This window comes from Ranitomeya imitator, chromosome 1, assembly GCF_032444005.1.
Source record: "Ranitomeya imitator isolate aRanImi1 chromosome 1, aRanImi1.pri, whole genome shotgun sequence".
NCBI lineage: Eukaryota > Metazoa > Chordata > Amphibia > Anura > Dendrobatidae > Ranitomeya > Ranitomeya imitator.
In genome coordinates, this window is record NC_091282.1 from 1,208,565,752 (window position 1) to 1,208,709,930 (window position 144,179).

The following is a 144,179-nucleotide window of genomic DNA, read 5'->3' on the forward strand; positions in this document are numbered from 1 at the left end:
CCTAACGAGTGCCCCATTGCTGGCCTACGCCCGGTTTGACATCCCTTTTTTGTTGTATACCGATGGTAGTCTTCATGGGTTGGGGGCAGTACTAGCACAGGTGCAGGACGGCCGAGAACGAGTGATTTCTTATGGCAGCAGATCTTTAAGAGACTCCGAGCGAAATCCGGCTAACTACAGCTCATTCCGTCTGGAATTGCTGGCCCTGGTGTGGGCAATGACAGAACGCTTCGCCGAGTATCTAACAGGAGCTGAGGTGCTAGTCATGACAGATAACAACCCGCTAGCTCACTTAGAGAATGCAAAACTGGGGGCGTTGGAGCAGCGGTGGGTCGCCAGACTGGCCAAGTTCAATTACCGCATTAAATTTCGCTCTGGTCGAGAGAACGGCAATGCAGATGCATTGTCAAGAGTGCCCCTTGGGTCATCCGGGGAAGATGTTGATGAACAACTTGAGGATACTGAAACTCCAGCTTTGGGGCAAATACCTATCTTCCAAAGTGTGGTACACTCAAGTGGGGTGGCCACCGGGATGCCCTGTGTCCTGGGTAAAACACCCTCAGATTGGACAAGAGTCCAGGATGAGTGTCCGGACGTTGCACTTGTGCGCCGTTGGGTACAAAACAAGGCCTGGCCCAGTGCAGAGGACAAGGCTCAGTTGTCCATGGAAGGAATGAAACTCCTTCGACAATGGGATAAATTGTGTGTGGAACAAGGTCTTTTGTATCGTAAGGTGTACCTGCCATCGGAGCTGCAGCATCGGTACCAACTGATAATTCCTGTGGGGATGGGGCCGGTGGTCGCTTGTGAGGCGCATGAGAAGGGGGCCCATTTTGGAAGTGAAAAGACACTTCAGTGGTTGCAGCGAGTCCTCTACTGCCCTGAGTTGGGAGGGATGGTGGCCGACGCGTGTCGGCAGTGCCGAATTTGTGGGCTCAACAAAAGCCCTGAGCAGCGGGCTCCCACACAGTCTATTAAGACTTCAGCTCCACTGGAACTACTCATGATTGACTACGTGTTGATAGGGTACTCTACATCAGGGTACTCCTACTGCCTGGTGATGACAGATCACTTTACCAAATATGCTGTAGCGGTGCCGACAAGAGATCAGACGGCCAAGTCGGCGGCTGAGGCAGTGTGCCGACATTTCTTCCAAGTGTTCGGGTGTCCGCAGAGAATACATTCAGATCAAGGGGCCTGCTTTCAGGGAACGCTGATGAAAGAGTTGCACCAGCTCTATGGTATCGAGCAGTCGAGAACAACGCCTTACCACCCTCAGGGTAACAGGGCGTGTGAGCGTTTTAATCGGACCCTGTTGCAAATGTTGAGGTCCTTAGAGAGTCAGCAACAGACATGCTGGCCTGAGTATCTCCCCGAATTGATGTGGGCTTACAATAACAGGGTGCACAGTACTACTGGTTACTCACCACACATGTTGATGTTTGGTAGACCTGGCCGAGACATTGAGGATTTGAGCATGCCAGATCCCTCCTCCGCCCCCCTTCGGACTGCATCCGAGTGGGTACGAGAGCATCGGCGGCGGTTGAGGGTGGTGCATCAGGTGGTGGGTGACCGCCTTCGCCAGGTGGTCCATAAGGACACGCGACCTGTACAAACAGAGCTGTTCTCTCCGGGAGACAGAGTGTTGGTGAGGACAAAACGACGGTCAGGAAAGCTGAGTGACCGATGGGAGGCGATACCGTATCTGATAAAAAAACAGGTGAACCCTGAGATTCCAGTGTACGAGGTCGAACCGGTGGGGACAGGGGGGCCAACCCGTAATTTGCATCGTAACATGTTACAGCGGTGCTGGTTTGAAGATTCGGCGCCTACCCCCCTAGAGCCAGAGGCCATGTTTCAAGGGGCGGAAGCTCTGAATGATCTTGAGTTTGATGGTGTGCTTACTCCTGCGCCTGCTTATTTGCCCCCTGTGACCGATCTGGCCTCGGGTGATGAGAATGTTGGGGATATGGAGGATGTTGTTGAGGAGAGTGCATCAGGTCAACTGCTTGGTCCTGACGCTGTATCACAGGACATCGAGCCGCAGGAGGAGACAACTCCACTTACGCCCACTGACACGACCTTGGAAGAGACTCTAGCTCCCTCTAAGGTCGCACCTGTTGATGTAGGACTCAGGAGAACTACACGATCTACAGCAGGAATACCGCCTCAGCGATATGCTCAAGATGAATTTGAGTGGGAAGGTATGTCGAGGACGCCAACCTCTAGTGGGGTGGCATGTAAGAGGGTGAACTGTAGTCCCACTGAGAGGGCACTAGGACCCTGTGGTTTTTGCCTATTGCAGAAGAGAACAGACCGTGCAAAACTCCCAGAGACAATGTGTGCTGCTGGGTGGGGTCTAGTGTCTCGGGTGTAAAGTGAAACTAGGAAGTGAGAGCTGAGAGAGAAAAAGGCGGGAAGCAAAGGCAGAAGCTGCTGTGATATCTTAAAGAGAGACTGTGTGTGGATTTACTGCAAGTGTTTTTGGAGGAAAAGAAGCTTTTGAGAGACTTTTTGTTGCTAACGTTCCCCTGGAGAAGAATTAACCTTTTGTTTAACTCTGTGAGAGACTTGTGTGGCTAACGTTTTCTGGAGAGGAGTTAACCCTTTATTTAACAAAAGACTGAGACTTTACTAAGAACCCAGTACGTATTTGGAAGTCTGTGGATTCCCTGTGCATTGAGTGGAGAACCAAGTCTGGACAGACTGCTGATACAGAGACGGACGGATTGTCGTGGAAGCATTCCTAGGAGCTACAGAAGCAGAGACAACATCGTGAGACCACTAACTAAGTCCCCGGCGTTTGGGCTCGGCATCGGCCGACAAGACAAGAGGAGTTTGCTGTAACTTATTGGCGCTGAAAATATGAACTGGCTGCAGCCTGTGCGGATTCCTGCCTGAGAGGAAATCCATCTCAGGATACGGTACCATAGTTATAGATACCCGGGTATCTCTGCTCAGAGTGTTAAATTGTTACTTTAGAGGTGTATCTTATATTAGAGTTGTGTAAGTTATACTCAGTGTGCCATTCCAGGGGCTCCCTTAATAACACTACATTCAATTTACACTTGTTCCTGTTTTTAGTTGCCTGTTAGGTAAATTTCTTACTAGTCTGTTGTAGTATACAGTTCTCAGGAGACCTTTGAGTGGCACAGTGATTTCAGCTGCTGCTGAGCTAGTGTATCTTTGGGGTGCATCTGCCTTAATATTCTCCATATTACCTTGATTAATTTGCCTTTGAGTAAATACCGTTGGAGATTTCTGCCTTGGTCTTGGTTTGTGACTCACTGGATCTTATTCGGACCTCTGGTCATTACATTTTTGGCGTAGTCGGCAGGATCCAGTGTTTGTCATGGACGAGGGCGATGGTGGAAATGACCCCGCTGTATCCGCATCCTCCTCGGGGGTTGGGGTTCCCCTGGCAGCCGCGGCGACTTCGGGAGGGTATGTGCCTGTAGGAGCTTTACTTCAGCACATGCCGAAATACGATGGGCGCAATATGGCGTTGCAAGATTGGGCTGAGAGAATCCGGAGTATTCTGCGCATGTGTAATTTGACCCCCGCGTTACGCGCTGAGCTGGCATTAAATGCACTGGAGGGTGATATTAGGCGTATGGTGATGGTGCGCCCAGAATCAGAGAGGGATACATTAGAAAAGATTTTGGAACTGTTAGAGGGGAGTTTGGGGGGCCGAGCGCGCGTGGCCCAGCTTCGGTCCCTATTCTTTAATCGTCCCCAGAGAGAGTGTGAGTCCCTGATGCAGTACTCTAATATTTTGCAAGAGATGTTGAATGAGATGCAGCGACTAGACCCGGGGGCCATGGGGGCATTCCGGGAGGTAGACCGCTTGCTCCGGGACCAATTCATCACCGGTGTAGCCAATAGACTTCTCCGGGACAAACTGTTGGAAATGGCCCGGGTTGCACCAGAGTTATCTTTCTGGCAGATTTACCAAGCTGCAGTGGAAAGGGAAGAGAAATCGGCCTATGTTCCCGAGGGGTCAGTGAACAGTGCCCAGCTGGAGGAAGGTGGTTCATCAGGGTCGGGGGGAGAGGGGCTGGTAAGCGTGGTACAAGCTCTGCGTGCTGAGGTGAAGGAGTTGAAGCTGAAATTGTCTCAACTGACAGTTGATCCCGCCTCTACCCCCTCGCGGGAACCTCCTGCCTCACCCCCTGGAACGGTGACCCCGCAAATGGCCAGGTCGTCCTATCAGAATGAGTCAAGCCCTCGCCCACGAGGAACAATCACCTGCTGGAAGTGTGGCCGCCAGGGACACATCTCGCGTTACTGCCGGGCGCTTACAGCCCCAGAAACCCCGTCGCCGGCTTTAAACTTCCGGCCGCTGCCATGAGAGGGCAAGCAGCAGCGGCCCCACCCACACAAAGCCCTCGACGGAATGAACAAGATTTGTTTGCATGTAGTCCAGTGATAGAAGCAGAGTTTGAAGGGCGGAAGATGAGGTGCTTGGTTGACACGGGATCCGAATGTACTATAATGCCTCTAGAAGTATATGAGAGATACTTCAGTCGACTAGTGATTCCAGAGGATGGCCGAGTGATACGACTGACCGCCGCAAATAATGGTCAATTGTCAGTAAAAGGGATCGTGTGGATGCAACTAAAAATGTTTGGTCAAGAGCTGGGGCAGAAAGGGGTAGTACTGGTGGATCACCCCCCTAGAAGAGGGATGGAAGTGACGCTCGGAATGAACGTGCTGCGAGATTTGAATCACCAGATGTATGCCAGTGAAGGACCCCGATACTGGGCCCGTGCGACAAGACACCGACCCACACAGAGAATTCTACACCGTCTAGTGCTGAGTTGCGACTTGCTGAAAAGTGCGGTCCCAGGTGGCCGGGTGGGCCGGGTCCGAGTGACTTCGAGGGCCCCGATCCTGCTGGGACCCAGACAAGAGGAACTCTTAATGCTGCCTGTGGGAGCTGCACAGAGATTGAATGGGCTTGAAGTGCTACTTGAGCCCGCCCGAGAGGGTTCATCATTTGCCAAGGTACATGTGGCCCGTTCTTTGGCGATTGTGAAGAATGGACGAGTACCGGTCCGATGCATCAATGTTTTAGATGAAGCTGTTGCAATTCCCGCTGGGACCATACTGGCTGAACTGTTCGTACCGGCAGAGAAGGTGCCGGAAAATGCAGGGTTCGAATTGCGACCAGACCAACAGTCATCCTGGACATTCGCGGTCGAGGTAGGCCGGACTGAACCTCCTACGGAGGAATGGAATGTTCATGTGATCATGGAGCAGATGGGAGTGGATCGGGAGAAGCTGACCCCCGTGCAGTTGGAGCAGTTGGAGAGAGTTTTGTGGGAACATCAAGAGACCTTTTCCCGACATGGAGAGGACTTCGGGTGTACCCAGACGATTGAGCATGAGATTCCAACGGGGGATACTCCACCCATTAGAGAAAGATATCGCCAAATTCCTCCGGCGCTCTATCAAGAGGTGAAGAGCATGGTGGCCAGTATGCTGGACAACCAAGTGATCCGAGAGAGCCGGAGTCCCTGGGCGGCCCCTGTAGTCTTGGTCCGCAAGAAGGATGGGACACTCCGATTTTGTGTGGACTATCGGAAATTGAATGCCCACACCGTACGGGACGCATATCCTTTACCCCGTATTGAAGAATCCCTGTCGGCCCTGGGTCGGGCCAAGTATTTCTCAACGTTGGATTTGGCAAGCGGGTACTGGCAGGTCCCAATGGCTGAAAAAGATCGGGCCAAGACGGCGTTTGTATTGCCAATGGGGCTCTTTGAGTTCAACCGGATGCCCTTTGGCCTCGCTACCGCCCCGGGAACCTTCCAACGCCTGATGGAACATTGCTTGGGTGATCTAAATTTTGAATCAGTCCTGATATATTTGGACGACATTGTGGTGTTCGGAACCTCATTTGAAGATCATCTGGAGAAGCTGCGTCAAGTTCTCCGGCGGCTCAAGAGCTACGGCCTGAAAATAAAGCCAAAAAAATGTCAGCTGTTACGAAACCAGATTGAATATTTGGGGCATCTGGTGACCCCGGACGGGGTACTACCTTTAGCCAGTAAGATTAAGGCGGTACAAGAGTGGCCACCTCCTTGTGACCTGCGAGAAGTGCGGGCCTTCCTGGGCCTAGCAGGATACTATCGGCGGTTTGTGCCTAAATTCTCACAAGTGGTGAGTCCCTTGAATGAACTTTTGAGAGGGACAGCGCTGGGTCCTCGAAATCGCCCCATTCCATGGGGGCCCCTACAGAAAAAGGCATTTGATGGAGTGAAAACCGCCCTAACGAGTGCCCCATTGCTGGCCTACGCCCGGTTTGACACCCCTTTTTTGTTGTATACCGATGGTAGTCTTCATGGGTTGGGGGCAGTACTAGCACAGGTGCAGGACGGCCGAGAACGAGTGATTTCTTATGGCAGCAGATCTTTAAGAGACTCCGAGCGAAATCCGGCTAACTACAGCTCATTCCGTCTGGAATTGCTGGCCCTGGTGTGGGCAATGACAGAACGCTTCGCCGAGTATCTAACAGGAGCTGAGGTGCTAGTCATGACAGATAACAACCCGCTAGCTCACTTAGAGAATGCAAAACTGGGGGCGTTGGAGCAGCGGTGGGTCGCCAGACTGGCCAAGTTCAATTACCGCATTAAATTTCGCTCTGGTCGAGAGAACGGCAATGCAGATGCATTGTCAAGAGTGCCCCTTGGGTCATCCGGGGAAGATGTTGATGAACAACTTGAGGATACTGAAACTCCAGCTTTGGGGCAAATACCTATCTTCCAAAGTGTGGTACACTCAAGTGGGGTGGCCACCGGGATGCCCTGTGTCCTGGGTAAAACACCCTCAGATTGGACAAGAGTCCAGGATGAGTGTCCGGACGTTGCACTTGTGCGCCGTTGGGTACAAAACAAGGCCTGGCCCAGTGCAGAGGACAAGGCTCAGTTGTCCATGGAAGGAATGAAACTCCTTCGACAATGGGATAAATTGTGTGTGGAACAAGGTCTTTTGTATCGTAAGGTGTACCTGCCATCGGAGCTGCAGCATCGGTACCAACTGATAATTCCTGTGGGGATGGGGCCGGTGGTCGCTTGTGAGGCGCATGAGAAGGGGGCCCATTTTGGAAGTGAAAAGACACTTCAGTGGTTGCAGCGAGTCCTCTACTGCCCTGAGTTGGGAGGGATGGTGGCCGACGCGTGTCGGCAGTGCCGAATTTGTGGGCTCAACAAAAGCCCTGAGCAGCGGGCTCCCACACAGTCTATTAAGACTTCAGCTCCACTGGAACTACTCATGATTGACTACGTGTTGATAGGGTACTCTACATCAGGGTACTCCTACTGCCTGGTGATGACAGATCACTTTACCAAATATGCTGTAGCGGTGCCGACAAGAGATCAGACGGCCAAGTCGGCGGCTGAGGCAGTGTGCCGACATTTCTTCCAAGTGTTCGGGTGTCCGCAGAGAATACATTCAGATCAAGGGGCCTGCTTTCAGGGAACGCTGATGAAAGAGTTGCACCAGCTCTATGGTATCGAGCAGTCGAGAACAACGCCTTACCACCCTCAGGGTAACAGGGCGTGTGAGCGTTTTAATCGGACCCTGTTGCAAATGTTGAGGTCCTTAGAGAGTCAGCAACAGACATGCTGGCCTGAGTATCTCCCCGAATTGATGTGGGCTTACAATAACAGGGTGCACAGTACTACTGGTTACTCACCACACATGTTGATGTTTGGTAGACCTGGCCGAGACATTGAGGATTTGAGCATGCCAGATCCCTCCTCCGCCCCCCTTCGGACTGCATCCGAGTGGGTACGAGAGCATCGGCGGCGGTTGAGGGTGGTGCATCAGGTGGTGGGTGACCGCCTTCGCCAGGTGGTCCATAAGGACACGCGACCTGTACAAACAGAGCTGTTCTCTCCGGGAGACAGAGTGTTGGTGAGGACAAAACGACGGTCAGGAAAGCTGAGTGACCGATGGGAGGCGATACCGTATCTGATAAAAAAACAGGTGAACCCTGAGATTCCAGTGTACGAGGTCGAACCGGTGGGGACAGGGGGGCCAACCCGTAATTTGCATCGTAACATGTTACAGCGGTGCTGGTTTGAAGATTCGGCGCCTACCCCCCTAGAGCCAGAGGCCATGTTTCAAGGGGCGGAAGCTCTGAATGATCTTGAGTTTGATGGTGTGCTTACTCCTGCGCCTGCTTATTTGCCCCCTGTGACCGATCTGGCCTCGGGTGATGAGAATGTTGGGGATATGGAGGATGTTGTTGAGGAGAGTGCATCAGGTCAACTGCTTGGTCCTGACGCTGTATCACAGGACATCGAGCCGCAGGAGGAGACAACTCCACTTACGCCCACTGACACGACCTTGGAAGAGACTCTAGCTCCCTCTAAGGTCGCACCTGTTGATGTAGGACTCAGGAGAACTACACGATCTACAGCAGGAATACCGCCTCAGCGATATGCTCAAGATGAATTTGAGTGGGAAGGTATGTCGAGGACGCCAACCTCTAGTGGGGTGGCATGTAAGAGGGTGAACTGTAGTCCCACTGAGAGGGCACTAGGACCCTGTGGTTTTTGCCTATTGCAGAAGAGAACAGACCGTGCAAAACTCCCAGAGACAATGTGTGCTGCTGGGTGGGGTCTAGTGTCTCAGGTGTAAAGTGAAACTAGGAAGTGAGAGCTGAGAGAGAAAAAGGCGGGAAGCAAAGGCAGAAGCTGCTGTGATATCTTAAAGAGAGACTGTGTGTGGATTTACTGCAAGTGTTTTTGGAGGAAAAGAAGCTTTTGAGAGACTTTTTGTTGCTAACGTTCCCCTGGAGAAGAATTAACCTTTTGTTTAACTCTGTGAGAGACTTGTGTGGCTAACGTTTTCTGGAGAGGAGTTAACCCTTTATTTAACAAAAGACTGAGACTTTACTAAGAACCCAGTACGTATTTGGAAGTCTGTGGATTCCCTGTGCATTGAGTGGAGAACCAAGTCTGGACAGACTGCTGATACAGAGACGGACGGATTGTCGTGGAAGCATTCCTAGGAGCTACAGAAGCAGAGACAACATCGTGAGACCACTAACTAAGTCCCCGGCGTTTGGGCTCGGCATCGGCCGACAAGACAAGAGGAGTTTGCTGTAACTTATTGGCGCTGAAAATATGAACTGGCTGCAGCCTGTGCGGATTCCTGCCTGAGAGGAAATCCATCTCAGGATACGGTACCATAGTTATAGATACCCGGGTATCTCTGCTCAGAGTGTTAAATTGTTACTTTAGAGGTGTATCTTATATTAGAGTTGTGTAAGTTATACTCAGTGTGCCATTCCAGGGGCTCCCTTAATAACACTACATTCAATTTACACTTGTTCCTGTTTTTAGTTGCCTGTTAGGTAAATTTCTTACTAGTCTGTTGTAGTATACAGTTCTCAGGAGACCTTTGAGTGGCACAGTGATTTCAGCTGCTGCTGAATTAGTGTATCTTTGGGGTGCATCTGCCTTAATATTCTCCATATTACCTTGATTAATTTGCCTTTGAGTAAATACCGTTGGAGATTTCTGCCTTGGTCTTGGTTTGTGACTCACTGGATCTTATTCGGACCTCTGGTCATTACAATAGGAGGGTTAGGGGGATCCCCCTGTTCCTAGCAAATGTAATGGATTGAATAATTTTGACTGAGTTATCCTTACCCTCCCGTCCCCTCACAAACCCGGCTTGGTCAGAATGGATAAGTTTGGGTAAAATGGTGCTTAGTCTGTTTGCCAGGATTTTGACCCACAGTTTTTTGTGTCTGTGTTGAGCAAGGTTATTGGTTTGTAGCTAGCACAGGAGGAGGGGTCCTTTCCCTCTTTCGGGATAACCGATATAAAAGCCTCCAAGGATTGTTTGGGTAAGGGTTGGCCTTCCAGATATGAATTAAACAGCAATGTCAGGTGAGGTAATAAGTGTTTAAGAAACTTTTTATAGTAGATGATAGGCAGGCCATCTGGCCCTGGAGCTTTCCCATTAGGGATTGTTGCCAAAGTATCCGATATTTCTTTGGGAGAGATAGGAGCTATCAACGTCTGGCAATCATTTAAAAGAACCTTGGGAAGTTTAAGGGGTGTCAAAAATGTGTTTATTTTACTAGAGGCCTCTGAGGGTTCCTCCAGGTTTATGGGGTTGGGTAGATTGTATAGGCCTTCATAAAAGGATCTGAATTCCTCAGCAATGTCGGCAGTATCATATTTAGAGGATTTATTTGCAGATTTAATGTGATTTATGAACCTCTTCTCATTACGTTTCCTAAGTAGAGAAGTCATGAGTTTACTGCCTCTATTACCATGGAGGTAAAACTTCTGTTTGCATCTCATGTAAATTTTAGCCAATTGTATATTCAGGAGGTTTTTTAGGGATTGACGTAGTTTCACCAGCTCGGTTTGGATATTATCGCTACGGGATTCTTTGTGTATCTTCTCAAACGCATTGATTTGGTGTAAGATAGATAAAGTTTGCTTTGTTCTTTCTTTTTTGACAAAAGACCCCAGGGAGATGAGCTCCCCTCTCATAACAGCCTTATGGGCTTCCCAAACCATGGGGGGCGGAGGACACGAGCTTGTATTTTCCTGGAAAAAGTTCTCGAGAGCGTCTGTTAGCTTAGATACGTGTAGGCTAGAATCTAGCAGGGTCTCATTTAGAGTCCATGATTTCGCAGTCTTAGGAAGAGAAGAGATGCTCATTTCCAGGAAAATAGGTGCATGGTCTGACAATAGCATGGTATCTATTGTTGCTGAATTTATGAGATGAAAACAAGACGTTTGGGTTAGGAGGTAGTCATTTCTATGATAGGTATTGTGTGGGGGCGAATAAAAGGTATAGTCCTTGGTGGTGGGATACAAGGTCCTCCATGGATCTAATAAATTTAAAGATTGTAGAGAAAGATGGAGCCTTTTCAGGGCTTTTTGAGAGATAGATGTCTTTCCAGACGAAGGAACGGGTTAAGAGGAACATTGAAATCTCCACCTACCACTACGACACCTTCTGCAAATAATTTCAGGATGTTTAAAGTTTTGCATTGCCATCCCACTTGATTTGTATTGGGGGCATATAAGTTACACAGTGTTATTTTGGTATTGGCCAAAAGGCCTTTAATCATAACAAATCTCCCATCGGAATCTGTCAAAGAGTCTGCTAGTTCAAAAGGAACATTTCTTTTTATAATTATACTCACTCCTCTGGAAGCTGAGGAGCCCGTGCTATGATATCCAAATGGGAATTGAGATCGGGACATGTCAGGAACCCTTCCTTTTTTTAAATGAGTTTCCTGTAGGAAAGCAATGCTAGCTTTTTTAGAGTTTAAAAGTCTCAGAATTTGACCTCTTTTGTTTGGGGAACGTAAACCTTTAACATTAAATGAAAAAAAAACACTATAGTGGCGGATGGATTAATATTAGTCATAACTATAACAGTGGGCGGAAAAAGATATCTGAGTATGTGGACAGTACCAATCAAACATCTCTATTAAACCAGAAAAACAACAAAAACAACGGGGAAAAAAGGTAAACACATATATACAAGTATACTACCCATCTGCCGCAGAAGCGGGAGCTGGGAATACTTCCCATAGCAGATATTACACTGGCTACCCATCCACTCCAGAATCCAGTACAAAACTACTACCCTCATCCACAAAGCACTCCATGGCTCAGCACCACCCTACATCTCCTCTCTGGTCTCAGTCTACCACCCTACCCGTGCCCTCCGCTCCGCTAATGACCTCAGGTTAGCATCCTCAATAATCAGAACCTCCCACTCCCGTCTCCAAGACTTTACACGTGCTGCGCCGATTCTTTGGAATGCACTACCTAGGTTAATACGATTAATCCCCAATCCCCACAGTTTTAAGCGTGCCCTAAAAACTCATTTGTTCAGATTGGCCTACCGCCTCAATGTATTAACGTAACAATCCCTGTGTGGCCTATTTAAAAAAAAAAAAAAAAATGAATGTTCTCATTCACTTTATACAGTTAATAGCCCTCTGTGTCTATACTGTTACATACTTAGGCAGTTAACTGGTTCATGCAGCTTTACATGAACACCCGAGCCTTACACTATGACTGGTCCGAATAACTAAAGCAATTGTTACCATCCACCTCTCGTGTCTCCCCTTTTCCTCATAGTTTGTAAGCTTGCGAGCAGGGCCCTCATTCCTCTTGGTATCTGTTTTGAACTGTATTTCTGTTATGCTGTAATGTCTATTGTCTGTACAAGTCCCCTCTATTATTTGTAAAGCGCTGCGGAATATGTTGGCGCTATATAAATAAAAATTATTATTATGATTATTATTATAATGTGGACACACTCCGACGCGCGAGTGGCAATCTAACATTAGAAAATCTGTAGCTGTTAAACATCTATAACTAATATACGGTGAAAACTATCTATGCATTAAGAAAGGCAACGACCATAGAGATCTTTCATCGAAAGGCTCCGTTTGAACCAGGGATGCTGTTCATGGAGGGGGTTTCTTCTTAGCACTAGATCTCCCCTGTCTGGGTGACGCAAGCCTTTTAACTGGAGTCCATTCTCCCTGATCTCCGGCGATAGCTTTCAATGGATGAGGGGCACATGGATCCATATCCAGGGGGAGCCAAGAAGGGATCTCTATTTCGGTCAAGTTAAATGTATCGCAGACTTTGGGGAGATCTTCCGGGCACCTAACGACCACTTGTTTGCCCTCACCATGTATGGCTAAACCAAAAGGAAAGAGCCATTTGTAAAGAATTTTGTTCGAGCGTAACGTATCTAGTAGTGGTTTTAGAATTCTGTGTTTCATCAGGGTCAACGGAGCAAGGTCTGGTATAGTTGAATGGGGGAGTTTTCATATGTGAGCGATTTGTTATCTCTGGAGGCCACCAGAATGGCAGAAGTGTCCAGGTAGCTCAGCAAGCTGCAGATAACATCTCTCGGTGGGTCAGTAGATTTTGGCTTAAGGTACCTTCACACTGAACAACTTAAGGTACCGTCACATTTAGCAACGCTGCAGCGATCAAGACAACGATGCCGATCGCTGCAGCGTCGCTGTTTGGTCGCTGGAGAGCTGTCACACCGACAGCTCTCCAGCGACCAACGATGCCGAAGTCCCCTGGTAACCAGGGTAAACATAGGGTTACTAAGCGCAGGGCCGCGCTTAGTAACCCGATGTTTACCCTTGTTACCAGTGTAAATGTAAAAAAAAACCAAACACTACATACTTACATTCCGGTGTCTGTCGCGTCCCCCGTCGTTCTGCTTCCCTGCACTTTCAGCGCCGGCTGGCAGTAAAGCAGAGCACAGCGGTGACGTCACCGCTCTGCTTTACGGCCGGCGCTTACAGTGCAGGCAAGCAGAACGACGGGGGACGCGACAGACACCGGAATGTAAGTATGTAGTGTTTGTTTGTTTTTTACACTGGTAACCAGGGTAAACATCGGGTTACTAAGCGCGGCCCTGCGCTTAGTAACCCGATGTTTACCCTGGTTACCAGTGAAGACATCGCTGAATCGGCGTCACACACACCGATTCAGCGATGACAGCGGGAGATCCAGCGACGAAATAAAGTTCTGGCCTTTCTGCTCCGACCAACGATGTCACAGCAGGATCCAGATCACTGCTGCGTGTCAAACACAACGATATCGCTAGCCAGGATGCTGTAACGTCCCGAATTGCTAGCAATATCGTTGTTAAGTTGGTCAGTGTGAAGGTATCTTTAACAACGATAACGATAGAGATCCGTGACGTTGCAGTGTCCTGGATAGCGATATCGTTGTGTGACACGCAGCAGCGAACTGGATCCTGCTGTGACATCGTTGGTCGGAGCTAGAAGGCCAGAACTTTATTTTGTCGCTGGATCTCCCACTGACATCGCTGAATTGGCGTGTGTGACGATTCAGAGATGTCTCCACTGGTAACCAGGGCCGCGCTTAGTAACCCGATATTTACCCTGGTTACCAGTGTAAATGTAAAAAAAACACTACATACTTACATTCCGGTGTCTGTCGCGTCCCCCGGCGTTCTGCTTCCCTGCACTGTCAGCGCCGGCTGGCCGTAAAGCAGAGCACAGCAGTGACGTCACCGCTCTGCTTTACGGCCGGCGCTTACACAGTGCAGGGAAGCAGAACGCCGGGGACGCGACAGACACCGGAATGTAAGTATGTAGTGTTTTTTTTTTTTTACGTTTACACTGGTAACCAGGGTAAACATCGGGTTACTAAGCACGGCCCTGCGCTTAGTAACCCGATGTTTACCCTGGTTACCTGGGGACTTCGGCATCGTTGGTCGCTGGAGAGCTGTCTGTGTGACAGCTCTCCAGCGACCACACAACGACAAAACAGTGACGCTGCAGCGATCGGCATCGTTGCCTATATCGCTGCAGCGTCGCTTAATGTGGCGGTACCTTTAGGTCTGAGCGATCTGTGGACTCTTTCAATAATGATCTGGTTGCTTTTATCCCTTGGCAGGAGCAGAGCAAATATCTCTATATAGCTTTTTCCAGAATCTCTTGGGAGACACTTTCAGGTAGACCTTTGATCCTGATATTCTTCCTATGGCTCCGGTTCTCCTGGTCTTCCAAAGCAAGAGAAGCATTATTTAGTTGCATTCTGTGGTAGTCCAGGTGGTCTTTCATATTGTTTGAATGGTTAATAAGCGAAGCCTGTGAAGCTTCCAAAGATTCCACTCTGTTGCCTATGTGTGAGAGGTCAGCCCTCATACCTGCTATTTCAGCAATTAGAGGCTTCATTGCTTGAGCCAGAGACTTTTTGAGAAAGGATCTAGATAATTTTCCCGAGTCAGCTTGAGGAAAGTAACTGCCTGAGGCCTCATCACTTGAGTTGGTTTCTTTGGCCAGGTCATCTGTTGCAATGCTTGAGTGAGGGTTTTTTGGAGTAGCTCTAGCTGTTGCTTTAAGGTACCGTCACACTCAGCGATGCTGCAGCGATATAGACAACGAGCCGACCGTGCAGCGTTGCTGTTTAGGTCGCTGTAGAGACGTCAAACACAGCAGCTCCAGAACGATGCAGGAGCGATCCAGTGAAGTAACGGCGACTCACTTATCGTTCTCGCAGGTTGTTAGCTCCATGTAAAACATTGCTGGCATCGTTGCTTTTGCTGTCAAACATGACGATACACGCCGACCTGGCGACAAAATAAAGTTCTGGACTTCTAACTCCGACCAATGATGGCACAGCAGGATCCAGATCGCTGCTGCGTGTCAAACACAATGAGATCGCTATACAGGACGCTGCAACGTCACAGATCGTTGTCGTTCTCGTTGTAAAGTTGCTGAGTGTGAAGGTACCTTTATGTTTAAGAAATTTCTCCATTTCCCCTTGTTTACCTTTTATAAAGGGCTGATGCTAAGCTTTTGAGGTGTATCTTTCCTGTTTTCACCATTATAAATTTATGAGATGCAAGATGTAAGCTCCTTATATCGCCACTTGCGCCCAGGAATGTAGTTTATGATAGCATGTTTATAGCGTGTGTCTCAATTCGGAATCCCCAATGGCAGACCATTATATAGAGGTATTCCAGGAGATGTATGCCGGATGCACAGGGGCTAGTGGGGGTGCACGCTAGCGTCCCATAAGCAAAGCGTCACAGAAGATAAGCGTCGTGACTCCGCAGTTATTCCATGGCACAGAACTAACATCCATCTTCTCTCTTCACACAGGTATTAACTCCCTCTGCTTGCTGTCTCCTGTTTTGCAATCAAATGGTGCAACTTCCTACCTCTGATAGCTGTCCCATCTGCTGCAATAGACTCTAATGGTATTAACTCCCTCTGCTTGCTGTCTCCTGTTTTGCAATCAAATGGTGCAACTTCCTACCTCTGATAGCTGTCCCATCTGCTGCAATAGACTCTAATGGTATTAACTCCCTCCTCTGCTTGCTGTCTGTCATCTGCTGCTTTACCATCTAGAAACATAATTTAATGTGTTTGCTAATTCATTGGTATAATTTCTGTTGCATTGCACGTAAAACTTACTGTCCACTTACTATCCATGACTGGGATCAGTGTAGATCTTACCTGGTGGAAGGTGTGAAAGTAGATTTTACCAGGCTGAGTGTCTTTGATCATCTTTTCAAAGAAAAAAAAAAAACCCCTGGTGTGCTAGCCAGCTGCCAAATTATCCTCAACCAGTTCCCACAATCCATCTCTTCTGGGCTATAAATTTAGAACCTTCCTTAGGGGTGCACGCAAGTGGGGGTGCACGCTAGCGTCCTATAAGCAAAGCGTCACAGAAGATAAGCGTCGTGACTCCGCAGTTATTCCATGGCACAGAACTAACATCCATCTTCTCTCTTCACACAGGTATTAACTCCCTCTGCTTGCTGTCTCCTGTTTTGCAATCAAATGGTGCAACTTCCTACCTCTGATAGCTGTCCCATCTGCTGCAATAGACTCTAATGGTATTTAACTCCCTCTGCTTGCTGTCTCCTGTTTTGCAATCAAATGGTGCAACTTCCTACCTCTGATAGCTGTCCCATCTGCTGCAATAGACTCTAATGGTATTTAACTCCCTCTGCTTGCTGTCTCCTGTTTTGCAATCAAATGGTGCAACTTCCTACCTCTGATAGCTGTCCCATCTGCTGCAATAGACTCTAATGGTATTAACTCCCTCCTCTGCTTGCTGTCTGTCATCTGCTGCTTTACCATCTAGAAACATAATTTAATGTGTTTGCTAATTCATTGGTATAATTTCTGTTGCATTGCACTTAAAACTTAGGGTACCGTCACACTATAACATTTCGATCGCTACGACGGTACGATTCGTGACGTTCCAGCGATATCGTTACGATATCGCTGTGTCTGACACGCAGCAGCGATCAGGGATCCTGCTGAGAATCGTACGTCGTAGCAGATCGTATGGAACTTTCTTTCATCGCTGGATCTCCCGCTGTCATCGCTAGATCGGTGTGTGTGACACCGATCTAGCGATGCGATCCAGCGATGCGTTCGCTTGTAACCAGGGTAAACATCGGGTAACTAAGCGCAGGACCGCGCTTAGTTACCCGATGTTTACCCTGGTTACAAGCGTTAAACTAAAAAAAAAACAAACAGCACATACTTACATTCTGGTGTCCGTCAGGTCCCTTGCCGTCTCTGCTTCCCGCACTGTGACTGCCGGCCGTAAAGTGAAAGCAGAGCACAGCGGCTGTGCTTTCACTTTCACTTTACGGCCGGCAGTCACTGAGTGCGGGAAGCAGACTGCAAGGGACCTGACGGACACCAGAATGTAAGTATGTGCTGTTTGTTTTTTTTTAGTTTAACGCTTGTAACCAGGGTAAACATCGGGTAACTAAGCGCGGTCCTGCGCTTAGTTACCCGATGTTTACCCTGGTTACCCAGGGACCTCGGCATCGTTGGTCGTTGGAGAGCTGTCTGTGTGACAGCTCCCCAGCGACCACACTACGATTTACCTACGATCATGGCCAGGTCATATCGCTGGTCGTGATCGTAGGTAAATCGTATAGTGTGACGGTACCCTTACTGTCCACTTACTATCCATGACTGGGATCAGTGTAGATCTTACCTGGTGGAAGGTGTGAAAGTAGATTTTACCAGGCTGAGTGTCTTTGATCATCTTTTCAAAGAAAAAAAAAAAAAAACCCTGGTGTGCTAGCCAGCTGCCAAATTATCCTCAACCAGTTCCCACAATCCATCTCTTCTGGGCTATAAATTTAGAACCTTCCTTAGGGGTGCACGCTAGCGTCCCATAAGCAAAGCGTCACAGAAGATAAGCGTCGTGACTCCGCAGTTATTCCATGGCAGTTAGTCAGGGCAGGAGTCAGGTAACCCACACTCTGTTCTCCCTTTTATCCATGTGCTATATTCCTATCCTCCTATGCTCCCTTGCAATCCACATTCACCGCCCAATCCCCCCTCCATCACGACTCATATACATCAGCTCCTCTCTCCTTCCCTCTCCCATGTACAGCTCCCATGCACTTCTCACCTTCCTGAAAAACCTCAGTCCATCTTACCCAAACAGACTGCATAAAAAAACTTCATACAATCCCAAAAGCTACTTGCTTTTTATCTTCCTACTCCTGCTGATATCAGGAGACATCTCCCCAAACCCCGGTCCACCATCCACCAACCTCAACCCCTACCCTACCTCACATCGAAATCTTACTAATCTTACTAATATTAATTGCACTCCTTCATCCCCTCCTTCTTTTAATTGTGCCCTTTGGAATCCACGGTCTGTATGTAACAAGCTTCCTTTCCTACACAATTACTTTCTGAAAAACTCTCTGAATCTGCTGGCCCTCACGGAAACCTGGATTCAGGATTCTGACACTGTCTCTCCTGCTGCCATTACCCATGGTGGCTTACAATTCTCCCATTCCCCGAGACCAACAAACAGACCTGGTGGAGGAGTTGGCATACTCCTGTCCCCACAATGCACTTTCCAGGTCATCCCCTCAGTTCCATCACTCTCATTCCCTTCTTTTGAGGTCCACACCATCAGGCTCTTTCGCCCCCTCTCCCTCAGAGTAGCGGTCATATACCGGCCCCCAGGCTCACCCACCCGCTTCCTGGACCATTTCTCTGCCTGGCTGCCGCACTTCATGTCCTCAGAACTACCAACCCTTATCCTGGGAGACTTCAACATCCCCATTAACAGCCCCACTTCCACATCTGCATCCCAGCTTCTGTCACTAACCACTTCTCTCGGCCTCTCACAGCTCTCAACCTCTGAGACACACAAGGACGGTAACACCCTAGACCTGGTTTTTGCCCGGCTCTGCTCAATCTCCTACATAGATAACTCACCGCTTCCCCTCTCTGACCACAACATTCTCTCCTTCACACTCACATATCCTCGCTCACCCCAGCACCCTCCTACACACCATTCAGTCAGAAATCTACAAGCCATTAACCCTCTTACACTTTCAGACTCCCTACGCTTATCATTGTCCCCAATCTCTTCCTTTTCCTGTCCTGATCTGGCGGTACATCACTTCAATGACACTCTTAGAAGCACCCTTGACCAAGTAGCTCCCCTCACCCTCAGGACCTCCAAACACAGAATAAAACAGCCCTGGCTCACATCGCAAACCCGATTTCTCCAGCGATCCTCTAGGTGTGCTGAACGCTTATGGAGGAAAATACGCACACCAGAAGACTTCATACACTTCAAATTTATGTTAAGGACCTATAACTTTGCCCTTCACTTCGCTAAACAGACCTACTTTACCACTCTGATCTCCTCACTATCCAACAACCCCAAGAAACTTTTTGACACCTTTCACTCCCTCCTCAGGCCAAAAGCACAAGCCCCTATCACAGATATTTGTGCTGGTGACCTGGCCTCCCACTTTATAGAGAAAATAGACAATATCCGTCAGGAAATCCGCTCCCAACAACTAAGTTCAGTGACTCCCATCCCTCCCCTCATTGCCCCTGGCTCACTCTCCACATTCGATCCCATCACAGAAGAAGAAGTCTCCAAGCTCCTCTCCTCTTCTCGTCCGACTACATGCACTACCGACCCCATTCCCTCACATCTCCTCCAGTCTCTCTCTCCAGTTGTCACAAGTCACCTAACTACAATCTTTAATCTCTCCCTCTCCTCTGGCATTTTCCCCTCCTCCTTCAAACACTCTATCATTACTCCATTACTAAAGAAACCCACCCTCGACCCATCCTGCACAAACAACTACAGACCGGTCTCCAATCTCCCCTTCATCTCTAAACTCTTGGAGCGCCTGATATACTCCCGCCTTACCCGTTACCTCTCCACTCACTCCCTCCTAGACCCTTCACAGTCCGGTTTCCGCCCCCTACATTCGACAGAAACTGCACTCAAAGTGACCAATGACCTTCTGACAGCAAAACGTAATGGTGACCACTCTCTGCTCATTCTTCTCGACCTTTCTGCAGCTTTTGACACTGTTGACCACCCTCTCCTGCTCTCTAGGCTCCAGTCACTAGGCATTAAGGACACTGCTCTCTCCTGGTTCTCCTCCTATCTTTCCGACCGCTCCTTCAGTGTTCTGTTCTCTGGCTCCACTTTATCTCCTCTTCCTCTCACTGTTGGGGTACCTCAGGGCTCAGTCCTTGGCCCTCTTCTGTTCTCTCTCTACACGGCCCCAATTGGACAGACCATCAGCAGATTTGGCTTTCAGTACCATCTTTATGCCGACGACACACAACTATATACGTCATCCCCTGACCTTACCCCGGCTGTACTACAGAACGCCACTGACTGTCTGTCCGCAGTCTCCAACATCATGTCCGCTCTCTATCTGAAACTCAACCTCTCCAAAACTGAACTTCTTCTGCTCCCACCATCTACTAACCTCCCTAAATCTGACATTTCCCTCTCCGTGGGTGGCACCATAATAACACCCCGGCAGCAGGCGCGCTGTCTGGGTGTTATGTTTGACTCCGATCTCTCCTTCACCTCCCATATACAATCTCTTGCCCGCTCGTGCCGCTTACACCTAAAGAACATCTCTAGAATCCGCCCTTTTCTCACCATGGAGACAGCTAAAACACTCACGGTCGCCCTGATCCACTCCCGCCTGGACTACTGTAACGCTCTATTAATTGGCCTCCCCCTCACTCGACTTTCCCCTCTTCAGTCCATCCTTAATGCAGCAGCCAGGGTCGTCCATCTGGCTAATCGTTACTTGGACGCGTCCGCTCTTCGCCAGTCGTTACACTGGCTGCCCATTCATTACAGGATACAATTCAAAGTACTTGTTCTCACCCACAAAGCTCTCCACAGTGCGGCACCCCCTTACATCTCCTCCCTCATTTCTGTCTATCAGCCTAACAGACCACTGCGCTCTGCAAATGACTTTCGGCTAACCTCTGCACTAATCCGTACCTCCCACTCCCGACTCCAAGACTTCTCCCGTGCTGCGCCAATCCTCTGGAATGCTCTACCCCAAGATATTAGGACCATCCATAATTTGCATAGTTTTAGGCGCTCGCTCAAAACACATTTGTTCAGAGCGGCCTATCACGTTCACTAATCAAAGTTATGTTATGTTTGTGTGTGTGTAGCCCATTCACTATCCCCATCTATTCCCCAACCCCTGAAGATGGCTGGACCATGATTGTAAATACATCATTGTAAATACACACCTGTACTTTGTATCTCCCCCACCTCATTGTAGATTGTAAGCTCTCACGAGCAGGGTCGTCTTATTTTGCTTTAATTATTGTATTGTTAACGTTGTTACTTATGACTTTTGTGTTTGAAACTGTTAAACTGTAAAGCGCTGCGGAATATGTTGGCGCTATATAAATAAAGATTATTATTTATTTGTGGTGTTGACTTTAAATAACTCTTTATTAACTGCAAGCAGTCTGCAGTCTGAGGTGGGCAGCGCCTGCCTTTTATAGTTTCTAATGCTGTCCAAGACAGTGGGGGGCAATTCAAGAGGGGGGGGGGGGCCGCTCCTCACTATGGGATGTTCTCAGCGTCCCTCGCCTTCTCAGGGACCCGAGCCGGATGAAAGAGGAGAGCAGGGAGGCGGGTTCCTTCCCTATATGGCTTCAGGGCGCTGTGTATGTCGGCAAGATGGCGCCGGCCGCGTGTGGACACCTAGGTGGGCGGGGCTTCACCTGCCGCCCGTCTACCGCTCTGCCTCTCCCGGCCCACCGGGGAACGTGGGAGCTCCCGTCAATCTCGTCCGACGCCTGCCAGACCCCACCATCCAGGAGCCACGAGCAGGTACCTAGTGCCGCGGGTCACTGGTCCGGTATCGCCGCTCGGCCGCCACACAGCTCTCCGGTCTCCCTCGCCGCTCCCTCGGGACACCGCAAAGCGGCACCAGCAGCAAACCAAGCCAGGGGGGGAGAGGGGGAAGGTGCGTCTCAGGTCTAAGCTGCGAGCTCACCAGGCCTCCGCGTGTGTCGGCGTCTCAGCGTCCTTGCCTCCCAGCCGGTTTGAAAGCTTCCGGGGCTGCCACAGAGGGACGCTGATGTCTAGCAGGGGGTCCGATAAAATTTTCGCCCGAAAATCCTTGTTTAGAGGCAATAAAATGTGGCTGGGAGCAGGAGCTCTTGCAGAGCACGTCCGACCTCGTTCTGTCCCAGGCCACTCCCCCCCGTATGATATATTTTTTAATATGATTTGAACACTCCAATTAATTAATACAAACGATAGAGATATTGATTGGTTTTGTTATTAGTATGTGTGTATATATATATATATATATATATATATATATATATATATACACACATACACACACACACACACACACACACACACTAGCTGTTTCCAGCTCATTGCTATCTAATTAACGCTGCTGGTGATTAAACTAAAGTAAATAATGACAACATTCAATAGCTCTTACGCAGGTGGTAAATTAACTTAAAATGAAGTTAATAACAATAATAATCATTAAAAATCTGAATAATACTAATAATACATTTTATTCACAGTGTAAAATCAAAAACAAACTGGATTCAGTAAGATGTCCATTTTTTATTCATTCCAGCATCTAAACAAATTTCATAACAAAACAAATTAAGTTAAAATTTCTCTGTAAACACAATTAAATGTATAGTCATTTTCATCATTTTCAAAGATCTATCCTTGACTTCTACCAGGTACAATTTAATGTGTGGGGACGGGATTATGTGTGGTAATGTGGTGGGGGGCGGGATTATGTGTGGTAATGTGGTGGGGGGCGGGATTATGTGTGGTAATGTGGTGGGGGGCAGGATTGTGTGGTGATGTGGTGGGGGGTGGGATTATGTGTGGTAATATGGTGGGGGGTGGGATTATGTGGTAATGTGGTGGGGGCGGGATTGTTTGGTAATGTGGTGGGGGGTGGGATTATGTGTGGTGATGTGGTGGGGGGTGGTATTATGCATGGTGATGGGTGGGGGGCGGGATTGTGTGTGGTGATGTGGTGGGGGGCAGGATTATGTGTGGTGGGGGTGGGGCTACTGTGCAGGGGGCGGGATTAGTGAGTGATGTGGGGGTGGGATTGTGGGGTGGGGCTACTATGCAGGGGGCGGGATTAGTGAGTGTGATGTGGGGACGGGATTATGTGTGGTGATGTGGTGGGAGGTGGGATTATGTGTGGTAATGTGGTGGGGGGGCGGTATTATGGGTGGTGATGAGGTGGGGGGTGGGATTGTGGGTGGTGATTGGGTGGGGGGCGGGATTGTGGTGGGTGGGGGGGCGGGATTGTGGGTGGTGATGGGGGCGGGATTTTGTGTGGTGATGGGGTTGGGGGCCGGTTTTGTGGGTGGTGATGTTTGTGGGTGGTGATGGGGGGCGGGATTGTGTGTAGTGATGGGGGGCGGGATTGTGTGTGGTGATGGGGGGCGGGATTGTGTGTGGTGATGGGGTGGGGGGGCGGAATTGTGTGTGGTGATGGGGTGGGGGGCGGGATTGTGTGTGGTGATGGGGTGGGAGGCGGGATTGTGTGGTAATGTGGTGGGGGCGGTATTATGGGTGGTGATGAGGTGGGGGGTGGGATTGTGGGTGGTGATTGGGTGGGGGGGCGGTATTGTGGGTGGTGATTGGGTGGGGGGCGGGATTGTGGGTGGTGATGTTTGTGGGTGGTGATGGGGGGCTGGATTGTGTGTGGTGATGGGGTGGGGGGGCGGCATTGTGTGTGGTGATGGGGCGTGGGGGCGGGATTGTGTGTGGTGATGGGGCGTGGGGGCGGGATTGTGTGTGGTGATGGGGCGTGGGGGCGGGATTGTGTGTGGTGATGGGGCATGGGGGCGGGATTGTGTGTGGTGATGGGGTGGGGGGGCGGGATTGTGTGTGGTGATGGGGCGGGGGGACGGGATTGTGTTTGGTGATTGGGGTGGGGGGACTGGATCGTGTGTGGCGATGGGGTGGGGGGGCGTGATCGTGTGTGGCGATGGGGTTGGGGGTGGGATTGTGTGTGGCGATGGGGTGGGGGGACGGGATTGTGTGGTGATGGGGTGGGGGGCGGGATTGTGTTTGGTGATGTGCTGGGAGGCGGAGCTACTGTTCAGGGGGCGGGATTAGCGAGTAATCACGATGCTATATATATATATATATATTATATATTGTCAATGGAGTCCATAGAAAGCTAATTAAAAATTTGTCCAGCCATATGTTCCAAATGGTCAGTCTAAGCACACAGTAATTTACATTTTAGAGTACATTTTACATTTATCTTCAAAGATAAACCAAGGGCATATTCCAGGTGCCTTCTGGGAAAAGCGAAGTCTCCCTAAGCTAGAAGATCGTTGGGTACAGCCGGGACCAGCTGCTTGGAAAGCATCACCAAACCAGGGATTCAAGCTTGAGGAGGCTAATTTGCATATTCCAGGTGCCTTCTGGGAAAAGCGAAGTCTCCCTAAGCTAGAAGATCGTTGGGTACAGCCGGGACCAGCTGCTTGGAAAGCATCACCAAACCAGGGATTCAAGCTTGAGGAGGCTAATTTGCATATTCTAGGTGCCTTCTGGGAAAAGCAAAGTCTCCCTAAGCTAGAAGATCGTTGGGACCAGCTGCTTGGAAAGCATCACCAAACCGCGCGCCTTACGGCGTGCGAATTTTTGCCTGTAGGATATTATTGCAAGAGAGCTTGGCTGAGTAGATTACACAAGAAGGAAAACACACAGCAAGTCAGCAGGATCTAGGAGCAACATGGCAGATGTGACAACCTACATGGTGAGCTGCAGCATGTGCTACATGTTCACAGACCGACCAGAAGAAGAATCAAATTTCACCTGTCAGAAGTGTAGACTAGTGGCCCTTTTAGAAGAAAAGGTGCGGGGTCTGGAAGAAAGAATAGCAACTTTGAAACTCATCAAAGAGAATGAAGACTTTCTAGACAGAACAGAAGCATCTCTACTGGTCACAGAAGGTGAAAAAAGTGTCAGAGAACCTCCAAAAGCAGATGAGTGGAAGCATGTGACCAAAAGAAGCAAGAAGACCATGGAGAAATCACCAACCACACAACTGAAGAACCGATATCAAATCTTTGTAGAGGATGAAGATGGCACACCTAAGGATGAAGCAATACCAGCAAGCAAAAAAGAAAAGGGCACACAGCAACAAGTGACAGCAAAAAGTACAGCCAAGAAGCAACGAAGAGTGGTGGTGGTGGGAGACTCACTACTGAGAGGCACAGAAGCAGCCATCTGCAGACCGGACATAACTGCAAGAGAAGTATGCTGCCTTCCAGGTGCGATGATCAAGGATGTGACCGATAGGATACCAAAGCTCTTCAGCTCCAAGGACGTCCACCCATTTCTTCTGATACATGTTGGCACCAATGACACGGCAAGGAAAGACCTACCGACAATCTGCAAAGACTTTGAAGAGTTGGGGAAGAAAGTAAAGGAACTGGATGCACAGGTAGTTTTTTCTTCTATCCTTCCAGTAGACGGGCATGGCACCAGGAGATGGAACAGGATCCTTGATGCAAACAACTGGCTAAGACGATGGTGCAGACAACAAGGATTTGGATTCCTGGACCACGGTGTGAATTACTGGTATGATGGACTCCTCGCCAGAGACGGACTACACCTCAACAAACCTGGGAAACACACATTCGCCAGAAGACTCGCTACACTCATCAGGAGGGCGTTAAACTAGAAGAAGAGGGGACGGGAAGAAAAACATTAGACTCGAACAAAGACGACCCAGGAAAACATACTCAGAAGGGAGGTAAGAACATTTCTAAAACAATCCACAGTGAGGAGATTGGAACAAAACAAAATCCTCTAAACTGCATGCTCGCAAACGCCAGAAGCCTGACAAACAAGATGGAAGAACTAGAAGCAGAAATATCTACAGGTAACTTTGACATAGTGGGAATAACCGAGACATGGTTAGATGAAAGCTATGACTGGGCAGTTAACTTACAGGGTTACAGTCTGTTTGGAAAGGATCGTAAAAATCGGAGAGGAGGAGGGGTTTGTCTGTAAAGTCTTGTCTAAAGTCCACTTTAAGGGAGGATATTAGCGAAGGAAATGAGGGTGTCGAGTCCATATGGGTCGAAATTCATGGAGGGAAAAATGGTAACAAAATTCTCATTGGGGTCTGTTACAAACCCCCAAATATAACAGAAACCATGGAAAGTCTACTTCTAAAGCAGATAGATGAAGCTGCAACCCATAATGAGGTCCTGGTTATGGGGGACTTTAACTACCCGGATATTAACTGGGAAACAGAAACCTGTGAAACCCATAAAGGCAACAGGTTTCTGCTAATAACCAAGAAAAATTATCTTTCACAATTGGTGCAGAATCCAACCAGAGGAGCAGCACTTTTAGACCTAATACTATCTAATAGACCTGACAGAATAACAAATCTGCAGGTGGTCGGGCAGCTAGGAAATAGCGACCACAATATTGTACAGTTTAACCTGTCTTTCACTAGGGGGACTTGTCAGGGAGTCACAAAAACACTGAACTTTAGGAAGGCAAAGTTTGACCAGCTTAGAGATGCCCTTAATCTGGTAGACTGGGACAATATCCTCAGAAATAAGAATACAGATAATAAATGGGAAATGTTTAAGAACATCCTAAATAGGCAGTGTAAGCGGTTTATACCTTGTGGGAATAAAAGGACTAGAAATAGGAAAAACCCAATGTGGCTAAACAAAGAAGTAAGACAGGCAATTAACAGTAAAAAGAAAGCATTTGCACTACTAAAGCAGGATGGCACCATTGAAGCTCTAAAAAACTATAGGGAGAAAAATACTTTATCTAAAAAACTAATTAAAGCTGCCAAAAAGGAAACAGAGAAGCACATTGCTAAGGAGAGTAAAACTAATCCCAAACTGTTCTTCAACTATATCAATAGTAAAAGAATAAAAACTGAAAATGTAGGCCCCTTAAAAAATAGTGAGGAAAGAATGGTTGTAGATGACGAGGAAAAAGCTAACATATTAAACACCTTCTTCTCCACGGTATTCACGGTGGAAAATGAAATGCTAGGTGAAATCCCAAGAAACAATGAAAACCCTATATTAAGGGTTACCAATCTAACCCAAGAAGAGGTGCGAAATCGGCTAAATAAGATTAAAATAGATAAATCTCCGGGTCCGGATGGCATACACCCACGAGTACTAAGGGAACTAAGTAATGTAATAGATAAACCATTATTTCTTATTTTTAGGGACTCTATAGCGACAGGATCTGTTCCGCAGGACTGGCGCATAGCAAATGTGGTGCCAATATTCAAAAAGGGCTCTAAAAGTGAACCTGGAAATTATAGGCCAGTAAGTCTAACCTCTATTGTTGGTAAAATATTTGAAGGGTTTCTGAGGGATGTTATTCTGGATTATCTCAATGAGAATAACTGTTTAACTCCATATCAGCATAGGTTTATGAGAAATCGCTCCTGTCAAACCAATCTAATCAGTTTTTATGAAGAGGTAAGCTATAGGCTGGACCACGGTGAGTCATTGGACGTGGTATATCTCGATTTTTCCAAAGCGTTTGATACCGTGCCGCACAAGAGGTTGGTACACAAAATGAGAATGCTTGGTCTGGGGGAAAATGTGTGTAAATGGGTTAGTAACTGGCTTAGTGATAGAAAGCAGAGGGTGGTTATAAATGGCATAGTCTCTAACTGGGTCGCTGTGACCAGTGGGGTACCGCAGGGGTCGGTATTGGGACCTGTTCTCTTCAACATATTCATTAATGATCTGGTAGAAGGTTTACACAGTAAAATATCGATATTTGCAGATGATACAAAACTATGTAAAGCAGTTAATACAAGAGAAGATAGTATTGTGCTACAGATGGATCTGGATAAGTTGGAAATTTGGGCTGAAAGGTGGCAGATGAGGTTTAACAATGATAAATGTAAGGTTATACACATGGGAAGAAGGAATCAATATCACCATTACACACTGAATGGGAAACCACTGGGTAAATCTGACAGGGAGAAGGACTTGGGGATCCTAGTTAATGATAAACTTACCTGGAGCAGCCAGTGCCAGGCAGCAGCTGCCAAGGCAAACAGGATCATGGGGTGCATTAAAAGAGGTCTGGATACACATGATGAGAGCATTATACTGCCTCTGTACAAATCCCTAGTAGACCGCACATGGAGTACTGTGTCCAGTTTTGGGCACCGGTGCTCATGAAGGATATAATGGAACTAGAGAGAGTACAAAGGAGGGCAACAAAATTAATAAAGGGGATGGGAGAACTACAATACCCAGATAGATTAGCAAAATTAGGATTATTTAGTCTAGAAAAAAGACGACTGAGGGGCGATCTAATAACCATGTATAAGTATATAAGGGGACAATACAAATATCTCGCTGAGGATCTGTTTATACCAAGGAAGGTGACGGGCACAAGGGGGCATTCTTTGCGTCTGGAGGAGAGAAGGTTTTTCCACCAACATAGAAGAGGATTCTTTACTGTTAGGGCAGTGAGAATCTGGAATCGCTTGCCTGAGGAGGTGGTGATGGCGAACTCAGTCGAGGGGTTCAAGAGAGGCCTGGATGTCTTCCTGGAGCAGAACAATATTGTATCATACAATTATTAGGTTCTGTAGAAGGACGTAGATCTGGGGATTTATTATGATGGAATATAGGCTGAACTGGATGGACAAATGTCTTTTTTTGGCCTTACTAACTATGTTACTATGTTACTATGTTACTATGGAATGGATTTGTTCCCATGAGATGGTGTCATGTAAATGTTAATTAGACAGATACCTGTTAAGCCCCAGGGATGCTAGGTGGTGTTCTTATCTATTTGGCCTGAAGGCTTCAGTACACATTCCATGACAAAGCCTCAGATAACAGGGTATAGATCAAAAAGTCTTTAACATATAAATAATAATAATAATAATAATAATAATAATAATAATTTTTATTTATATAGCGCCAACATATTCCGCAGCGCTTTACAAATTATAGAGGGGACTTGTACATACAATAGACATTACAGCATAACAGAAATACAGTTCAAAACAGATACCAAGAGGAGTGAGGGCCCTGCTCGTAAGCTTACAAACTATGAGGAAAAGGGGAGACACGAGAGGTGGATGGTAACAATTGCTATAGTTATTCAGACCAGCCATAGTGTAAGGCTTGGGTGTTCATGTAAAGCTGCATGAACCAGTTAATTAATTTTTTTTTTTTTTTTTTTTAATATAGGCCACACAGGGATCGTTAGGTTAATGCATTGAGGCGGTAGGCCAGTCTGAACAAATGAGTTTTTAGGGCACGCTTAAAACTGTGGGGATTGGGGATTAATCGTATTATCCTAGGTAGTGCATTCCAAAGAATCGGCGCAGCACGTGTAAAGTCTTGGAGACGGGAGTGGGAGGTTCTGATTATTGAGGATGCTAACCTGAGGTCATCAGCGGAGCGGAGGGCACGGGTAGGGTGGTAGACTGAGACCAGAGAGGAGATGTAGGGTGGTGCTGAGCCATGGAGTGCTTTGTGGATGAGGGTAGTAGTTTTGTACTGGATTCTTGAGTGGATGGGTAACCAGTGTAATGACTGGCACAAGGTAGAGGCATCGGTGTAACGGTTGGTGAGGAATATGATCCTGGCAGCAGCATTCAGGACAGATTGGAGCGGGGAGAGTTTGGTAAGAGGGAGGCCGATTAGTAGAGAGTTACAATAGTCCAGACGAGAATGAATAAGTGAAACAGTAAGAGTTTTTGCAGAGTCGAAAGTAAGAAAAGGGCGAATTCTAGAAATGTTTTTGAGATGCAGGTAAGAAGAGCGAGCCAGTGATCGGATGTGGGGGGTGAATGAAAGGTCAGAATCAAGGATGACCCCAAGGCAGCGGGCATGTTGCTTTGGAGTAATGGTGGAACCGCAAACGGAGATGGCAATGTCAGGCAAAGGTAGGTTAGTAGAGGGAGAAAACACGAGGAGTTCAGTTTTTGACAGGTTTAGTTTCAGATAGAGGGAGGACATGATGCTAGAGACAGCGGTAAGACAATCACTGGTGTTTTCTAATAAGGCAGGCGTGAGATCAGGAGAAGAAGTGTATAGTTGGGTGTCGTCAGCATAGAGATGGTACTGGAAACCAAATCTACTGATTGTTTGTCCAATAGGGGCAGTATACAAAGAGAAGAGGAGGGGGCCTAGGACTGATCCTTGAGGAACCCCAACAGTAAGGGGAAGGTGAGAGGAGGAGGAACCAGCGAAACATACAGTGAAGGATCGGTCAGAGAGATAGGAGGAGAACCAGGAGAGAACGGTGTCCTTGAGGCCGATGGAGCGGAGCATAGTGAGGAGGAGCTGATGATCCACAGTATCAAATGCTGCAGAGAGATCCAAGAGAATTAGCATGGAGTAGTGACCATTAGATTTAGCTGTTAGTAGGTCATTAGAGACTTTAGTGAGGGCAGTTTCAGTAGAGTGTAAAGAGCGGAAACCAGATTGAAGAGGGTCGAGAAGAGAGTTATCTGAGAGATAGCGGGTAAGACGGGAGTGGACCAGGCGTTCGAGGAGTTTAGAGATGAAGGGAAGATTAGAGACAGGTCTATAATTAGCGGCACAGTTTTGGTCGAGGGATGGTTTTTTAAGTAATGGATGTATGATGGCATGCTTAAATGAGGAGGGAAAAATACCGGAAGTGAGGGAAAGGTTGAATATTTTTGTTAGGTGAGAGGTGACAGCCGGGGAAAGGGACTGGAGGAAATGTGACGGAATGGGGTCACTGGTGCAAGTGGTCGGGCGAGAAGATGCAAGGAGCCTGCTTACTTCTTCTTCTGTAACTGGTTCAAAGTCAGAGAGTGAACTAGATGCAGTGGGGGAGGGAGGACAGTGCATGGTATGAAGAGATTGGGAGATGATTTCCTGTCGAATATGGTCAATTTTTTCTTTGAAGTAATTGGCCAGATCGTCAGCACGGAGATCCGTGGTTGGGGCCTGCGCTCTTGGGTTGAGTAGGGACTGGAACGTGTCAAAGAGACGTTTAGGGTTATTGGACAGGGAGGTGATGAGGGTGTTGAAGTAGGTTTGTTTGGAGAGGTGAAGGGCAGAATTGTATGTCTTTAGCATGAACTTATAATGGATGAAATCTTCGGGTAGATTAGATTTTCTCCACAGACGTTCTGCGCACCTGGAGCACCGCTGCAGGAAACGTGTTTGCAGCGTGTGCCACGGTTGTTGCCGTCTGTGCCGAGTTGTTTTATGTATAGGAGGAGCAGCTTCATCCAGGGCACTTTGCAGGGTTTCATTGTAATGCTTCAGAGCAGAATCAGGACATGAGATGGAGGAGATTGGGGCCAATGAGGACTGCAAGTTCTTCATAAGTTCCTGGGTGTTAATGGCCTGTATGTTTCTATAAGTGTGGAAAGTGGGGGTGACCTGAGCGGGATGGCAGTTCTTGATAGAGAATGAAAGAAGGTGGTGGTCAGAGAGTGGGAGAGGGGAGTTTGTGAAATCATCCACTGAGCAAAGCCGGGAGAAGACCAAGTCAAGGGAGTTTCCATCTTCATGTGTTGGCGAGTTAGTATGCTGCGAGAGGCCGAAAGAGGAGGTTAGAGCCAAAAGGTGAGAAGCAGATGGGGAGAGGGGAGAGGCAATAGGGATGTTGAAATCACCCATGATAAGGGTGGGGGTGTCACAGGAAAGAAAGTGTGGAAGCCAGGTGGCAAAGTGATCCAGGAACTGATGAGAGGGGCCGGGAGGACGATACACCACCACCACTCGCATGGAGAAGGGGACGTAGAGTCTGACCACATGGACCTCAAAGGAAGGGAAGACAAGTGAGGGTACTTGGGGGATAACTTGGAAAGTACATTTTGGTGAAAGGAGCAGACCAACGCCTCCACCTGCTCTGTTGTCCGATCTTGGGGTATGAGAAAAGTGTAGTGCACCATATGAAAGAGCAGCAGCAGCGGTGGTGTCTGACTGCTGGATCCAGGTTTCAGTAAGAGCCAGGAGATTAAGAGAATTAGAAAGGAAGAAGTCATGGATGAAGGAGAGTTTATTACACACAGAGCGAGAATTCCAAAGGGCACAATTCAAAGAGACAGAAGGCATGCAGGGAATATTAATAAGGTTAGAGGGGTTTCTGGGTGTAGCAATTGGGAGGTTTGTCTGGCTATAACATGGGGGGCCGGGGTTTGGAGAGATGTCTCCAGCAACTAGGAGGAGGAGGATCGAAAGAGTGAGCAGATGGTTAAGTGATTTGTGAGAGCGTCTCTTGTGTTGGATGGTGGGACTGAATGGATCTGCGCTGCTAAGCAATGTGAACAGAGCATGAGTGCTATACATAGGAGAGGCAAGGACAGAGGGGCCGATATGGATGGAGTGTAGAGAGTTAATGCAAGGGCGGTGAATGTGAGTGAATGCAGCAGCCAGGATATAGAATATGCAAATAAATATGGTGAGTATTTGTGTTGTTTCAAGTGAATAGGGAATAGATTTAGATTGTCTTACCTGTCTCCTGCCCTGTCTAACTGCCATGTTATAACTGCCGAGTACTTAGAAAAAAAAAGTACTTTGAATAAAAATACACGAATACAAGTGCACGAATGCACCCCTGCATGAATGCTTCCCCAAGCTAAGTCTACATTTATAGAAGGCTAGCCCTTAGATCTTCCTATTTTTTTTTTTTTTTTTTTGTGTTAAAGCTCGTTAGCAATCAATCAAACTCAGTTGAGACAACAGGACACAATAAATGTAGTGATCAGATAAACAAATGTCCAGGTCTACATGGATCATAGACCACTTTGAAACAGTTATGTGATCTCGCTGAGTAAGGACATGCAAAGTCAGATTAAATATCTATAAACACAAAAAATGCATAATAGGATGACTAACATATATAGATACATGCAGGATTCAATGCCGAAGATGGAATGACTCAGATACCATTCAAGCTGCTTGCTGTCAGGGACTGGAGCAATAGACATGCAGGATAGTTCAGCTCAGAGAATGAATGATCTGTTTACCTGTATGAAGAGAGAAGAGATGCTTGATTATATTCTGCCATGTTATAACTGCCGAGTACTTAGAAAAAAAAGTACTTTGAATAAAAATACACGAATACAAGTGCACGAATGCACCCCTGCATGAATGCTTCCCCAAGCTAAGTCTACATTTATAGAAGGCTAGCCCTTAGATCTTCCTATTTTTTTTTTTTTTTGTGTTAAAGCTCGTTAGCAATCAATCTAACTCAGTTGAGACAACAGGACACAATAAATGTAGTGATCAGATAAACAAATGTCCAGGTCTACATGGATCATAGACCACTTTGAAACAGTTATGTGATCTCGCTGAGTAAGGACATGCAAAGTCAGATTAAATATCTATAAACACAAAAAATGCATAATAGGATGACTAACATATATAGATACATGCAGGATTCAATGCCGAAGATGGAATGACTCAGATACCATTCAAGCTGCTTGCTGTCAGGGACTGGAGCAATAGACATGCAGGATAGTTCAGCTCAGAGAATGAATGATCTGTTTACCTGTATGAAGAGAGAAGAGATGCTTGATTATATTCTGCCATGTTATAACTGCCGAGTACTTAGAAAAAAAAGTACTTTGAATAAAAAATACACGAATAACAGTGCACGAATGCACCCCTGCATGAATGCTTCCCCAAGCTAAGTCTACATTTATAGAAGGCTAGCCCTTAGATCTTCCTATTTTTTTTTTTTTTTGTGTTAAAGCTCGTTAGCAATCAATCTAACTCAGTTGAGACAACAGGACACAATAAATGTAGTGATCAGATAAACAAATGTCCAGGTCTACATGGATCATAGACCACTTTGAAACAGTTATGTGATCTCGCTGAGTAAGGACATGCAAAGTCAGATTAAATATCTATAAACACAAAAAATGCATAATAGGATGACTAACATATATAGATACATGCAGGATTCAATGCCGAAGATGGAATGACTCAGATACCATTCAAGCTGCTTGCTGTCAGGGACTGGAGCAATAGACATGCAGGATAGTTCAGCTCAGAGAATGAATGATCTGTTTACCTGTATGAAGAGAGAAGAGATGCTTGATTATATTCTGCCATGTTATAACTGCCGAGTACTTAGAAAAAAAAGTACTTTGAATAAAAAATACACGAATAACAGTGCACGAATGCACCCCTGCATGAATGCTTCCCCAAGCTAAGTCTACATTTATAGAAGGCTAGCCCTTAGATCTTCCTATTTTTTTTTTTTTTTGTGTTAAAGCTCGTTAGCAATCAATCTAACTCAGTTGAGACAACAGGACACAATAAATGTAGTGATCAGATAAACAAATGTCCAGGTCTACATGGATCATAGACCACTTTGAAACAGTTATGTGATCTCGCTGAGTAAGGACATGCAAAGTCAGATTAAATATCTATAAACACAAAAAATGCATAATAGGATGACTAACATATATAGATACATGCAGGATTCAATGCCGAAGATGGAATGACTCAGATACCATTCAAGCTGCTTGCTGTCAGGGACTGGAGCAATAGACATGCAGGATAGTTCAGCTCAGAGAATGAATGATCTGTTTACCATTCAAGCTGCTTGCTGTCAGGGACTGGAGCAATAGACATGCAGGATAGTTCAGCTCAGAGAATGAATGATCTGTTTACCATTCAAGCTGCTTGCTGTCAGGGACTGGAGCAATAGACATGCAGGATAGTTCAGCTCAGAGAATGAATGATCTGTTTACCATTCAAGCTGCTTGCTGTCAGGGACTGGAGCAATAGACATGCAGGATAGTTCAGCTCAGAGAATGAATGATCTGTTTACCTGTATGAAGAGAGAAGAGATGCTTGATTATATTCTGCCATGTTATAACTGCCGAGTACTTAGAAAAAAAAGTACTTTGAATAAAAATACACGAATACAAGTGCACGAATGCACCCCTGAAGTATGGCCTGGGACACAAGAGGGACACAAGAGACAGAAGGACAGAGACAGACAGATTTGGATTGAGCGAGGACACAGCAGGCTGAATTGACTCCCACCATTTCCAATGTAATGCATGACATGATGATTATTTGCCATTTTGAGAGACTGTTTATATTATCTTTTATTAAGCAAATTCATTTTTGTCTTATTCAATTGTCGTGTGAGCATTTATTTATTCATCACAATTCTTTGAACCGAAACAAAACAAGTGGTGTCAGAAGTGGGATTGTGTCTTGAATAAAAATGTTTGCAAAATTTAATAAGTTTGTTAAGAATAGGAAAGCAATTGAGAGTGTCAGATCCTTGCCAGAATGGGTGTTGTCAGGACCGTGGACCCCAATGGCACAGGAATGTAATAAATATATGGAGGGACAGCGTTTTGCAAATCCCCTAGATGTGGCTGAGAAATTTGATCTTTCAAGGTATGATGCAAAGGAGCAAAAAACAGCAGCGGCCGTTGGATGGGTCTGTGTCCAGGTACTGCAGAGTTTGCAGGAGGAGATTGATAATTTGCGTTTAGAGCTGCATACAGCAATAGAGCAAAGATCAGCTGGCAATCAGCTTTGAGAGATCAAGTGAAACAGCATGAAAAAATGCAAAAGAGTTTGGAAGAATATGTGATAAAAAAATATGAATGCGAAAAAGCGCAGGAGGAGACAGCAGCCAGAGTCAGATATTTGACCATTTCTCATGTGCAATCATGGTTCTGATTTGTTTGAATGTGATGATTTAGAAAATGAGGTAAGGTACCGTCACATTTAGCGACGCTGCAGCGATTCAGACAACGATCCCGATCGCTGCAGCGTCGCTGTGTGGTCACAGACAGCTCTCCAGCGACCAACGATGTCGGTCCCCTGGTAACCAGGGTAAATATCGGATTACTAAGCGCAGGGCCGCGCTTAGTAACCCGATGTTTACCCTGGTTACCAGCGTAAACATAAAAAAAAAAAACACTACATACTTACCTTCCGTTGTCTGTCCTCCGGCGCTGTGCTTCTCTGCACTGACTGTGAGCGCCAGCCGGAAAGCACAGCGGTGACGTCACTGCTGTGCTTTCTGGCCGGCCGGCGCTCACAGAGCAGAGAAGCACAGCACCGGAGGACAGACACCGGAAGGTAAGTATGTAGTGTTTGTTTTTTCCCTATTGCATTTGGTGAGGGATTCTGTGGCACAAGTGTATGATTCTCCTATTGAACTAATACCACAAACATGATGGGAGTCTCTTGCAGATGGAGTGCAGAGACTGAGAGAAATCGCATGTATAGGGGGTGTAACTTGCAACCCTTTATCAGATATGAGGGATCATTTTGCTGTTGAGGATTGGAAGGGGCCAGCTGCTGCAGTGATGACAGTACTGATGAAGAATAAGTTCATGGAAGGTGCCCCAGCTGCTTACAAATCCCCATTATTCACCATGTTCAGTGCGATCATGGGAAATTCCACTAATGTATATACAGCATGCAGTTTAATCTCCCAGTTATCTGCACTAGAAAAATCAAAAGTATCAAGAAAAGTGTCAGTAGACAGAGAAGATCAAGAGAGAAGGAAAGGCGATAATATCCAAGGTAGAAAAAACAGAAAAGAATTGTTTTGTGACCTTACAGCAAGTGGAGTTCCATTTCAAGAGATAGATGGAATTTGTGATTGAACAGTTCTGCCATATTGTTTTGTGATATCTAATGATGTTTGTTTTTGTTTTAATAGTTTGATGCGAAGAAAACTCCTGTGAGCATATTATGACATATGCGCTGACTGATATGATGGTATTGAGTTTGGTCTTGGTGATGCATAAATATGCTTTTATCATTTGAGGGTTTGTATGTAATGCCTTCCAATTGACAGTCCGCTGTCATTTGGTGCTAGACCTTGGTGTTTTTAAATGGCAAAAGACCACAACAGATGCAAGATGACTGTATGTGGAAGCCATTGTGAAAAAGACACACAGGGAAAAGAGGGTGTTAAAATCACAGACAATGATTAGTTAGATGACAAATTTAAAATTATGGGGGTTGACTGAAGTAATAGATGACTTGATGACTTATTTCTTACATGTTTGTCACTGTATGTTGTTTGTGCAAACCCCTGTATTTGTCATGGATATCCTTTGTTTAAATTGATTTATAGCCAAAGAAGAAAATCCACGTGGTATTTTTGGTATTACCAAATGTTGGATTGGGGGTGGGGGGGTGTTAATTAACCTTTTTGTTTGTTTGCAGGAATTGAAAGAAGAGACTTTGGCCATTCAATTACCATGTGTGCACTGAAAATAGGTTTTTTTTGTCTCTTCAGTATTGAAACAGGAGTCTACCTATTTAAATTTAGAAGTGACTTATTTTAAGTTTTGAGTTTTTTCAGGGTTTTACATTCTCGCGAGTTCTTGTGTATATTTGATTTTTGAAAAAAAATGTATACGTTTAAAAGATATAATTTAGGCTATGTGCACTCACAGTCAGTGCGGGAAGCTGACGGCAAGGGACGTGACAGACACCGGAATGTAAATATGTAGTGTTTTTTTTTTTTTACATTTACAATGGTAACCAGGGTAAACATCGGGTTACTATGCGCGGCCCTGTGTTTAGTAACCCGATGGTTACCCTGGTTACAAGTGAACACATCGCTGGATCGGCGTCACACACGCCGATCCAGCGATGACAGCGGGTGATCCAGCGACAAAATAAAGTTCTGGCCTTCTAGCTCCGACCAGCGATGTCACAGCAGGATCCTGATCGCTGCTGCCTGTCAAACACAACGAGATCGCTATCCAACGAGATCGCTGCAACGTCACGGATCGCTATCGTTCTCGTTCAAAAGTTGCTCAGTGTGAAGGTACCTTTATTCGGAGCTGAAGTTGGTTTCTTATTTGTCAGTTTCTTATTCGGCAATTTTTATTTTGTTTTTTATAGGTCTAACAACAAAAAATAATCATCACAATAATAAAACACAATGCAGCGAAGAGCCCTGATGTGAATACGCTTAAAAACGGCTACAAAAATAATAATAAACTGATCTGACACTTAAAATACACAGTCAATTTCAAGGAGGGAAAGATGAGATCTTATGTAGTGATGCCCAAATATTTGAGCAGCCACGGTCACACGAAGACAATGGTGGGAAAGTGTCACAAGAAGTGGACGTTGATGACACAATTGCCAGAAACTCAGGAGCATGGGCAGGGTGCGGATGTGGAAGACGAGGTGGTGGATGACATATTAACTGACACAACCTGGCAGGAGGACATGCATAGCGAGGACAGCAGCACACATGGGGAAGGAGGCATAGCACCCCAACAGGCAGGAAGAAGCAGTGTGGTGGCCGCAGACAGAAGGCGTTCATCCATTAACCGTAACACCAACATGACGGAAGTTGCCATTCCAACTGTTAGATCTTCCCGAGTATGGGTTTATAATCAGTCTTTAAAAAATAACCAAACAGACCATTTGCAGCACCTGCCATGCCCGCATCATCGGGGTAGCAAAACTACCAGCCTGACCACCACCAGTATAATCAGGCACATGGCAGCAAAGGACCCGAGTTTGTGGGCTGAACTCCCTGCTCAAGGAACACTGCCTGCACTGTTTTGAGTATAAGCCAATCCCCAGTCCATGGTGCATGCAAAGATGCCTTGTGCCCTGCACCTGTTGTTGCCCACAGTCAACTAGCACCATCATCAAGCCCGTCCATGTCCTTGTCCCAGTGCAGCCTTCTGTTGTCTATACCCCAGTCATTGGAATGCAAGCAGAAATAGGCAGCCAATGCCCCACAGGCCACAGTACTAAATTCTCACATTTCTCATCTGCTTGCGCTCGAAATGTTGCCTTTTAGGCTTGATTAGATGGAAGCTTTCCGCAACTTGATGGCGGTGGCCGTCACAAGGTACTCGGTCCCCAGTCACCACTATTTCTCTCGGTGCACCATACCGGCATTACACCAGCACATGTCCCACATTACCCATGCCCTCAACAATACTGTTACTGGGAAAGTCACCTAACCACGGACCCGCGGACAAGTGCTTGTGGGCAGGGATGGTACATGTCATTGACGGCACACTGGGTTAACATAGTGGATGCCGGGACCCAGTCGGACCTTAGAATGGAACACATCCTCCCGACGCCGAAGATTGCTTGCCGTACATCAATCAGGGTTGCCCCCACAGTCCACAGCTCCTGCACCTCCTCCTCCTCTTCAGCCTCCATCTCTGAAATGAACACATCAGTCAGAAGCTGGAATCACTGCAGCACTGCCTCAGCCAAGTGGCAACAGGCTGTTCTGAAGCTAATCTGCTTAGGTGACAAACCACACAATGCTGAAGAGATGTGGACAGCGCTGAAAGCAGTCGGATTTTTGGCTGACACAGCTGAACATACAGCAAGGCATGGTTCTGTGTTATAATGGCCATAACCTGGTGGCTACTCTGAGGCAAGGTTAGCTCACACACGTACCTTGCCTGGTCCATGTGCTTAACCTCATCATTCAACGTTTTCTCAAAAGCTACCTGGAGATGCCGGATCTGCTAGTGAAAGCACGCCGCCTGTCTGCCCATTTTAGAAAGACAGCTACAGCTTCTGCCACCCTTGCCGTGCTTCAGCAGTGTTTGCAGATACCGGCTCACCGACTGGTGTGATGTCCCCACGCATTTGAACTCTACACTGCATATGTTGGAAAAGATTTGAGAGCAGAAGAGGGCAGCTGTTGACTACCAGCATCAAAAAGGCCATCGTTATTCAGTTTAGACTCCACACATAAGACCTCAGGAGTGGAGATGGATGTCAGACATATATATACCATCCTCCAAAACTTTGAGGACTGCACCAAGACGGTGAGCGGTGATGATGCCATAATTGGCATCACCATCCCGCTTCTCTGCATTCTGAAAACCTCTCTACTCACAATTAAAGATGATTCATTGCAGGCGGAGCATGAGGACATGGAAAAAGGAACCATACAGGGTAATTACACACAGCCTAGCCTCATGTCGTCCCAATGTAGATTGGTAGAAAATGAGGAAGAGGGGCAGTAGGAAGAACAGGAGCTACTTTCATGCGTTGTAGAGATTACTACAAGCACAGCTGTCATACCGTCTGTTCAGCGTGGCTGGTCTGAGGACAGGGAGGAGGATGAGTAGGAGGAGGACAGCATGGTTAGTCATCCTGTTGGTGAGGACACGGAAGTCTTGCCTGTTAGCAGTCTCACACGCATGGCTGACTTTATGTTGTGCTGGGTTTCCCGTGATCCTCGCATTATTAAAATTTTTGGAGACACTCATTACTGGTTGGTGACACTTCTAGACCAACGCTACAAGGCGAACTTTCATTCTCTTAAAGAGGCAGCCAGGTGTACTAAAATGGTGCAGTACCAGAGGGCCCTTGTAGCGTAATTGCTAAAAATATTCCCATCTGAGAACGCTGGCAGCAGATGTCAGAGTTTGTTGTACAACCAATGAGTACAGGCGAGAGAGAGAGAAGTACAATCCAGCACAGGCAGAGGAACAATGGCAAAGTTCTGGGACAGTTTTCTCAGACCCTTCCATCATGCTGTCACAGAGGCAAGAGGTGCCGTCACAAGAAGTGCAATGTTTGGGAAGATGCTGAGGGAGTACCTTGCTGATCGTACAAACATCCTCTGTAATTCCTCTATGCCTTTTAATTATTGGGTATTCAAGCTGGACAGGAGGTATGAACTGGCTTTCTATGCCTTGAACGTCCTGACCTGCCCTGCTGCTAGTGTTGTCCGAGCCGGTTTTTAGTACCGCTGGCGGAATTATAACTGATAAGTGCATCTGCCTGTCATCTGAAAATGCTGACAGGCTGACTCTTATAAAAATGAACAAGGGTTGGATTGGGCAAGACTTCTGTACACCATCCAATGAAAACAGCGAAACATAACCTCAAATACATTTTCTTTTTTGGGGAGTTGTATTCTCATGCACCTCTTCACAACCACACATGGGTATACGCTTCCTGATTTTGTCTATTTGGTGTTATCCTCCTCCTTATCTTCATACTGATCATCCACAACCACTAGAACACCAGGGTGAACGTATTCGATGGTGCTACAGCCAGTCTATTTTTTGGAAAGGGTGTCTATGATCCCTTAAAATTTTTTTCCAAAAATGTCCCCCCTTTGGAGGCCACAAAAAAACCCAGCTAGTACCTGCTGGCGTAATCCTTCTGGACCGGTACGGGCACAGGAGTACCGGAGAAAGTACCCGAAATGCTCCTAAGAATTCCGTGGCGTCCGGAGGGCACGAGAGACAGCGTTGGAGATCCGGCCTGCAGGTGCGGGCGCCATCTTGCATCGCATCTAGCACACCCAGCCACACGGGAGCAAGGAGACTGCATGGAGGGAGATGGGCCGCTCGCCAGCCGGCAACTACTATCACCCACCGCTGGATATAGCCGCCGCCATCTTGGGTATCTCACGGGCTGGAAGCACGGCGGGCTGCTGAGACGCCGGGAAGGTACATCTCACCCCCTCCCCTGGATGCTTCTCCTCAACCCCAGCTACCCGCACACGCCTGAACATTCTGCTGCTTAGCAGTGCTGATACCCCTGCACTCCGGTGTGCCCTGTGGTCCTCTTGTTAGTGCGGGCCTGCGCGCTATTGAGCTCCAGCCGCTGCCTCCTGTTAGCAGGGCCGGACAGAAGAGAGGTCGCACTTGCGAGTGAGTGAGCTGAGCGGGCCCGCTGTCAGCTGCGGCGCTCTGTACCTCACCTGGTCCAGCGGCTCTGTGGCGGGGGGGTGGAACTCGGTGTGCGAAGATAATCCTGGGGGTTTCCCGCCACTCCCGGCGCCATCTTACGCCGGCGGCTCCGGCGGTCTTGGTGGCCCACAGACGACTTAAGTGCAGGCCAGCGGCTTACCTGTTGCGGAGCGCGCCGCCTCCTCGAGCCAGCGCTGGGTCCCGGCTGAAGGCGGCTTAGCAGAGACTTGGGGATCCCTTCTTCCTCTCCGCCTTCTCTCTTCCCGCCACACACCGCCATCTTAGATCCTTAAAGTAGGACAGTGGGTATTTGCGACCTACAGGAGAGGAAGACTTGTTTTCCTGGATCAAGTACTTATCTCCTGCTGCCCCATACCCAAGACAACAACAAGCATACCGTCTATTGCCTGCCTGTACCCCCTGCTGCCCCAAACCTAGCAAAAATAGACACTTCACCATCCTATTGTGTGATGTGAGACTGCCTGCTGTGTCTACTCCATATCTCCAATTAACCACTAACTATAAAGGTATCGTCACACTCAGCAACTTTCCAACGATCACGACCAGTGATACGACCTGGCCGTGATCGTTGGAAAGTCCTTGTGTGGTCGTTGGAGAGCTGTCACACAGACAGCTCTCCAGCGACCAACGATGCCGAAGTCCCCGGGTAACCAGGGTAAACATCGGGTTACTAAGCGCGGCCCTGCGCTTAGTAACCCGATATTTACCCTGGTTACCAGTGCACACATCGCTGGATCGGCGTCACACACGCCGATCCAGCGATGTCAGTGGGTGATCCAGCGACGAAATAAAGTTCTGGCCTTCTAGCTCCGACCAGCGATGTCACAGCAGGATCCTGATCGCTGCTGCGTGTCAAACAACGATATCGCTATCCAGGACGCTGCAACGTCACGGATCGCTATCGGTATCGTTGTAATGTTGTTCAGTGTGACGGTACCTTAACACAAGGGGTTTATAGTGTTCTATTCAACTGCCTTACAAAACTCTACATCCCCAACTTACTGCTAGAGCGACAATTTCCCTTATATTGCAACAAACTGTCACATATAGCATTGAGGTTAAAAATCCCTCTGTCGAACGGGACTAAAACCAAAGAAGCCACTACATGGTACTCCACTGCCACCTGGTGGTAACACAAGACTCTCACTTTGACAGAATGCTTAATGCACTGTAACACCTATATCATCATTTAGGAATTTCGCTTTTGTTAATCAGCAATATAATCCTCTATCCAGCCATTTGGTGGTAACCTCCACCTTTAATATGCCCACCTAACTCTTCTCTTTTCATATGCACGAGTGGTGATCTTATTAGCACACGCTATAATTATAAATGATGGTTAAAACAAGTAAAGAGCATGTTACAAGCTTGGCTACAACCCTTTACCAAGGCAAGCAGAGCGAGATGGACAAGTTTTTGAAACATAGATCTGCTTCGACCTGGGCTACCCAAAAAAAATTCTCACTCAAACACAGGCACGGAGGAGCGTGTCGACGACTCTGACTCGAGTGACGAAGCCTCAGGTAGTGATCTTGCCCAATCTCACTCGGGCAAACTCTCTAGATCTTTCCTGAAAAAATCTTTAGCCCAAGCCATGAAACCACTGAAATATCTGGTATGAGAGCAGATTTATTACAAATTGGCAACAGGGTGGAGTCCCTGGTGATGACCCAGACCTCTCTGATTGCTCACTCTAATCACATGAAAGACCACTTAGACTTCCATAGAGCACAACTAAATACTTCGCTTCTTGCTCTAGAGGACCAGGAGAACCGGAGCCGTAAGAAGAATATCAGAATCAAGGGTCTACCTGAGAGCGTCTCCACAGAAATATTGGAAAAGGCAACAAAAGAAATTTTTGCCCTACTACTCCCACAGGAGAGATGCAACCAGATTGTTATAGAAAGAGTGCATAGGTCCCTCATACCCAAACCGAAATATGTCGACCCTCCAAGGGATGTGATATGTGGCTTGTTGAATTATCCCGATACCTTCGCTATTCTATCAGCCTCCAGAGACACCAAATCTATCTCTTATGAGGGGACCCCTATCCAGATATACCAGGCTATAGCTCCATCAACTCTAGCAAAGCAAAGGATCCTTAAACCTCTTCTGGATGTTCTGCGCTCCAATAAAATACTTTATAAATGGCTGTTCCCGTTTGGTTTGACGGTACATGAAGGTGGAAAACAGGTTACTATTAGGAGCCCAGGAGATCTGCCCAGAGTGTGGGATACCTTCAATTTCGCTGAAATGGACATTCCCTCGTGGTTGCCCTTAGATATGGACCCACACTCACCCTCTTCTCTTCATGCCTTCACTGGTGGTCAGGGCGATTGGTCACCGGTGAAAAGGCACCTGTCTCCTAAACAAGGGAAAAGCGGAATGAAGAAGAAACCGTCCCCCTGAGTTGGTTCAGTATCTCTTGGATACGTCACATAACTCGTGGCCTTTTGAGTTCCTACTCACCTTAAATATATGATGGCTCTGTTCTATTCATTCTATTCAATATGTTATCTGTTTGTTTTATATTGCTTGATAATATTTTTTTCCTCATAATTCACAGACTGCCACTCGTGCATTTGTTACGATTCTGCCTATCTGCAATGGGAGGAGGTTCTGACCCCCTGTCTCTGCAGCGGATAGGTATCTTCTTTGTATGTATAAGTTGTATTGCTTTTTTGGTTACTGTTAATATTACTGTTTTTATTGGCTTGTTGGCATGGAAAACATACACAAATCTTTTCACCTTGTCACTTGTACAGCATGAGCAGGGATGACACCCCAGCCACCATAGTAGTGGCTTCTTATAATGTTAAGGGCATACGATCACCATGCAAGAGAAGTCAAATCATGAATCTTTTGCACTCTAAAAAATCCCATATTGTCTTTCTACAAGAGACACATTTTAAGAGAGATAGAGTCCCGGACATGTCTAGATCTCGCTACCCAACTTGGTTCCACAGCACAGGGAGTTCAGCTTCCAGAGAAGTGAGCATAGCTATCAAAAAAATGTACCCTTTGTCTCATACGATAACCTATCAGATTCAGAGGGTAGATATATTATGCTAAAAGACTAAAGTCACCTTATGTAATCTTTACGCACCAAATAGGGACCAGGTTGGTTGGTCATGTAAAACACTAAACACGTTAAAATTGTTCTCCGAAGGTCTTTTAATAGTGGGAGGGGATTTCAACATATCTCTTAACCCATTCTTAGACACATCCTCTGGCAAGTCTGCTATCTCCCAAAAAACTTTTAAAAAATTACATCTTTCCCTACAAGCCCTAAATCTATTAGATCCCTGGAGAACTCTTTTTCCTTTTTTTTTCCCGTAGAGACTATACTTTGTTCTCTCGCCCACATAACAGTTACCATAGGATGGACTATTTGCTAATACAATCATCAAATCTCCCATTGGTAAAATCTGCAGAGATTGACATTATTTCCCTCTCGGACCATGCCCCCATTTTCCTTGAGTTGTCCATCTTGACTTTACCGTTACCCGCTAGGTCTTGGACCCTAAACGAGACCTTGCTCGATTCTAGCTTTCAGCTTACAAAGTTATCAGACACTCTTGACCTTTACCTCCAAGAAAGCATACAATCAGGTCCACCTATACCTATGTGTGGGAGTCGCATAAAGCGGTTATAAGAGGTGAACTCATTGCTTTGGGTTCACACTTAAAGAGAGGTTAAAACAGACATTATCTATCTTACACCAAATCAATTCTCTTAAAAAGATACACAAAAGATCTCAGACGAATGGGACCCAAGAAGAATTGATAACCCTTAGGAATGACCAGAAAAATCTACTGAACATCCAATCGGCTAAAATCTATATGAGGAGCAAACAGAGGTTCTATCTCCATGGCAATAGAAGCAGCAAACTCATGTCTTCTTTGCTGAAGAAACGTAAAGACAAGACGTTTATCACACAACTTAAAACCGAGAACGGCTCTTTATTGTTAGAGACTGCTGAAATTGCCAGGGAGCTTAGGTCCTTTTATGAGAATCTCTACAACTTAAGCCCACCAGATCTTGTCCGGGACCCTGTGTCAGCTATCGAGAAAATCAATGAGTTCCCGACTCCTTTAAAACTTCCCAAAATAACTAAAGAGGGTCACCCCCTGTTGACGTCCCCCGTTACCTCCAAGGAGATTTTGGACACCCTCTCTACTATCCCTAATGGCAAGGCCCCAGGCCCAGACGGTCTCCCTATCATTTACTATAAAAAAAACTTATAAAACCTTTATTGCCCCATTTGGTCACCCTATTTAACTCCTATCTTCAAGGTCAACCAATATCTAAACAATCTTTTGAAGCCTTTATTATTGTTCTACCGAAGGAGGGAAAGGACCTCAACCTATGTTCCAGTTATAGGCCAATATCGTTACTCAACGCAAACATTAAACTGTGGGCAAAAATTTTAGCGGGAAGGCTTAGTAACATTTTACCCAAATTGATCCACTCAGACCAGGTGGGTTTCATTAAGGGTAGGGAAGGCAAGGACAACTCGACCAAAATCATATAGGCCACGATGTTTGCTAAAAGCCGCAATGTCCCCTTGGTTCTCCTGTCAACAGACGCTGAGAAAGCGTTTGACAGGGTGAGCTTGAGATATATGGAAAAAGTTTTGATTAAAGTTGGTTTTCCAGAGCAATATATTTCAGCAATTCTCTCTCTCTATTCCCAACCTACAGCTAGAGTTCGGATTAACAGCACCCTGTCTGATAGTTTTAATATTAATAATGGGACTAGACAGGGTTGCCCGCTATCCCCGTCACTGTTCATACTAGTAATAGAGACGCTGATACAGAGTATTAGACAAGAGGAAGGGATAGAGGGATTGAAAATTGGTTCTGTGGTACTAAAAACACTGCTTTTGCAGATGATTTGCTCTTCCTCATCTCTAACCCGTTCCAGGCCTTCCCGATTATTCTCAAGATATTTTATCAATTTGGCCTTCTCTCAAATTTTAAAATTAATACGGGGAAATCCGAAGCCTTAAATAACACTCTTCCGAGATCCCAAATAACTACTCTCAGCACCCAGACCCCTTTTTCATGGGCCACATCCTCCATTAAATATTTAGGGATATTAATAACTGGAAACCCTATAGACCTCTTCAAAGCTAACTACCCCCCATTATTAAAGAGGATTGAGGCTTTGATGAAGTACTATGGCTTGCCCACGCTATCTTGGATGGGACGTATTAATGTATTCAAGGCATATATTATGCCAATAATACTATATACTATGAATATGGTTCCTATCCGGATACCTTTGACCTCCTTTAAGGGACTAAAATCAACTATTTCTAAATTCATTTGGAAGTCGAAACCGGCCAGATTACCCTATAAATCAATATCTTACCCCATCTCCTCGGGGGGGCTGGGAGTCCCTGATCCGTACCTCTACTACAGAGCTATACATCTTAGCAGATGGCTGAAGGTGATATCATGTTGGGAAGGGGGAGATGGAGACAGCGTCGACCTGGCTCTGCTGGGCCCTCGAGTCATCCCCTACCTTTGGTCCGGAGCTAAGCCGCTAGCCGCTTTTAGACTAGATGAGGTGACCCTAACAACCTTGAGAATTAAAAGACTTTTAAATAAAGAGCTTCCATTAGAGACCTTCCCTTTTACGTTGACACCTATTTGCTCTATACCATTTTTAATTGATCCAACTTTTAGTGACCCATATAAATTATGGACGAATCTACCCAAAGAAACCTTAAATGGATTCTACAATAATAAAATTCTCCAGAATGGGACATGGCCTTCAGGCGCACCGGCCCAACCTAAAAATTTCCTTCAAATACTTCATGTCAAACGAACTGTCTTACAGTTTGTACAGAAATACCCTACCAGGTCAAATTAGTCTTGGTTGGATATTTTAACCAAATTTCCGCTTCCACGACTTAACATTATATCTCGTATATATTCCCATCTCTCCGCCCCTCCCTCGCCAAATAAACCCTCATTTATATACTCATGGGAATTGGAACTTGGGATCTCCTTCTCAGAAGATCAAATTCCTAGGATGTTATCTAGTGCTAGAGGTTTTTCTAGGTGTATACTTTTACAGGAGAATGCATATAAAATCCTGACTAGATGGCATTTAACCCCAGCAAAACTCTTCCAGAGAGGTCTCGCAGATAATGAGACCTGCTGGAGATGCCAAAACTCGTTAGTAGGGTTGAGCGACTTTTACTTTTTTAGGGTCGAGTCAGGTTTCGCGAAACTCGACTATCTGTAAAGTCGAGTCGAGTGAAATCGGCCGATTATGGCGAAAAGTCGGGGCTCGACCGAAACACGAAACCCAATGCAAAGTCAATGGGTTTGGTTTTTTTTGTTTTTTTTCTTTTCTCTCTCTCTCTCTCCTCCGTCCCTGAACAGAAAAGCTGGTGTTACACATTTCAAATCGCTACAGCGCACAAGCGACAAGATGACGATAGGCGTCCACGCCCCTAAGACCTATGTCATCACTCTGCCCACGCTCCTTCATTGGCTGAAAAAATGGCGCCAAGCGCGTCATACGAAACGCGACTTTGGCGCGAAAGTCACGTACCGCATGGCTGACCCCACACAGGGATCGGGTCGGGTTTCATGAAACCCGACTTTGCCAAAAGTCGGCGACTTTTGAAAATGAACGATCCGTTTCGCTCAACCCTACTCGTTAGGTCATCACACACATATATTCTGGGGCTGCCCCAAAATAAGAAACTTCTGGGAGAGTATTGGTTCTATTCTCAAGAAATTGAATCTAATTAAGTCCAGCCTACGGGCGGCGGAGGCTCTCCTCTCCTGCCCGTCCTCTAACTATTTACCAAAGAAACATGGTCTTCTTCCTCTCCTAGTAGGTGCCGCTAAACACCTGATTACATTTCATTGGAGGGACACAGTGACGCTGTAAGAATCTGGCTGCACTCGGATGTCACCCGAGTGCAGTCCTAAAGAGCATGTAGATTCAAACAGTGAAAAACGGAGAGTGGACCCACTGGACCGTGATGACGAACCCCTCTCGGACGAGCTGACCAGGTGGACCGCCCCCTATACAGGGAGAGTTAGGGGCAGGCCCGTGAGGGACTATCGCCACGGAAGCTGGAGGGTCGACTGAGATCAGATGGTTACACAGCAGGCACAAAGGGAAAGAGGGAACAGAAAGGAACTACTGAGACAAGGGAGAAGATGGGAACGCTACGGAGGCACGGAGGCTGGCAGGACAAAATGGAGACACTGAGGCTGACGGGAGCAAGGAAAAGATATAGGAGCAGGGCAGGTACCGCAGAGGAACAGGAACTGAAGGAACAAGGCAGGAACACAGGAAACAGGCAGGCACTGCAGAGGGCGGGGGAGACCCAAAGTCAGAGAGCTAGGAACGCACAGAGACCACAGGTGACCAGAAGCACAAACACAAATGAACATCAGGCACAGAGAAGCAGCAGGAAGCAGTTTACATAGCAGCATGGGAGCTACTTCCGGGTTACAGTCCTCCAGGATGACGGAGAGGACAGGAAAGAGCGCCAACAGAGGAATCAGATGTGTGCACGCGCAGAGCTGAATGCGACGCGCGTGCGCACCCGGCGAGCTGCAGTGGGGAGTGGCGGCGGCAGCAACGGCATGACAGTACCCCCACCTTTACGCCCCTCCTTTTTAAGACTAGAAAGAAACCGGGACAAAATACGAGGAGCCCGAATGTTCTCTCGAGGCTCCCAGGACCTCTCCTCAGGGCCAAAACCCTTCCAGTCAACCAAAAACAAAGTTCTCCCTCTAAGTTTTTTCATGGCTAAAATGTCCCTAACTTCAAAGACATCATCCTCGGAAACAGGCGAAGGAGAACAAAGGTTAGAAGAAGAATGAAACTGATTAAAAACTACAGGTTTAAGGAGAGACACATGAAAAGAATTAGAAATACGCAGAGAGGCAGGCAACTTAAGTTTGTAAGAAACGTCATTAATACGAGACAAAACTTCGAATGGACCGATATAGCGAGGACCCAGCTTATGTGAAGGGATTTTGAGACGGATAAATTTAGAAGAAACCCAAACCTTGTCCCCAGGATGGAATATAGGAGAATCAAGACGTCTTTTGTCCGCATGTCTCTTCATCCTAACTTGAGCCAACTCAAGGGCAGACTTGGTCTCCTGCCAGACCCTGGAGAACTCTCTAGACAGAAGATCAGCCGCTGGTACAGTAGAGACAGGAGGAACCGGAAGAGGAAGACCAGGATGTTGACCGTAGATGATAAAAAAAGGAGATTTGTTAGTGGCTTCGCTGGGATGGTTATTGTAAGAAAACTCAGCCCATGGCAGTAAGTCAGACCAATCATTCTGATGAGAATTGGAAAAATGACAGAGATAATTTACCAAGGTCTGATTAGTACGTTCCACCTGGCCATTGGGCTGTGGATGGTAGGCCGAAGAAAAATCAAGCGAAATGTTCATAGATTTGCAGAGGGATCTCCAGAAGCGGGCGGTGAATTGAACACCTCGGTCAGAAACAATGTGTAAAGGAAGACCATGAAGACGAAAAATATGGTGAACAAAAATCTTTGCCAATTCGGGAGCAGAAGGTAAACCTGGGAGAGCGATGAAATGAGCCATCTTGGAGAAACGGTCCATGACCACGAAGATGACGGTGGAACCAGAAGAATGAGGCAGATCAGTGATGAAATCCATAGATAAATGTTGCCACGGAGTGGAAGGTACTGGCAAAGGATGTAAAAACCCAGAAGGTAGTTGCCTGGGAATCTTATTCTTGGCACAGGAAGGACAAGAGGCGACAAAACTTTGGACATCCTTAGACAACGTTGGCCACCAGTAAAAACGAGAGATCAAATGAAAGGTTTTTTTGAAACCAACATGTCCAGCCAGTTTCGAGGCGTGACCCCAAAGTAAGACACGTCTCCTGTTCCCTTCAGCGACAAAGGTCTTACCCGGAGGCAACGAAGTGAGAGAGACTGGAGCAACTGTGATGACTCTGGCAGGAAGGATCAATGATGTGTGCAGGCTCGTCCTCCAAATCCACCACCTGGAATGACCTAGACAGAGCGTCGGCTTTGGAGTTTTTATTTCCTGGCAAGAAACGAAGTTCGAAGTCAAACCTGGCGAAAAACAAGGCCCACCTGGCCTGCCGAGGATTAAGTCTTTGCGCAGAACGAATATACGCCAGATTCTTGTGATCGCTGTGGATTATAAAACGATGTAAAGCCCCTTCTAAGAGGTACCGCCACTCCTCTAATGCCAACCTGATTGCCAAAAGTTCTTTATCACCGATGGAATAATTTTTTTCTGAGGAGAAGATCTTTGAGAAAAAACCACAGGGCACAAGACGACCAGAAGAGGATTTCTGCGAGAGCACAGCTCCAGCTCCAATTGCAGAAGCATCTACTTCAAGGATGAAGGGTTTATTGGCCACTGGACGATGAAGAATAGGAGCTGAGGCAAAGGCTTGCTTGATGGACCGGAAAGCCTCTTCGGCCTCAGACGACCACAGATGAGGATTGGCACCCTTCTGAATCATGGAGGAGATTGGAGCTGAAAGAGGAAAAGTGAGGTATAAACTGCCGATAGTAGTTAGCAAATCCAAGAAATCGCTGAATTGCTTTCACTCCAAGAGGACGCGGCCAGTTGAGCACGGCAGAAACTTTTCCCGGATCCATACACAAACCAGCGTCGGAAATGATGAAACCCAAGAAGGGTAGAGATGACTGTTCGAAGACACATTTTTCCAGTTTTGCGTACAGCCGATTCTCTCTCAAACGCTGAAGTACTTGCCGTACATCTCTTCTGTGAGTAGACAGATCTGGAGAGAACACAAGGATATCGTCCAAGTACACTACAACACAGGTGTAAAGTAGATCCCGAAAAACATCATTTACGAACTCCTGGAAGACTGCGGGTGCATTGCATAAACCGAATGGCATAACCAAATATTCATAATGACCATCTCTGGTATTAAACGCAGTCTTCCACTCGTCACCAGAACGGATACGGATCAAATTATAAGCTCCTCTGAGATCCAGTTTGGTAAAGATTCGTGCTCCACGTAGACGATCAAAGAGTTCAGGTATGAGAGGAAGTGGGTACTTGTTTTTGATCGTGATGGTGTTGAGACCCCAGTAGTCTATACATGGGCGAAGAGAACCGTCCTTCTTTTTAACGAAGAAGAACCCAGCTCCTGCAAGTGAGGAAGACTTTCGAATGAAGCCTCTGGCCAGATTCTCTTGAATATATTCGGACATGGCTTGAGTCTCGGTAGGAGACAATGGGTAAATACGACCCCTTGGTGGAGTAGAACCAGGAACAAGGTCTATCGGGCAGTCATAAGAGCGGTGCGGCGGCAAAATCTCCGCTTCCTTTTTGTTAAAGACGTCCGAGAAAGCGCAATAGGCTGGAGGAATTCCCACGGATTCCGAAGCAGACCGAGAGGAGGACGCAGGCTTGACGGGAAGCAGGCACCTGTTCAGACAAGACTGTCCACACCGTAGAACATCTCCAGTATGCCAGTCCAGCGTGGGTTCGTGATCTCTCAACCAAGGAAGACCCAAAAGGAAAGAATGAGACAAAGAAGGTAAAACATAAAAGGCCAGTTTCTCTGTTATGGCTGGCAATCAGGCAACACAGCGTGCAGTAATCAGCGCACATACAGAGATCTGGCAATAACCAAAAACAATAGGACGAGCTCTGAGACGTGGAATCTCTGTAGACTGCAGTACCTGATCTATCCTCACACAACTATAAGCAGCAGTGGATTGCGCCTATCAATTACCTATGCAACTCGGCACTGCCTGAGGAGCTGACTAGCCTGAAGATAGAAATACAAGCCTGACTTACCTCAGAGAAATACCCCAAAGGAATAGGCAGCCCCCCACATATAATGACTGTTAGCAAGATGAAAAGACAAACGTAGGAATGAAATAGATTCAGCAAAGTGAGACCCGATATTCTAGACAGAGCGAGGATAGCAAAGAGAACTATGCAGTCTACAAAAAACCCTAAAACAAAACCACGCAAAGGGGCAAAAAGACCCACCGTGCCGAACTAACAGCACGGCGGTGCACCCCTTTGCTTCTCAGAGCTTCCAGCAAAAGTTAATAGCAAGCTGGACAGAAAAAACAGAAAACAAACTAGAAGCACTTATCTAGCAGAGCAGCAGGCCCAAGGAAAGATGCAGTAGCTCAGATCCAACACTGGAACATTGACAAGGAGCAAGGAAGACAGACTCAGGTGGAGCTAAATAGCAAGGCAGCCAACGAGCTCACCAAAACACCTGAGGGAGGAAGCCCAGAGACTGCAATACCACTTGTGACCACAGAAGTGAACTCAGCCACAGAATTCACAACAGTACCCCCCCCTTGAGGAGGGGTCACCGAACCCTCACCAGAACCCCCAGGCCGACCAGGATGAGCCACATGAAAGGCACGAACAAGATCTGGGGCATGGACATCAGAGGCAAAAACCCAGGAATTATCTTCCTGAGCATAACCCTTCCATTTGACCAGATACTGGAGTTTCCGTCTAGAGACACGAGAATCCAAAATCTTCTCCACAATATACTCCAATTCCCCCTCCACCAAAACAGGGGCAGGAGGCTCCACAGATGGAACCATAGGTGCCACGTATCTCCTCAACAACGACCTATGGAATACATTATGTATGGAAAAGGAGTCTGGGAGGGTCAGACGAAAAGACACCGGATTGAGAATCTCAGAAATCCTATATGGACCAATAAAACGAGGTTTAAATTTAGGAGAGGAAACCTTCATAGGTATATGACGAGAAGATAACCAAACCAGATCCCCAACACGAAGTCGGGGTCCCACACGGCGTCTGCGATTAGCGAAAAGCTGAGCCTTCTCCTGGGACAAGGTCAAATTGTCCACTACCTGAGTCCAGATCTGCTGCAACCTGTCCACCACATAATCCACACCAGGACAGTCCGAAGACTCAACCTGTCCTGAAGAGAAACGAGGATGGAACCCAGAATTGCAGAAAAATGGAGAGACCAAGGTAGCCGAGCTGGCCCGATTATTAAGGGCGAACTCAGCCAACGGCAAAAATGACACCCAATCATCCTGGTCAGCGGAAACAAAACATCTCAGATATGTTTCCAAGGTCTGATTGGTTCGTTCGGTCTGGCCATTAGTCTGAGGATGGAAGGCCGAGGAAAAAGATAGGTCAATGCCCATCCTACCACAAAAGGCTCGCCAGAACCTCGAGACAAACTGGGAACCTCTGTCAGAAACAATATTCTCAGGAATGCCATGTAAACGAACCACATGCTGGAAGAACAAAGGCACCAAATCAGAGGAGGAAGGCAATTTAACCAAGGGCACCAGATGGACCATTTTAGAAAAGCGATCACAGACCACCCAAATGACCGACATTTTTTGAGAAACGGGAAGGTCAGAAATGAAATCCATCGAGATATGTGTCCAAGGCCTCTTCGGGACCGGCAAGGGCAAAAGCAACCCACTGGCACGTGAACAGCAGGGCTTAGCCCTAGCACAAATTCCACAGGACTGCACAAAAGCACGCACATCCCGTGACAGAGATGGCCACCAGAAGGATCTAGCAACCAACTCCCTGGTACCAAAGATTCCTGGATGACCGGCCAGCACCGAACAATGAAGTTCAGAGATAACTTTACTAGTCCACCTATCAGGGACGAACAGTTTCTCGGCCGGACAACGATCAGGTTTATTAGCCTGAAATTTCTGCAACACTCTCCGCAAATCAGGGGAGATGGCAGACACAATGACTCCTTCCTTGAGGATACTCGCCGGCTCAGATAACCCCGGAGAGTCGGGCACAAAACTCCTAGACAGAGCATCCGCCTTCACATTTTTAGAGCCCGGAAGGTATGAAATCACAAAATCAAAACGAGCAAAAAATAACGACCAACGGGCCTGTCTAGGATTCAAGCGCTTGGCAGACTCAAGATAAGTAAGGTTCTTATGATCAGTCAAAACCACCACGCGATGCTTAGCACCCTCAAGCCAATGACGCCACTCCTCGAATGCCCACTTCATGGCCAGCAACTCTCGGTTGCCCACATCATAATTACGCTCAGCAGCAGAAAATTTCCTGGAAAAGAAAGCACATGGTTTGAACACTGAGCAACCAGAACCTCTCTGTGACAAAACCGCCCCTGCACCAATCTCAGAAGCATCAACCTCGACCTGGAACGGAAGAGAAACATCAGGTTGACACAACACAGGGGCACAGCAAAAACGACGCTTCAACTCCTGAAAAGCTTCCACGGCAGCAGAAGACCAATTAACCAAATCAGCACCCTTCTTGGTCAAATCGGTCAATGGTCTGGCAATGCTAGAAAAATTACAGATGAAGCGACGATAAAAATTAGCAAAGCCCAGGAATTTCTGCAGACTTTTTAGAGATGTCGGCTGAGTCCAATCCTGGATGGCCTGAACCTTAACCGGATCCATCTCGATAGTAGAAGGGGAAAAGATGAACCCCAAAAATGAAACTTTCTGCACACCGAAGAGACACTTTGATCCCTTCACGAACAAGGAATTAGCACGCAGTACCTGGAAAACCATTCTGACTTGCTTCACATGAGACTCCCAATCATCTGAGAAGATCAAAATGTCATCCAAGTAAACAATCAAGAATTTATCCAGATACTCACGGAAAATGTCATGCATAAAAGACTGAAAAACAGATGGAGCATTGGCAAGTCCGAACGGCATCACCAGATACTCAAAATGACCCTCGGGCGTATTAAATGCCGTTTTCCATTCATCTCCCTGCCTGATTCTCACCAGATTATACGCACCACGAAGATCAATCTTAGTAAACCAACTAGCCCCCTTAATCCGAGCAAACAAGTCAGAAATCAATGGCAAGGGATACTGAAACTTAACAGTGATCTTATTAAGAAGGCGGTAATCAATACACGGTCTTAGCGAACCATCCTTCTTGGCTACAAAAAAGAACCCTGCTCCCAATGGTGACGACGATGGGCGAATATGTCCCTTCTCCAGGGACTCCTTCACATAACTGCGCATAGCGGTGTGTTCAGGTACGGACAAATTAAATAAACGACCCTTAGGGAATTTACTACCAGGAATCAAATCGATAGCACAATCACAATTCCTATGCGGAGGTAGGGCATCAGACTTGGACTCTTCAAATACATCCTGAAAGTCCGACAAGAACTCTGGGATGTCAGAAGGAATGGATGACGAAATAGACAAAAATGGAACATCACCATGTACTCCCTGACAACCCCAGCTGGTTACCGACATAGAGTTCCAATCCAATACTGGATTATGGGTTTGTAGCCATGGCAACCCCAACACGACCACATCATGCAAATTATGCAGTACCAAAAAGCGAATAACTTCCTGATGTGCAGGAGCCATGCACATGGTCAGCTGGGCCCAGTACTGAGGCTTATTCTTGGCCAAAGGTGTAGCATCAATTCCTCTCAACGGAATAGGACACCGCAAAGGCTCCAAGAAAAATCCACAACGTTTAGCATAATCCAAATCCATCAGATTCAGGGCAGCGCCTGAATCCACAAACGCCATGACAGAATATGATGACAAAGAGCACATTAAGGTAATGGACAAAAGGAATTTGGACTGTACAGTACCAATAACGGCAGAGCTATCGAACCGCCTAGTGCGTTTAGGACAATTAGAAATAGCATGAGTAGAATCACCACAATAGAAACACAGTCTGTTCAGACGTCTGTGTTCGTGCCGTTCTACTTTAGTCATAGTCCTGTCGCACTGCATAGGCTCAGGCTTACTCTCAGACAATACCGCCAGATGGTGCACAGATTTACGCTCGCGCAAGCGACGACCGATCTGAATGGCCAAGGACATAGACTCATTCAAACCAGCAGGCATAGGAAATCCCACCATTACATCCTTAAGAGCTTCAGAGAGACCCTTTCTGAACAAAGCCGCTAGTGCAGATTCATTCCACAGAGTGAGTACTGACCATTTCCTAAATTTCTGACAATATACTTCTACATCATCCTGACCCTGGCATAAAGCCAGCAGATTTTTCTCAGCTTGATCCACTGAATTAGGCTCATCGTAAAGCAATCCCAGCGCCTGGAAAAATGCATCAACATTACTCAATGCAGAATCTCCTGGTGCAAGAGAAAACGCCCAGTCCTGTGGGTCGCCGCGCAAAAAAGAAATAATAATCAAAACCTGTTGAATAGGATTACCAGAAGAATGAGGTTTCAAGGCCAAAAATAGCTTACAATTATTTCTGAAGCTCAGGAACTTAGTTCTGTCACCAAAAAACAAATCAGGAATCGGAATTCTTGGTTCTAGCATCGATTTCTGATCAATAGTATCTTGAATCTTTTGTACATTTACAACGAGATTATCCATTGAGGAGCACAGAGCCTGAATATCCATGTCCACAGCTGTGTCCTGAAGCACTCTAATGTCTAGGGGAAAAAAAGACTGAAGACAGAGCTAAGAAAAAAAAATGATGTCAGGATTTCTTTTTTCCCTCTATTGGAAATCATTGAAGGGCTCCTTGTACTGTTATGGCTGGCAATCAGGCAACACAGCGTGCAGTAATCAGCGCACATACAGAGATCTGGCAATAACCAAAAACAATAGGACGAGCTCTGAGACGTGGAATCTCTGTAGACTGCAGTACCTGATCTATCCTCACACAACTATAAGCAGCAGTGGATTGCGCCTATCAACTACCTATGCAACTCGGCACTGCCTGAGGAGCTGACTAGCCTGAAGATAGAAATACAAGCCTGACTTACCTCAGAGAAATACCCCAAAGGAATAGGCAGCCCCCCACATATAATGACTGTTAGCAAGATGAAAAGACAAACGTAGGAATGAAATAGATTCAGCAAAGTGAGGCCCGATATTCTAGACAGAGCGAGGATAGCAAAGAGAACTATGCAGTCTACAAAAAACCCTAAAACGAAAACCACGCAAAGGGGCAAAAAGACCCACCGTGCCGAACTAACAGCACGGCGGTGCACCCCTTTGCTTCTCAGAGCTTCCAGCAAAAGTTAATAGCAAGCTGGACAGAAAAAACAGAAAACAAACTAGAAGCACTTATCTAGCAGAGCAGCAGGCCCAAGGAAAGATGCAGTAGCTCAGATCCAACACTGGAACATTGACAAGGAGCAAGGAAGACAGACTCAGGTGGAGCTAAATAGCAAGGCAGCCAACGAGCTCACCAAAACACCTGAGGGAGGAAGCCCAGAGACTGCAATACCACTTGTGACCACAGAAGTGAACTCAGCCACAGAATTCACAACATTTCTCACGATGAAGAGCTCCAATCTGAAGTTCGACTTCCTCCGTAACCAAGTTGACGGTCTCCCGCAAAGGCTGACCATCGACGGAAGCTATTTGTCTAGGAGTCTCCAAGGGTCTAACAGGTATCCCAAGCCTATTAACAACCTCGAGCTGAACAAAGTTTCAAGCCGCTCCTGAATCAACATAAGCCTCCAGAGAAAAGTGACGGGAATCTAAATGTAGAATAACAGACAAAACCAGAGGCGAAGAGGAATCATAACCACCTAGGAAGGCCTCTCTTACCTGTCCTAGGCGGATGCGTTTCCCGGCTTCTGAGGATAAGCGCGTAAGAGATGAGAGGCACTGCCGCAGTAAAAACAAAGACCTTGTGCGAGTCTCTCCTTGCGGCGTTGCTCAGAAGACTTAAGGCGATCGACCTGCATGGGTTCAGGAGAAGATGAAGAAGCCACCGGGGCTGCTTGAGAAAAAGAAGTCCCTCGAGCAACAGTGGTCTGGCGAAGAGGTCTCCTCTCTCTGGCTAGCTCACGAGTGTGCTCCTGAAAGCGCAGATCAATGCGTATGGCCAAGGAGATAAGATCGTCCAAAGAGGTGGGAGTGTCCCGTCCCGCCAGCTCATCCTTAATCCGTGAAGACAAACCACGCCAAAACGCTCCAACCAAAGCCTCATTATTCCACCCAAGGTCTGAGGACAGAGTCCGGAAACGGATGGCGTACTGGGCTACTGAGAGAGTACTGTTGTGAATTCTGTGGCTGAATTCACTCCTGTGGTCACAAGTGGTACTGCAGCTTCTGAGCTTCCTCCCTCAGGTGTTCTGGTGAGCTCGTTGGCTGCTTTGTTATTTAACTCCACCTGATTCTGTCTTCCTTGCTCCTTGTCAATGTTCCAGTGTTGGATCTGAGCTTCTGGATCTTTCCTGTGGCCTGCTGCTCTACTTAGATAAGTGCTTCTTTGCTTTTGTTGCTACTTTTTCTGTCCAGCTTGTCAATTCGTTTTGCTGGAAGCGCTGAGACGCAAAGGGTGTACCGCCGTGCCGTTAGTTCGGCACGGTGGGTCTTTTTGCCCCCTTTGTGTGGTTTTTTGCTTTAGGGTTTTTTGTAGACTGCAAAGTTCTCTTTGCTATCCTCGCTCTATCTAGAATATCGGGTCTCACTTTGCTGAATCTATTTCATCCCTACGTTTGTCTTTTCATCTTGCTAACAGTCATTATATGTGGGGGGCTGCCTTTTCCTTTGGGGTATTTCTCTGAGGCAAGTCAGGCTTGTTTTTCTATATTCAGGCTAGTCAGCTCCTCAGGCTGTGCCGAGTTGCATAGGTAGTGTCAGGCGCAATCCACAGCTGCCTTTAGTTGTGTTTAGGATAGGTTCAGGTATTGCGGTCTACAGAGATTCCACGTCTCAGAGCTCGTTCTATTGTTTTTGGGTTATTGTCAGATCACTGTTTGTGCTCTGATGGCTGGCACACTGTGTCACTGGATTGCCTACATAACAGTACAAGGAGCCAACCTAATGATTCTCAATAGAGGGAAAAAAGAAGTTCTGACATCATTTTTTTTTTCTCAGCTCTGTGTTCAGTCTTTTTTTTCCCCTAGACATTTGGGTGTTTCAGGACACAGGTGTGGACATGGATATTCAGGGTCTGTGCTCTTCAATGGATAATCTCGTTACAAATGTACAAAGGATTCAAGATACTATTGATCAGAAATCTATGTTAAGGCCCCTTCACATTAAGCGACGCTGCAGCGATACCGACAACGATCCGGATCGCTGCAGAGTCGCTGTTTGGTCGCTGGAGAGCTGTCACACAGACAGCTCTCCAGTGACCAACGTTCCCGAAGTCCCCGGGTAACCAGGGTAAACATCGGGTAACTAAGCGCAGAGCCGCGCTTAGTAACCCGATGTTTACCCTGGTTACCAGCGTAAAAGTAAAAAAAAAAAAAACACTACATACTTACCTACCGCTGTCTGTCCCCGGCGCTCTTTTTCTCTGCACTCCTCCTGTACTGGCTGTGAGCACAGCGGCCGGAAAGCAGAGCGGTGACGTCACTGCTCTGCTTTCCGGCTGACTGACGCTCACAGCCAGTACAGGAGGAGTGCAGAGCACAGCGCCGGGGACAGACAGCGGTAGGTAAGTATGTAGTGTTTTTTTTTTTTTTTACTTTTACGCTGGTAACCAGGGTAAACATCGGGTTACTAAGCGCGGCCCTGCGCTTAGTTACCCGATGTTTACCCTGGTTACCAGTGAAGACATCGCTGGATCGGTGTCACACACGCCGATCCAGCGATGTCTCCAGGGAGTCCAGCGACGAAATAAAGTTCTGGACTTTATTCAGCGACCAACGATCTCCCAGCAGGGGCCTGATCGTTGGTCGCTGTCACACATAACGATTTCATTAACGATATCGTTGCTACGTCACAAATAGCAACGATATCGTTAACAATATCGTTATGTGTGAAGGTACCTTTAGAACCAAGAATTCCTATTCCTGATTTGTTTTTTGGTGATAGAACTAAGTTTCTTAATTTCAAAAATAATTGTAAGCTATTTCTGGCCTTGAAACCTCATTCTTCTGGTAATCCTATTCAACAGGTTTTGATTATTATTTCTTTTTTGCGCGGCGACCCTCAGGACTGGGCATTTTCTCTTGCGCCAGGAGACCCTGCATTGAGTAATGTCAATGCGTTTTTCCTGGCGCTCGGATTACTTTACGATGAGCCTAATTCGGTGGATCAGGCTGAGAAAAATTTGCTGGCTTTGTGCCAGGGTCAGGATGATATAGAAGTATATTGTCAGAAATTTAGGAAGTGGTTAGTACTCACTCTGTGGAATGAATCTGCGCTGGCAGCTTTGTTCAGAAAGGGTCTCTCTGAGGCTCTTAAGGATGTCATGGTGGGTTTTCCTATGCCTGCTGGTTTGAATGAGTCTATGTCTTTGGCCATTCAGATCGGTCGACGCTTGCGCGAGCGTAAATCTGTGCACCATTTGGCGGTATTGTCTAAGATTAAACCTGAGCCTATGCAGTGCGATAGGACTATGACCAGAGTTGAACGGCAAGAACACAGACGTCTGAATGGTCTGTGTTTCTACTGTGGTGATTCCACTCATGCTATTTCTGATTGTCCTAAGCGCACTAAGCGGTTCGATAGGTCTGCCGTCATTGGTACTGTACAATCCAAATTCCTTCTGTCCATTACCTTGATATGCTCTTTGTCATCGTATTCTGTCATGGCGTTTGTGGATTCAGGCGCTGCCCTGAATCTGATGGATTTGGATTATGCTAAACGTTGTGGGTTTTTCTTGGAGCCTTTGCGGTGTCCTATTCCGTTGAGAGGAATTGATGCTACACCTTTGGCCAAGAATAAACCTCAGTACTGGACCCAGCTGACCATGTGCATGGCTCCTGCACATCAGGAAGTTATTCGCTTTCTGGTGCTACATAATCTGCATGATGTGGTCGTGTTGGGGTTGCCATGGCTGCAAACCCATAATCCAGTATTGGATTGGAACTCTATGTCGGTATCCAGCTGGGGTTGTCAGGGGGTACATGGTGATGTTCCATTTTTGTCTATTTCGTCATCCACTCCTTCTGAGGTCCCAGAGTTCTTGTCTGATTATCAGGATGTATTTGAAGAGCCCAAGTCCGATGCCCTACCTCCGCATAGGGATTGTGATTGTGCTATCAATTTGATTCCTGGTAGTAAATTCCCTAAAGGTCGATTATTTAATTTATCCGTGCCTGAACACGCCGCTATGCGCAGTTATGTGAAGGAATCCCTGGAGAAGGGACATATTCGCCCATCATCATCACCACTGGGAGCAGGGTTCTTTTTTGTAGCCAAGAAGGATGGTTCGCTGAGACCGTGTATTGATTACCGCCTAATTAATAAGATCACTGTTAAATTTCAGTATCCCTTGCCATTGTTATCTGACTTGTTTGCTCGGATTAAGGGGGCTAGTTGGTTCACTAAGATAGATCTTCATGGTGCATATAATCTGGTGAGAATCAAGCAAGGAGATGAATGGAAAACTGCATTTAATACGCCCGAGGGTCATTTTGAGTATCTAGTGATGCCGTTCGGACTTGCCAATGCTCCATCTGTGTTTCAGTCTTTTATGCATGACATCTTCCGTGAGTATCTGGATAAATTCCTGATTGTTTACTTGGATGACATTTTGATCTTCTCAGATGATTGGGACTCTCATGTGAAGCAGGTCAGAATGGTTTTCCAGGTCCTGCGTGCTAATTCTTTGTTTGTGAAGGGATCAAAGTGTCTCTTCGGTGTGCAGAAAGTTTCATTTTTGGGGTTCATCTTTTCCCCTTCTACTATCGAGATGGATCCGGTTAAGGTCCAAGCCATCCAGGATTGGACTCAGCCGACATCTCTGAAAAGTCTGCAAAAATTCCTGGGCTTTGCTAATTTTTATCGTCGCTTCATCTGTAATTTTTCTAGCATTGCCAAACCATTGACCGATTTGACCAAGAAGGGTGCTGATTTGGTTAATTGGTCTTCTGCTGCTGTGGAAGCTTTTCAGGAGTTGAAGCATCGTTTTTGTTCTGCCCCTGTGTTGTGTCAACCAGATGTTTCTCTTCCGTTCCAGGTCGAGGTTGATGCTTCTGAGATTGGAGCAGGGGCGGTTTTGTCACAGAGAGGTTCTGGTTGCTCAGTGTTGAAACCATGTGCTTTCTTTTCCAGGAAGTTTTCGGCTGCTGAGCGTAATTATGATGTGGGCAACCGAGAGTTGCTGGCCATGAAGTGGGCATTCGAGGAATGGCGTCATTGGCTTGAAGGAGCTAAGCATCGCGTGGTGGTATTGACTGATCATAAGAACCTTACTTATCTCGAGTCTGCCAAGCGCTTGAATCGTAGACAGGCCCGTTGGTCGTTATTTTTTGCCCGCTTCGATTTTGTGATTTCGTACCTTCCAGGCTCTAAAAATGTGAAGGCGGATGCTCTGTCTAGGAGTTTTGTGCCCGACTCTCCGGGTTCATCTGAGCCGGCGAGTATCCTCAAGGAAGGAGTCATTGTGTCTGCCATCTCCCCTGATTTGCGGCGAGTGTTGCAAAGATTTCAGGCGAATAAACCTGATCGTTGTCCGGCGGAGAAACTGTTCGTCCCTGATAGGTGGACTAGTAAAGTTATCTCTGAACTTCATTGTTCGGTGTTGGCTGGTCATCCTGGAATCTTTGGTACCAGAGAGTTAGTGGCTAGATCCTTCTGGTGGCCATCTCTGTCACGGGATGTACGTACTTTTGTGCAGTCCTGTGGGATTTGTGCTAGGGCTAAGCCCTGCTGTTCACGTGCCAGTGGGTTGCTTTTGCCCTTGCCGGTCCCAAAGAGGCCTTGGACACATATTTCGATGGATTTCATTTCTGACCTTCCCGTTTCTCAAAAGATGTCAGTCATTTGGGTGGTCTGTGATCGCTTTTCTAAAATGGTCCATCTGGTGCCCTTGGTTAAATTGCCTTCCTCCTCTGATTTGGTGCCTTTGTTCTTCCAGCATGTGGTTCGTTTGCATGGCATTCCTGAGAATATTGTTTCTGACAGAGGTTCCCAGTTTGTTTCAAGGTTTTGGCGAGCCTTTTGTGGTAGGATGGGCATTGACCTATCTTTTTCCTCGGCTTTCCATCCTCAGACTAATGGCCAGACCGAACGAACCAATCAGACCTTGGAAACATATCTGAGATGTTTTGTTTCTGCAGACCAGGATGATTGGGTGTCCTTTTTGCCGTTGGCTGAGTTCGCCCTTAATAATCGGGCCAGCTCGGCTACCTTGGTCTCTCCATTTTTCTGCAATTCTGGGTTCCATCCTCGTTTCTCTTCAGGACAGGTTGAGTCTTCGGACTGTCCTGGTGTGGATTCTGTGGTGGACAGGTTGCAGCAGATCTGGACTCAGGTAGTGGACAATTTGACCTTGTCCCAGGAGAAGGCTCAACTTTTCGCTAATCGCAGACGCCGTGTGGGTCCCCGACTTCGTGTTGGGGATCTGGTTTGGTTATCTTCTCGTCATATTCCTATAAAGGTTTCCTCTCCTAAATTTAAACCTCGTTTTATTGGATTTTTTGATTTCTGAGATTCTCAATCCTGTGTCTTTTCGTCTGACCCTCCCAGACTCCTTTTCCATACATAATGTATTCCATAGGTCGTTGTTGCGGAGATACGTGGCACCTATGGTTCCATCTGTTGAGCCTCCTGCCCCGGTTTTGGTGGAGGGGGAATTGGAGTATATTGTGGAGAAAATTTTGGATTCTCGTGTTTCTAGACGGAAACTCCAGTATCTGGTTAAATGGAAGGGTTATGCTCAGGAAGATAATTCCTGGGTTTTTGCCTCTGATGTCCATGCTCCAGATCTTGTTCGTGCCTTTCATGTGGCTCATCCTGGTCGGCCTGGGGGCTCTGGTGAGGGTTCGGTGACCCCTCCTCAAGGGGGGGGTACTGTTGTGAATTCTGTGGCTGAATTCACTCCTGTGGTCACAAGTGGTACTGCAGCTTCTGAGCTTCCTCCCTCAGGTGTTCTGGTGAGCTCGTTGGCTGCTTTGTTATTTAACTCCACCTGATTCTGTCTTCCTTGCTCCTTGTCAATGTTCCAGTGTTGGATCTGAGCTTCTGGATCTTTCCTGTGGCCTGCTGCTCTGCTTAGATAAGTGCTTCTTTGCTTTTGTTGCTACTTTTTCTGTCCAGCTTGTCAATTCGTTTTGCTGGAAGCTCTGAGACGCAAAGGGTGTACCGCCGTGCCGTTAGTTCGGCACGGTGGGTCTTTTTGCCCCCTTTGCGTGGTTTTTTGCTTTAGGGTTTTTTGTAGACTGCAAAGTTCTCTTTGCTATCCTCGCTCTATCTAGAATATCGGGTCTCACTTTGCTGAATCTATTTCATCCCTACGTTTGTCTTTTCATCTTGCTAACAGTCATTATATGTGGGGGGCTGCCTTTTCCTTTGGGGTATTTCTCTGAGGCAAGTCAGGCTTGTTTTTCTATATTCAGGCTAGTCAGCTCCTCAGGCTGTGCCGAGTTGCATAGGTAGTGTCAGGCGCAATCCACAGCTGCCTTTAGTTGTGTTTAGGATAGGTTCAGGTATTGCAGTCTACAGAGATTCCACGTCTCAGAGCTCGTTCTATTGTTTTTGGGTTATTGTCAGATCACTGTTTGTGCTCTGATTGCTGGCACACTGTGTCACTGGATTGCCTACATAACAGAGTACCCTGGTAAAGGTTAAAGAGGGACTCAGTGGTAGAGACCAGACGACCAGGTTCATCAAAAACCTTACGGAAGGTATCCAGGAACGGATTGAGTTGGGAGACCAAAGGATCATCATGCTACATACAGGGAGAGTTAGGGGCAGGCCCGTGAGGGACTATCGCCACGGAAGCTGGAGGGTCGACTGAGATCAGATGGTTACACAGCAGGCACAAAGGGAAAGAGGGAACAGAAAGGAACTACTGAGACAAGGGAGAAGATGGGAACGCTACGGAGGCACGGAGGCTGGCAGGACAAAATGGAGACACTGAGGCTGACGGGAGCAAGGAAAAGATATAGGAGCAGGGCAGGTACCGCAGAGGAACAGGAACTGAAGGAACAAGGCAGGAACACAGGAAACAGGCAGGCACTGCAGAGGGCGGGGGAGACCCAAAGTCAGAGAGCTAGGAATGCACAGAGACCACAGGTGGCCAGAAGCACTTGTAAACACAAATGAACATCAGGCACAGAGAAGCAGCAGGAAGCAGTTTACATAGCAGCATGGGAGCTACTTCCGGGTTACAGTCCTCCAGGATGACGGAGAGGACAGGAAAGAGCGCCAACAGAGGAATCAGATGTGTGCACGCGCAGAACTGAATGCGACGCGCGCGCGCACCCGGCGAGCTGCAGTGGGGAGTGGCGGCGGCAGCAACGGCATGACAGACACCTCTCCACCCACTATATCAGAATGGTATATTAAAGTAGATCAAATCTTACGCCTTGAAGAATTGTCAAGTTGGGAGGTCTCTAACCATGACTCACATTTGTCCACATGGGCTCCCTGGAAAAAATTTCGGGAAGACAGCGTTTTTAATTGCCCTTAATATCTTGCTTTACTAGAAAGTTATTCATGCAACTTCGATGTGCCTAATTTCAACAATGTGTAACCATGCCAATAACTATTTTCTGTTTATGTATTTACATGTTATTTCCCCTCTTTCTTGTCCCCTTCCCCCCTTTCCTCGACCCTTCCTTTTCCTTTTTTCCTGTTTCAACTATTCACTCTCCAACTCCCACCTTTCCCAACCCCTTACCTTCCCCCTTCTCTCAAATTTGGACTCAATGTCTTTTTGCGCCTCATAATGCTGTTATCATATGTACAACAGACAAGAGAAAATTCGCTTTATTGTTGTAATGTTTATTGTTCCTTTTATAAATAAAGAATTAAAAAAAAATGTACCCCCTTTGAGGAAATGTTTGTCAGCACATACACTTAGTGTATGGGCATTACGAGTCTAGGAGACCCGCTACTTTGTAATGTGACAGTTACAATGACATTTCCCAGTGAATGCATTTGTATTGGTTGAAAGCAATGTTAAAGTTGAAAAACACATCTAAAATGCTACATGTAAACATAGCAAAGGTGGTGGAGGAACAATTTTGTTTTTGTAAGTTTTTTGGTGCACCTGTAAAAATGGTGGGAAACTCTGACAACATTGTTTACAGCTGTGACCTAGTAGTCAGAAATGCTTCCAGGAGCAATCCCCATGATATTCCCGTGTCATTTGAGCAGTGTTTCCATCATTTTCAGACGTTTTTAGACCTTAAAAGGACCCAGGGGGGATGGCGGTAAAAATGCTCGGGTTTCCCCTAGACTTACATTGGGCTCGGTGCTCGGGTAGAGTACCCGAGTATTCCAATTTGCTTGACCCAACCAACGAGCACCTGAGCATTTTAGTTATCGCCTATCATTATTCACACTCTGTTCCGCAAAATTATCAAAACAAAATTAAAATAGCACTCTTTCCATTCAGAGGTCTGGCATGGACCCAAACACAATTATTTGTCCATATATGAGGTATTGCATCCACATATTTGGAGATGTTGCATAATACAATTTAAGGTCCATTTTCTACCACTATTTCAAATGCAATTTTTCAAGTTAAAGCAATATTATATTGTAAAAATTAAGTTTAAATTTTTTTTAATTCAATTTTACTTTATTCCTGTGTAGCGCTTGAAGGATTATCAAATTTACTATCAGCAATTAAAAGTAATTTAAGTGGTGGTGTCAAGGTTCACAGGGATTGTCACGGTTAACACCATGCTGCCAATAAAGTATCAGAGATCACAACAATATGTCAGGGATCCCGGGGACGATGCCATTATCGTTCCCACTACTCACACCGACTTGTCAGGGTTGTTTGATTGCCTCTGGTTCCTTCTGAAAGGGATTTATCTATATCCCTCTTCCCAGTTCCGCTTTGGAACTTGCAGCTCTCTGGCACCCCCTTACCCTCAGGTCAGACTAGGTACTGCACCTAGGGTAACTAGTCACCAGAAAGGCTGCCTGCTATGTACTGGCTATCGGGCACGCTGCAGCGAGGGCTATGTAACTACTCACACTCAGACGGGAACAATAATAATCAGAGATTCCCAATCGCACAGAACAAAGTATGCTGCCACCAGCTCCGATTCCACAAGGTTTCACGGGTACGGATCCAACCCAAATCAGTAGCGTAATTCACTTCAGAGAAAGCGACAGTTCGTTTATAGAGCATGGGAGACAAGCTAGTAAATTATATATTTTACTTCATAAAAAAAGATAGGTAGTGTTTACAAAGTATAAAAGATGTTATAAAGAAGACAAACTCATATGTACATTGCAGATTACAAAAAAAAGGATTATCATTGCATAGAGAACACTTACAGGTCGTTCAGGTCATTTCATATCAGCATGGCGACATTGTGCACAGGAGGAGAAAGGGCTTCCATATATCCAGATGCATGAGCACAGCTTTACCGAGCTGTTGTTAGTTTGTTTCCTGCACCAAGCCTGCTGGAATGCTGAAACACTAAGATATTCTTAGCCCAAAAACCCAGGCACTCCCCTGTGGTGACATCACTTTGGGGCTGAAACCTCCCCTTTACTGAAAATATTAAAACCATTTTTACGCATATCTCGCTGTATGAACCTTGTATAGTAAATACGCCAGGATAATGCGGTGTACCACATCGGGGCAATTCTTTTAAGTGTAAATACGGATTGATTCCCTGAACCGCTTACGGAAAAATCTGCACTTTGCCCTCGTTGGGTTTAGCTGCTAGCGCTTTCAGTGTGTGATAGATCTATCGATGGACGTCCGGAATATATAATTCTTATCTTTCTAGCTGAAATCAGTGCTGCTACAACTTTAATGGAACAAAGAAACTAAGGGCTGTACACCAGTTCCAACTAGTCTTAGGTGGGAGGGGGGGAAATGAGCAGCCTTCACAGAGACGGCTATCTGCAGCTACAGCCATAACTTCTAGTGAGGGTTTTGAATTACACACATAGCAGCAAGCAGAAGAGGGGGGTCGGAATGGCCCGCAGCATCTGTTCTCTGCTCTTGGTTGTAGCAGAGCTCGGTGTGCACGATAATACACAATCAAATACCTCATGTTCTTGACAGGGAGGATAACTTTATGATCCCCACCGCTCACACCAAAAGGACATGAACCGGGCTTGTTAGGTTGCCCAGTTCTTTCTGAAGTGGAATTTTTTATGTTCCACTTCCCAGTTCTAGTTTTGAACTTGCAGCTCTCTGGCGCCCCCCCTTTCCCTCAGGTCAGACAGGGTACTGCACCTAGGATAATTAGTAGCCAGAAAGTCTGCCTTCTTTGTACTGGCTAATTGGCACACTGCAGCGAGGGAGATATAACTACTCCCACTCAGGCGGGAACAATATTTATCAACGCTGTCCATCGCAACAAAGTCTCCTAAAAGTACAGGACATATCCGCTGCCACCAGCTCCGATTTTTTTAATTCATAATGTGTCCGGAGGCAACCCAAATTAGTAGAGTAATTCACTTCGGAGGACAGGACAGTACGTTGTATAGCAAGGAGGAACAAAGTTAGTAATTTTATATATTTAACTCCAAAAAGGTAGGCTGTGTTAACAGAATTATAAAAAGATATTATAAAAGTAGACAAGTATCGCATGTACAGTACAATTACAACTAAAATGGGATTAAAGTAGAAAAAACACTTACATTTCATTATGTCATTTCATCTCATGGCAGACCATGTGCTGTGGGGGATGGGCATACATCAATACGCATTACAGATGGGTTTCGCAGTTGGACCCTAGACAAAAGACTAGTGAAGACTGATGTCTAACTCACTTAAACAAACCTCAAACCTCACTCTGAGGCTGAATACTCCCCTTTCTTCGAGTTATGACAAGCCATTTTTATTCATAACTCGCTGTATGAAGCTCGGAGATGAACGACACAATGATCATGATGCTCACCATGTCACGGGGCTTCTTTTAAGTATAAACACGGCGTAGATATATGACCCGCTTGAGGAGAAATCCATGCCTTGCATTTTTTTGGGTGTAGATACTAGCGATTTCAGTGAGTTATAAATTTCTCGGGTGGACATTCGGAATATGTAACCCTTATATCCCTATCCCTGATCTGTGTCCTTGTACATAAATTTTCAAGAACAAGAGAGTCCCATGTGGTTTGAAAGTGGCTGTACCCGTTATAGCTAGTATCAGGGGGATGAGGGGTTTAGGGAGAGGACTGGCTTTCACAGCACAAAGCCATAAAAATTTATCTGTGGGGCTTGCACGCTGGTCTTACATTACAGCCATATAGCAGGGGGAAGGGAGGAAGAGAGGCTTTGAATTCCATCCTTGTGCTGGCAGGCAGAGGAAACTGCAGCTGAGAGCCCTGTATGTGTAATTGAAGTAATCAGAACTTCTTCCTATTTCCTGACAGGTGGTGCAGTTAAAAGGTATAATTCTACAGGTTTCCAAATATCTCATACCATTTTTAATGGTCTTTGAAGGGTTAAGTCCATAAAAAGTAGGTTTTGCAAATTTCCTTAAACATAATGAAAAATTGCTGCTACATTTTAACACTAATGAAAGTGGCATAATGACAATGGCGATGGACCACAAAGCCATTATGGGGGTGTAAGGGTGGAGTGACATCAGTGGCCAAAAGTAATTTAACCCCTTGAAAACATTAGTTACTTATTCAAATGTGTGAAAATGGGCTGTTTGCCCACTTTGATGCCAGTTCTGGTGCCCAGAACCCATTTGGGCCAGGCTGGAGGGACCTGGGTTTGATGTGGAGCTCCCTGTTCTATATGTATGCACTGTGGTATCAGTGCCCAAAAGGCATTTAACCCCTTGAAAACATCAGTTACTTATTCAAATGTGTGAATATCTGCCGTTTGCCCACTTTGATGCCAGTTCTTGTGCCCAGAACCCATTTGGGCCAGGCTGCAGGGACCTGGGTTTGATGCAGGGCATCAATATCTGTGTATTTTAAGTGTCAGATCAGTGACCCAAAGGCATTTAACCCTTTAAATACATCAGTTACTTATTCAAATGTGTGAAAATTGGCTGTCTGCCCACTTTGATGCCAGTTCTGATGTCCAGAACCGATTTGAGCCAGGCTGGAGATAATTGGTTTTGATGTGGGGCGCCCTGTTCTATATGTCTGCAGTGTGAGATCAGTGGCCCAAAGGCATTTAACCCTTTCTTCAGCACTCTTTGGTGCTCACTTTGATGCCCATTTTTGTGCCAGTTTTATTGTTTTTGTAGCCGTTTTTAAGCGTATTCACATCAGGGCTCCTCGCTGCATTGTGTTTTATTATTGTGATGATTATTTTTTGTTGTTAAACCTGTAAAAAACACAAAAGAAAAAATTGCCGAATAAGAAACTGACTAATAAGAAACCAACTTCAGCCTCTCTTGGTGGTCTTTATTATGTGCCACATCCCTTAGTTTTAGATTGTTGCTCTATTTGACTTCTTTACAATTTAGGGTTTTTCAACTTTATTCATACAGGTAAACATATCATTCATTCTCTGAGCTGAAATATCCTGCATGTCTATTGCTCCAGTCCCTGACAGCAAGCAGCTTGGATGGTATCTGAGTCATTTTATCTTCGGCATTGAATCCTGCATGTATCTATATATGTTAGTCATACTATTATGCCTTTGTTTGTGTTTATAGATATTTAACTCACTTTTGCATGTCCTTACTCAGAGAGATCACATAACTGTTTCAAAGTGCTTTATGATCCATGTAGACCTGGACATTTGTTTATCTGATCACTACATTTATTGTGTCCTGTTGTCTCAACTGAGTTAGATTGATTGCTAACGAGCTTTAACACAAAAAAAAAAAAAAAAAAAAAAAAGAGATCTAATGGGCTAGCCTTCTATAAATGTAGATGTAGCTTGGGGATGCATTCGTGCACTGTTATTCGTGTATTTTTATTCAAAGTACTTTTTTTTCTAAGTACTCGGCAGTTATAACATGGCAGTTAGACAGGGCAGGAGACAGGTAAGAAACACTAAATCTAATCCATATTCACTTGAAACAGCACAAATACTCACCATATTTATTTGTATAATCTATATTCTGGCTGCTGCATTCACTCACATTCACCGCCCTCGCATTAACTCTCTACACTCCATCCATATCGGCCCCTCTGTCCTTGCCTCTCCTATGTATAGCACTCATGCTCTATTCACATTGCTTAACAGCACAGATCCATTCAGTCCCAACATCCAACACAAGAGACGCTCTCACAAATCACTTAACCATCTGCTCACTCTTTCGATCCTCCTTCTCCTAGTCGCTGGAGACATATCTCCAAACCCCGGCCCCCCAAGTTATAGCCAGTCAAACCTCCCAATTGCTACACCCAGAAACCCCTCTAACCTTATTAATATTCCCTGCATGCCTGCTGTCTCTTTCAATTGTGCCCTTTGGAATTCTCGCTCTGTGTGTAATAAACTCTCCTTCATTCATGACTTCTTCCTTTCTAATTCTCTTAATCTCCTGGCTCTTACTGAAACCTGGATCCAGCAGTCAGACACCACCGCTGCTGCTGCTCTTTCATATGGTGGACTACACTTTTCTCATACCCCAAGATCAGACAACAGAGCAGGTGGAGGCGTTGGTCTGCTCCTTTCACCCAAATGTACTTTCCAAGTTATCCCCCAAGTACCCTCACTTGTCTTCCCTTCCTTTGAGGTCCATGTGGTCAGACTCTACGTCCCCTTCTCCATGCGAGTGGCGGTGGTGTATCGTCCTCCCGGCCCCTCTCATCAGTTCCTGGATCACTTTGCCACCTGGCTTCCACACTTTCTCTCCTGTGACACCCCCACCCTTATCATGGGTGATTTCAACATCCCCATTGCCTCTCCCCTCTCCCCATCTGCTTCTCACCTTTTATCTCTATCCTCCTCTTTTGGCCTCTCGCAGCATACTAACTCTCCAACACATGAAGATGGAAACTCCCTTGACTTGGTCTTCTCCCGACTTTGCTCAGTGGATGACTTCACAAACTCCCCTCTCCCGCTCTCTGACCACAACCTTCTTTCATTCTCTATCAAGAACTGCCATCCCGCTCAGGTCACCCCCACTTTCCACACCTATAGAAACATACAGGCCATTAACACCCAGAAACTTATGATGAACTTGCAGTCCTCATTGGCCCCTATTTCCTCCATCTCATGTCCTGATTCTGCATTGAAGCATTACAATGAAACCCTGCAAAGTGCTCTGGATGAAGCTGCTCCTCCTATACATAAAACAACTCGGCACAGACGGCAACAACCGTGGCACACGCTGCAAACACGTTTCCTGCAGCGGTGCTCCAGGTGCGCAGAACGTCTGTGGAGAAAATCTAATCTACCCGAAGATTTCATCCATTATAAGTTCATGCTAAAGACATACAATTCTGCACTTCACCTCTCCAAACAAACCTACTTCAACACCCTCATCACCTCCCTGTCCAATAACCCTAAACGTCTCTTTGACACGTTCCAGTCCCTACTCAACCCAAGAGAGCAGGCCCCAACCACGGATCTCCGTGCTGACGATCTGGCCAATTACTTCAAAGAAAAAATTGACCACATTCGACAGGAAATCATCTCCCAATCTCTTCATACCATGCACTGTCCTCCCTCCCCCACTGCATCTAGTTCACTCTCTGACTTTGAAGCAGTTACAGAAGAAGAAGTAAGCAGGCTCCTTGCATCTTCGCGCCCGACCACTTGCACCAGTGACCCCATTCCGTCACATCTCCTCCAGTCCCTTTCCCCGGCTATCACCTCTCACCTAACAAAAATATTCAACCTTTCCCTCACTTCCGGTATTTTTCCCTCCTCATTTAAGCATGCCATCATACATCCATTACTTAAAAAACCATCCCTCGATCAAAACTGTGCCGCTAATTATAGACCTGTCTCTAATCTTCCCTTCATCTCTAAACTCCTCGAACGCCTGGTCCACTCCCGTCTTACCCGCTATCTCTCAGATAACTCTCTTCTCGACCCTCTTCAATCTGGCTTCCGCTCTTTACACTCTACTGAAACTGCCCTCATTAAAGTCTCTAATGACCTACTAACAGCTAAATCTAATGGTCACTACTCCATGCTAATTCTCTTGGATCTCTCTGCAGCATTTGACACTGTGGATCATCAGCTCCTCCTCACTATGCTCCGCTCCATCGGCCTCAAGGACACCGTTCTCTCCTGGTTCTCCTCCTATCTCTCTGACCGATCCTTCACTGTATGTTTTGCTGGTTCCTCCTCCTCTCACCTTCCCCTTACTGTTGGGGTTCCTCAAGGATCAGTCCTAGGCCCCCTACTCTTCTCGTTGTATACTGCCCCTATTGGACAAACAATCAGTAGATTTGGTTTCCAGTACCATCTCTATGCTGACGACACCCAATTATACACTTCTGCTCCCGATATCACACCGACCTTTTTAGAAAACACCAGTGATTGTCTTACCGCTGTCTCTAACATCATGTCCTCCCTCTATCTGAAACTAAACCTGTCAAAAACTGAACTCCTCGTGTTCTCTCCCTCTACTAACCTACCTTTGCCTGACATTGCCATCTCCGTGTGCGGTTCCACCATTACTCCAAAGCAACATGCCCGCTGCCTTGGGGTCATCCTTGATTCTGACCTTTCATTCACCCCCTACATCCGATCACTGGCTCGCTCTTCTTACCTGCATCTCAAAAACATTTCTAGAATTCGCCCTTTTCTTAATTTCGACTCTGCAAAAACTCTGACTGTTTCACTTATTCATTCTCGTCTGGACTATTGTAACTCTCTACTAATCGGTCTCCCTCTTGCAAAACTCTCCCCGCTCCAATCTGCCCTGAATGCTGCAGCCAGGATCATATTCCTCACCAACCGTTACACCGATGCCTCTACCCTGTGCCAGTCATTACACTGGCTACCCATCCACTCCAGAATCCAGTACAAAACTACTACCCTCATCCACAAAGCACTCCATGGCTCAGCACCACCCTACATCTCCTCCCTGGTATCAGTCTACCACCCTACCCGTGCCCTCCGCTCCGCTAATGACCTCAGGTTAGCATCCTCAATAATCAGAACCTCCCACTCCCGTCTCCAAGACTTTACACGTGCTGCGCCGATTCTGTGGAATGCACTACCTAGGTTAATACGATTAATCCCCAATCCCCACAGTTTTAAGCGTGCCCTAAAAACTCATTTGTTCAGACTGGCCTACCGCCTCAATGCATTAACCTAACGATCCCTGTGTGGCCTATTTATAATAAAAAAAAAAAAAAAAAAAAAAAAGGTTCCTCGCATCATGTTCTCATACACTTTATGCAGTATTAGCCCTCTGTGTCTGTACTGCTACATACTTAGGCAGGTAACTGGTTCATGCAGCTTTACATGAACACCTGAGCCTTACACTATGGCCGGTCCGAATAACTAAAGCAATTGTTACCATCCACCTTTCGTGTCTCCCCTTTTCCTCATAGTTTGTAAGCTTGCGAGCAGGGCCCTCACTCCTCCTGGTATCTGTTTTGAACTGTATTTCTGTTATGCTGTAATGTTTATTGTCTGTACAAGTCCCCTCTATAATTTGTAAAGCGCTGCGGAATATGTTGGCGCTATATAAATAAAATTATTATTATTATTATTATTATTTATTCCATCTTGGTCTTTGTACAGCTTGAGTTACAAGATCTTATTATTAAATCTGTTTTGGGGTTTATTTTGGTAGATTTATGATCATAAACTGAATATATCGATTTGTATTTAAATATTGGTGCATTATTATTTTTGGTTATTCTCATGCACATAGTGGAGGAGTCCAGAAGGTACTTATATTGTTCCTCCAGTTGTTAATTATACCTTTAATGGCTTTTTAATGGTTTTTATTTGTTTTGTACTATGCTTGTATAATCATGTCCTAATGAAAAATATTTTAGCCTTTTATACTTTAAATTTATTTATGGTGATCCCGGCTATTTGTGTACACACTTCTTTACTTCTAGTTTTTTTTTTTGTCTTAATTGTGGGGCTAGTGATCTCGGGTATCATTTTGTGAGGACCTCAGTTTTGTGTAATGTGCATGCATCATCTGTTGGCAGATATCTGTTGGCGGTTGCTGCAGTGTTGGGATGTTTGGACAGGACAAGAATCCCAAACAGACAATTACAAAACAAATTATCATTAAGCCAGCAAACAAAGGTGGGGTCCTCTTGGTCATGGACCATTCCTATTACACTAAAGGTACCTTCACACTCAGCAACTTTACAACAAGAACGACAACGATCCATGACGTTGCAGTGTCCTGGATAGCGATCTCGTTGTGTTTGACACACAGCAGCGATCTGGATCCTGCTGTGATATCGCTGGTCGGAGCTAGAAGTCCAGAACTTTATTTGGTCGTCAGATCAGCATATCGTCCTGTTTGACAGCAAAAGCAGCAATGCCTGCAACGATTTACATGGAGCTAATGACCTGTGACGACCTGTGAGAACATAAGTGAGTAACCCTTATGTCACTGGATCGCTCCTGCATCGTTCTGGAGCTGCTGTGTTTGACATCTCTACAGCGACCTAAACAGCGACGCTCCAGCGATCTGCTCGTTGTCTATATCGCTGCAGCGTCGCTGAGTGTGAAGGTACCTTTACGAGAGCCCAAAGCAACTTATCTCTGGCTCCACCTACACCCCAATATCCAGGAATCCAGCATAAGAACCACCATTGGAGAGAAGGTGGAATTTTACTTTAAAGAATAGGCCATCGATAGGAAGTTAGCAACTACTGTCCCGAAAATCCATAATCTGAAGACAACCCCCCCAGCCTACCGATATTTATTTCAAAGGACTCCTTACTCTCTCCCCTGACAATAACATTAGACAGGATGTTTTCACGTTTTTAAGGACAGACATGCAATGTGTTGTAAGACTCATGCTGGTGTGGTAGATGGAGGCAGGTATATCTCGCCCAGGTGTTTGTCCTATGTGAATTAGGCCACTCAGTATCTTCAGGGTGCTAATGGGTTAAAGATTGCAGGAATAAAAGATGACCAGCTGGGTGTTTCCAGTGTCTGCCTGGGGCACACAGATTGCCTGCCTGTGTGGGACAAACGTGAGTGAAGAGCTCTGCTCAAGAAGTTGTGTGATGTTAGCTGGGTGGGAGAAGCCCCCCAGTTGTTGAGATAGCAACATATTTGTTTAGTTAGTGCCGGACAGGCTAGGATTTATTTTTATGTTTTGTTTTTTGTGTTGCTTTCACGTTAATAAATCTGACCTGAGGTCAGCCTGCTCAGAAACCTGCTGTACGCCTCAGATTCAATGCACAAACCACGTGTCCTTTGACCCCAGCAAAGGCGATCCCAGAGTGTTTTGTCACATTGTGGTGGAGAACGCGGGCATACCGTGGCACAGGCGACAGCATGGAAGACGTGGTGAAAGCCTTAGTACAGTCCACTGCCGTACAGCAGCAGGCCACTGCCGCACAGCACGAAGCTAATCGCTTGATGGCCGCACAGCTGAAGGAGTTACTGGACATGACGGTTGCAGACCGCCAACTTCTCCAACAGGTGGCGCAGCGCCTGGTGAGCATGCCTGACGCTGACCCGGAAGCAGAGTCCAGAAGGATCCATGTGAGTCGATACTGGCAAAAGCTGACTGCAGAAGATGACGTCGAGGCATACCTGACAACGTTTGAGCGGACGGCGTTGAGAGAGAAGTGGCCGAAGGCACGATGGGCCGACTTGATTGCCCCGTTTCTCTCCGGCGAGGCCCAAAAAGCTTACCATGATTTGGACCCGGAGGTCGCTCAGGACTTTGAGAAACTGAAAGCTGAGATCCTGGCCCGGCTCGGTGTGACGACGGCTGTCCGGGCATAGAGGGTACATCAGTGGACATACCTGCAAGATAAACCGGCGCGGTCTCAGATGTTCGACCTGATCTACTTAACAAAGAAATGGCTGCAACCCGAGGTACTGACAATACCTGAAATAATCCAGCGGGTTGTCCTGGACAAGTACCTGAGAGTACTACCCCCAGCGCTGAAAAGGTGGGTAAGCCAAGGAAATCCCACGACAGCGGATCAACTTGTGGAGTTGGTCGAGCGTTATTCCGTGGCAGAAGGACTTCCCGACGACACCGCCAACCCCCGGTCTGTGCCTCCTCCTCGTGGAACCGGTAAGACTGTTCCAGGGACCACGGGTGAAGGAAAATCGCTTAAAACTGTCGGGGAGGAGTCCGGGACTGCTCGCACTCCGAGACCAAGAGTATTGGACGGTGGTCTCAGTAGGGGACCTGTTAGGTGTTTCCGATGCCATGAGAAGGGTCATGTTTCTGCGAACTGTCCTGTTACCGCTGAACCCATGCAGTGCGACGTTATAGACTCTAGAAAACGCATATCTTTGGTTACACAGCTAGTGAGTGTGAATGCGGGTCAAAATGATACAGTGAAACACCTGTGTGAATTGTCTGTTGATGGGAAAAATGTTGTGGCGTTACTAGACTCTGGAAGTGTGGTGACTCTGGTGAAAGCTAGTCTGGTGGCACTTCCGTCTGGTCCGTCTGACAAGTTTTCTGTGACGTGTGTGCATGGTGACACCCGCTCGTACTTAACAGCGGTCATATGGATTTCTACTCCCTATGGGTCAGTGCAGCATAAAGTGGGACTCGTTCCCGCATTGTTACAGGATGCAATCCTGGGAAGGGATTTTCCCTATTTCTGGCAGTTGTGGGAGAATCAGTTGCTCCTTCACGGTAGCTGTACCCGTGAATCTTCTCCCATGCCATCTGGAAGTCCCGAGTCCCTAGAAGAGACCCCACAGGAAGATGTTGCTGGGGAGGTTAGTGAATCTAACCTTCAGTACCCCTTCTCCGTCATGGCGGGGGAAACAGAGGAAACTGAGGAACCTCAGCGAGAGGCGGAGGCAGACAGCCATCCGGCACCCTGCCTGCCAGATTTGGGAGTCCAGGTGGATGACTTCCACAGCGAGCAAATGAAAGATCCTACCCTGACTCCGGCTAGGAAAAATGTAAAAATGATAGATGGGGTACCCGTAGAACCTGACACTAGGCTAGCGTACCCGTATATGGTTCTTGAAAATGATTTGCTCTACCAGGTAGAAAAAAAAGGGGAAGACACAGTGCAACGGTTAGTGGTACCCAAACCTTATCGGCGGAAGGTACTGGATTTGGCCCACGGACATATAATGGGGGGACATATGGGGGTACAGAAAACCACAGAAAGGATATTGCATTGTTTTGTGTGGCCTGGAATACATTGTGATGTGTGTAATTATTGTGAGTCCTGTCCAGAGTGCCAAATCGCGGCCCCTAAATCTCAGTTCCGTAGCCCTTTGGTACCCCTTCCTATCATCGGGGTCCCTTTTGAGAGAATTGGGATGGATTTGGTTGGGCCCCTTCCCCGATCCGCACGTGGGCACCAACATATCCTCGTCATCGTGGACTATGCCACTCGTTACCCGGAAGCCGTCCCTTTGCGTAACACAGCTACCAAGACGATCGCCAAGGAATTGGTACAAGTGTTTAGTCGGGTGGGAATTCCAAAACAGATACTCACCGACCAGGGGACTCCCTTTATGTCGAGGGTAATGAAGGAGCTCTGCAGGCTCTTACAAATAGACCCGTTGCGTACGTCTGTCTATCACCCTCAAACAGATGGCCTGGTTGAGCGCTTCAACAAAACCTTAAAACAGATGCTCCGGAAGGCGATAGACAAAGATGGGAAGAACTGGGATTACTTGTTACCCTATTTGCTGTTTGCCATTAGGGAAGTTCCCCAGTCTTCCACAGGGTTTTCGCCTTTCGAACTGTCGTACGCCCGTCGTCCCCGGGGACTGCTGGACGTTGCAAAAGAAACCTGGGAAGGTCAAGTCACTCCCTTTAAAACAGTGATCGACCATGTAACACAAATGCAGGATCGTATTGCCGCTGTCATGCCCATTGTTAGGGACCATATGTTACAGGCCCAGGGAGCCCAGAGGCAAAGTTATGATAGAGGCGCTAAGGTCCGTACATTTGCACCCGGCGATAGGGTGTTGGTCCTAATCCCTACGGTGGATAGTAAATTCCTGGCGAAATGGCAGGGCCCATTTGAGGTCCGAGAAAGAGTTGGTGAAGTGAACTATAAAGTGTACCAGCCGGGTAAGAGAAAACCGGAACAGATTTATCATGTGAATCTGATAAAATCCTGGAAAGACCGCTCTGCCCTAACGGCGGATCTGCCCCGTCCGGTTTTTTCACCTACTGTACCAGAGGTGCAGGTTGCTGAGACTCTCTCAGAACGACAAAAATCTGAGGTTAAGCAATTTTTGTTACAGAACCGACAGTTTTTCTCCGAAAAACCTGGCCGGACTAAGTTGGTGAAACATGAGATTGTCACAGAGCCTGGCGTCACTGTTCATGTGAAGCCCTACCGGATTCCGGAAGCCCGCCGTGAAGCCGTCTCCCGGGAAGTGATGGCAATGTTGGACTTAGGAGTCATTGAGGAGTCACACAGCGCCTGGTCCAGTCCAATTGTGTTGATACCTAAACCGGATGGCTCCATCCGGTTTTGTAATGACTTTAGGAAACTGAATGCAGTTTCTAAATTTGATGCGTACCCTATGCCCCGGGTCGATGAGTTGATCGACCGGCTTGGTAAAGCCCGATACATTACGACCCTGGATTTAACAAAGGGGTACTGGCAGATTCCTCTGGCCGAGGCAGCCAGAGAGAAGACGGCATTTGCTACACTGGAAGGTCTGTTCCAGTATGTCTATATGCCGTTTGGACTTCACGGAGCTCCCGCAACGTTCCAGAGATTGATGGATCGAGTCTTGAGGCCTCACAGACAGTACGCTTCTGCCTACCTGGATGACATTGTAATTTACAGCATGGACTGGGAAACTCATCTCCAGAAGGTACAAGCAGTGATTGATGACCTGCGAGATGCAGGTTTAACGGCAAACCCCAAGAAATGCCACATCGGGGCTACGTGATTGGCCGAGGAGTGGTTAAACCCCAGATCGACAAAATACAGGCAATTCAGGGCTGGCCACAACCAGTGAACAAGAAACAAGTGCAGGCTTTACTGGGGATTGCCGGCTATTATCGCCGGTTCATACCCAATTTTGCAGCCATGGCTAGTCCCTTGACGGATCTTACCAAGGGGAAGGGTTCCGTCATGGTAAAATGGACCTCAGCTGCTGAAGAGGCCTTCCACAGCCTGAAACGGGCTTTGTGCTCTCAGCCCGTACTAGTGACTCCTGATTTCAGCAGCGAGTTTGTGGTACAAACTGATGCCTCTGATACTGGTGTCGGAGCTGTACTTTCCCAGGTGAGGGACGGAGTCGAACACCCGGTCCTCTATCTCAGTCGGAAACTGAATGTACATGAGCAGAGGTATGCGGTGGTTGAAAAAGAGTGCCTAGCCATTAAATGGGCTCTCGACTCCCTCAAGTATTACCTGGCTGGTAGGAAGTTTAGGCTGGTCACAGACCATGCCCCTCTCAAGTGGATGCACCTCCACAAGGACCGTAATAGTCGGGTAACCCGGTGGTTCCTTGCCCTGCAGGCTTACTCTTTTACGGTGGAGCACCGACCTGGAGTGCAGATGGGGAACGCCGATGCCCTATCCCGAGTGCACTGTTTCAAAAGTGTTCTTGCTCGACCGGAGTGGTCTGAGCAAGGGGGGGGGGGGATATGTAAGACTCATGCTGGTGTGGTAGATGGAGGCAGGTATATCTCGCCCAGGTGTTTGTCCTATGTGAATTAGGCCACTCAGTATCTTCAGGGTGCTAATGGGTTAATGATTGCAGGAATAAAAGATGACCAGCTGGGTGTTTCCAGTGTCTGCCTGGGGCACACAGATTGCCTGCCTGTGTGGGACAAACGTGAGTGAAGAGCTCTGCTCAAGAAGTTGTGTGATGTTAGCTGGGTGGGAGAAGCCCCCCAGTTGTTGAGATAGCAACGTATTTGTTTAGTTAATGCCGGACAGGCTAGGATTTATTTTTATGTTTTGTTTTTTGTGTTGCTTTCACGTTAATAAATCTGACCTGAGGTCAGCCTGCTCAGAAACCTGCTGTACGCCTCAGATTCAATGCACAAACCACGTGTCCTTTGACCCCAGCAAAGGCGATCCCAGAGTGTTTTGTCACAGTGTATAATAATGTTCCATAATTACATTGAGGAGCTCCTTTTTCGGTGACTGGGCCACCGTTGACTGCTTTCATGCCAGGTGGAGACTGAGCCTACCCTGAAATAAAAAAACATTACTATTAGATCTTTTAATGAGTGCACCCATTAGCTTGGCATCTTAGTACACCTTTGATTAAATACCGTCTAATCAAAGGTTCTCGAGTTCTCTCTTCTGTAGCTCTCTAGAGGTGTCAGAAAACAAATCAAATATTATGGATTGTCAAATACAAACTCAAACCTGCTTTGTAACAAACTTGACAATACCTTGATGTGCTGGCACTTGCTTCCTGCATTATTTCTTCCCATGATTGTAGGACCAGCGAGTGACCATAGCAGGTATTTTCGTGGTAGTTTCTTTCTGGCGTTTCATTAGTGTCCTAGATACCTGGCAAACAAATCTTTTTCTGTGTCTTTAAGGGTACCGTCACACAGTGCAATTTTGATCGCTACGACGGCACGATTTGTGACGTTGCATCGTCACTTAATTATCGTTTCAAACATCGTAGACTGCGGTCACACTACACGATGCACGGCGCTGAAGCGATAAAATCATGACGTATTTGCGATGTAGAAGTCGTATGGGACAGTCGTACGGTCGTGTCACACAAGACGATTCAGAGCAAATTTTGCATAATCTGTGCATGACGTTGTTCACTAGGGGCGTGTTGTGCTACTAGCTAGTGTGCTGATAGGCCAAAGGTTCTGTGCACACAATTGGTTGGAAAATTTGTCACCTGAGCGCTATTGTTCCCAATGCCACCTCACTGCTTTCAAAATTTCCTTTCTTCACTTCGTACTTGGACACTTGGTGGACCTGGACATCGGAATTTTGTACTGCGCTGAATATACCACGCTTTGCACCGCTGCTTCGAGGTATGTAAACCGCTTGGGCGTGGTGGATGGAACGCTGTATGGTCGGCATGAGTGCTTCGTTCCACCGCTGAAGCGAAGCGGATGGTACACTGTTGTGACTGGAGGGCTACAATGTGGCAGATGGTACGCTGTTGTGACTGTTTGTGACTGGTCGTGACTGGTGGGCTACAGCGTGGTAGATGGAACTCAGTTTGGTCGGCATGACCGCTTCGTTCCGCCGCTGAAGCGATGCGGATGGTACGCTGTTGTGACTGGTTATGACCGGTTGTGTCTGGTGAGCTACAGCGTGGCAGATGGTACAATGTATGGTCACCATGAGCGCTTTGTGTGGCTGCTGTAGGGAAGCGGGCGGTACACTGTTTTGGGTTATGGTGGCCTATGGCGTGGCAGATGGAACAAGCGATGCGGATGGTACGCTGTTGTGACTGTTTGTGACTGGTCGTGACTGGTGGGCTACAGCGTGGTAGATGGAACGCAGTTTGGTCGGCATGACCGCTTCGTTCCGCCGCTGAAGCGATGCGGATGGTACGCTGTTGTGACTGGTTATGACCGGTTGTGTCTGGTGAGCTACAGCGTGGCAGATGGTACAATGTATGGTCACCATGAGCTCTTTGTGTGGCTGCTGTAGGGAAGCGGGCGGTACACTGTTTTGGGTTATGGTGGCCTATGGCGTGGCAGATGGAACAAGCGATGGTAGGCATGAGCGCTTTGTGTGGCTGCTGTTGTTAAGCGTTTGGCACACTGGCACAAGTATTGTTTAAAGGACTCTTTGTCAACCGTGTAATTTTTTTTTATAATTATTTTTCAGATGTCAAATCGTGTGGAGTTCATCAGGGATTTCATCGAGATTTACCAGTCTTTTCCCTGCCTCTGGAAAATCAAATCTCCAGACTATTGTAACAGGGAAAAGAGGAGGGAGGGTTACTTAAAGCTCATTGAGCTTTACAATCGTCATGCACCAGAAGAGGCAGCAAACGAAGCGGTTATTAAAAAGAAAATCCAGGCGCTCCGCACGGTGTGGAGGAAGGAGCTGAACAAGGTTCTTCAGACTACAAGGTCCGGAGCTTCCACTGAAGATGTTTATGTGCCAAAACTTTGGTATTTTGAACATCTTAATTTTCTGAGGGACCAAGAGGTGCCACGGACTTCCACGTGTCTTCGCTTGTTGGCACCTGTGGAACAAATAGTTTCGGAGAACCACGCCGAGCAGGAGTCACAAGGGTTACAAGTAAGTAGCTCTTTGGACGAAAGTTCACCAATGTGTCCTATAATTACATAAATTTTCTCTGCATTTTATGTTTTATACTTCTGATTATCACATCAGTTTGAAGTTATTACAAAAACATGTACACATAAGTAACCCTGTCGCAGTCAAGTATTATATGGGGAACTTAATATGTATGAAATGGAGATATATGTAAACCATACCATCTAAGCAATATAGAAAATAGTATTGCTTCAAGCTGCCGATGTACTCTTGTTGAGACTATTTAGACTATAAAATATTCATCAGGTTCCCCTAGCAGTCAGAACAGTGTAGTTCAAAGTATTAAATAAAAGGGAGGGTTAAAGAATATTACTAAGCTTAAAATATATTATAACCTTTTTTTTACCTACTACGAATATATAGTTTGGATGCGGTTATGGTGGTACAACTTTTTGTTGCCGGGTTCATAACTTTTTTTTTTTTCCCCCCCAGGATGACAGTGCGCAGGACAGTACACTGGACTGTTCACAGGACTGCACGACAACTGATTTAGTGGAGGCTGCACCTGCCAGGACTCAATCGAGGCAAGGTCCAAGAAAACGGAAAGCCACCTCAGACGCCTCGCATGAACTATTGAGCCTTGCAAAGAAGGTGTTGACAAGCAATGTTAGCCCTGCGTTGCAGGGGTTTGGACACTATGTGGTTGACAAACTGGCCAAAATGGACGAGAACCAAAGAACACTAGCAGAGCGTCTGATTATGGAAGCAGTAAACAAGGGTACAGATGGCGATTTGGACAAGAACACTTGTTTGGTCTCTTCCCGGCCAATACAGCGGACAGAGCCATCAAATTACAATGGTTGGTCACAGTGTCAGACATCGATGCGACACAATGCTCACGTTTCCCACTTCGGCCAGCCACCCCCTAATAACTCCTACACGCCAATACCGTCACATATGGCTTCGCCCATCAGGCACCAAAGTTATCAGCCGCAACAATTGTCGTATCATAATTTGTGATTTCCTCACTTCTTTTACATTCCTTTTTATTTTATTGTCTTGTTAAAATAATGTTTCAAATAAAAGCTTTTGTTAGAAATTCTATCACTACTTTTTGATTGGTGTGTCTCGATCACAGCACTGTATGAGGGCACAAATTAACGTACCAAATTCATGTACAGTTAACTAATACAAAAAAAGGAATGATAGTTAAACTAAATATTTTTATTGTAACAACCAAAAATGTATTATTGGCCCGCCTACAACTGCTGGCACATGTCCCGCAGCTTCTGCAGCTCCTCCATTGCCACATTGTGCTGCTCCTGAATACGCGCCATAGTGTGGATTAGCCTTTCTATACCGGCTTCCAGATCACAGAGACAAAATGGGTCCACAGCACAGTATGAGGGCAGAAATTAACGTAACAAACTAATGTAAACTTAACTAAAACAAAGAAAAAATGAATATTAGTTTAAATAATTTTTTTTAATTTAACAACATAACATTTTTAAAACCAGTAATACTATTTAGTATTGTCCCCCCTACAACTGGTGGCACATGTCCTTTATCTTCTGCAACTCTACGATTGCCAGATTCTGCTGCTTGTGAATGTGCGCCAGAGTCTCGTACAGCCTTTCAATCCTGGCTTTTACATCCAGGATGGTCACACTGCCGGCTGCTGTTGGTGACAAAGCATAAAAACCTAACATTAATACCACAGTATTATCCTGATAGTGGACTGTGATCACATCCCCATAATAGCGTACAGGATGAATTAAACATCTGAGGCGGCGGAAGGCTCTGAAACGGCCCTTGCTGTACAGGGTTACATAGAGAGAGGCAGTGAGTGACAATCTTTAACGTGTAGGGAAAACTTACGTGGCAAGACCTCGTCTGGGGACATATTCTCCGAAAGAGAGAAGCCCGGAAGAGCATCAGGGGGACAGTACTGCGGTGACTGGGATGCCTCGGGGTGGCGGCGCTGTTTCTTTGCCTCTTTTAATGGAAAAAAAGGTGCTGTCAGCATTCATAAATAAATAATTTTTTAGAAGAGGGAAGAGGGGACCTGCCACCAAATCCTCATCACATTATTGTGTGAACCTACTAGGGTGTTGAGCCGTTGACCCTGAGGGCGCACGGACATCGGAGGCGGGGTGGGAAGCCTCGTGGCTGCGACGCTGTGTTTTTGCCTCTGTGAAAGGAAAAAAATAAAAATTTTTAAACATAAATGGCAACAGTGACTGCAGGTGGGGGGGGGGGATCGAGGGGACCTGCCACCAAATCCTCATCACATTATTGTGTTAACCTACTAGGATCTGTTGTTGACCCGGAGGGCACTGGGACAGAAGAGGCCGTGTGGGATGCCTTGTGGCGGCGGCGCTGTCTCTTGGCCTCTGTGAAGGAAAAAAAAAAGTTTGGTCAGCAGAAAGCTGTGCCACATAGTGCTCTTCACCGTTCAAACTGCCCCATAGCTGTGACACATAGTGGTTCTGCAACGTTCAAACTGCCCCATAGCTGTGACACTTTGTGGCTCTGCAACGTTCAAAGTGCCCCATAGCTGTGACACATAGTGGCTCTGCAACGTTCAAACTGCCCCATAGCTGTGACACATAGTGGCTCTGCAACGTTCAAACTGCCCCAATAGCTGTGACACTTTGTGGCTCTGCAACGTTCATACTGGCCCAAAGGCCTATGCAAATCCATGCAGCGTACCCCCCATTCCCATGAATCACCCAATTAACCCTTCTGCGTGCCCTAATTTTGGGTACCTGCGTACTGACCTCTGCGAATCTCCTTGCGAAGCTCCTGCAGGCGCTCTGGGCTTTTGGACTTCAGATCGCCCCATTTTTTCACAATCTGGGCCTTACTGCGAGTTATCCCAAACCGCTTCCTGAGGCCCTCAGACACCACACGGACAACTTCGTCCTTGTGCTGGTTGCGGTGCAGCACCAGCCCTGTTGTTTCATACTGCATCCGATCCATTGTTCCAATAAGGAACTTGAGCTCTGGGATGCCCATAGGAGGATCACGGCGACTGGCAGCCATTATCAGGATGTCAGGGATCCAAAACAAGCTAGCGCAGGCACGCCGGAACGCTGTAACGTCATCACGCCGTCATAGACCACGAGCGTACATTACGTCACGCTCCGGCGTTATATAACCATCCTTCGAACGGCTTTTACTATGTGCGTTCATTCCGTACCGCTCATGCGTCACAAATGTGACGCTGTCCATAAACTGCAACGCTATTGCGAAGCCGATCTGGCGGCAGGACGGCGTAGTCAAGCTCCTCCTGTGGGCGTTGCTGTTCAGGGTCATTCCATCTAAAATGGCGGCGAGAATGCGTTCTGCTCCGCTGGGGCAGCCAGAGCTCCTTTTTTTTATTAGTCAGATGGATGCCCTGGATTATGAGGGTCAGGAGAGCCGCCCTGCCCACCCACACATCCACAAGCGGGAAGTGCTTGGCCACATTACCAGAATGATGGAGAGGAGGTTTGGCGTCTGCCGCAGTCAGCTTCAGCTGCGTAAAAAATGGGCTGACCTCCGCTATAAAATGCCACAAATGTTTGCTGAGTTGCGTGCGGAGGCAAGGCGAGGCAAGTACTAGTATGGGGGGATTGGGAGATGCACGCTGTCAGGAGGGGGGGGGGGTTTGTGAGGGAGGCTTGCGCTCATGGTTGCCAACTTCACCTCAAATGCATTAAAACACATGCCCCGTTTTTTAAAAATTTAGTTATTTTCCAAGCAGAATATGCGTTGTCCGTGAGAAAACTTGTCGGGTTCCCTAATCTCAACCACCATCTTGAAATTATTAAGATGTCCGTAATTTTTAGTTTCTCAATTGACCAAAAATATTATCGGAGGAGGGTGGCCTACTGATGAAATGATACGTTTTCCAAAGACAGGAAGACCATTGAACACCAGAGCCCACAGACATGTCAGAGTATCGCACCCCTGTAAAGTGTGATCTCTATTTTATGTTTCAGTATATTGTAAGCTTTGATCTGCAGCACTCAACATTTGTGTGTAAACATTGTGATTCTTTACTTTAGGTGTAGAGAGACAGCGGCGGCGGCAAGTCAGACACACCATTGCCACCAGTACCCCATCTTCAGACACCAGTGGGAGCCCACAGTCCGGGACATCACGTAAGTTCACAATCATTGATTGCATTTTTTTTAACATCACACGGGACATAACAGGGTAGCTGAAATATTTGAAGACATTACAGACGCAGTAATGACCCAGCGGCCTAACACGCCTCCACCATCTGTTGCGACCATGCACCCTCGCACCCCTGTGAAGTGTTATATAAATTTTATGTTTCAGTATATTGTTAGCTTTGATCTGCAGCACTCTACATGTGTATTTAAAGATTGCGTTTGTTAACTTTATGTGTAGAGAGACAGCGGCGGCAACAGGTACCTGCCATTGCCAGCAGCACCACAGCATCCACCACCAGCGGGAGCCCACAGTCCGTGACGTCACGTAAGTTAACAATCATTGATTACAGTTTTTCAACTGCATACGGGACATAAGAGGGTAGCGGAAATATTTGAATACATTACAGACGCAGTAATGACCCAGCGGCCTACCACGCCTCCACCAGACAGCAGACGGCCTCGCACCCCTACACCACCCTCAACACCTCCCTTCCGACACTCCTCTTCCTCCCCCGGGTCGCCGGCATTCTCCCCAGAAGCTAACATACGTAAGTGACCAAAACAGCGAGCGCTTCCCAACGGCGTGTTCCATAGTTAACCAGATCTGTTATTATTTCCTTTTCGGTGCTGCAGCAGTGTCCAGATCGCTGGGATGGGAAATTAGCACCTCTGGTTCTGGCAATGAGGAACCGGCGTCCCTTCTCCGTAAGTATCAACATAATACGAGTGGTTTTCTGCTGGATGTCACAATAGACAACTAAAACTGTAAAATTTAATAAAATTAACATCGCCCTGTGGTGCCAGACCAAATAGAAATTTACAACACACAAAATTTGGTCCTGCCACAGAGGTCGAGATGTATTTTCAGCGGATTCAACGTTGGTTCTCCAACCTCTTCTATCCACAGATCCGCCCACCGTAAGAGAGCTCCTGGCGAGACAATTGCGCCTGGAGCGGACAGCAGCGCTCCTGCAGCAGACAGCAGCGCTCCTCCAGAGTCAAGTAGAGCAGCAGGGCGTGACGCTGCGACACCTCTTGGGCCGTGGAAGGAGATAATTTTTTTTTTTTTGGTTATGTTATATTTAGTTGTTAAATAATTTTAAACCAAGAAATTGTTACAAAAAAAACCAAAAATCTTCGCATTCTTTCTTTAATGTTTACCAAGCTATAAGGGTTAACAGCACCATTTAATAGGCATCACATTTACTTTAAGTTAGAGAGGTTTATATGACAGCAAAGCAAAAAAAAAATTTTTTTTATACGGCGCGATCCTGCCAGGGTACAGCTCCAGAACCATTAAAGTACTGACAGTATTTTTCGCGACAGTCCCTTGCATCGTCTGCCAGATCCAAGTGCTTGAAGAGCTGTAAAATTATCAGGTTGTGTACGCCATTCCCCGGGCACAATATCTCCGGTTCTTGCGTCCACTGCATCAATAAACGAAGGAGGAGAATAGGAGCTCGTATCATGACGTCTCAGGAAATTATGGAGCACACAGCATGCCAAAACCACAAAGTCTATAGACGGCAGCTTCAAGTTGATAGCTGTGTGGAACACTCTAAACCGATTTGCCATAATCCCAAAGGCATTTTCAACCACACGACGGGCCCTCGACAACCGGTAATTAAAGATTCTGCGCTCCGGTGTGAGTGTTCTCTGTGCAAATGGCTTCAGCAAATGTGGATGAAGAGGGAAAGCTTCATCAGCGATGAAGACAAAATTTAGGTTTGCTTTTGTGTCTTCATTTAGTGGCAACAGCAGTTCATTGTTCCTCAAGCTTTCCCCAAATGAAGTGTGTTCAAAAACACCACCGTCGGAGACTCGACCATTCATGCCAACATCTACATCGACAAACTCATAGTTCGCATTGACAAGGGCCATGAGGATCACACTGAAATATCCTTTGTAGTTGAAAAAGAAGGATCCAGAGTTGGCTGGTTGCGTGATGCGCACATGCTTTCCATCTAATGCACCACCGCAGTTTGGAAACTGCCACAGCTCATCAAAATCGGAAGCAATCCTCTTCCAGTCATCCGCCGTCTTGGGAAACTGCAAGATGAGAAGGAAACATGTACAAATTAGGTCAAATATATTATGCACATACACTCTCATGTGGACATCCTACAGTGATTGAGGCGCAGTATGGATTAGTATAACAAAGTCAACAACCCTGAGTATGCAGGCAGCCATTTTATCAGATGGCTTCGGTGACTCAGAGGGGGTGCTAAACAATATATCTAAATTATATAATCAATAAAATTAGGTTGGGAGCATCAAATAAAAGAAGGGTGGCGCAGGGTTGGAGCAGCACATATCAGAATGGAGCCGCAAAATGGTAGCAGCACATGTCAGAATGGAGGCGCAGGATCACAGCAGCACATGTCTGAATGGGGACGCAGGATGGGAGCAGCACATGATAGGATGTAGAACATATACCAATAGAAATGCGCGTAAACAGGGCGTAGAACGGGTTAAATAGCTAGTATAATATATCGACATAACACAGCAGCCAATAAAATATAGTAGTACCTCCATATAATGCCTTAAGCTCTGCACAATGGCCTCGCATGTCTCCGGAATCACAACGCTCAGGAAAGGTCTGGAAACAGCAGCGGAAAACTGCAAATCCTGAAGAGACCTTCCTGTTGCCAGGAACCGCAGTGTCACCGCCAACCTTTCATCCACGGGCACGGCTGCACGCATCGGCGTATCACACCTTTGTATGAGTGGCATAACAGCAGACAGTATTATTTTGAAGGATTCCTCCGACATCCGAAGGTAGTTTCTGAAATCATGAGGGTTATTGTCACGTAACGCTCTTATGAGACCCATGTGTGACAATGAGGATCTTTTCTGCAGCCAGCTCCGGGTCCACATGCGACGTTTTCGTTTAGGACGTCTCTCCTCTTGGAGACGTGCTGCCTGAAACACCAGGGCAGCAGCAACAACAGAACTCTCATCGGAAGTGAGCATAGTTCCTAAAAAGAAATCAAACGTACAATAAATACATGTGCTTACAAAACAATGTTCTGACCATTGATCTAATAACTATATATTTTACTACTGGTATTAAATGGAGCAGTCAACCATCTCGATCTGTAAAAGAATTAATTGGGCCACGCTACAGCTGTGTACCTGAGGTTCTCAGGCCTACCCTACTCTCCATAAAGGAACAATCGACCACGCTACAGCGTTTATCCACGTTGAAGCGCAACATATGCTACGCTGAAGCGTTATACATACCTTTTGCGGTAAAAGTCTAGTAGTAGAAGAAAAGTCCAGGAAATCCAGCGAATTTAGGAGTTCTGTTTACAGCACGTGCTACAGAGAGAAATGAATAGCGCGCTCGAGAGCTCCGGTTTTATCCGCTGGGAACAATAGTCCTTTGTCGAATGAGCGCACAGTATTGTACCGCCCAATCAGCACTTGGGAGGTGGAGAATTCAGCGCTCCTACGTAGCCAACTCCTCCGCCCTTTACATCGTATACAATATCGTGCACACCTTTGTTACACTATGCGATCATGCCGCCACAGCGGGACACTAGACGACGAAAGAAAGTTTCAAACGATGTGCTACGACGTACGATTCACAGCGGGGTCCCGGATCGCAGGAGCGTGTCACACACTGCGATATCGTACCTATATCGCTCGAACGTCACAAATCGTGCCGTCGTAGCGATCAAAATTGCACTGTGTGACGGTACCCTAAGTCTTGAGATGGTCTAGGATTCAATTACCTTCCTAATCATTTGGCTGGTGACTAGGGTAAGCTCAAACCTAGAATGGAATGTAGAGAACCAAACAAATGTAGAGCTCTTCACACAGACTTTCAGGAATATTTTAGACCTTCTAAATCTTACTTCTCATGGTAACGCATAATGTGATTGGAGACATTACAGATGGTGTTACTTGTGGTGGATAGGAAGAAAGTATTGTGTGTGTGGCTTGACCAGATTGGGTCGCAGTTTCTGTAAATGCACGTTGAATCACTGTAAAAACAAAAACAAACATGGTAAGATGGAAAATCCCAGAGTCTTCTCAAAGTATCCTTTCTTCAGAGACCATCTTACTTCAATTGGAGTAAGCGCCAAGCAGGCCACTTGTGCAGAGGTTTTGTGCACCTTGACCCTGCCGACTATGAAGTCCTGCCCCTCATATGTGTGAGGCCTCCGCACAACCCACTCTGAAACCTGTGTAAAGACAGATTATAAAGTTTGTAACAGGTATCATGTAAGATAATGTAAGCTTGTCAGCAGACCTTTCACTCCTCATGGTATCTGAATTTTTTTGTTACTATATTCCCTCAGAATTGTAAAGTGCTGTGAAATATGTTGGCGCTATGTAAACGAAATTCTTATTATAAGGCAGAGGAGATGGCTACTTAGAGATTTCTTTCAACGCCTGTCCTTTGTCCATGCTTTAACCCCAGTAGGGTCTGCAGGTAATCCAGGACGTTTAGCTGATATTCATTTTTCTTGCTACCACATTGGATATATCTGAGTGGTTTCAAAAACAATGGCTTGGCCACATCTAGAATCTTCAAATAGTGTGCTGGTGTCAAATGTGGTGATAATGTGTCTAAGATCTAAGATGGATAAAGCATATGGTAGTTAAATAAGGCCATGTGAAAACCCTGGGGACAAGTGTGATTCTAACAAAACATGCACAAATTCATGTAAGCACATAACTTGCCTGTTGATGACACCTCCTGTGAGACACCTTTTGCCAGCATAGTCTGGATATCCTTGGTCGCGCCTTCAAAGATTTTAAATGATTTACACAGCTGCAGGTTTTCAAGGGTCAAATTGGTTCCTCATAGCTGATAACGCACAAATCTTAATGTGTTTTAAATAATTGCATGCTGTCTGGCTTGAGTCCAATTTCCTGCAGGTTGATAAAGACTGTGCCTTCGCAATGTCCTTAACAAAATCCAAACTCGCACAGTATTTATTCATGTAGTATAGGAATCTGGAGATGTCTGCAACCTCATGCTTGACCTTCCTTAGGCTAGGTTCACATTGCGTTAGGGCAGTCAGCTTAGCGCATAGTGCTACGGACTGCGCTAACGCAATGTCCCAAAAGGGATCGCGTTTGCTGATCCCGCTAGCACAGATGTCAGATCTGCGCTAGCGAGGAACGGACCGCGAACGCTGCAAGCAGCGTTCAGGGTCCGTCACTCAATTGACGGCACATCTCTAGCGCACGCCCAATGTGGGCGTGCGCTAGCGATGCGTTCATTACAGGCAATGGCGGCGTTAACGGACTACATAACACCGCGTTATGCCACGGTGTAACGTGGTCCGTTACACGTACCGCCATAACGCTATGTGAACCTAGCCTTACTGACATGTTTTTATTTAAATAATCCAATTCTTAAAAGGTTTTTCAGATTACTATCTTTAAAACGTTTATACAAACCAGCTTTTTTTTCCCTTTTTTAATTTTTCTGTCTTCTCTTTAGAACTCTGTTGGATGAAAACAGTTAAGACTTGTTGTGTTTTTTTCTCATAATCTGTAAAATGAAACAGACTGAATATTCCTGATCTGTTCAGTTCCTCATCAGAGCAGATATCCGATTCCTGCTCATCAGAGAGGATGGTTTATTCCTCACCAGACTCTTCATCCTTGTCATAGTCTCCATCCTCTTCATCACTCTGGTCTTCATGAAGATCCATCATCTCAGGAACCATGAGAGCTGGACTACCCACAATTGCCTCTTCACATCCCTCGACTTTGAGCAACAGGACTCACCAGTTGTTAATCAGCATTGATGTGGATGGAGCCTCTTCCTCAGTCATATCTGGTGAGCCCTGTTCCTCCATCAGCATTGATATGGATGGACCTTCTTCCTCAGTCCTAAAGTTAGTATGACCAACACCAAACATCATTTTGTACATATAGAGGAGATATACCAAATGCACAAAATAGATTATATGTAGCTATTACTCTCTGCCATCCTGATTCTCCATCTGAGTGTATCTAATGAAAAGACAAAGCATAAACTCACTATACAGGTGATCTCTGGTGGTCTTCTCTATAATTTACATATATACATATACATGCATACCTCTCGCTTTCTTGGGCAACTTCTAACTCCTCTTCACATTCCTCTGCAGGTGCTTCGTCAGTCTGCTCCTCTTCAGTTCTGTAAATTATAAAAATCCACCTCATTACAGGACATGCATATAAAATAGTGATTAGTTAGGTGGGGTCAAAAGCAACCCGATCTGACCAAAAATCAGGGATCAACCTTAACCCTAAACCCTACCTGCCAAAAGATCCTGATCCATCCTGAAGTTGGGCCGATCAGATTGTTCAACACTAATATTGGTTAGTATTAAAACAGTCATGTGATATATCCAGAACTTTGACAGACTAAAGTGGAGCCTACATGGCCGCACTTGGCTTGCGGATTATGAGGAACCCTCAATCCTCTAGGAAAGGGATCATGTTCGCCGATGTTCAAAATGACACAATCTCCTTATATTCAATTGTTAACCCTTTGGCTGCGATGTTGTGAATTCTGTCCCTTGCATCAGAGTAGCTGTCCTCTCCTTTGCGTAATTCTGCTTCATGCACAGTTCCTGGAGATGGTTGTCCAGTCGGTCTGTTACTTTATAGCAGACTGGGCAGGTCAGGTGCATATCTGTTATGAACTGGTGGTTTAGGAGCAACATGGGACGAGCTCTGAAGGAGGTGGTACCTGTACTGACCGCAGTTCCTAAGCTTAACACAACACTAGCAGTAGCCGTGGGATGTTCATGTCACTCCCTAGACACCTCGTCACAGCCGAGAACTAACTACCCCTAAAGATAGAAACAGGAAAGCTATCTTGCCTCAGAGAAAATCCCCAAAGGATAGACAGCCCCCCACAAATAATGACTGAGTGGAGAGGGAAATGACATACGTAGAATGAAACCAGGATATAGCAGAGGAGGCCAGTCTAGCTAGATAGATAGAACAGGACAGAATACTGTGCGGTCAGTATTAAAAACTAGAAAAATCCACAGAGTTTACAAAAATCTCCACACCTGACTAAAGGTGTGGAGGGTAAATCTGCCTCCCAGAGCTTCCAGCTTAACTGAATAAATCCATACTGACAAGCTGGACAAAAAACATAGAATGTACAGAACAATTAAGTCCACAACACGTGGACAGAAAAGAGCAAAGCAAGGACTTATCTTGCTGAAATGGTCAGGATTTCAGGGAAATCCAAGCAGAGATGTGAATCCAACCAGGAACCATTGACAAGTGGCACTGGCTGAAGGAAAGAGGCAGGCAAAAATAGCCGAGCAGAAAGACAATCAGTGGAAGCAGCTGCAGACTGCTAAATCCAAGGAGCAGCCATTCCACTTAAAACCACCGGAGGGAGCCCAAGAGCGGAATCCACAACAGTATCCCCCCCTTGAGGAGGGGTCACCGAACCCTCACCAGAGCCCCCAGGCCGATCAGGACGAGCCAAGTGAAAAGCACGAACCAAAATCGGCGGCATGGACATCGGAGGCAACAACCCAAGAATTATCCTCCCGGCCATAACCCTTCCACTTGACAAGATACTGAAGCCTCCGCCTCGAAAAACGAGAATCCAAAATTTTCTCAACCTCATATTTCAACTCTCCCTCAACCAACACCGGGGCAGAAGGATCAACCGAGGGAACAACGGGCACCACATATCTCTATAACAAAGATCTATGGAAAACATTATGAATGGCAAAAGAGGCTGGAAGGGCCAAACGAAAAGACACCGGATTGATAATTTCAGAAATCTTATAAGGACCAATAAACTTGGCTTAAACTTAGGGGAAGAAACCTTCATAGGAACATGACGAGAAGACAACCAAACCAAATCCCCCACACGAAGCCGGGGACCAACACACCGACGGCGGTTAGCAAAACGTTGAGCCTTTTCCTGAGACAACGTCAAATTGTCTACCACCTGAGTCCAAATCTGCTGTATCCTGTCCACCACAGAATCCACACCAGGACAATCAGAAGGCTCAACCTGCCCCGAAGAAAAACGAGGATGAAAACCAAAATTACAAAAGAAAGGTGAAACCAAAGTAGCCGAACTAGCCCTATTATTAAGGGCAAACTCGGCCAACGGCAAGAAAGCCACCCAATCATCCTGATCAGCAGACACAAAGCATCTCAAATAGGTTTCCAAGGTCTGATTAGTTCGCTCAGTTTGGCCATTTGTCTGAGGATGAAACGCCGAAGAAAAAGACAAATCAATGCCCATCCTAGCACAAAAGGCCCGCCAAAACCTAGAAACAAACTGGGAACCTCTGTCAGACACAATATTCTCCGGAATGCCATGCAAACGAACCACATGCTGAAATAACAATAGAACCAAATCTGAGGAGGAAGGCAACTTAGGCAAAGGTACCAGATGGACCATTTTAGAGAACCGGTCACAAACCACCCAGATAACAGACATCTTCTGGGAAACAGGAAGATCCGAAATAAAATCCATGGAAATATGCATCCAGGGCCTCTCAGGGACCGGCAAAGGCAAAAGCAACTCACTAGCGCGGGAACAGCAAGGCTTGGCCCGGGCGCAAGTCCCACAGGACTGCACAAAAGCACGCACATCCCGCGACAAGGAAGGCCACCAAAAGGACCTAGCAACCAAATCTCTGGTACCAAAAATCCCAGGATGACCAGCCAACACTGAACAATGAACCTCAGAAATTACCTTACTTGTCCATCTATCAGGAACAAACAGCTTCCCCACTGGACAGCGGTCAGGTTTATCAGCCTGAAATTCCTGAAGCACCCGCCGCAAATCAGGGGAGATGGCAGAAAGAATCACCCCTTCCTTAAGAATGCCAACCGGCTCAAGGACTCCAGGAGAATCAGGCAAAAAACTCCTAGAGAGGGCATCAGCCTTAACTTTCTTAGATCCCGGAAGATACGAGACCACAAAATCAAAACGGGAGAAAAACAGGGACCATCGAGCCTGTCTAGGGTTCAGCCGCTTGGCCAACTCGAGGTAAATCAGATTCTTATGATCAGTCAAGACCACAACGCGGTGCTTGGCTTCCTCAAGCCAATGTCGCCACTCCCCAAATGCCCACTTCATAGCCAACAACTCACGATTGCCGACGTCATAATTGCGCTCCGCAGGCGAAAACTTTCTGGAAAAAAAAAAGCACACGGTTTCATCAAAGAACCATCAGAATTCCTCTGAGACAAAACGGACCCTGCCCCAATCTCAGAAGCGTCAACCTCAACCTGAAAAGGAAGAGAAACATCCGGCTGACGCAACACAGGGGCAGAAGTAAATCGGCGTTTAAGCTCCTGAAAGGCCTCAACAGCCGCAGAGGACCAATTAGTCACATCAGCGCCTTTCTTCGTCAAATCAGTAAGGGGCTTAACTACACTGGAAAAGTTGGCAATGAAACGGCGATAGAAATTAGCAAAGCCCAAAAATTTCTGAAGGCTCTTCACAGATGTGGGTTGAATCCAGTCATGAATGGCTTGGACCTTAACAGGATCCATTTCCATAGACGAGGGAGAAAAAATAAAACCCAAAAAAGAGACCTTCTGAACTCCGAATAGGCACTTAGACCCCTTCACAAATAAAGCATTATCACGAAGGATCTGGAATACCATCCTGACCTGCTTCACATGAGACTCCCAATCATCGGAAAAAATCAAAATATCATCCAAATACACAATCATGAATTTATCAAGGTAATTGCGGAAAATATCATGCATGAAGTACTGAAATACAGAAGGAGCATTAGAAAGCCCGAAAGGCATCACAAGATATTCAAAATGGCCTTCGGGCGTATTAAATGCAGTTTTCCATTCGTCACCCTGTTTAATACGAACAAGATTATATGCCCCTCGAAGGTCAATCTTAGTAAACCAACTAGCCCCCTGAATCTGAGCAAACAAATCAGAAAGCAAAGGCAAGGGGTATTGGAATTTGACCGTGATCTTATTAAGAAGATGATAATCTATACAGGGTCTCAAGGAGCCATCCTTCAGCAACAAAAAAGAAACCCGCTCCCAATGGTGACGAAGACGGCCGAATATGCCCCTTCTCCAAAGACTCCTTAACATAACTCCGCATGGCGGCATGCTCTGGCACAGACAGATTGAAAAGTCGGCCCTTAGGGAACTTGCAGCCAGGAATCAAGTTAATAGCACAATCACAGTCCCTATGTGGAGGAAGGGAACTGGACTTGGGCTCATCAAATACATCCTGGAAATCCGACAAAAACTCAGGGACCTCTGAAGAGGGGGAAGAGGAAATTGACATCAAAGGAACGTCACTATGTACCCCTTGACAACCCCAGCTAGTCACAGACATAGTTTTCCAATCCAGCACCGGATTATGTTCCTGTAACCATGGAAAACCCAGTACAACAACATCATGCAGGTTATGCAACACCAGAAAACGGCAATCTTCCTGATGTGCTGGAGCCATGTACATGGTCAGCTGCGTCCAGTACTGAGGTTTATCCTTGGCCAATGGTGTAGCATCAATGCCCCTCAAAGGAATAGGGCTCTGCAAAGGCTGCAAGGAAAAACCACAGCGCCTGGCGAATTCTAAGTCCATTAAGTTCAGGGCAGCGCCTGAATCCACAAATGCCATAACAGAAAAGGACGATAATGAGCAAATCAAGGTCACAGACAAGAGAGATTTAGACTGTACAGTACTGATGGTAACAGACCTAGCGACCCTCTTAGTACGCTTAGTGCAATCAGAAATAACATGAGCAGAATCACCACAGTAAAAACACAGCCTATTCTGACGTCTGAATTCCTGCTGTTCTGCTCTAGTCAAAATCCTATCACATTGCATAGGCTTAGGACACTGCTCAGAGGACACTGCCATATGGTGCACAGCTTTGCGCTCGCGCAGACGCCGATCAATCTGAATAGCTAGAGACATAGATTCGCTCAAACCAGCAGGCGTAGGGAAGCCCACCATAACATCTTTAAGGGCTTCAGAAAGACCTTTTCTGAAAATTGCAGCCAGAGCATCCTCATTCCATTTAGTGAACACAGACCATTTTCTAAATTTCTGGCAGTATAATTCTGCCGCTTCCTGACATTGACACAGGGCCAACAGGGTTTTTTCTGCATGATCCACAGAATTAGGTTCGTCATACAATAATCTGAGCGCTTGAAAAAATGCGTCTACATTCAATAATGCCGGATCCCCTGATTCAAGGGAGAATGCCCAGTCCTGAGGGTCACCACGCAGCAGAGAGATGACAATTTTAACCTGCTTAATGGGATTACCAGAGGAACGGGGTTTCAAAGCAAAAAACAATTTGCAGTTATTTTTAAAGTTCAAAAACTTGGATCTGTCCCCAAAAAACAAATCAGGAGTAGGAATTTTAGGCTCTAAAGCCGGAGTCTGGACAACATAATCTTGGATACTCTGTACTCTTGCAGCAAGTTGATCCACACGAGAAAACAAACCCTGAGCATCCATGCCAGCGCCAAAATCCTGAACCACCCAGAGATCAAGAGGAAAAAAAAGACAAAACAGAGTGCAGAAAAAAAAATGGCTCAGAATTTTTTTTTCCTTCTTTTGAGATGCATTCAATTCATTTTTGGCCACTTGTACTGTTATGAACTGGTGGTTTAGGAGCAACATGGGACGAGCTCTGAAGGAGGTGGTACCTGTACTGACCGCAGTTCCTAAGCTTAACACAACACTAGCAGTAGCCGTGGGATGTTCATGTCACTCCCTAGACACCTCGTCACAGCCGAGAACTAACTACCCCTAAAGATAGAAACAGGGAAGCTATCTTGCCTCAGAGAAAATCCCCAAAGGATAGACAGCCCCCCACAAATAATGACTGTGAGTGGAGAGGGAAATGACATACGTAGAATGAAACCAGGATATAGCAGAGGAGGCCAGTCTAGCTAGAAAGATAGAACAGGACAGAATACTGTGCGGTCAGTATTAAAAAAATAGAAAAATCCACACAGAGTTTACAAAAATCTCCACACCTGACTAAAGGTGTGGAGGGTAAATCTGCCTCCCAGAGCTTCCAGCTTAACTGAATAAATCCATACTGACAAGCTGGACAAAAAACATAGAATGTACAGAACAATTAAGTCCACAACACGTGGACAGAAAAGAGCAAAGCAAGGACTTATCTTGCTGAACTGGTCAGGATATCAGGGAAATCCAAGAGAGATGTGAATCCAACCAGGAACCATTGACAAGTGGCACTGGCTGAAGGAAAGAGCCAGGCAAAAATAGCCGAGCAGAAAGACAATCAGTGGAAGCAGCTGCAGACTGCTAAATCCAAGGAGCAGCCATTCCACTTAAAACCACCGGAGGGAGCCCAAGAGCAGAACTCACAAAAGTGCCACTTACAACCACCGGAGGGAACCCAAGAGCGGAATTCACAACACATATCTATGCCCAAACTCCTCAGCAGACACTGAACCTCGACCTTCTGACAATGATCTGTGTTTAGGGCACTGAATGTATAGTGTAGTCAGATACAGAGGGTGGGCCATGAATGTGAATCAAAACTAAATGGTGAAACCGCTCCCACTAGGGGCTGTAATCAGAGTGGAGATTGAGCCAAGTGAATGCTGACAGATGGGACACCCTATCACAGAACATTACTTTTGTTTACCTTGTAATTTTGTGAATTCTAACTCCATATTTGGAAGCACAATCCTCTGATTCTAATGATGCTTGATTCACAAGTGGAGATGCGGCACTACTGTGGCATTGGTACATGGTCCTTCAGTGCCAGAACAATGGCAGATCTTAAAGATAACACACTGGGCATTATTAGTGCTAATTTTCTTTACACTACAGCGTTCGTACAGCTGAAAAATGGAGCATAAACTCAGTACAAAAAAAGCAAGGAGTCTAAGGGGATATGGGGATACAAGGGGGAGGGCAGTGATGGCACAATGGGGTGAGCTGTGTAGGGCTGGGAGCAGGCTTGTGTGGCAGTGTCGTCCTTTATATTTACTGGGATTATGTATTATATCCCCCAAACCTTCTATAACCTCTCCTGGTGCGCTCATTCTGCCCCGTGAATGAGCATTGTGCGTTTCACTTTGGAACACATATGGGAGAAACTGTCCCTTGTATATGCATTCCACAGTGGAGCACAAATGGGTGTAAGTATTGTAGGCCTCAGTGAGGTGAGGAAGGGGGCAGTGGCGTAGGAAGTGGGGTGCGGGGGGGGCGGTCCGCCCCGGGCGGCACAATGCGGGGGGCGGCCGGCGCTGCAGGAGAAGAAAAAAAAAAAAGACGCCCCTTTAAATCTTCGGGCGGCGCCGTCCGCCGCCACGACCAGGGCCAGCTCCCCCCACCACCGGACCCCGCCCCCCGCTCTATACTCACCTCTCCTGGTTCCTGCGGCGCCGGCAGCTGCAGCGTCCTCTGACTCTGCGACGTCTCAGAGCAGAGGGCGCGATGACGTCACTACTGTGCGCGCCGCTCTGCCTCTCTGTCCTGAGCGTCGCAGAGCCGGAGAGACGCTGACTGCACCGGACCTGCGCTAGGAACGGGAGAGGTGAGGATTTTACTTTTTTTTTTTTTTCTTTATGTCTGACTGTCTGGGGCTGGGGCAATGCTGGAGACCATGGGGCAGATTGCTGGACACACCGGGGCAGTACTGGAGACCATGGGGCAGAATGCTGGACACACTGGGGCAGTACAGGAGACTATGGGGCAGATTGCTGGACACACTGGGGCAATACAGGAGACCATGGGGCAGATTGCTGGACACACTGGGGCAATACAGGAGACCATGGGGCAGATTGCTGGACACACTGGGGCAATACTGGAGACCATGGGGCAGAATGCTGGACACACTGGGGCAATACAGGAGACCATGTGGCAGAATGCTGGACACACTGGGGCAATACAGGAGACCATGGGGCAGATTGCTGGACACACTGGGGCAATACTGGAGACCATGGGGCAGAATGCTGGACACACTGGGGAAATACTGGAGACCATGGGGCAGAATGCTGGACACACTGGGGCAATACAGGAGACTATGGGGCAGATTGCTGGACACACTGAATACTGGAGACCATGGGGCAGATTTCAGGACACATTGAGGCAATGCTGGAGACCCTGGGCAGACTTCTGGACATACTGGGGCAATACTGGAAACCATGGGGCAGATTGCTGGACACACCGGGGCAATACTGGAGACCATGGGGCAGAATGCTGGACACACTGGGGCAATACAGGAGACCATGGGGCAGATTGCTGGATACACCGGGGCAATACTGGAGACCATGGGGCAGAATGCTGGACACACTGGGGCAATACAGGAGACCATGGGGCAGATTGCTGGACACACTGGGGCAATACTGGAGACCCTGGGGCAGATTTCTGGACACATTGAGGCAATGCTGGAGACCCTGGGGCAGACTTCTGGACACACTGGGGCAATGCTGGACACTGGGGCAGATTGCTGGACACACTGGGGGTAATATGCTGGACACACTGGGGCAATGCTGGACACTGGGGGTAATATGCTGGACACACTGGGGCAGACTGCTGGACACACTGGGGAAAGGCTGGACACTGGGGCAGATTGCTGGACACACTGGGGGCAGTGCTGGACATACTGGGGCAGATTGCTGGACACACTGGGGGTAATATGCTGGACACACTGGGGCAGATTGCTGGACAACATGGGGGTAATATGCTGGACACACTGGGGGCAGGACTTGAGGCATGGGCAGAATGTAGATACGGGGCATGATTGGAGACACGGGGCAGGATTGGATCATGGGGCAGGACGGATACGATGGAGGCTGGTGGGGCAGGATGTGGAGATCATATGGGGTAGAATGGATACTCATGAGGGCAGGATGCGAGAACATATGGCTGGAGCCAGGAATGAGAAACGGGGCCAGGGTGGGGAATATTATTACCATAGGGGCTAATTAAGGGATATTATTACTGTAGTGATGTATTTATTTTATTTTTTGAGTATACTGTTTTAAATGGGGGGGGCGGTCCTGTTACTGTGCAGAGTGACACTATATCACCTTTTTTTCTTCATGTGATGTAATGTAGAAGTTGTGAAAAATTAAGTAATGTGTTCTGCAAGCGGAGCTCGAGATAACTGTGTTATTTCCTGCAGAAACGAGTCCTGGCTGGAAGGAATGATGGCGGTCTGTGCTGGATGAAAGATGAAGGACTTCACCTAGAGACGTCACTGGTGAGTCAGTGTTACCTATACACTGACACTATACACTGTATACTATATAGAGGTCCTGTGTATAATGTCACCAGTGATCTCTGTATTACCTCTACACAGACACTGCATACTAAGTACAGATCTCCTGTGAATACTGGCACTTATGGTGATAGTATTGTGGTTTTTTTTTTATTACTGATCAGTATTGTAGTATTCAGTCACTATGTGGTGGTAATATGTGGTCTGGAAATGGTGTTGTGGTATTTGTCCCTTGTATGTAGTATTATTCGGTCACTATGTGGCCTGGTCATGGTGTGGTGGTATTAAGTCACAGGTGTGGCATGTGGGGGTGACACCATTAGGCCCAGTTTAAGTTCTACAAAACAGGAAAACCGTTTTTGGTAACCTTTGTGTGTATTGAGCCGGGGGGGGGGGGGGGGCGCCAAACTCGGGAACAGCCCCGGGCGGCAAAAGCTCTAGCTACGCCTCTGGAAGGGGGTGAGCTCATGCGCAGGGCTCCAAAGCGACTGCAGAGAATTCCAATGACCCAGACGACAGCACTAGCTTGCTGCCAGCATATTTGCACAACCTCCACTTAGGTGTTCCAATATGGTGGCCGCTTTGTTTGTTTGTTTTCAGATGGTGATCGGGGACATCCAGACACATCCAGTTTGCCAAGTCAATTACCGTATATACTCGAGTATAAGCCGACCCGAGTATAAGCCGACCCCCCTAATTTTGCCACAAAAAACTGGGAAAACTTATTGACTCGAGTATAAGCCTAGGGTGGAAATGCAGCATTTACCGGTGAATTTCAAAAATAAAAATAGATCATTATTTCCCCATAGCTGTGCCATATAGTGCTCTGCACCGTTCATATTTCCCCATAGCTGTGCCCCATACAGTGCTCTGCACCGTTCATTTTGTCCCATAGCTGTGCCATATAGTGCTCTGCACCGTTCATTTTGTCCCATAGCTGTGCCCCATATAGTGCTCTGCACCGTTCATTTTGTCCCATAGCTGTGCCCCATACAGTGCTCTGCACCGTTCATTTTGTCCCATAGCTGTGCCATATAGTGCTCTGCACCGTTCATTTTGTCCCATAGCTGTGCCCCATATAGTGCTCTGCACCGTTCATTTTGTCCCATAGCTGTGCCCCATATAGTGCTCTGCACCGTTCATTTTGTCCCATAGCTGTGCCCCATATAGTGCTCTGCACCGTTCATTTTGTCCCATAGCTGTGCCCCATATATGCTCTGCACCGTTCATTTTGTCCCATAGTAGTGCCCCATACAGTGCTCTGCACCGTTCATTTTGTCCCATAGCTGTGCCCCATACAGTGCTCTGCACCGTTCATTTTGTCCCATAGCTGTGCCCCATACTGTGCTCTGCTCTGCACCGTTCATTTTGTCCCATAGCTCTGCCCCATACAGTGCTCTGCTCGGCACCGTTCATTATTGTCCCATATCTGTGCCCCATATATGCTCGGCACCGTTCATTATTGTCCCATAGCTGTGCCCCATATATGCTCTGCACCGTTCATTGTGCCCCATATATGCTCTGCACCGTTCATTGTGCCCCATATATGCTCGGCACCGTTCATTATTGTCCCATATCTGTGCCCCATATATGCTCTGAACCGTTCATTGTGCCCCATATATGCTCTGAACCGTTCATTGTGCCCCATATATGCTCTGCACCGTTCATTTTGTCCCATAGCTCTGCCCCATACAGTGCTCTGCTCGGCACCGTTCATTATTGTCCCATAGCTGTGCCCCATATATGCTCTGCACCGTTCATTGTGCCCCATATATGCTCTGCACCGTTCATTGTGCCCCATATATGCTCGGCACCGTTCATTGTGCCCCATATATGCTCTGCACCGTTCATTGTGCCCCATATATGCTCGGCACCGTTCATTATTGTCCCATATCTGTGCCCCATATATGCTCTGAACCGTTCATTGTGCCCCATATATGCTCTGCACCGTTCATTTTGTCCCATAGCTGTGCCCCATACAGTGCTCTGCTCTGCACCGTTCATTATTGTCCCATATCTGTGCCCCATATATGCTCGGCACCGTTCATTATTGTCCCATAGCTCTGCCCCATATATGCTCGGCACCATTCATTATTGTCCCATAGCTGTGCCCCATATATGCTCTGCACCGTTCATTGTGCCCCATATCTGTGCCCCATATCTGTGCCCCATATATGCTCGGCACAGTTCATTGTGCCCCATATATGCTCTGCACCGTTCATTGTGCCCCATATATGCTCTGCACCGTTCATTATTGTCCCATATCTGTGCCCCATATATGCTCGGCACCGTTCATTATTATCCCATAGCTCTGCCCCATATATGCTCGGCACCGTTCATTATTGTCCCATAGCTGTGCCCCATATATGCTCGGCACCGTTCATTGTGCCCCATATATGCTCGGCACCGTTCATTATTGTCCCATAGCTGTGCCCCATATATGCTCGGCACCGTTCATTATTGTCCCATAGCTGTGCCCCATATATGCTCTGCACCGTTCATTGTGCCCCATATATGCTCGGCACCATTCATTATTGTCCCATAGCTGTGCCCCATATATGCTCTGCACCGTTCATTGTGCCCCATATCTGTGCCCCATATATGCTCGGCACCGTTCATTGTGCCCCATATATGCTCTGCACCGTTCATTGTGCCCCATATATGCTCTGCACCGTTCATTATTGTCCCATAGCTGTGCCCCATATATGCTCGGCACCGTTCATTATTGTCCCATAGCTGTGCCCCATATATGCTCGGCACCGTTCATTATTGTCCCATAGCTGTGCCCCATATATGCTCTGCACCGTTCATTGTGCCCCATATATGCTCTGCACCGTTCATTGTGCCCCATATATGCTCGGCACCGTTCATTATTGTCCCATATCTGTGCCCCATATATGCTCTGAACCGTTCATTGTGCCCCATATATGCTCTGAACCGTTCATTGTGCCCCATATATGCTCTGCACCGTTCATTTTGTCCCATAGCTCTGCCCCATACAGTGCTCTGCTCGGCACCGTTCATTATTGTCCCATAGCTGTGCCCCATATATGCTCTGCACCGTTCATTGTGCCCCATATATGCTCTGCACCGTTCATTGTGCCCCATATATGCTCGGCACCGTTCATTGTGCCCCATATATGCTCTGCACCGTTCATTGTGCCCCATATATGCTCGGCACCGTTCATTGTGCCCCATATATGCTCTGCACCGTTCATTGTGCCCCATATATGCTCGGCACCGTTCATTATTGTCCCATATCTGTGCCCCATATATGCTCTGAACCGTTCATTGTGCCCCATATATGCTCTGCACCGTTCATTTTGTCCCATAGCTGTGCCCCATACAGTGCTCTGCTCTGCACCGTTCATTATTGTCCCATATCTGTGCCCCATATATGCTCGGCACCGTTCATTATTGTCCCATAGCTCTGCCCCATATATGCTCGGCACCATTCATTATTGTCCCATAGCTGTGCCCCATATATGCTCTGCACCGTTCATTGTGCCCCATATCTGTGCCCCATATCTGTGCCCCATATATGCTCGGCACAGTTCATTGTGCCCCATATATGCTCTGCACCGTTCATTGTGCCCCATATATGCTCTGCACCGTTCATTATTGTCCCATATCTGTGCCCCATATATGCTCGGCACCGTTCATTATTATCCCATAGCTCTGCCCCATATATGCTCGGCACCGTTCATTATTATCCCATAGCTGTGCCCCATATATGCTCGGCACCGTTCATTATTGTCCCATAGCTGTGCCCCATATATGCTCGGCACCGTTCATTGTGCCCCATATATGCTCGGCACCGTTCATTATTGTCCCATAGCTGTGCCCCATATATGCTCGGCACCGTTCATTATTGTCCCATAGCTGTGCCCCATATATGCTCTGCACCGTTCATTGTGCCCCATATATGCTCGGCACCATTCATTATTGTCCCATAGCTGTGCCCCATATATGCTCTGCACCGTTCATTATTGTCCCATATCTGTGCCCCATATATGCTCGGCACCGTTCATTGTGCCCCATATATGCTCTGCACCGTTCATTGTGCCCCATATATGCTCTGCACCGTTCATTATTGTCCCATAGCTGTGCCCCATATATGCTCGGCACCGTTCATTATTGTCCCATAGCTGTGCCCCATATATGCTCGGCACCGTTCATTATTGTCCCATAGCTGTGCCCCATATATGCTCGGCACCGTTCATTATTGTCCCATAGCTGTGCCCCATATATGCTCGGCACCGTTCATTATTGTCCCATAGCTGTGCCCCATATATGCTCTGCACCGTTCATTGTGCCCCATATATGCTCTGCACCGTTCATTGTGCCCCATATATGCTCGGCACCGTTCATTGTGCCCCATATATGCTCTGCACCGTTCATTGTGCCCCATATATGCTCGGCACCGTTCATTATTGTCCCATATCTGTGCCCCATATATGCTCTGAACCGTTCATTGTGCCCCATATATGCTCTGAACCGTTCATTGTGCCCCATATATGCTCTGCACCGTTCATTTTGTCCCATAGCTGTGCCCCATACAGTGCTCTGCTCTGCACCGTTCATTATTGTCCCATATCTGTGCCCCATATATGCTCGGCACCGTTCATTATTGTCCCATAGCTCTGCCCCATATATGCTCGGCACCGTTCATTATTGTCTCATAGCTGTGCCCCATATATGCTCGGCACCGTTCATTATTGTCCCATAGCTGTGCCCCATATGTGTTCGGCACCGTTCATTGTGCCCCATATATGCTCGGCACCATTCATTATTGTCCCATAGCTGTGCCCCATATATGCTCTGCACCGTTCATTGTGCCCCATATCTGTGCCCCATATCTGTGCCCCATATATGCTCGGCACAGTTCATTGTGCCCCATATATGCTCTGCACCGTTCATTGTGCCCCATATATGCTCTGCACCGTTCATTATTGTCCCATATCTGTGCCCCATATATGCTCGGCACCGTTCATTATTATCCCATAGCTCTGCCCCATATATGCTCGGCACCAATCATTATTGTCCCATAGCTGTGCCCCATATATGCTCGGCACCGTTCATTATTGTCCCATAGCTGTGCCCCATATATGCTCGGCACCGTTCATTGTGCCCCATATATGCTCGGCACCGTTCATTATTGTCCCATAGCTGTGCCCCATATATGCTCGGCACCGTTCATTATTGTCCCATAGCTGTGCCCCATATATGCTCTGCACCGTTCATTGTGCCCCATATATGCTCGGCACCATTCATTATTGTCCCATAGCTGTACCCCATATATGCTCTGCACCGTTCATTGTGCCCCATATCTGTGCCCCATATATGCTCGGCACCGTTCATTGTGCCCCATATATGCTCGGCACCGTTCATTATTGTCCCATAGCTGTGCCCCATATATGCTCGGCACCGTTCATTATTGTCCCATAGCTGTGCCCCATATATGCTCGGCACCGTTCATTATTGTCCCATAGCTGTGCCCCATATATGCTCGGCACCGTTCATTATTGTCCCATAGCTGTGCCCCATATATGCTCTGCACCGTTCATTATTGTCCCATAGCTGTGCCCCATATATGCTCGGCACCGTTCATTATTGTCCCATAGCTGTGCCCCATATATGCTCTGCACCGTTCATTGTGCCCCATATATGCTCTGCACCGTTCATTGTGCCCCATATATGCTCTGCACCGTTCATTATTGTCCCATAGCTGTGCCCCATCTATGCTCGGCACCGTTCATTGTGCCCCATATATGCTCTGCACCGTTCATTATTGTCCCATAGCTGTGCCCCATATATGCTCGGCACCATTCATTATTGTCCCATAGCTGTGCCCCATATATGCTCGGCACCGTTCATTATTGTCCCATAGCTGTGCCCCATATATGCTCAGCACCGTTCATTATTGTCCCATAGCTGTGCCCCATATATGCTCTGCACCGTTCATTATTGTCCCATAGCTGTGCCCCATATATGCTCTGCACCGTTCATTGTGCCCCATATCTGTGCCCCATATCTGTGCCCCATATCTGTGCCCCATATATGCTCGGCACCGTTCATTGTGCCCCATATATGCTCTGCACCGTTCATTGTACCCCATATATGCTCGGCACCATTCATTATTGTCCCATAGCTGTGCCCCATATATGCTCTGCACCGTTAATTGCGCCCCATATCTGTGCCCCATATCTGTGCCCAATATATGCTCTGCACCGTTCATTGTGCCCCATATATGCTCTGCACCGTTCATTGTGCCCCATATATGCTCGGCACCATTCATTATTGTCCCATAGCTGTGCCCCATATATGCTCGGCACCGTTCATTATTGCCCCATAGCTGTGCCCCATATATGCTCGGCACCGTTCATTATTGTCCCATAGCTGTGCCCCATATATGCTCTGCACCGTTCATTATTGTCCCATAGCTGTGCCCCATATATGCTCTGCACCGTTCATTATTGTCCCATAGCTGTGCCCCATATATGCTCGGCACCGTTCATTATTGTCCCATAGCTGTGCCCCATATATGCTCTGCACCGTTCATTGTGCCCCATATCTGTGCCCCATATATGCTCTGCACCGTTCATTGTGCCCCATATATGCTCGGCACCGTTCATTATTGTCCCATAGCTGTGCCCCATATATGCTCGGCACCGTTCATTATTGTCCCATAGCTGTGCCCCATATATGCTCGGCACCGTTCATTATTGTCCCATAGCTGTGCCCCATATATGCTCGGCACCGTTCATTGTGCCCCATATCTGTGCCCCATATATGCTCTGCACCGTTCATTGTGCCCCATATATGCTCTGCACCGTTCATTTTTGTCCCATAGCTGTGCCCCATATATGCTCGGCACCGTTCATTATTGTCCCATAGCTGTGCCCCATATATGCTCGGCACCGTTCATTATTGTCCCATAGCTGTGCCCCATATATGCTCTGCACCGTTCATTGTGCCCCATATATGCTCTGCACCGTTCATTGTGCCCCATATAGGCTCTGCACCATTCATTGTGCCCCATAGATGCTCCACATAAATCTGTGCCGCTGCTGCAATAAGAAAAAAAAACACATACTCACCTCTCTTGCTTGCAGCTCCCAGCGTCTCGTTCCGGCGCCTCCATCTTCCTGGCGTCTCTGCTCTGACTGATCAGGCAGAGGGCGCCGCGCACATTATATGTGTCATCGCGCCCTCTGACCTGAACAGTCAGAGCGCAGACGCCGGGAAGATGGAGGCGCCGGGAAGATGGAGCGGCGCCCGGCGGCTGGAACGCGGACAGGTGAATATAAAATACTTACCTAGTCCCGCCGCTCACTCTGCCTGTCCCATGGTCTTCAGGGCCGCAGCCTCTTTCTCTATCAGCGGTCACCGGCACCGCTGATTAGAGAAATGAATACGCGGCTCCACCCCTATGGGAGATGGAGCCGCCTATTCATTTTTCTAATGAGCGGTCCCACGTGACCGCTGAAGAGGGGAAGAAGCTGCAGCACAGAAGACCGTGGGACGGCAGGGACAGCGCGAGGATCACCGGGACTAGGTGAGTATGCCTCAGCGCCCTCACCCCCTCACCCGCCGACCCTGCCACCCACCTTGACTCGAGTATAAGCCGAGGGGCACTTTCAGCCCAAAAATTTGGGCTGAAAATCTCGGCTTATACTCGAGTATATACGGTATATATGTAGATATATAATATAATGTATACAGTAAGGTAATGTCTCCTATGGGCTGTGGCTTCAGAAGCTTGCAAACCAGTGTACTACTGACCTGTGGTATCTCATGCAGGTCAAGAGCAGTCTCCTTAGTCACGCTGACAGAGAAAGCTTTTTAAAAGGCATCCTGCCTGAAAGATTAAACTTTAATTAGACATTGAGTGACTCAGTGGGTTTTTATAGTAATTAAGGGAGTTGGATTGGGGAGCTATGAAAATGGTCATATATGAAGTTAGATGTCTGAGAGTTGGTAGTCCAGTCACTGTATCCCTGTGTGTATACTGAGATACTGGCTGACAAGAGGACTGTGGGTGTCATCAAGGGTTGTTCGGTTAAAAGCAATTTCCCACTTGAGTATGACAAACACTGCTAGAATTAATAGGACTTAGAATACAGATAATTAAAAAAAAAACAATAATTTCCTTTTATATTGTTTTCCAATTGGGTAACCAAGTGTTGTATAGACTTAACCGACTCCTTGGGGCATGGACTATGTGCTTCCCTAATGGTTGATATGGCTATGGAAAGATGCTGCTCTCCGGCCTCCAGGATAGCGCGGCATGGCTTACCCAAATCAACGATGTAAAAATACATGTATGTACAGTCTAAGTACATGGGGGGGGGGGGATGCAAGAGAATGGTCTACGGGGATATGATCTCTTATAATCCATAATCAAAAAATAATTCTGTTCCTGGCTTCAGATCTTTCTTGGCGGCGAAGAGAATTGTTGAGGGTCTCTCCATCTCCAAATGTCTGAACTTTTGACTTGAGATGGCCCATCTTACACGAATGCCACCCAGACATGCTGTCCACATTTGGAAGGATGATAATTCAATTACAAGGCACATTAGTAGTATTAATGCATTTTTCAGATATCTGTGCGTATTTTCTTCTTTTTTTTATGGTCCATAGGTTCTCCGTGATGATCACAGACCACCTCCCCCTCTTTAAAAAGCATGGATGGTCTCCACGTTATGCCCAACTTTAGTCCTGTCCTCCATTATTATTAGTCCTTTCAATTCCTTTCCATCTCGGGAGTCTGCAATTCCTTTTGCCTAGAATAGAGGTAGGAGTCCTAAAGATCATTAAGTTGTGATTGTAAATACTTTATATTATAACATTTTGATATATCTGGCTTTCAGCTTCTTCAGTTAACGAAAGACCAGGAAATCGGCAACAAATGGAGAAGGAAATGGAGGATGATCTTTCTTGCTGGTAATGTCCTGCCCACATATCTGTCCACATTCCGATTTCTCCTCCATACACTTAATTACACCCCATTCGGTAGGTCAGAAGCCGCAAGCAGCATGAATTATTGAAACAAATCAGGGATATCCTGGAATCACATGCCAAAGAGAAGATGAAATGAAGCACAAAACTACAGTGTGAGAACAATTTTACATGGAATAATCTGTCGCGTTATCACCCACCTGACGAATCATCCCATGCAGTTGGTGGTAAATTGTGGCTGTGTAATTTTATTATCGCCGCTGTATAGATTAAATTGGGGGGGACCCCTGTTGTTTCCTCCCAGTTTCCAGGACATGAATGAAAATCATGGTGCCCTACAGCAGAGATTTAGAGATACTACCCCCTTCCCAAAGAAAAATAGAAATGAATATATGGCTTGGTCACGTAGATATACATCTCGCAATATTGCTGCCCTTACAAAGTAATTTTCCTCCTATTGAGCCCCTAGATTCCCCTTTCATTGAACCCATGAAGCCAACAAACATGACCCACACACTATCATCCTCCATAATTAATTCCTCCACAGTGTGACCCCACTGTATCCCACTCAACTACCGTGGCACTGCATGGTGATCCCAAATCAGTATGATCCCACCTGTGACACACACACAGCCCTTCATGCAGTATAATGGCCCCCACACCACTTTGCACAGTAACAACGCCCTCAACACAGCCCTCAAATAGCCTTCCATACAGTATAAAGGAATCTTCAAAGCCCTACAAACATTCTCATGCCTGCTACGTAGCCTTCCATATAGTAGAAATGGCTCCCCATAGTCCTCTATATATTGTAATGCACCCCTATAGTCCTCCATATATTGTATTGCACTCCATGGTCCTCCTTAGTTCTCCACACAATATATTGCACAGCCCATATTTTCCTTATATTGAAATGTATAGCCCATAGACTCCCATGAGTGTACACTGATTTAAAAAATTATACTCCTCCTTGGTCCCCCTGTTTAGGTCTCCTCAGCGTGTCTCAATATAATAATTAACTTGTATAGCGCCATTAATTCCTTAACGCTTTACATACATCAGCAACACTGTCCCCCTTGGGGCTCACAATCTAAGGTCCCCATTAGTATATCTTTATAGTATATAAACACATAATACATAGACTACATGTGCACTATTACACTGGTGCTTTCACCCCTCCGAATTATACACACTATCTATGCATCGGTATTTCTAGTGTGTATTATGTAATCACTAGTGTTGAGCGATACCTTCCGATATTCAAAGGTATCGGTATTGGATGGTATTGGCCGATATCCCAAAAATATCGGATATCGCCGATACCGATACCCGATACCATTGCATGTCTATGGGACAAAAATATCGAATGTATCCTGGATGGTTCCCAGGGTCTGAAGGAGAGGAAACTCTCCTTTAGGCCCTGGGATCCATATTCATGTAAAAAATAAAGAATAAAAATAAAAAATATGGATATACTCACCCCTCCGGCAGACCCTGGCTGTCACCGCCGCGAGCGTCTGCCTCCGTCCCTAAGAATGCAGTGAGTGAAGGACCTTCGATGACCTTCGAAGGTCACCTGACCGCTCACCTGGCCGTGATGTCATCGAAGGCCCTTCCATCACTGCATTCTAAGGAACGGAGGCAGATGCTCGCAGCGGTGACAGCCAGGGTCTGCCGGAGGGGTGAGTATATCCATATTTTTATTCTTTATTTTTTACATGAATATGGATCCCAGGGCCTGAAGGAGAGTTTCCTCTCCTCCAGACCCTTGGAACCATACGCACCGCACACGCCGATTCCGATATCGCAACAATATTGGAACTCGGTATCGGAATTCCGATACAGCAAATATCGGCCGATACCCGATACTTGCAGTATCAGAATGCTCAACACTAGTAATCACAGTTCTGTACTATATACCCAAACACACAGGATTTACCTTTATAGTACACTGCATCTTGCAATATTTTTTTGTATAAATCATTTTTATTGGTCACAGCAATAAAAAAAAACGAAGGCAAACGTTACAAACTGGTAAATCTGTGCAATGATAGGCAGTAATTTTAAGTCGAACAAGAGGAGCATAGTTACAGCATTTATGTCTTATGATTTAACTTTTCTGATCAGCAATGCTCCTGGCTATCCCGAAATCATGAGCTGATAACAATAAAAAACAGCCGGGATAGATGGTACCAATTGTTAGATTTCTTTGTGGATATTCAAAATACAATATGTATAATCGAACTAGTTATGAGGAGGACAAACATAGAAAGTAAGGAAGGGGAAAGAAAAAAGAGGGTGGGAAGAAGAAAAGAAGGATGGATGAGGGTGTGGGGAATTCAGGGAAGGAGTGTGGCTGCCCCCGCATCCCAGCGGACAGGACGCACGCCGAGGAACGGCCTGGAAGCATACGAGAATAGGCTATAAAGTGCGTCGGGTTCTGGAAACCCAGAGATCTAGTTCAGGAGTTTCCCTAAAAGCGATCCAAGGGGCCCATATGTTGTAAGTTTTCTCTGCGCTACCTGGTGACTGATTTATCAACTGCTCCATTCTATAGATGTCATTAAGTTCTGCCACAAAATCTGTACGGGAAGGAAATTTTTCTTGTTTCCAAAACCTAGGGATCAGATTTCTGACTGCAGTAAGAAAGTGTCTGAGGATACCCCTCTTGAACCTAGATATTGATAGGTCGCATAGAGACAACAATGCTAGACTTGGTGAAGGTTGGATCTGTGTGATAGACAGCTTATTATGAAGTTTAAAGACGGCCAGCCACAAATCCCTTATGGGGGGGCAGTCCCACCAGATATGCATGTAGGAGCCTATTTCCTTTAAACATCTCCAACAGACGTCAGGAGTCGTGGGGAATACCGCATGCACCATGGAGGGGCATCTATACCATCTTGCTAGAATCCTATAGCTCCTCTCCTGTGATACTGCGCATAATGACGATCTGGAAGAAAAGAGAAGAATTTTTTCCCTATCTTCAGATGACAAGGGTCTTCCTAGGTCGCCCTCCCATTTTGAGAAAAACAATGGCCAACCCTGCAGCGGAGCCCTTCCCTCTTGGAAGATTTTATAAAGCAGCGAGACAGTATGATCTGGGGGATTTGCTGATATGCAAAGCTTCTCAAAGGGAGTTAGCGGCCTGTTGATGTTGGCTTGTTTAGAGATTGAGTGGATATAACTTTTTAGTTGTTCATAGAAGAACCAATCAACAGAGTATGATTCCTCCTCTGGGAATAGTTCCCTAAGGGACTTCATCCCAGTTTCATTTAAATAGTCATGGATGATGGGTTTTGAATCTTTTCTTTTATTTAGAAATGTCTCTCTATTCAACCCTGCCGGAAAAGCAGAATTATCGTAAATTGGAATTAAGGGGCCCGGGAGGGTTGTGATCTGAAAGTCTTTATTTCGGTTTTTGATAAGAAGCAACAAGTTTCTCGTAAGGAAGGGTATGTAGGTGCCCGGCCCTAGCCCCTTGCCTCCTTTCCAAAGTACAATTTGGGAGTCTCGTCCATTGAGATCATTTTCTAAGTTAACCCACTTTTTGTTGTTTTTACTGTGATAAAGGTCTAGGATACAAGTTCCCATTGATGCATAACTATAAATCGCGAGGTCCGGGAGACCCAGTCCACCTGTCGATTTAGATCTACTCAATGTTGTATATGAAATACGTGCTCGATTATGAGACCAAATAAAACGAGTAATTATTTGTTTGAGGCGGGAAAAGAAGGAAGCTGGTAGGTATAGGGGAATTGTTTGAAAAAAATATAAGAGGCGAGGCAGGAGGTCCATCTTCACTGCATTGATTCTACCCAGCCAGGACAATTGGAGCTTGTGCCATTTCTCCAAGTCTGAGTTTGTTTTCTGTAGGATTGGCGCAAGGTTGGTTTCAAACAGTTTAGACGTTTTGTTTGTAATTTTGATACCTAAATAAGTAAGGGAATCAAAGCTCCATTTAAATGGGAAAGCCCTCCTTAATTGATCCACCAAGGGGAGTTGGAGTGATATGTTTAGGATTTCGGATTTATGGGAATTCATTTTGAAGTTACTTAGGTGGCCAAATTTATGTAGCTCCGAAATAATGTTTGGTAGGCTCGTAGAGGGGGACGTAATATATAGGAGAATGTCATCTGCAAAGAGTGCCAGCTTATGTTCTTCAGAACGTAATTTTATACCATTAATTGATGGGTTATTTCTCAGGGCCACGGCTAAATGCTCCATTATTAGGATATATAAGAGGGGAGAGAGAGGGCACCCCTGCCTTGTACCATTTCTGATCGGGAACATTTCCGATAATGAGCCGTTTACCTTGACCTGAGCACTAGGAGAAGAATACAGGGCGGAGATCCTACGCAGCATGTTTTCTTTTAGGCCAATTTCCTCTAGAGTCTGGGAAATAAATTCCCAATGGACCCGGTCAAAGGCCTTTTCCGCATCAATTGACATGATACACAGGGGGTCCCCCTCTCTGCCCGCTCTGTCAATTAGAGAGATAGTTCGGATTGTGTTGTCCCTCGCCTCTCGCCCTGGAACAAAGCCCACCTGGTCCTGGTTTATTAGTTTTGGTAAAAGGGGGCATAGTCTATTGGCTAACATTTTTGCATATATTTTAATATCCAGATTTATTAAAGAGATCGGGCGTTAATTATCGCACGTAGAAGGGTCCTTGCCAGGCTTAGGGAGAACTGTTATGTGAGCGATGAGTGCCTGTGTAGGGAACGAGCCCCCAAGAGAGACAAAATTACAAGCCTTCAGAAGTATTGGACTAAGCAATGTGTTGAACCACTTGTAGAAGCCTGCTGAGTACCCATCAGGGCCCGGGCTCTTGCCCTGTTTCAAAGCGCTAATGGTTTCGGACACCTCCTCCACTGAGAATTCCTTTTCAAGATCAAGTAGATCACCTTCAGGCAGAGTGGGTAGTTTATGTTCCTGTAAATATGATTTGATTTTGTTCCGGAGAGAATGTAGTGGAGCCTCTTTATAGTGTCCCGTTATGTTGTATAGAGATTTGTAATATTCACTGAAGTTGGAAAGAATATCTTTGGTGTTAAACACTTTCTTCCCCTCTTTGTTTTTGATAAAGGGAATATAGGTATTGGGATTACGTTGATTGAGGGCTCTGGCCAAGAGTCTACCACTTTTATTACCGAGCTGATAGAAGCGGCTCTTGAGTCTTTCTCTGAGGTATTTAGATTTTTGGTCTATTATAGATAGCAGTTTTTGTCTGGCCGAGGAGAGCCTAGCAAATGTGCTGGCTTCAAGGTCTCGTTTATGTTTGTTTTCTAATTGGTGGATTTGATCTGTTAAGCTAAGTATTTCCGCCGCTCTTTCTTTTTTTAACCTCGCGCCATGGGAGATGAGGACGCCTCTTATTACACTTTTCAAAGCCTCCCATTTTATAGTAGGGGACGTGGTGTCTTCCTCGTGGTCAGTCAGGAAATCTGTGATTGTTTGATCAATCTTGGATTTACATATGGGATCCTGTAGCAGGTTTTCATTCAGACGCCAGGAGAAACCTGGTCTCGAGGCAGAATGAAGTGAGATTGTTAGGTAAATAGGAGCGTGATCTGACCACAATATCGACCCCACGTCCGCCTTTACCTGCATATCAAGCAACTTATGTGTTATGAAGAAATAATCTATTCTACTGTAAGTGTTGTGTATTTTTGAGAAGAAGCTGTAATCCTTAGTTGTTGGATTAAGGACCCTCCAGACATCTACCAGTCTCAAGCTGCGCAGCTGGGATCTTATTTTTTTAATAGAAGATGTAGGATATGAAGACTTACCCGAAGAGACATCCACCGCAGGGTTCATAGGAATATTAAAGTCGCCCCCAAGTATCACAGGAGAGGAACCAGCAAACTCCTCGAGACGTCTTCTGCAGTTGGCTCCAAACTTCTGTTGCCCCTGGTTTGGGAAATATACGTTAGCGATTACAAGTTTATGTGCTGCCCATGTGATGAGTAGGAAGATATATCTGCCGTTTTTGTCAATTTGTGAGTCTAAGATCTCAGGCACAAAGGATTTGTGAAAGGCTATTGAGACACCTTTTGATTTTGAAAATGAGTTTGGGCAGTGATACCATTTAGGGTAATTTTTTGTGGTACAATGTGGCAACACACCAGATTTGAAATGTGTCTCTTGGAGCAGTAGCACAGAGACCCTCTGTTTGTGGCTATCAAATAGGACCCGCCGTCTTTTTTCAGGTATATTTAGCCCCTTAACGTTGAAGGAGCAAAATTTAATTTCATCCATTATCAAATACCTTTATGCCATTCCGCAGTACCATGCGCCCCATCCGCCAGAACACGCGACAGCCAGAGGTAGTAGGGAAGAGACAGTAGGAGGGAAGGGAAAAAGGTGGGGTAAAGAAGAAATAGAGCATGGAAAACATGAAAGAAGGTGCGTTAGGATTGACACACCAGGTTAGACTATGCATCTGTATATTTAGGGCAAAAGAATGGAGAAGGAGAAGTCTCCTCCCTTCACCCGAGCACCTTAAGTGGATAAGGGAAGCCAAGGGAGATACCGATCCCCCCAACCCCCACGAACTTGGTAAGTCCCATAAACGAGAATTTGCAAACATGTAACGTCTAGTTAAACAGGATAATTGTCCTTGCACCGGCGAGATGTCCCGCATGCCATCAGAGAACACGGAGAGGAAAAGAAAAAAAAAAAAAAAAAAAAAAGGGGAGGGGGGGATAAATTCACCGATGACAGGCAAGACACCACGCGCCCAGGTGCTCAAAGAATAGGATCAAACCTCCAAGGCGAGCCCGCTGTGGGACAAACCGTCCCGCCAGGAGACTCGGCCTACTAACAATAAGTGTTCATGGGACCACACAGCTGCAGCAGAGTATCTGGGCATATTGCAACAATGAATAGAAACTAATTGAAACTAAGAAGAAAATGGAACAAATGAAGAGGGAAAAGCTTCATGGGGGATCTGAGGAGCCTTCGTTGGCATGACGATTCTTGGAACGTGGAACCTTGAGCCACCTTGGAGGAGCATCTGGAAGTGTCGGAGCCTGAGGCCAATCTGGGAGATCTATTAGTGGGAGTTCAAATGTTCCTAGAAAGTTAGCCAAGTCCCCAATCCGGCGGAAGTATGCGCTTTTGCCACCTTTGAATGCTGTTAATTGAAAAGGGAACCCCCACCTGTAGGGGATATCTCTTTCCTTGAGAGCTTCCAGCAAGGGCTTCAGAGCTTTGCGCAGGAATAGAGTGCGCCTGGATAAGTCTGATAGGAGTAAGATTGGATGACCTTCAAACTGGAGCGGTCCCTTTTTCCTAGATGCCATCATGATGGCCTCCTTAATTCTGAAATAATGCACCCTGCAGATGACATCTCTAGGGCGCGCCTCAGACGTGGGTTTAGGACCAAGTGATCTATGAATCCTGTCGAACTCGATGGTGTTGTCTCCATGGTCGCCGAGAATGTCCAGAAATATTCTCTGAACTGTACGGTCTAGGTCCTGAGGACTGACCGATTCTGGTAGGCCACGTATACGGATATTGTTGCGCCTATTGCGATTTTCCTGGTCCTCAAGGCCAGATGACATTTCCTCCAGTTTCATGGTGTGGTCCATTAAAATTTCTCTGTGCGCCTGAAGTTCCTGTGAGATATTCTCCAGAGTCTTTTCTACATCTTCTATGCGCGATGTAAATTCTGTCTGTAAATTATGTATCTCTTTTTTGTACGAGTTCTCAAGCCTGCACGCAAAACTTTCCAGATCCGTTTTAGTTGGAAGAGCTTTAATGTATTTACTCAGTTCAGCTATATTCATGTCCTCCGGCATGTCTCCATCTCCCCCACTGTTGTCTGTTGTTTTTTTAGGAGAGATCTGTGAGGTCTGTGGCTCCTTTGGGGAGGAACTATTTTTGTGCGGTGTTTGCGACATTGCTGATCTGGTGTTCCTTGTTTGAGGTGGCTGGTTTAAGAAACGTTCCATGTCCTCTATATGAGGTTCCTTGTGTAAGCTTGCGGATTGCCCAGAAGTCTTCCTAGTTTTACCCATAAATGTCTGCTGCTATTAATTGTACATGGTAGTGTTCAGGGGAGCATGGGGGTGCAGCGGTCACCGCTTCAGACAAAGCCCTCCATCAGCAAGCCCCCTCTGAGGTGCATTAGTTATGATCTTGAAGTTAGTGGGGCATATATAATGTCCAGGTCCAGAAAAAGGGAGCCTCTAGATGTTATGTACAATTCCAGCACTAGGTGTCGCCAGAGGTCTGGACTTATAAATTGTAAGCTTGTTATGTGGTGAGCTGAAGTTCTTTTTCTGATAATAAAGTAGATAAGGCACAATGATAGCCCAGTAAAGGGTAATGGTAGGGTGTCTGCACCGCTTCTGCAGCAAGGATGACAGGCAAAGCAATATGCAGGGGTGCCGGGTGTCTTGGGTATTCCTGCCCTGAAATGGTGCTTCTCTATGAGGAGCCCCGTCCCCAAGATGGCGTCCACCCTCTCACTGGCGGGAAAACAATCAGCGCTGACGGTGCAATGGTGGGTGCCCTAGGGGCTCCCTTAACCCGCATATAACAGTCCTACCTTCTTTTCCTCCCTCTTTAGTGAGGTGCAGTCTTCAGGGTTTCCCCAGCAGGGATTTCAGAGTGCCCGCAGCGCTCTCTCTATAAGTGTTCACCTCGTGCCGCCTGTCGGGCCTCCCAGGGACGAGACACCAGCTGACTGCCCCCTGTGGTTGTTCTAGGCCCGCTCCGTGAGGCAAGCCCGAGGTCCGCAGGCCGCAGATGCCGGTGTGTCCTCTCTGCGGGTCGCCTCTGAATGTGCAGTCCGGGCTCCAGGTCAGGGGAGCACCTGACTTCAGCGCTCTGGATCTGTCTGGCACCGCTTCGCCGGCTTCCGGCGCCTCACAGCCAGGTGCCGCAGGGACCACTCCACCGAGGATGCCGCAAGTGAGTGTGCCCCTCACCGAGGGGTTACCTGAGGGACCCCACTTCCGACGGTGTTTGCCGCTGATCGCCTCTGTCCCAGGCGCCGTCCTTCTAGCCGGTGCGGGTATAGCAGGGGGCCGCTGCAGCGATGGAGGATAGGGAGGGCAGGAAAGCTGCTGCACGCGCGCATAAGCGCCAATCTTCCCCCGGCAGTCTCCTTGCAATATTTTTTTAATTGTTTTATTCTCTCCACAGGTTGAATGCTTCAAAATGCATCCAATGCCGATCTCTGCTGTGCTTTTTTTTTCTTGTATTTTGTTTCTAGATTAAAATGTATTTTGCCTCGGCCTCATCACTTTTTCCACAAATAAAATGTTGTAAAAGTTTGCCATGATTTTGTTTGCCTCTGTAGTTTAGTGGTGGGGTGTAGTGTTGGTTGAATATATTTCGCCATATTCGGCATCTGGATATATTTGTTTAGTACTGATGATAAATGCATGTTAGGAAGATTCACTGTCCTGAACACATGCTGCAATTTAGCATTCAGGACACTGCAGGGAAAAGAGGGAAAGACTCCCCCCACACACCTGCAGCAGCGACGCGCGTCTGTCTCCGCCCTACTAGCGGTAAGTCAGTGTCCCGTTCCCCACCTCTCATTTATTTCAGCTGTAAACTGTAATGAAAAGTGGCCTGATGCCCAGCTGAAACCAAACATGAGAGCTGCGTAATCTGCTTGCATAATCTGCCTGCCCCGTCCAAGTGATAGGTGTGCAAATATGGGGCTCACTGGCAGTACTATCCCATTGCGCAGTACTGCCAGTGGTGCCAAAATTGACGCAAGCAAATGTTCCACCTCCACTGCTGACACTGATAATCTAGAAGTGTGAATGCTCTCTTACTCACTCTGCCACCATCTTTGTATACCATAGGGGGGGAGATGTCCCACAAGGGGGGTAGGAGGGAGAGGCAAACGGCCCTCACATGCGGGTTTCGAGGTGGCAGCGCCACAAAACCCGCCCACACTGTGACATCTCCACCATCCCGAGGTGGTGGCATCAGGCCGTCATCACTGTGTGTTTTATATGTAGAGCTCAATCTGATTAATGGTGCTATAGGTAAAATAATATATTCACCATTAATTCCATAGCGCTGTACATATATCAGCAACACTGTCCCCATCAGGGCTCACAATCTCGGGTCCCTATCAGTATGTCTTTATAGTATATAAATACAATATATAGAATGCATGTACACTATACACTAGTGCTGTCACCTCTCTGTATTATATGCACTATATACACACTATTACACAAATGCAATCACCTTTCTGTACTATATACCCAAACACACTATATGCATCATATTCACTCGCTTCTGTTATATACATGCTACAGGCACATGTACAAATTCTATATACACTGATGCTCTCACCTCTGGATGGGTCAGCAATAGTGATGAGCAAGCATGCTTGCTAATGTACGGTACTCACCTGAGCATCACAGCATTTCCGGGATTATTCAGCGGGAGCTCGCCCTGCATGTTTGGCCGTCTTTAGAGAGCCAATCAAAAGGCAGGGATTGTCTGCCACGCAATGTAATGCTGCAGCCATGTTGGTTGTGGCATTACAGTGATTGGCTGGCCACAGTGTCATCAGGTGTATATCAGACCTGGCGCCGCTCTGCTGGTCACACTCTGCTCCAGAAACACCAGTCTAGGGAGAGGTGCTGCTGAGCTAGGAACAGAATAGATGGGGGGTATCAGTAAGTGTGGGTATACAATTGTGGAATCCACAAATCCCGCTAAACCAAGAGTCCTTCTGAAGGTGGGCAGGCAGTGTATGTGGCAGACTGCAGTGCATATAGCAAGAGGGTCCATTGCAGTTTGCTGCTGCTGATAGAACAGATACAGTATTTGTAGACAGACAAAGCCCCAGGTATCCGGGGCCAGGAATATATATATATATATATATATATATATGTATATTTATTTATTTATATTTTTATATAGAGATTATATATATATATATATATATATATATATATATATATATATATATATATATAATTTTTGCGTCTTAATCCTGATTATGTTATTTAAAAGCAATCCAGAGGACACTTTTTTTCTCCATTAGCTTGTTGGCACTGCAGAATACAGTCAGATCCTTTCTATAGAATAGCATTAAAATACAGCTACTATAAACTGGTTTGGCGGTCACATCTCAGCATGCATAAAATTCTGCCTTTTTTGTTTTACTGTAAACATTTTTTTTTTTTTTTTAAAGTTCTTGACACCAGTTGGTTTTAAAAAAAATCTTTACCTACAGGGCATATTTTACAATCTGTTTTGTCCGCCACACAAATCGCCTGTCATTATGCTCAAAATTGTGCCACCCCAACAGGCACGAAGAGGCAGTGTGGTGGCCGCAGACAGAAGGGCAACTGTTCCCCATAACACCAACACAATGGAAGTTGCCAGTACAAGTGTTAGGTCTTCCCAAGTCTGGTGGTATTTTTTTAAGACTCTGCTGATAACCCTAAAAAGGCCATTAGCACCACCTGCCATGCCCGCATCAGCAGGGGTAGCAAAACTACCATCCTGAGAACCACCAGCAAGATCAGGCACATGGCAGCAAAGCATCCGACTTTGTGGACCAAACCCCAGGGTCCAGGAACACTGTGTGCATATGACACCACTGCTTCTTCTGCTCTTGTGCATGGAAGCCAATTCCCTATCTATGATGCCTGTGAAGATGCCTCCTGCCCTGCACCTGTCGTTGCACACACTCAACTAGCACCATCATCAAGCATGTCCACGTCTTTCTCCCAGTGCAGCGTTCAGTTGTCCATACCCCAGTCCTTGGAATGCAAGAGCAAATATGCTGCCAATGCCCCAAAGGCCACATTACTAAATTCACACATTTCTCATCGGCTTGTGCTCGAAATGTTGCCTTTTAGGCTCATGGAGATGCAAGCTTTCTGCAGTCTGATCGCAGCAGTTGTCCCAAGGTACTCGGTACACAGCCACCACTATTTCTCCCTGTGCGCCATCCCCGCATTACACAAGCATGTATCCCACAACATTAGCCGTGCCCTCAATAATGCTGTTACTGGGAAAGTCCACCTAATTATGGACACGTGGACAAGTGCTTGTGGGCAGGGACGGTACATGTTGCTGACGGCACATTGGGTTATCCAGGGTGCGGATCACAGGTGATGGTGAGGTCCGGGCAGCCTGGAAGCGATTAAGAGTCCCCAGGTGGGGTTCGAAGCCTTCCTTACTGCGCTTTAATGTGCGACCCTTGCTGCCTGAGACTTCTCACAAGATCCTCTCTCTCTCTGTCCTAAGACAGTACCTGCATGGCAGGCAACGCAAGCCTTTTTACAGGTGTCTCTACTGCGGCGACTTCAGGCTCTATATGCTTCTGTGCCTTCGGGTGTAGTTGTGGACAGGCAAATTTAAATCTCCTGCCCTCTGGTTTCTGCTTTGGGGCATGCAGTCCCACACAGCCTCGAACTCCCGGTGGCCGGTTCCTGCGCTTCAGTGTGAAGGGAGCTCAGTCGCATCTCCCCTCCAGCTCCTCACTTCTTCTGTGCTCCTTTTCCCTCACACTTTCCTACAGACTAACCTAACTCCTCCTCCAAGCCAGAACATATATAGGGAAGTTCCCTTGAAACTGGGTCTAGAGCTCTTCCTTCTGGTCTGGATTCAGAACATGTTGCATGTTTGTGTTACCTGTTAAAGGCCTCCTCCTCACTTCCAGGCATGGTTTCACCCTCCCTAAGAGGAAGGTAATACCACTGTGGTACGCGGTCTCATGGGGTGCCATACTCCACTGCCGGGTTTTCGGACTCAACACTGCAATGCTCCACTGCTGGGTCTTCATCCTCAACACTGCAATTCTCCGCTGCTGGTTCTTCTTTAGGCTCAACACTGAAATGCTCCACTGCCAGCTGTTCAGCCTCAACACTGCAGTTGTTTACTGCAGGCTCGTCAGAGTCACCACTGCAATTCACCAATGCAGGTTCTTCAACCTCAGCATTGCAATTCTCCACTGCTGGTTCTTCAGGCTCAACACTGAAATGCTCCACTGCACAGGCAAACAGTATGGGAGTACCAGATTTCTAATAATGGAAACAATGCTTTCAGGTGGCCATCCAGGACGTCTGTTCAAAGGGTTATTGGGATGCGTCTACATTTGGATCAGGCCTTGCATTCATTTCACGGGCAAACTGTATGGGAGTAAAAAAATAAGAATAATGGGAACTTTGGTTTCATGTGGCCATCCAGGATGTTTTTGGGGTGTTAATGGGGTGTGTCCAAATTTGGATCAAGCCTTGCATTCACTTCATGGGCAAACTGTATGGGAGTACAAAAATCATTATAATGGGAACTTTGGTTTCATGTAGCCATCTAGGACATCTGTTTAAAGGGTTTTGGTGGTGTGTGTAACTTTGGGGCAGGGCAGGCCTTGTATTTAATGCATAGGCTAACAGTATGGCATTAGCAATAATGGGAACTTTGGTTTCATGTGGTTATCCAGTACGTTGGTTCAAAGGGTTATTGGGGTGCGTGTAACTTTGGGGTAGGGCAGGCCTTGCATTCAATGCATAGGCAAACAGTATGGCAGTAGTAAATTAATAATAATAGGAACTTATGGGAATCGTGGGGCAGCACTGTGACTCAGTGGTTAGCATTGCAGCACTGGAGTCCTGGGATCAAATCCCACCAAGGACAACATCTGCAAGGAGTTTGTATGTTCTCCCCGTGTTCGCGTTTGCTTCCTCTGGGTACTCTGGTTTACTCCCACAATCCAAAGACATACTGATAGGGAATATAGATTGTGAGCCCCATCGGAGACAGCAATGATAATGTGTGCAAACTGTAAAGCATTGCAGAATATGTTAGTGCTATATAAAAATAAAGATGATTATTAACTTTGGTTTCATGTGGCCATCCAGTACTTTGGTTCAAATGGTTTTTTGGGGTACGTTAAACATTGGGGCAGGCCTTGCATTCACTTCATGGGGAAACTTTCTGGTAGTAAAAATAAACATAATAATGGGAACTTTGGTTTCATGTGGGTATACAGGATGTCCGTTTTTTAGGTTATAGAGGTGCGTCCAAATTTTGAGCAGGCATTGCTTTCACTTCATGGGCAAACTTTCTGAGAGTGTAAAATAAAGAAAAAGTAAAAGTAGAAAAATAATAATAATAATCAGAACTTTGTTTTCATGTGGCCTCCAGTACGTTGGTTCAAAGTATTATTGGGGTACGTGTAACTTTGGGGCAGGGCAGGCCTTGCATTAAATGCATAGGCTAACAGTATGGCAGTACCAAATAAATAAGAATGCAAATTTTGGTATCATGTGGCCATCCATAACGTTTGTTCAATGGGATATTGCGGCAGGCCTTGCATTCAATGCATAGGCAATAACGGTATAGGAGACACACTGTTTATTAATGGGAACAGCAAAGCATAGCTGGCTGATGGCTCTCTAAGAATAGTGAGGACCAACTGCTATCCCTTTAAGAATGTTAAAGTCCGCCTGATGGCTCTCCTGCTTTAACAGTCCCTCCTTCATAAATGAAACAGGATGTGTCTGATGTGTCACACACCACATGGCCAGCTCAGGTTATAAAATGTTAAAATGACATTTCCCAGAGAAGGCATTTGTCTTGGTTGAAAGCAATGCTAAAGTTGAAAAAAGCATCAAAAACGCTGCGTGTGAACATAGCCCTAGTGGTGGAGGAACATTTTTGTTTTGGGTTATTTATTTTGCCTTCCATACAAATCATTATCTTGGAAAGGATGTTCCTTAGCATATTTCCCAGGAAAATCCACTAGCAGATTTCTCAACGCTGCCCAGGATTGAGGAGGCCATTCCACACCGTACTCCGCTGCCGGACAGTCTCGGGAAAGGATGCAGGATCACAGGGTCTACTCTGCCAAGGACACTCTCCGCCACCACCTGCCTCCCAGCACTCTCCATCCTGGCCACTGCTGAAGAGGACGCAGAAATTAGGGGACAGTCTTGCCTCTATATATGCTATTTTTATAAGAAAAGCTATAACAATTGTAGAAGACGATGACCATAAAATGCTCACAGGACTAGGGTTAGGGTTAATTTGCCTGTGGGCTTATTCCTTGCGAGCATTTTTCATGGAAAAAAATGTATCGACACCGTTAAAATATGCTGCAGTGAACAGGAGTGTTATTTCAACACCTTATATCTAATCTAATATACAATGCTGAATGTATGTCTGTATCATAGCTCTTCTCCTCCGCATAGCCATGCCTCTATGTGGAGGGGGCGGGGCTACAATGGGAAGGGGTTACCGGCCCATATTGTATATGGTCATTAGGACCATATATGGGCATTATGCTCGGGTAACGCTGAGCTCTACAGCTAGAGTAGTCACCCAATAAGTGTAAAAATGGATAATGTGGTGATAGGGAGCAAGTCTGCACATAAGATTATTTCGACCGCACATAAAAATTGCTCCAAAAAATAAAGTTTACGTTTTTACATAGTGAATCATCTAATAAGCGTGAAACTGGGCGCTGCAGTGAAAGGCAGCGTATCCATACGTACAGTTATTTCAACCGAGCAAAAATTGCACCAAAAAAATAAAGTTTAAGTTTTTTTACACCGTAAATCACAAAATAAACGTAAAAACGGGCTCTGGAGCGAACGGGAGCATATCCACATGTACAGTTATTTCGACTGAGCAAAAAAATTGCACCAAAAGAAAAAAAATAAAACTTACATTTTTGCAGCTTAGATTTTATGGTAAAATGACCTTGCAATATAATTCTGCTCATCAGTAGGATTACAGCGATACCCAACATGTCCATTTTTTTAATTATTTTAGTGCAGAAAAAAAAAGCAACACAAATGCCTAGTGTGAACTTACCCTAACAGTCGGAGGCGTAGGTTTGATCCACCCAGAATTATTAGGCTATGTTCCCACCATGAGCTTTAGCTACATTTTTGATGCTACATGTTTTTGTTGCATGAAAAATTTAGCTCCTTACAGTTCTAGCATAGAGGATGGGATTTCTAGAAATCTCCCGCCCGCTGTGCTTCTTTTTAACAATGCGTGAAGGGATCTGCGCTTTTCACGTCAGCAGCATGTCAACTTCACTTGTGGGTATGTGGAATTTTTTGTGCAGATTTTCCCAAAGACCTGCATTAGGTGTTGAAAATCCTTAGGTAAAAAATGCACATACGTCCTTAGTAGGTTTACACAGAGGTCACCCCCGCAAAACACGGACAACAATCATATCACAATGCTCAGAATGGCCGGAGGCTGTACTGACCTGAATGTAACAGCATGTATTTCTGTGCAGCTGTGACACTTGGGTCAGGAGAGCCGCCAGCCCGTCCGCGCACTGTGATGCCATTGTCGTCCATGTGATATGACCGTCTCACTGTGCCGTGTATTTGGTATTTCTTCACCAGACAGGCACAAGTCAGCCAATCACCTATAATAAAGTGCTCTGAAGACAGGACTCGGCAGAATCCAAAAGACCAATCAACAGAACATGGTGGCAGCCGGGCGGAGGACCTCTTAATCACAAACTTCTGTGTGCAAATACTGAGATTATGTGATGTTTTTAGTACATAATCTCTGTCATTACTACACTATAAGAATGGGAAGAGACCCCCTCAGAACTGGCTGAATGTCGCTGCTACCAATCTGTCAGAGACCCTGGGAAGAAGAGTTAGGCTAGGTTCACATTGCGTTAGGGCAATCCGTTAAGCGCATAGCGCTAGCGGATTGTGCTAACGCAATGTTTCTCTAGGGTCCACGTTCGCCGTCCCCGCTAGCGCAGATCCCCGATCTGCGCTAGCGAGGGACGGACCTCGGACGCACCTTGGACGCTGCAAGCACACAAAAGAACGGCACATCGCTAGCACGTGCCGAAAATGGCATGCGCTAGCGATGCGCCACAGGCACAAATCACATTGCTGTGAATGGGTGCGCTAATGGACCCGTTGCATTAATTGCGACATTTTCGCCGTGCAACGCAGTCTGTTAGCATTAACCCATTAAAGCAATGTGAACCTAGCCTTACCTCTGTATGTGAATCTCATGGAGGCAAGAAATAAAAAACTCACAGGAAAAAAGGCCACATGAAAATTTCTACAGAACAACAAATAACACTATAATATACAGTAAGAGCGCAAAACTGTCCACATGGAAAAAATGTCCACACAGAAAATGACACACTGAAAAAAGCTCACATGTGCTCTGTGATCCAGGGGTCTTGGTAGTGTAAGGCTATGTGCACACGTTGCGGTTTTGCTGCGGATCCACAGCGTTTTTGACGGTGCAGATCCACAGCAGTTTTCCATGCGGTGTACAGTACAATGTTAACCTATGGAAAACAAAAACCGCTGTGCACATGCTGCGGAAAAAAAAACGCGCGGAAACGCTGCGGTTTATTTTCCGCAGCATGTCAATTCTTTAGGGTATGTGCACACGTATTCTGGAGGATTGCGGATTTTTCCGCAGCAGATTTGGAAAAACCGCAGTGCAAAACCGCTGCAGTTTTTCCTGCGGATTTATTGCGGTTTCTACTGCGGATTCCACTGCGATTTTACACCTGCAGTTTTCTATTGGAGCAGGTGTAAAACCGCAGCGGAATCCGCAGAAAGAAGTGACATGCTGCGGAAAATAAACCGCTGCGTTTCCGCGCGTTTTTTTCCGCAGCATGTGCACTGCGGATTTCATTTCCCATAGGTTAACATGGAACTGTAAACTCATGGGAAACGCTGTGGATCCGCAGCAAAATCCGCAGCGTGTGCACATACCCTTGTGCGGAAACCGCAGCGGTTTGACACCTGCTCCATATTAAAAATCCGCAGGAGTCTAAAACCTCAGTGGAAACCGCACAAAAAAACGCGATAAATCCATAGTACTTTTTGCACTGCGGATTTAATCAAATCCGCATTTGAAAATTCCGCAATGGAATCCGCAGCGTGTGCACATACCCTTAGGGGTCGTTTATTATCCGTGAACTATTTCTCCCAACTCCTCCATACACAGGATCCATCTTGTATTCTCCATGAGTCATTGCCAGACTCCACTATAACTAGCCATGTTCACACATTCAATATTTAGTCAATATTTTACCTCAGTATTTGCAGCCAAAATCAGGAATGGAACAATCAGAGGAAAAGTATAAAAGAAACACGTCACCACTTCTGTATTTTTCACCCACTCCTGGTTTTGGCTTATAAAACCTGAGGTAAAATATATTAGTGACCAAACACTGAACGTGTGAACGTGGCCTAAGAACAGAATCGGACATGCCAGGTCCTCATCTCTCCTGACATTATCTGTCAGGAGCAAAGCCCCCATACACATTGGGCTGTGTTCACATAATCATTAGGACAGATCCAGCAGCAATCTGATTAAAAAAAAAGTTCTGCAGACCAAATTTTTTATCCAGTTAGTCAACGCTGATTTAAACTAAATTCGCTTTTTTAATATTAAAGTTTATGGAAAACAGATCTGATAAATATAGCGTCCATTTTGTTTTATTTGAAACTGATCGAGTGAGAAAAAAAAATCAGATTCTTTTCAAGTGAAAGAAAAGCTGATGGCTGTTGTGACATCTGTACCAGTGCCTGGCCTTCCTGCCTTCTCTTCTGTCGTCAGGCGATGTTGTGCCTTTGTTGTCGGTGATGTGGGGCGACAGTTCTAATTTTGTGCCCTCTGGGACTTGTAGTCCCATTCATACTGGGAGACATAGAGTTAACTGCTGTGTGGTTTGGGTGGGGGCTACAAGCTATATAAGATCCTATAATGCTGTTTTTCTTCTGCCATTTACTTGTGACCTGATTCTGTGTAAAGTGGTGGTTTTGCTCCCAGTGGATGCACCGGGCTTTAGCTTGATTTCCAGATTCTGACAGCCCATTCACCTCCTAGTTTTATTGTTTATTTATGTACCACCATTAATTCCATGGTGCTGTATATGAGATTTGGCTTTGACCCTGCTTGGAGACCTTCCTTGCCTCTGGACGGCAGCCATTCTGTAAGTAGCTATCCACTGGATCCTGTTGTAAAACCAGATCCCTGTATAGGGGTTAAAGGGTATCAGGATTTCTCTGGAATCTACCTGAATGAGTGGCTTGTGTCAAGTCTGTCCAAGGATGCCATTTTGAGCCTGATCACTCTGACAAATCTAATGTTATAAGTGGCTTACAAGGATCCCCTCTGTGACGGTGGATCAAATGCTAGACCTGGTCCATTTACTCCAGAATCTTGCGGAGTAGATTCAGCATTCAGAATCCACTCAGACCCAAGCCTCGTCAGCATCACCCTTGACTTGTTTTTTTTCCTTAAACTTTTCTTCTCTGGTACTTTGGCCTTCTCCCTACTCCTTGCTGACACAGGACTCGGTACTGTACACTTTTTATGAGGCATTAGGGCTCCTGTACAATGACCCTGACTGAGAAGCCTTCACTGAAAGTAAATTACGGTAGCTGCACTCCATCAGGGGGAATATTCAGCCAAATACTGATGCTGCATCTGTTGCCCTTACTGAAGAACCCATGCAGATTGGGGTGACTTGCTATCTTCAACTACAAGGAATCATTTGGGTAACCACTATAGAGATTCTGGACATCAGAAGTCTTCCAGACCGCTGCCACTGGAGAATCTTCAGCGCCTAGGTGGGTCTGAGGTTGCCCATCTAGGCGTGCAGGTATTTCCCTGTGATTCTGCAATTTTTATTTTTTTGCCAGCTTCTTACATAGAAATATCTGATGCTTTAAGCCTTTATTGATTGCAGCATCTTTTGTTTATGCCAAGGTGGCAAAGGATCTTGGTTTAACATTGTTAAAATTGTGCTCCCATGATCATTGCTATTGATACACCTCTATCGCAGGACGCGGTGAAGTGTCCCTACTCGGTTATATTAAAGCTTGATTTTCTTTTTTTTTTTTTTCCTCTTGAAAACATCTCCCATCTTGGGCATACCTTTGATATGTATACTAAACCTGGTCATTGACTGGCACTAGGGTGATATTGTGTGCTGGAACCCTGAGGGTATGTGCACACGTTTGTGTTTTTTTCGTGATAAAAACGCTATACAAACTCATTAAACGCATACATTATGCACCCTATCATTTAGAATGCGTTCTGCAATTTTTGTGCACATGATGCATTTTTTTTCCATGAAAAAAACGCATCGCGGTAGGTAAATCAGCATGTTCATTAATTTTGTGGGGGTTTCTTGCGTTTTTCCCGCTATTCTATGCATTGGGAAAAAACGGATGCGGTTTTCTGGCAGAAATGTCCGGGTTTTTGTCAGGAAAATTTCTGCCAGAAATCCTGACGTGTGCACATACCCTGAGTGTCAGCAGAAATATATGTCCCTCTCTGTAGATCTGTTTGACCATACCCGATGGTTTGTCATAAATTCAGATACTATACTAATGTATCTTGTGTCGAAATCTGAAACTACCTCTACGCTGATTCTCATAGACCAGGTACCTATCTCCCATCTCCCCAAGTGTAAAATATATAAACTTTGTGGTCCAGAATGTTTAGTCTTGAAAAATTATACAGCAATCTTAATAAAGCTTTATCAGACTGTTTAGTTCACCGGTAGGCGCCGGTTTCTTTTGTTGCTAAGCTAGCTGTCTCAAACCTTGTATTGACTACCATTAACTTCACAATTACTGGGAATTACCAGTTTCTGCTGCCACTCATCCATGATCTTCATAAACAGCTGTTGGGAGCCCGTTGGTTTACGGTGCTTGATCTCCGGATGATCCGTATCAGAAGAGTGCAAGACTGACTTTAACACATCAGAGGGTCACCATGAGGTCTCGTGATACCTATTGGGCAAACTATTGTAGGGTAATTTTCAAAATTGTTAATGACCTATTGAGAGATGTTCAATGTTAGGTTTAGCTGGGTTTATGCACTTGATATTAATTCATCTGACATGTACTGTCCAAAGACTCGGACAACATTTTTAAAAAAAAATTTTTTTTTATGCTTAAAGGGAACCTGTCACCTGAATTTGGCGGGACCAGTTTTGGGTCATATGGGCGGAGTTTTCAGGTGTTTGATTCACCCTTTCCTTACCCGCTGGCTGCATGCTGGCTGCAATATTGGATTGAAGTTCATTCTCTGTCCTCCGTAGTACACGCCTGTGCAAGGTAATCTTGCTTTGTGCAGGCATGTACTACGGAGGACAGAGAATGAACTTCAATCCAATATTTCGGCCAGCATGCAGCCAGCGGGTAAGAAAGGGTGAATCAAACACCTGAAAACTCCGCCCATATGACCCAAAACTGGTCCCGCCAAATTCAGGTGACAGGTTCCCTTTAACTTTGAAAATTTATTGTGTGCAAGTACACTAACTGGCGCATACTTTGTTAAAAGCTTCTGCATGGACCCCTCTAAGGTCCAACACATTAAGGAGGGGATGCACCCATTTTAAGTTCATTAAACAAATTCTAAGTGTAAAAACCACTAACTGATTTAAGGGGTAAATTGTATTAATGAGAAGATTGAGGCATTTTGTGCCTTCTCTAAGTTGGGGTGCAGTCAGACTGTTACATTACTCACACTAGCATCACAATCCTCAGACTGGAGCATGACTGCTGTGTAGAAACATATGCTGTCAGGAGAGTAGAGGTCCTGTCCAAGGATTGCATTGTGATTCCTGCTCGAGGAAAACGGCAATCTGACTGCACCCTTAAGGGAATGGTTCTTTGTGTGATCTGATAATGATTTATCCTGATGTTTCACATCTTCTATTGTTGAGGTTGATGCCGTAATAGCAAGGTTCCCTGACTCGCTCTTAACTTCGTCAATGTACCTTTCTCACAAATTTTCATCTAACAGGACTAATGGCATAAGAAATTGTGGATAGTTGGCAATAGCGATGAGACTCAACCCTAGGCGAGCTGGTGCATTCTCCCCAAGTTTCTTTCTCAATCTGAATAGTTCATATTCTAGCTGAGAGTATAGTTCTTTTCTCCTTAGATTTTTGTTAGCGAGATTTGTAGATCCCAAGAGCAAGCCCCTGACTTTACCTTACCAAAAAAAAAATTTCCTCCCCAGTTTTGCATTTGTATTCTATAGGAGTCTCTTGATTCTGTGCTTGCAGGTCACCCTGGAATTAACAATATCATCTGACTAGTAACAAGGATATTTTTTTTTCGTGGTTTACCATAGTTACTGTAGAGTGTGCTCTTGGGTGCATGCCATGGCACCCCAAACCTGTCCCACCAGTTTTCTCAAGACTCTACTCACCCTTAGGATTCCTTAGACTCTGTCCATGACTTCATTGCTGACCTTCCCTCAGAAGGGAAATAATGTTACATGGATGTATATACTTGAGTAAGCCTAGACCCCTTTTTTTGCCACAAAAAATGGGAAATATTAATGACTCGAGTATAGGCCTAGGGTGGAAAATGCAGCAGCTACTGGTAAATGTCAAAAATAAAAATGGATACCAATAAAAGTAAAATTAATTGAGAAATCAGTAGGTTAAGTTTGAATATCCATATTGAATCAGGAGCCCCATATAATGCTTCATACAGTTCATGATGGGCCCCATATAATGCTGCACAAATGTTAATTATGGCCCCATAAGATGCTCCATAGACTATTATGCCCCATATACTGTAGCTGCGATAAAGGGGGAAAAAAAAAGAATCACACTCTTCTCTCGTCGCTCCGGCCCCCGACACTTGCTATATTCACCTTTCCGCGTTCCACTGCTGTTTTCCACATCCTCTGCACTGAAGTTCAGGCAGACCAGCAAGCACACTATTCGTGGCAGCGTGCCCTCTGACCTGAGCGTCACTGCAGAGGACGCGGAAGACAGAGCTGCTCAGTCGGTGGAACGGGGGACAGGTGAATATTGCTCACTGCCTCGTCATACTCACCTGTTCTTGGTGCAGTCCCTGCACATCCCTGGTTCTCCAGGCGCCATCACCTTCTGTTTGTATTAAGCGATCACATGGTACCGCTCATTACAGTAATGAATATGTGGCTCCACCCATATGGGAGCAGTCGGGTCCATATTCATTACTGTAATGAGCGGTACCATGTGACCACTCAATAGAGGAAGAAGCTGTCAGCGCCTGGAGAAGCAGGGACTGCGCCAGGAGCAGGTGAGTATGATTAGACAGCTGCCGCTCCTCCTCCCCTGCTGACCCCTGGGAATGACTCGAATATAAGCCAAGAGGGGCTATTTCAGCCTAAAAAAGGCTGAAATTCTTGGCTTACACTTGAGTATATATGGTACATTTTCCTGTAATATTGTATTTCTTGCTTTGGCTCCTTTTAAACCACTGGATACTCCAGAGGTTGTGAAATGTGTAGATGAAATTAATTGATATCTGGTCTGAAGTCAGAGAGTACTTAAGATGGTGCAGGATGGTCAGATCTCAGCTACTAAGACATTCTGGAGGCCCAACTTTGGACTTGATTGGACAAGGAATATTTAACAGTAAATATTAAGCTTATAAATCCATCTGCCAAGTTGGGTCCCAGATTCATTTGTCTTTGAGATAATCAAGTTCATTAACCCTTCAGCTTTCCACCTGAAACTTCCATCTTTTAAGATGCCCAATCTACTTCAGAAGTCCCTCTTCAAGCCATGTAATTCCTCAATTCACCCAGACAGAAACCCTCCTCCAGTTCTAGTTAAATTACATTTTATGAATATAAAACCAACCAGGGGCGCTGCACAAAGTCTCTGATCTCTTGCAGCAAATAGGACAATACCACTGTTTTTCCAATGTGAAGTAATATATAGACTAAATTTATATTTGCGCTAAAGAGCCGAAGTGTCTAGATGTCAAGGTGGTGATACAAAGATCAATAAAAAAACTGTCAGTAAAGTTCAGACCATAAACCCTAAAGTTGTTCCAAGTAGGATAAATATATTACATAAGATAAAAAATATTTAAATACTTCTGCATGGGAAGATGGCAACGAGAAAATAATGGTCTCGTGTCGAAGGGTCCTTGTAGTGGACAAGTTACAAACAGTTCAATGTCCAGTAAAATGTAGCATGTTTGCCACAAATCTTCCAGAGCAAGTAAAGGGCAGATTATTCCCAAGTATTGGGGGCGCCGTCCCGGCCGGTGACAGAGGCCCCTCTTGAAATGTGCCAAACTGCTGCGTGCAGCCAGTAACGGCATGATATCCGGAATAGAGCCTACAAGGCACAGAGGCCGCAGGCCCTTGCGTGACGTCATGGTAACGTGATTACTCACGTGACTGGCTACAGAGGACCACAATCCTACATGTTTCGGAATAGATTCCTTCCTCAGGCCTTGGTGGCTCTATTCCGAATAATCTGCCCTTTACTTGCTCTGGAAAATTTGTGGCGAACGCGCTACATTTTACTGGACAGTGAACGGTTTGTAACCTGCCCACTACAAGGACCCATGCAGAATTAATTATATATTAACTTTTATCCTATTTAATATATATTTTTTTTATCCTGTTCGGCACAACTTTGTAGGATTTATGGTCTAACTTTACAGACACAGCTTTTTATGGATCTGGAACATCACATTGACATCTAGACACTTTGGCTTTTTAGCGCAAATATAAATTTTGTCTAAATGACATTTTAGCATGAGGAGCAGAGAATCCTGGAATCGTGTGGTATGAGGGTCTGTAAGACATCTTGTACCCTCAAGGGGTTATGGCCTAGAAGAGGTCATGGGTTCTAGCAAAAATATAAATGCCAAAAACCTTATTGGGAAGTGCAATATTCTGTATCCAAAGAAACTTGGTTGTAAGGGTCAGAAGGCCCCTCATAAAAGGAGAGGTTTACTGCCAATTCTCCACCAGCTCCTGCAAAATCTTGTCAGCCAGGCAGTCATGTTCACTCTGCAGGCAGTGCAGCGCCCCAGAGATCTGGTCGTTGCAGTATGACACTCTGCCACTAAGGGGAGTGATGGTACGTCTGATGGCACTGAAGGAATTCTACTGATCAGGTATCACCAGCACACATTACACTTCACACTCCGGCCACTAGGGGGAGCAAAAGGCTTTATTTATTGGGCCACTCCTCACACTGGTAAAACTAGGGGTTGGATAGAAAGTTAGTCAGAAGCTGACTGGGTTGGATTCGGGCAACATCCCGTGGCAGGGGGTGTTGCAGGGAGAAGGCACAGGGGGGTCCCTGTCAGGCGTGGGAACCTGGCAGGTGCCTAGCAAACAGAGCAGAACGGAGCCGCACCTGCACCTCCTTGCGGCGGTATCCTAAGAAAGAGACAAGAAAAGGAAGGATATTGTGGAACAGTGTAAACGAGATCAAGCAAAAAGGAGAGCCAGTAAGAGTCGTGCCGTGAGACCGAGGCAACATCCTACTGAGACGCGTGGCCGGAACACCGCGGAAGTAACTGACTCTAGGCCTTTCTTCAAACTCCGCAGGACAGTTAATTATAGGTTGGCTGTCTACCTTAAATTTCCTAAGAAGACATAGGGGGCAACAGTGGGAGAGGGGTGTCTCTAGGGTCCCGGAAGACCTCCAGGCCTTCCCGTCATACCGGTGCGTCCTAGCCAAAACATACTGGGGGACAAGAAACTAGTAACATCTGGAACTAAAGAGAGAGCTGTAAAGAATGAACGAAACGAGAACAGCAGTTGTGAAGACTATTCCGAATGCTCAGCAGGGTAGCACTACAACACACAGGCGCTATTGGTAGGCAACGATTTCCACCTACAAAGTGAATTCTGGAAGTGCCCATCGGACCGGCCGGTCTCAGACAGCCCTGTTAAGCGTGCTCTGGATTGAGGATCCTGAAGTCTTCAGTAAAGAGACTGCAACCCTGTGTCCTCATTATTGCCTGCACCTCACACCATCACCATCCACCTTACTGGGGACATACTTCACCTGTGGGAAGGTATACCATCCAGCTGCCATTCCATCTCCCCAGCGGACCCAACAGCAGCGTCAGTCACCCTGACCGAACACCACAGGTGGCATCATGAACCCCTGACAGACTGCACCACCTTTATTGGACGCCCCTTAGCAGGGTCGCGGACCGGGACTAGCCACCGTGACAGCCTCAGAACCAAACCAGAGAGGCCCGGAACCGAGAACTCGTGGCCCTGTGTCTGGGGGCGATCCAGCAGTGGTCATGATAGAAGAGACGTTGGAACCAGAAGCTCTGGACGGCACAAGCTTATGTCCAGTTACTTGGGTTTGGGTGGCTGGGACCTGTAGTGTTGTGAAGTCTGGCAGTATAGATGTGTGCTGTTCAGCTGGAGTGATTTGTTCCAACCAATTACTGAGCACCACACCAAAGCTTACTGCTGGAAGCTACAGATCTTGTGCTTCTGGTTCACTCCTACTTTATTTTATTAATTGCTCCTTTTTTTTTTTTTTTTTTCTCTTTTTTTTTTTCTCTCTGTACTTAGGGAAAAAATAACGATTACAGATCCTGATTTTGTCTTAAGCAAATTCTTAGCTTTGACCATTCCATTCTCTGGTTTGCACCTCCAGACAGCAGCCCATCTGTAGGTAGAAATCCACTGGGTCCTGTTGTAAAACCAGATCCCTGTATAGGGGTTAAAGGGTGTCAGGATTTCTCTGGCATCTACCTGTTGGAGTGGCTTGTGTCCAGTCTGTCTGATGTAGCCTTTCTAATCCCATGTCCTCATATAGATGTTACAACTGAGCCAAGTATCTAATCCCATCATATGACATGCAGCGCATATCTAACTCCTGTGTGAGATACTCTGCTTATGTAATCCAGTGCATGATACTCTGCAGATCTAAGCACAACATGTGATACAATGAGCAGCACAAACTAACAGAATCGGCTCTGCCAACGATCCTCTTCAATACGGTCCATCTTGGTATCACTTTGCAGTCATCCTACATTAACCTTTTGTCGGCACCCAGAGGGGGAGGAGAAGATCAAAATCACACGTGACCAGATCCTGCCCACTTCTACTGCCGTCATTATGTGAGCTAGGGGCATTTTCTAGGCAAACTTCAGCATCTGTTCCCCTGCCCCACCACCCATAGTGTATAGAAGTGGAATATGAATTACATTTTTCATACATTATACTATTAACTATTGTTAGGAGTAGAGTTCCTGCTGCTGCACAGGGGGAATCTCGAACCTTGTCTGCTGTGGTCTCTCATTCTGCATCAGCCGCAGTGGAGCCTGCTCAGCGTAGACGTCGGTCCCAGCATCTCGCTCAGTCTTTCTGTGCAAAGGGTTACTGCTGCCTTTCCAGGCTCTGCCATTGTAGCCTGTACTGATCAGCGGTGAGCAGACATCTCAAGTCCTGATTTTCCCCTTCTGATAATGCCCAAAGGAAGACATCTCAGTGGAGGTCTGGGGTCACATGCTCAGGTACTGCAGTAACTCCTATTGGTCCTCTAGGAAGGTCCTGAAGTTGCTCAGTTACTGTAGCAGTTCCCATTGGTCCTCTAGGAAGGTCCTGAACTTGTTGCATCTATAAAAAGTTTGCATGGCCGAACGGCCATGCGCTAGTATACACTTGTTCGTGTGTTGGGAGTGAAGTTGCTCTTTAATCATCCCCCTCCCTTGTGTTTGAATGCTCGCGTAAGGAGGATGATTGTAATCTAGCACCCCACTTTACCAACATAGTACACAAAAAGCGTCTATTGCTGTGACCGCCAGTGTGGCGCCGTGTGCTATCACTGCACTTTCCAAACCCAAGTTTGGGTGGTTAGTGGCATCCGTCAGTGCGGCACCACATGCACTCTCGTGCTACTTTATTACTTCCGCTACGTGCAGCCCTGTAATGCAACAGGGTTCGCTTCTTTCACACAGGGTGAAGCTAACCCGTGTGTGTGTTCTCATTGTACCGCCATAGTCTATCATTGCTTAGCAGCAGGTTCCATCTCTGCACGGTGGACCCCGGGCTGCAAACGCACCTTATTCCTCTTCTATAATTATTTGGTGCGTTTCGCTAGCCCTAACAAATATTCCAAAAAAAATTAATACTCTAGGGTTTTTCACTTAATAAACAAGAGATAAATATATATTTTTTTAATTAAGGTACAATACTTACACTTTATTTCTTGGCTGTCGGCCCCTCCATTCTTGACTCTGCACAAATATTCCATGCAAAATATTGAGGTTTTTTCTAGGGGACATTCTGGTCAATTCAGAGGCGTAGCTAGAGCTTTTGCCGCCTGGGGCTGTTCCCGAGTTTGGCGCCCCCCCCAGCTCAATACACAAAGGTTACCAAAAATAGTTTTCCTGTTTTGTAGAACTTAAACTGGGCCTAATGGTGTCACACCCACATGCCAAACCTGTGACAATTAATTAATATCAGAGAGAACAAATGACCGCCATACATAACACAATCCACTATACCAAGACCAATAATATCACATACAGGAAAACGCCACCACACCATGACCAGACCACATAGTGACCGAATAATACTAATACAAGGGACAAATACCACCACACCATGACCAGATCACATATTACCACCACTTGGTGACCAAATAGCACATACAAGGGACAAATACCACAACACCATTTCCAGACCACATATTACCACCACATAGTGACTGAATAATACAATACTGATCAGTAATAAAAAACAAAAACACAATACTACCACAAGTGCCAGTATTCACAGGAGATCTGTACTTAGTATGCAGTGTCTGTGTAGAGGTAATACAAAGATCACTGGTGTTATAAAATAGACACAGGATAAAAAACCAGGTATTTATGAAAAGTGGCTAAAATAGAAAGATAAACCCATAAGCTAAAAAATAAAAATACCAGTCACCACCTGTGTCAAGGCAATATAGTGAAACCACTACAAGAACAGAAAAAACATGCGCCAAATATGGACTAAAAAATCAGTAATAAAAGTAAATAAAATGATGATGGCAGGGAAATAATATTAAAAAATGATCTTTATTATATATAGCAACAGCAATAGAAGACAAAAAGATAAAATAACTATATGTATATTTTTTACATTCATATTATATATGATTTATATATATATATATATATATATATATATATATATATATATATATATATATATTTATATTTTTTTGGTCTCACATAATTTGCTTTTGGTATTTATTTTTTTGACATATGGTCTCTCTCTTTTTTGGTACTCATACTTTTATGTATCCTTTTATTCGGTCCACTGGGGTATCCAGAGTATATATACACATTTTTTGACCTGCCATATGCTGATTTTATTGCATTAATTATATGGTGTGTGATATGTACATATACATATGAATGTAAAAAATATACATATACATAGTTATTTTATCTTTTTATCTTCTATTGCTGTTGCTATATATAACAATAATAAAGATCATTTTTTAATATTTCCCTGCAATCATTTTTTTAATTTACTTTAATTACTGATTTTTTGTAGTCCATATTTGGCGAATGATTTTTTTTTTTTTTTTTTAAAGATCACTGGTGGTATTTATACACAGGAGCTCTGTATATAATGTTTAGGTGATCACTGACTAGTGTTGAGCGACTTTTACTTTTTCAAAAGTCGAGTGAAATCGGCCGATCCTATAAAAAAGTCGGGGTCGGCCAAAACTCGAAACCCAATGCAGTGCATTGGGTTTCCAATGGTTCCCAGGGTCTGAAGGAGACGAAACTCTCCTTCAGGCCCTGCGATCCATATTTAAGTGTAAAATAAAGAATAAAAATAAAAAATATCGCTATACTCGCCCTCGGACGCGCCCTGGTACTAACCGGGAACCTTCCTTCCTTCGAATCAGCACTTCCAGGACCTTGCGGTGACGTCGCGGCTTGTGATTGGTCGCGCGACTGCCCATGTGACCGCTCGCGCGACCAATCAGAAGCCGTGACGTCACCGCAAGGTCCTGCAAGCGCTGATTCTTAGGAAGGAAGGCTGCCGGAAAGAAGCAGGGCGCGTCCGAGGGTGAGTATAGCGATATTTTTTTTTATTCTTTATTTTACACTTAAATCAGAATTCCGATACCAATTCCCGATATTTTAAACATATCGGGTATCGGAATTCCGATTCCAGATTCAGAAGATCGCCGACTTCATGGCTGACCCCACACAGGGGTCAGGTTTCATGAAACCCGACTTTGCCAAAAGTCGGCGACTTCTGAAAATTGCCGACCCGTTTCGCTGAACCCTACTGGTGACATTGTACACAGGACCGCTGTATATAGTATATAGTGTCAGTGTATAGGTAACACTGACTCACCAGTGACGTCTCTAGATGAAGTCCTTCATCTTTCATCCAGCACAGACTGCATCATTTCTTCCAGCCAGGACTCGTTTCTGCAGGAAATAACAGTTATCTCGAGCTAAGCTTGCAGAACACATTACTTAATTTTTCACAACTTCTACATTACACCACATGAAGAAAAAAAGGTGATATAGTGTCACTCTACACAGTAACAGGATCGCCCCCTCATTTAAAACAGTGTCCTCGAAAAATAAAATAAATACATCACTGCAGTAATATCCCTTAATTAGCCCCTATGGTAATACTATTCCCCACCCTGGCCCCGTTTATCTCATTCCTGGCTCCAGTCATATGTTCTCGCATCCTGCACTCATGACTGCGCATTCCAAGATGGGACCTCCGAGATACCAGGCCTCACCTACCCCTCGATCCTTATACCCCGTGACTATTAATACCCTTAAATTAAAACACGACAATTATTTCTTTTGGATAATTTGGCCACAGCGGCCATTTTATTAATAACAAACATAAACAACCATTTATACATTTGTATAAAAACTTGAGGGGAGGGTTCTTGGAGCTAATAAATCTGGCACCTAATAGGCAAAAGCCCAAAACCACATGAAAAACCCTTCTTTACCCTCAGCCGTAACCACCAGCTCGAGGGCACCATGTAACCCGTTTACCGGGCAAACCAACCCCAAAGCTCCCGAGGTAAAATCCCCGTCCAGAGCCAGTAAACCAAAGCCAGATCAACCCCATGAAACCAACTTCAAGAACCCCGCCCCCCGCCAACCACGAGCAGCACTGAACACCTCAGGCTCGCGAGTGCCCCACCACCGCCATGGCCCTCTCTACCCCTTCTTGAATTGACAACATCCACAAATCCAGGCCAATATCGTTCAAATGAACGCCATCACTCCTCCAATAATTTCCAACACCAGCTTCCAACTCAGTGGCGAACCGCCACCCCCCATTACGAGAAACAAAACTCACCACAGCCCTGTTTAGCTTAACCCGGGCCCTATTGATACCCTTCATGGAGCGTACCGCCCTCCACGTTTTCCTGGGCACTAGGTCGGACCACACCGTAACCATCCCTGGAAAGGATACCCACAATCGTAAAAAATCATACCGTATATCCCGAATTAATTCTCTCACCGGCTTAGAACCCAAATCATTACCACCCAAATGTACCACTACAATATCCGGGGAACGATCCAAACTAACCGATCTGGAAAACTCGGTCAAAAACCCTCGCCACGACATGCCCCGAAAACCCAACCATCGGACCACCACCTCCCTCTGAAATCCCAATTGCCTACCATCTTGTCTAACATCGGCACGAATCGCCCCCCAATGCACAAAAGAATGTCCGAAAATCCACGCCAGAAGTGGGGTCCGACCTGCAAAATACAACGATAATTAATACCCCCACAAAATCAATTACGCACATAGGATAAATAACGATTCGACGACCACCTACCAATACGACGAATAACCTCCGGACCCAGCCCCAAACCAGCCGCCTAAGATGCTGCCCCAATTCGAAATGAATGTGTCCCAAATGACAAGGGATCCAGGCCTAAACTTGTCAACGCTTGTCTCAAAACTGCCGTAAACTGGAACCGCGATAAAAATTCACCCTGACGGTGCCGCAAAAGTGGGCCAGACCTATCTGGACCCAATCCCCAATAATCTTTCAAACACCGATAGGAGCACATCGCCCCCCCAATCACTTCTCCTAACACCACACGTCTTCCTTTCCCAAACTGATCGGTCTTTGACCGCCGAATCCAAAAGGCAACCCCACCTGACCAAAATTCAATATCCTCCGCCAACAAACCCCCGGGTGTAAACCTGCTAGGGGAAACCAACTCCCCTATTCTCAACGCCCCAAAAAAGGCCAACGAAAACGCCAGTCGAAACAGAACGGCCTCGTAGTCAGAACTGCAAACTTCCCCCAATGCTACTCCCAGACGCTCCAACATCCCGAAAGATATGGGCCGTCGAGTATCGCAAGTTGAAAAACCCTTCCTAAAACCTTTTAATGCCTGCCGAATCAAGAAATCCTTAGTAACATCGACGGAACCCTGGAGCTTAAAACCAAAAGCAACACCAGCTATAAATTTGT

At 46.3% G+C, this 144,179-nt stretch overlaps 1 protein-coding gene and 2 long non-coding RNA genes across 4 annotated transcripts; all 3 read left to right on the top strand.

The window, feature by feature from the left end:
• Window positions 1–21,588: 21,588 nt before the first annotated feature.
• LOC138658376 (uncharacterized) lies at window positions 21,589–121,224 on the top strand. 2 transcript variants are annotated; one of them, XR_011317477.1, is made up of 6 exons: window positions 21,590–21,689; window positions 93,323–93,573; window positions 102,881–102,958; window positions 111,850–111,922; window positions 111,996–112,092; window positions 121,094–121,224. It is a non-coding gene; the product is annotated as an uncharacterized lncRNA (long non-coding RNA). The 2 variants fall into 2 exon arrangements; XR_011317476.1 differs by lacking the exons at window positions 93,323–93,573; window positions 102,881–102,958 and having other exon boundaries at window positions 21,589–21,689.
• LOC138657554 (uncharacterized) lies at window positions 82,772–84,627 on the top strand. Its single transcript, XM_069745321.1, has 2 exons — window positions 82,772–83,628; window positions 84,100–84,627. Exons 1-2 carry the CDS (start codon window positions 83,209–83,211, stop codon window positions 84,625–84,627), a joined length of 948 nt encoding a protein of 315 aa, XP_069601422.1. The 5' UTR covers window positions 82,772–83,208.
• On the top strand, window positions 87,656–88,309 carry LOC138658375 (uncharacterized). Its single transcript, XR_011317475.1, has 3 exons — window positions 87,656–87,755; window positions 88,009–88,095; window positions 88,178–88,309. It is a non-coding gene; the product is annotated as an uncharacterized lncRNA (long non-coding RNA).
• Window positions 121,225–144,179: the final 22,955 nt, after the last annotated feature.

Excerpts from the sequence above, each read along its gene's own strand:
- LOC138657554 (XM_069745321.1), top strand. The coding sequence starts at position 83,209 with ATGTCAAATCGTGTGGAGTTCATCAGGGATTTCATCGAGATTTACCAG. Across the intron at positions 83,629-84,099 it reads AGGAGTCACAAGGGTTACAA|GATGACAGTGCGCAGGACAG; the intron begins GTAAGTAGCTCT and ends TTTCCCCCCCAG.